At 48.8% G+C, this 143,646-nt stretch overlaps 1 protein-coding gene, 1 long non-coding RNA gene and 1 pseudogene across 2 annotated transcripts; all 3 read right to left on the reverse strand.

Annotated features, from left to right (window-relative positions):
• Positions 1-10,361: 10,361 nt before the first annotated feature.
• LOC133627031 (acrosin-like) lies at positions 10,362-32,984 on the reverse strand. The gene is made up of 8 exons (XM_062009861.1): positions 32,908-32,984; positions 32,464-32,664; positions 31,960-32,228; positions 31,528-31,679; positions 24,172-24,443; positions 23,512-23,558; positions 10,865-10,984; positions 10,362-10,552 (listed from the first exon to the last, which is right to left on the reverse strand). Exons 1-8 carry the CDS (start codon positions 32,982-32,984, stop codon positions 10,362-10,364), a joined length of 1,329 nt encoding a protein of 442 aa, XP_061865845.1.
• A 33,509-nt stretch (positions 32,985-66,493) lies between these two features.
• LOC133627045 (uncharacterized) lies at positions 66,494-69,838 on the reverse strand. Its single transcript, XR_009819919.1, has 3 exons — positions 69,764-69,838; positions 67,889-67,965; positions 66,494-66,550 (listed from the first exon to the last, which is right to left on the reverse strand). It is a non-coding gene; the product is annotated as an uncharacterized LOC133627045 (long non-coding RNA).
• Positions 69,839-79,816: 9,978 nt separating this feature from the next.
• Positions 79,817-94,797, reverse strand: LOC133627104 (E3 ubiquitin-protein ligase RBBP6-like; annotated as a pseudogene).
• Between the last annotated feature and the right edge of the window lie 48,849 nt (positions 94,798-143,646).

Here is a 143,646-nt window from a genome sequence, read left to right on the forward strand (position 1 = left end):
TAAAACCCCGCTTTTCCTCTCAAAAACTCCTCTTTTAACCCTTAAGACCCCAAAATCTTCACTTTTTCCCCTCAAAACCCCCCTTTTATTCCTTAAGACCCCCAAAGCCCCCTTATCCCCTCAAAATCTCCGTTTTTCCCCTCAATGCCCCCTTTTTCCCTTCAAAACCCCTTTTATCCCTTAAGATCCCCAAACCTCCCTTTTTTCACCTCAAAACCACTTTTTATCCCTTAAGATCCTAAAACTCCCCCTTTTTTGCCCTCAAAACTTGCCTTTTATCCCTTAAGACCCCAAAACCCCTTTTTCCCCCTCAAAACCCCCTTTTCCCCGCCTTTAGACCCAAAGCCGCCCCTTTTCCCCTCAGTGCCAGGCCCCGCCCCTCCCCTCGGCCCGTCCATTTCTCACGGGGGGGGGCGAAACAAACCCCCCTCATTTTATACAAAACCTTTATTCTGTAACAGTGTGTGTTGGGGTGGGGGGTCCCCCAAACCTCCCCCCGCGACCCCCCAACACTGAGAGGGGGAAGCACAGCGGGTGCCAAGGGGGGACACACGCATAAGTGCCCCCCCCCGCCATCATCCCGAGGGCCACAATGCCGCCCCCCCCCCCGCCTTAAATCTCTTGATCTACACAATAAATACGGCGGGGGGCGGCTCAGGCGCGGGGGAGGCAGCGGCGGGGCCAGGCCGGGGGGGCACAGGCAGCGGAACGAGCCCGCGGTGTTGAGGCAGCGGCCGGGCTGGCAGCGGGGGGGGCCCGAACACTCGTCCATGTCTGGGGAGGGCGGCGGCACAGAAGGGGTTAATGGGGTATTTGGGGGGGGGGATGGGGAGGGCTCAGGGTGCTGGGGAGGGGGTTTGGGTGCTGGGGGAGGAGGTTTGGAGGGGATTTGGGTGCTGAGGAGGGGGTTTGGGTGCTGAGGGAGTGGGTTTGGGTGCTGGGTTGGGCTCAGGGTGCAGGGGAGGGTCCTCGGGAGGGGATTTGGGTGCTGGGGAAGGAGTTCGGGAGGGGGTTTGGGTGCTGGGGAGGGGTTTTGGGTACTGGGGGAAGGGCTCAGGGTGCTGGGGAGGGGGTTTGGGTGCTGGGGAAGGAGTTTTGGAGGGGGGCTGGGTGCTGGGGAGGGCTCTGGGTGCTGAGGGAGGGGGTTTGGATGCTGGGGGAGGAGCTAGGGAGGGGATCGGGTGCTGAGGGAGGGGATCAGGGTGCTGGGGAGGGGGAGTTGGGTGCTGGGGAGGGCTGGGTGCTGGGGAAGGAGTTTGGGAGGGGGTTTGGGTGCTGGGGGAGGGCTCAGGGTGCTGGGGAGGGGGATAGGGAGGGAATTTGGGTGCCGAGGAGGGAATCTGGGAGGGGGTTGGGTGCTGGGGCAGGGCTCTGGGTGCTGAGGCGGGTTCAGTCTTGAAAGGGGGCTCCTGGTGTTGGGGGGTGGTCAGGGTGCTGGGGGAGGGGTCAGTCTGGTTGGGGGGGTCAGACTGAAAGGGGGCTCAGGCTGATTTGAGGGAGTCAGGCTGGTTTGGGGGCTCAGGCTGGTGTGGGGGTGTCTGTTTTAGGGGGCTCAATCTGGTGTGGGGGTGTCTGTGTTTTGGGGGGCTCAGGCTGGTTTGTGGGTGTCTGTGTTTTGGAGGGCTCAGGCTAGCTTTGGGGGGCTCCGGCTGGTGTGGGGGTGTCTGTGTTTTGGAGGGCTCAGGCTAGTTTTGGGGGGCTCAGGCCGGTTTGGGGGTGTCTGTGTTTTGGAGGGCTCAGGCTAGTTTTGGGGGGCTCAGGCTGGTGTGGGGATGACTGTGTTTTGGGGGGCTCAGTGTGTTTTGGGTGGCTCAATCTGGTTTGGGGGCTCAGTGTGTTTTGGGGGGCTCATTCTGGTTTTGTGGGGCTCAGGCTAGTGTGGGAACTCTGTGTTTTGGGGGGCTCAGTCTGGTCTGGGGCGGCTCAGTGTGTTTTGGGGGCTCAGGCTGGTTTTGAGGTGTCTGTTTTGGAGGGCTCAGGCTAGTTTTGGGGGGCTCCGGCTGGTGTGGGGGTTTCTGTGTTTTGGGGGGCTCAGGCTTGTTTTGGGGGGCTCAGGCTGGTGTGGGGTGTCTGTGTTTTGGGGGGCTCAGGCTGGTTTTGGGGGGCTCAGGCTGGTGTGGGTGTGTCTGGTTTGGGGGGCTCAGGCTGGTGTGGGGGTGTCTGTGTTTTGGGGGGCTCAGGCTGTTTTTGGGGGACAGTGTGTTTTGGGGGGCTCAGGCTGGTGTGGGGGTGTCTGTGTTTTGGGGGGCTCAGGCTGGTGTGGGGGTGTCTCACCGACACAGTCGAGCTGCGCCGGGTCCAGCCGGTAGCCGGGGTCACAGCTGCAGGTGAAACCGTCGGGGAGCCGCACGCAGCGCCCGTGGCGGCACCCACTGAGCACCCCACACTCCTCCCCTGGGGCTGGGGGGGTCAGGCTGAGGGTCAGCACCCCAAAATCCACCCCCCCTCCACCCCACCCCCTCCCCAAACTCACCCTCCTCCTCTTCCTCCTCCACCAAGGCTCCGTGGGCTTGGTAGGACCAGGCGTGGGGGTCGGGGTGGGGGTCAGGGTGGGGGTCGGGGGGTTCATAACGGGGTCCCCGAGGTCGGTGAGGGATGAAAGGTAAAGGGGGGGCCTCAAAATCATCCCCCTCGTACCGGGGGGGGAGCGTAAAGAGGATCGTGAGCGCCGATGCCGCCAAGCCCCGCCCCGAAAGAGGAAGGGTCGTATTCGGAACGGGGGGGCAGAGTGGGGGGGCGAGGTGGGGCCCCCCGAAATAGTCGGGGCTGTAAGGGCTCCTCCCTCTCTGTCTTTACCCCATCACTGGTTTCTCTTTCTCTGTAGGACTCCTTGTCTGTATTTTCTAACCCCTCCCTGTCTGTCCTATGTCGTGTTGCTGTTTCTTCTTTCTCCTCTCCGGCTCCCTGCCCTTTGCCTTTTTCTATCACCATGTTGTGTTTCCTGGCCTTATTTTCCCTCTCTCCCCCACAGCCTGTCCCCACTTTCCTGCCCGTCTCTCTTGCTCAGCTGGCTGGAACTTGTCTCTTCTCTCCAGGCCTCCATCCTGCTCCTCATCCCCTTTTAGCTCTTCCTCTGACTCTCTCAGGCCATCGCTGTTCCGCCCTCCTGCGCCTCCTTCTGCTGATCCACAGCCCTCTGTTCTTTGCTCTCTATGGATGCTTTGCTGTCCGTCCCGTCCCATCCCCTCCCCTCCCCTGCCTTTCTCTCTCCTTTCCCTTTTCCCTTCTGTCCTAATCCCTGTCCCATTTCTCTGTCACTCCACTCTCCTGGTGCCTTTTCTGTCTCTCTGCCCCCTGTTCCTCTCCCTGCCTGTGTCTGTGTATCCCATGTCCTCCTTTCTGCCCTTCCAATCCTCTCTCTGTCCCTCTCTGCTGCTGCTTGTTGCTCTTTTTCCTCCTGCACTCCCTGTCTCCTTAAGCTCCATCCCTTTCCTGCTCTGTCCCTCTGCCCTGCTCCTCCCCCGTATTTTCCTCCTCCTCCTCCTTTGTCTCCTCCTGGGGCTGGGCCTGTGCAGCCCCGGGGAGGCGGCCATGGGGCTGCAGGGTCAGGGGGGCCTGGCCAGGGGCTGGTGTCCCTGCAGGGTCAGGCAGCAGGAAGGAGGCCCCGGGGCACGTGGGAGCTGTAGGCCTGGGGCACTGGCTACCGGCCAGCCGTGTTGGCTCCTGGGCCATGTGGGAGCTGTAGCCCTGGGCAGGGGCTGCCAGCCGTCCCGGTTCATTGCTGGGCGCTCTGGGAGCTGTCGCTGCCCCCTCAGCTGCCCACAGCCGTGTCGGTGCTGTGAGGCACAGGCTGTGCTGCAGCTGTGGCCTGGCTGAGGTGAGGGCTCAGGCCAGCCAGGCCCTTGGGCAGCTGTGGGGGTGTCTCCTGCCTGCTGCCCACCCGGGGCTGGTGATGGGAGCTCCAGGCTGGAGCTGGGCCTGGCTGGGGCAGCCCCTTGGTGACCCGAGAGCTGGGGAGGGGCAGGAGATGGAGACAAGGCCCCGGGCACAGGCCCCGGGTGCCCCAGCTGCCAGAGCCCCCGCAGCCGCCCCAGCATCTCAGTCCCTGCCCTGACAGCAGCAGTGTGTGGTGCTGCTCACTCTGGCAGGGCTTTCACTCCATTTCCCTTCTCCCCACAGGTGCTGGGCCAGAGGTTTCGCAGGCACAGCCCAGCCGGGAGCTCGCCGTCCTGGCTGTGCCGCTGCTTTGGCAGCCGCCGCGGGGCAAGTTCACACACCCAGGTAGGGACCCTGGCTGTGACGCCAACGTGATGTCCTTCAGGAGTGAAAAACACAGTGTAGTGTTGGCTGGGGGTTGTTGTTGTATCTCTGGGATTGATGTGACCTTGCAGAGGCAGCTGTTGGGATTTCAGCAGACATTTCCAGTTAAACCTGTGCTGACTGCTGCCCTGAGGTGCAGCTGGAACCCACTGCTGAGCTGCTTGATGAAGTGCACTTCTGCCCTGTCGTATATTATCATATATAATTATATTTTCAACTTCACAACAAATCAGTAGCTCCTACTCACTGTAGCAGCCATTCCGGCTCTTTTTTATGGCTCAGTAAAGGAGAGGGGAGTTTCCACAATTAAAACAAGAAGGTAAGATTCTACCAAGTCAAAGTGCCTGGTGTATTCAATGGGTGGACTTGCACAGTCTGTTTGAGTTTGTCTCTGACCGGGACGTGTAGTCTTGGAGAAAGGAGCATGGCTCAGAAATGTGCTTCCACCTGAACTCACTTGGCTCATCGGTGCTGCAGGGCCCAGGTTGTGGTTTTTGGGTCAGTCCAGTTCCTGTGTGTGTGAGCCAACATCCAGGCCTGACAAGGTAGTAGTGGTGAGGCACAGTGCAGCTGGAGCTCTTAGCCAGGCTGGTAATTCATCTGCAGAGCCAAGTCTGAACTACCAAGGTGTAATACAGAGCACTGTGTGGAGAACTATTCCAAATCATTTGCCAGGCAAAACCGTGACTGAGTGGTTGTCTGAAGTACTTTTGGGTTACAGTTTGTGTGTTGGCAATCTCCACCTGTCCTTTTGTGATTGCCTCTTCTCTCCATTTCTCTACAAAGAGGGTGTTTGTCCTGGGAGAGCCCCGGTGGCGAAACACTCCTGGCCTGGCAAAGATCTAGCTCAATGCCTTCATGACATTCAGCTCAAAGTCAGCAGCAGCCTTGTTGTTTTCTGTCTAGTGCATCTAAATCCCCTGGCATGTCTTGTGTCAGCTTGTTGTATGAAGGTGAATTTAAAACAGGGATGCTATTTTCTTTACTTTTCCTGCTCCTGGGTGTTTAGTCAGTGTGTGTAAACCATTAGAATGAAATGCAGGGCTTCAGGAGTAGGGATTTGACCCATGGTGGGAATGAGTTTCTGGAGAGCTTCCCCTAAGCATTTAAAATACATTCTTTTCCTCTCAGAGACAGAGGTGTCACAGATGCATTACCAACTGTTGTCCTCAAGATGCACTTGTGATCCTTGTAATGTGGTCTGCTGTCCTCAGCAAGCCACTTGCTTGCTCTGGGTTTTCCTTCTTCAGGCTGTAAAGCACAAGACAGTAATCTCCTGTTCTGAGGGACCTTTCCTGTGCAACAGCAGTGCTTTGGTATGTGTGAAATGAGCTCATAGTTCCAGTCCAGTCCAATTCCCCTCAATACCTGTTTGTATGACAATAGCCTGTTCTATGGCAGGTCTGGTTTAGGGTACACCCCTCTAAGTGGGATTGCAGTCAGTTGCTCTTGCCACATGTGGATGTGTGAGGCTTTTGGGTTTGTTGCCTCAGGGCCCCGCTCTTTGGGGCTTATCTCATGGGACAAATGAAGGTTTTGCTGCTTGTGTTTGATTCCCAGACCTCAAGATGTCTTGCAGCCTACAGCTCGTGTGTTGAGATGAGAAGTGCACGATGTTAGATGTACCATGGGGCTGTCCTGTCTGTGGCAGGGTTCTCTGAAGGGCTCTGACACTCCACGTTCAGGCACTTGCTCACAAACTGACTGACAGCTTTTTCTGTGCTGACTTTGCTTTCAGAATACACCAATGAGAATGCCTTGATCCCTAAGAACTCATCGGTTATAGACAGAAGAATCCCACCTGCAGGAGGGGCGAGGGACTGTGCGGGGAGGGGCCATGGCCCAGGCCGTGCTGGAGAGCCTGCACGCCGCAGAGCAGCCCCACACGAGAGGCAGAGACGAGCTGCAGCCTTTGGAGTCAGTGGGCATCGGAGCAGCCTGTGCAGGGCTGCCATGCGTGTGAGTTACCCCACGGACTCGCAGGGAGGACTGGTGTGGGGTTCCCTGAGGAGGGACAAACGGCAGAAGCTATGGGGAACAGACTGACTGAAACCCCCACTGCCTGCCCCCCCGAACCGTTCAGGAGGGGACAAGGTAAAAGCCCCGGGATCAGGGCTCTGAGCCCGGGAAGAGGGGAGGGGTGGCAAGAAGGTGTTCTTCAAAAGGCTGGTTGGACTCTTCATTGATGTATTGCTCTGTGTTGTTTCATTTTGGTTATGTTTTGGGTTTTTGGGGGTATGTTTTAGTTGATGTTGCATTAAATTATTCTCTGTTTTCTTCCCCAAACCGAGTGGCCTGGTCTGTTTTGTCCTGAACCTTCAGCAGCAATTAAGCTCTCCCTGCCCTTGAGCAATTCTCAGCCTCTTTGGTACTCGAGGCTAATCGTGGTCTTTGTTCCCTGATGGGCCTAAACCATGACAATAAGCAACTGCTCAAGCCTGTCTTGTGGTTTGGAAAAACACCAGGAAGCCAAAGGACCAGGGAAAGGAGGCGTGACGGAGGAGTAACCTGGGCAGACTGAGGTCAGAGAATGGATGGAGCTAGTGAAGTGTAATGAATATGTGTCTCTAGTCTGTATTAATGTAGAAAGTTTTGTCTTGAACGGTGCACACAGTTGGCAGAGCAATCCCCTGTGTGCCCAGCACTGCAATAAAGACTATCTGCTTGATAGTTACATTGGCTGTTGAGTGTTGAATTGCAATTTCACCCATCACCAATCTTCAGACAAGGCAAGAAAGATGACACAGGAAACTCTAGGCCGGTCAGCCTCACCTCCATCCCTGGAAAGGTGATGGAACAACTCATCCTGAATGTTGTCACTGAACATAGGAAGGAAAAGGGGAGTCAACATGGATTCACCAGGGGTGTCGTGGTTTGGCCCAGCTAGCACAACAGCACCACGACAGTTTCTCGCTCGATGCCCCCATTCACCCCCACCCTCGTTAAGATGGCGGAGGACCCAGTGAAATGGGAGTAAAAAGATAAGCAAGATTGTTGTGGATTGAGACAAGGGCAGGGAGGGCTCACTGCCAATTACGGTTCTGGGCAAAACAGACTCTAGTACTCGACTTAGAGAGGAAAGTAGGAAAGTTTATTCTACAAGAAACAGAACAGAATAAAAGCAAAAAGGGAGTAGGATGATGAGAAAATTACAACCAGAGCTTTAAGATCTCCCTCCCCCATCCCTCCTTTCTTCCTGGGCCCAGCTCACTGCTCCCGATATCTCTACCTCCTCCCCCCGCAACGGCTCAGGGGGGCAGGGAGTGGGGGATGTGCTCAGTCTCTCACAGATGGGCTCTGCCGCTTCTGTCTTCTCAGATGAGGATGACTCCTGGCATTCTTCCCCTGCTCCAACACGGGGTTCCTGCCCCGGAACACAGTCCTTAACAAACTTCTCTGGTGTGGGTTGTTCCCAGCAGCTGCAGCTTCTGCCGATACAGGTTCCCTCACACGGGACACAGTCCTTGGTGAATATCTCTGGCGTGGATTCTTCACCGCGGTTGCAGTTTCTGCAGTTGCAAGGTCCCTCTCTCGGGACAAGGCCTCTTCTGGGCATAAGTTTAATGAGCTGCTTTGTCGTGGGTTCCTCCCCACAGTTGCAGCTGTGGATATTGGGTCCCTTCCTCAGGACAGGGCCTGCTCTGGCCACAGTGATAAAGGGCCCCTCCTTCGGGACAAGGCCTCCTCCGGCCAAAATCACTGTCCCTGGCTCGGGGCCTTTAATGAAGTGAATCGCTGCCCCTGGTCCGGGGTCAGCTTTAGCAAAATGAGTCTCTGCCCCTGATGCGGGCTCATTATCAAAATGAGTCTCTGCCCCTGATGTGGGGTCTTTAAAGAAATGAAAATAAATCTCAGCTTCACCAGGTCTCTCCATAGAATGCAGGGGAGTCTCTGCTCCAGCACACCTCCTCCTCTCTTTCATCACTGACCTTGGAGTCCGCATGGTTGTTTCTCTCACCGTTCCTACTCCTTGCACCACCACCAGCCAGAAGAAGAGAAAAAGGGGCAGAAGAAAGAAAGAAGATGGAGGAAGACACCTCCCCTTCCGGCTTCTTCTTAAAAAGTGATCGTGGAGGCGTCTAATTGGCTCAGCCCCAGAAGTGAGCCTTTTCTGAGCTGGGGACAGTTGTGAGCAACTTCTTGCAGGAGCCATCTTTGCAGCCCCTTCCCCCATACCAGAAAAGGCTGTCATGTCAAACCATGACAAGGGGAAATCCTGTTTGCCCAACTTGATGCCTTCTATGAGTGCATAACCGACTGGCTTGATGAGGGGAGAGCAGCAGATGTCATCTACCTTGACTTCAGCAAGGCTTCTGACACTGTCTCCCACAACATCCTCATCAGAAAGATCAGGCAGTGTGGCTTGGATGAGTGGACAGTGACGTGGATGCAGAGCTGGCTGAATGACAGAGCCCAGAGGGTGGTGATCAACGGCACAGAGTCAGGTTGTAGGCCTGTGGCCAGTGGAGTTCCACAGGGATGGGTTCTGGGGCCAGTCTGGTTCGACATCTTCATCAAGCACCTGGATGAGGGGACAGAGGGACCCTCAGTGAGTTCCCTGCTGGCACCAAACTGGGAGCACTGGCTGATTCCCCAGAGGCAGTGCTGCCATTCAGAGGGATCTCGACCGGCTGGAGAGTTGGGCAGAGAGGAAGCTCCTGAGGTTCAACAAGGACAAGTGCAGAGTCCTGCAGCTGGGAGGGAACAACCCCCTGCACCAGGCCAGGCTGGGGGTGACCTGCTGGAGAGCAGCTCTGCAGAGAGAGACCTGGGAGTGCTGGCTGAAAATAAACTGACCATGAGCCAGCAACGTGCCCTCGTGGGCAAGAATCCAATGGCATCCTGGGGGCATCAGGAAGAGTGTGGGCAGCAGGTCGAGGGAGGTTCTTCTCCTCCTCTGCTCTGCCCTGCTGAGGCCTCATCTGGAGTCCTGTGTCCAGTTCTGGGCTCCCCACCTGGAGGGACAGAGAACTGCCAGAGAGACGCCAGTGCAGGGCCAGCAAGATGATCAGGGGACTGGAGCATCTTTGTTCTGAGGAAAGGCTGCGGGACCTGGGGCTGTTTAGTCTGGAAAAGAGGAGACTGAGGGGGAATCTCACTAACACTTTCGAGTATTTAAAGAGTGGGTGTCAAGAGGATGGGGAAGGGGGGGGGGACACGACGACGACACACTCTTTTCTGGAGTGTTCAGCATCAGGACAAGGGGTAATGGACAAATGACAGAATACAAAAAGTTCCACTTAAACAGAAGTAAAAACCTCATTACCATAAGGATGAGGGAGCTGTGGCCCAGGCTGCCCAGGGAGGGCGTGGAATTCCCTTCTCAGGAGGTTTCCTAACCCGCCTGGATGTGTATCTATGCTCCTGAGTGAGGACCAGATGCTTTAGCAGGAGGGTTGCACTGGATGATCTCTAGCAGTCCCTTCCAAACTTCCCCATTCTGGGATTCTGTGAAGCTCCTCTGATGTGGCAGTTCACAGAGCTGCCTCCTGCCCACAGCCCCAGGGGTGCAACTGCAGAGACACCAGGATTGTCCCCAGTGACACAGGACCCCGGTGACAGCCCAAAGGCAAGGGCAGAACAGAAGAGTATGGAAGGAGGGGAGAGCAGCCCTGGGCAGGCCTCGTTCTGCCGCTGCCCTTGGCTGTGTCTCCAGGGAAGCAGCAGCCGCGACTGGCAGCGGCAGAGACAGAGCGGGCAGCGAGGCAGCCAGGGGCAGCCCCAAGGCTGAGCGGGGCTGCTGCTGCGTGGGGCAGCCGGGCACTGGCTGCAGAGCCCTCCTGCACGCTGGGGCTGCTGCTCGCTGCAGAGCCGAGGGGAAGGGACGGCAGCCGGCACACGCCACACGCTGCTGCGTGTGTGAGTGAGTGCATCTCTACAGACAGCCTGGATCTGCATGGACGTGACATCCAGCCAGAAGAAGGGAGGAGGGCAAAAATAACAATGTTCCAGGCATAAAAGAAAATTAAAGCAAAAATGATAGCACCACAGCATCCTACAAGCTGGAAAAGACCTTTAAGTAGGTGTTTGAACATAATGAAAAATCATTACACAGATGAAGAAAAGTTGCTCCTGGCTTCTCCTGAGATGCAGTGGGAGCCTTAGTGGGATCGTGGGAACCTTATTAATCTGAGGTGTTCACACACTTTCTGCAAGACATTCTTGATCTCCTGGTTCCTCGGGCAACGGATGAGGGGGTTCACTGCTGGAGGCACCACCGAATACAGAACTGCCACCAGCAGGTCCAGGGATGGACAGGAGATGGCTGGAGTCTTCAGGTAGGCAGACATGCCTGTGCCGAGAAACAGGGAGACCACAGCCAGGTGAGGGATGCCTGTGGAAAAGGCTTTGTGCCATCCCTGCTCAGAGGGGATCCTCAGCACAGCCCTGAAGATCTGCACATACGGCACCACAATGAACATAAAACACACAAGTACTAAACAGACACTAAGCACAAGAAGCCCAGCCTCCCAGAGGTAGGTATGTGAGCAGGAGAGCTTGAGGATCTGTGGGATTTCACAGAAGAACTGTCCCACAGCATTGCCCTGGCAGAGGGGCAGCGAAAATGTATTGGCTGTGTGCAGGAGAGAACAGAGAAACCCACTGGCCCAGGCAGCTGCTGCCATGTGGGCACAAACTCTGCTGCCCAGGAGGGTTCCGTAGCGCAGGGGTTTGCAGATGGCAACGTAGCAGTCGTAGGACACGATGGTGAGAAGAGCACATTCTGTACCAAGGAAGAAGATAACAAGAAAGAGCTGTACAGCACAGCCCAAGTAAGAAATGTTAGATTAGACCAAAGCTGGGACACTTGTTCCCATGGACACAGTTGCACAGGAGGAGACACAAACTCCGTGGGTGACTCTGGGAGCTGGGGGTGGAAGATGAACCTCCCACTCCCAGAGAGCCTGACAGCAAGAGCAGGGCAACAATCACACAGACAGGGGAGAGACAAGAGTGGATGGAGCTTCCTGATTTCTCTCTCCCACCGTGTTTCTGGGTTTAGTTTCCTCTCATTCCTTGACCATCTCTCTGCTCCCTGGAGCTGTTCCTCCAGTCATGTGTTTCCCTGTCCCACATCTTTCCCTGCCAACACTCCCAGAGCCCATCCTCCCCTCTGTGCACTCACCTGGGCCCTAGAGAAAGCTGCCTGTTGGCAGGGCACTGCCTGGGCACAAGCTCCTGTGTGCAGTGGGAAAGGGCAGCTCACAGGAACCCAGATGGGTCCAGCACAGGGGATGCTGCTGCTGTCCATAGGCAGAGCAGAGGCTGAAGGCTCTCCAGGAGGTTCCTGGCAGGCATAAAGATCACTGCATGTTACAGGTCAGAAGTCTCAGTGTCTTCTTCAATCTCTGAGAGCTAATTTTCCATGTGCCATTGAAAATTCCTCAGGAGTAGAAAGCAGAAAGCACAGACTCGGGAGAGCTGTGTTTCTTTATAGATGTCCCTGCCTTGAGCTTCCCCTTGAGAAGTGCCCTCAGCGATGTCCTGGGGGTGATTTGGAGCTGGGAGCAGCCCTGCACTGCACAGCACTCTCTTGACAGCAGGACAGTTCCCTGCCAGGAGATGATTTTAAACTCTCTCCCCCTTCCCTCCCCTTCCTTCTGTCCCATCTGAGCCCCCTCCAAGTGTTCCTGGGGCTCCAGCTTTGAAACAGGCTGACACCATCCCTGATGTTCCCTTCCTCAGCTGCTGAGAGACTCTTCTTTCCAGCAGCAGCGTATCTCCCCTCAGAGACAGGTTAAAGGCCAACATTTCCTTGTCTCATCGTTAGACAGGACAAGCGGGGCTGAAAGAGCCAAAGCAACCAAGGCCTTTGTTCCTTTTGGCTATGGCAGGTTCTCTGGCTCCTGAGGCCAATCAGGAGAAACTTGATTTGGGTTTGGTTTCGTCTCCACTCCTGCCTGGGGACGCTGGGAGAATTTACACGTTTTTGGGGCATTTGGCATTGGTCACCCTCACACCCCTCTGGCCCCAGGAACGACCCTGAGCCGTGCATGAGGGACAGGACCTGCCCTCCCAGGGCCTGGGGGTCAGGCCTTGGCCTTTCTGCTTTAGCAAACCAACCCAGGCTTTTCTCAGCATCAGAGCCACCTGCACAGGGCCTTGGCTCCCTGCAGTTCCTTGTCCTAACGAGTCCCTGGGGAGGCTTTGTCAGTAACAGCCCTCAGAGGGACCCATTCATGCTTCAAGGTACTTGAGTGGGTTTTGCTCATTGCTGGGATTTCTTGAGCACTTTCTTCAAGTCTCCTTGATCCTCAGAGACTCAAGGAGTCAGCCCCACATATGCTGTGGTGCTCATTAAAGTACTGGAAGCACTAATTGGCTACTTCTCTTTGCGTCATTGTCTTGAAGCCTTCAAAACTCCTGCAGGTAAGTGAAGCCATTTCACTGGGCAGTTCAGTAGGAAGATCTCTAAGTGCACTTCATAAGAATGGGGATTTTTTTATATGAAGGGTTTTATTTTATTCCTTTCTTTCAGTAAGATCGTGACCTGCTCAGGGAGTTGGGCAGAGAGCAACCTCCTAAGGTTCAACACAGGCAAGAAGAGTCCTGCAGCTGGGAAGGAAGAACCCCTGCACCAGGCCAGGCTGGGAGCGACCTGCTGGAGACAGACCTGGGAGTGCTGGGTGATGATAAACCACGAGCCAGCAACGTGCCCTCATGGGCAAGAAGCCAATGGCATCCTGGGGGCATCAAGAGTGTGGTTAGCAGATTCCATTCCTGGAAAAGAGAAGATGGTTGTGAGGGAGACTCAACACAGATTCACCAAGGGGAAATCCTGCTTAACCTACCTGAGAGCCTTCTCTGGTGGCATGACTGGCTGGCAAGATGAGGGGAGAGCACTTGAATGTCATCTCCCTTGACTTCAGCGAGGCTTTTGACACATAACCACAGAATTACAGGATCTTAAAGGTTGGAAGAGACCTCAAAAGCTCATCCAGTGCATCCCCCCTGCCAGAGCAGGACCCCCTAGAGTAGGTCACACTGGAACTCATCCAGCAGCGTTTGAATGTCTCCAGAGAAGGAGACTCCACAGCCCCTCTGGGCAGCCCCTTCCAGGGCTCCCTCACCTCAACAGGGAAGAAATGCCTCCTTTTGTTTCTTTGGAATCTTTTTTTTAAGCTTGTCTCCTTTGTGCCTTGTCCTATCACCAGCCATCCCTGAGCACAGCCTGGCTCCAGCCTCCTGACACCCACCCTTGATGGATTTGTAAACATGCATGAGGTCACCTCTCAGTCTCCTCTAAGCTGCAGAGCCCCAGCTCCCTCAGCCTTTCATCACAAGAGAGATGCTCCACTCCATCATCTCTGTGGCCCTGTGCTGAACTCTCTCCAGCAGCTCCCTGCCGCCCTTTGAAAGTAGTGATCATCACATTCCAATACTTTCACTCTTGTATTTCCCTTGTCTTCATAACAAAACCATGATTGTCATATGGTGGGGGATCACCTTTGAACTGATCATTGTCTCTTGACAATGCTGTCAAGATTCTATTACTTCATGTGTTCTTTGTATTATTTCTCTTTTGATGCAACAATATGCCAAATAGATTGCCAGAAACATTATAATCAATAGCAGAAGTGTTTAAATCAGTGACTTTATCCAAGATTTTAGGTCCAGGCCCAGTCTCTCAAAAGCTTTATCTATCCAGGGTGTGTTCATGTCTTATCTGATTTCCTGGTATTGGCATTACCTGTTCCGAGCCTATTTCTGTTTGGACTGGAGTCTGGGCCTGAATATTCAATACGAATCCATTTGACCATCCAATTTTGATCCATGTTTCCACCACCACAGACTGAAAAACCAACAAAACCAAAAACTTTGTTATGTTTCAGAGTTAACTTCAATATCTCAAGATCTCCTACAACTCTCCCACTTCCATAGGCCTGATGGTGTCTTCTTCACTCGAGTGTAGTGGATCCAGGCATCTGATTCGGCATTATTGATTGCAGTGAAGGTGGTCAGCAACACCTGGGATGGTCCCTTCCACCTTTCTTGCAGAGGTTCTTCGTTCCAGGTCTTTATGTAGACAGCATCTCCAGGCAGGATGTTGTGTACTGGATTTTTCCAAAGGCAGAGGTCAGTTCCACACTACTGCACTTCAGAGCCTGTTCAGGATTTTTCCAAGAGGAAGTAAATAGTTACACACATCTTGTTTTCCCATCACATGCATGTTTGGATTTGGTTCAGGAACCTCATAGGGTTTTCCATACATACTTACTGACATTCCACTCCGAGGTTTCACTCTTTTTTTTTGCAGCAATGCCAGTGGAAGTGCCTGAGGCCATTTCAATTTAGCCTCCTGACAAATTTTGCTAATTTGTCTTTTTAGGGTCTGATTCATTCTTTCCACTTTTCCACTTGATTGCTGTCTCTTGGAGACATGTAAATCCCAGGAAATTCCTAGGACTTTGCTTACCTCTTGTACCACATTGGCCACGAAATGTGGTCCTCTGTCTGAAGATATTCCAAATGGAACTCCAAACCTTGGAATAATTTCTTGCAGGAGCCATTTAACTGTTTCCTTAGCTTGACTGGTGGAATAGGGAAAGGCTTCTGACCATCCTGAAAAGGTGTCAACCCCAACCAACACATATTTATATCCATTGCATTTAGGTAATTCTATAAAACCAATTTGCCAATAATCTCCTGGTCTCACTCCAGTTTTTATTTTGCCCATCTTTACCCTTTTTTTTTTGTACTATTGGATTGTTCTTTAAACAAATTTCACATTTTGCCGTTCCTCATTTGTCCATTTCCAACATTTGTATTGATATCACACTTCTCTTCAGAAGCTGAGTCATAGCTTCTGCACCCCAATGACAGTCCCTATGCTTTGTTTGCAAAACCTGTCTCATGACTAAGGGAGGCAATACTACCTGACCTGTACTTGTTGTCCACCACCCTTCTGAATTTTTCTCTGCATTTAGTAACTCAGCCAATTTCTCACCCTCCCCTGGGTATTTTAGTGGCTCCTTAAGAAGCTCGACTGTTCTGGTGGGGATGATTGCCATTTGTGAGACTGTGTGTTGTGCTGTTTTACTATCTTTGAGTTCCCTGTCTGATGTGCTTTACAGTGGATGATTGCCAGTTCAGGTTCCTGCACTGCCATTAGCAGTTGCAAGATTCAGGTCCTCTCTGCTGGAATATGTATGTTCAATGGTTGCAACGCAGTCGTGTTCCAGTTGTTGCTCTTCCTGTGAAGTGCTCAGAAACACTGCAGGATTCAGAAGGTGAGTTGTTTTCAACACTACATCATCCTGCTCAGGGAGAATTACCTGGTATTTCATCATTCAGCTCAGGGATAACCAATGTCCCCCCTTTTGCTCCAAGACTGTGGTTACCATATGTGGGACACAGACTGTAACAGTCCTTCCCAAGGTCATCTTTCTTGCTTCTTGGATCAGCGTGACAGTGGCAGCTACTGCTCACAGGCAAGAAGGCCAACCCTTGCTCACCAAGCCCAGTTGTTTGGAAAAATATCCCACCGGTCTCTTCCAGCTTCCTAGTTTCTGCGTCAGAACTCCTAGAGACAAATGCTGGTTTTCATGAACAAATAACTGAAAGTCTTTGGTTCAATCTGGCAAGCCTAAGGCTGGGGCTGTCAGCAGAGCTATTTTAAGCTTCCGGAAAGCTTCTTGCTGTTCTTTGCCCCATGTAAAAGGGGCAGATTTTTGGGCTTCATATAAGGGTTTGACTATAAGACCATAATCCACGATCCAGAGCCTGCACCATCCCATCATTCCCAAAAATGCCAGCAACTCATGCACAGTGTGTGGTTCCAGAATAGCACAATTCGTTTCCTTTCCATTTGTCCCCAGCCTCTGTTCTCCTTTTGAAATTTTGAGGCACAAATATACCACTGTTTGGCTGCTATTTGAGCTTTTTCTTTTCATACCTTGTACCTGTTTATCCCAAACAGTTTAAAAGTTCAGTGGTTACCTGTATGCAGGCTGACCTTCCCGTTGTGGCAATCAGGATATCATCCACATATTGGAGAAGCAGATGCTCTTGGTGTCACTGGTGTCTTGGTGTCTTGGTGTCACTGTCTTTTCATTAGTCCAGAGTTCCAGTTCTTTTGCCAGTTGTCTTCCAAAGATAGTCGGGCTGTTCTTGAATCCTTGGGGTAGCCGTGTCCATGTTAACTGCACCTTGCGTCCTGTTTGGGGGCTTTCCCACTCAAAAGCAAATAGTTTAGACCCCAAAACTGGTGGTTCAGATCCTGAAATGTAGATTTAGACCCTAAAACTGGGTGTTTAGATCCCAAAAACAAGGATTTAGACCAAAAACCAGGGGTTTAGTCCTTAAAAACGAAGATCTAGACCCTAAAACTGCGAGTTTAGACACCAAAAAAAGGGAATTTAGACCCTAAAATTGAGTGTTTAGACCCCAAAAACATAGATTTAGATAGAAAACTGGGTGATATAGATCTAAAACAGGGGGTTTAGACCCTATAAACTACAATTTAGGCCTAAAAAATGAGGATTTAGACACTAAAATCGAGGGTGTAGATGCAAAAATGAGGATTTAGACCTTAAAACACGGGGTTTAGATGAAGAACAAGGATTTAGAACATAACATTGGTTGTTTAGACCAAAGTAACAAGGATTTAGACCCTAAAACAAGGGGTTTAGTCCTAAAAATGAGGATTTGCACCCTAAAACTCGGAGTTAAGACACCAAAAAAAGGGGATTTAGACCCTAAAACTGAGGTTTTAGACCCCCAAAACATAAATTTAGACGTAAAACTAGGTGGTATGGATGTAAAATGAGACTCTAGACCCTAAAACTGAGGATTTAGACCCAAAAATGGGGATTTAGACCCTAAAACAGGGGATTTAGTCCTAAAAGCAAGGATCTAGACCCTAAAACTGGGAGTTTAGACACAAAAAAAAGAGGATTTAGACCCTAAAACTGAGGGATCTCATTGGGCAGAGAGGAACCTCATGAACCATCCCTGAGCACAGCCTGGCTCCAGCCTCCTGACACCCACCCTTTATGGATTTGTAAACATGCATGAGGTCACCTCTCAGTCTCCTCTAAGCTGAAGAGCCCCAGCTCCCTCAGCCTTTCATCACAAGAGAGATGCTCCACTCCATCATCTCTGTGGCCCTGTGCTGAACTCTCTCCAGCAGCTCCCTGTCCTTCTGCAACTGAGGGGCCCAGAACTGGACACAATATTCCAGTGAGTCTCCTTCCTTGGAGGTCTTCAACACGAATCTGGACATGTTCCCATGAGACCTGATACAGGTGAACCTGCTTCTGCAGGGGGGTTGGACTGGATGAGCTCTAAAGGTCCCTTCCAACCCCTACTGTTCTATGATTCTGTGATTCTATGTGCAGAGCACTGGGCAATGGGCCATGGGAACAGTGGGATAAAAATGTAGCAGAAGCCACTTGCTGAAGACGACCGGAGACAAGCCCACCCTGTAGTGCAACAAGTCTCAACTTTATTTGCAAAGATACAACTCTTTTATAGATACAATAATCAGGCTCATACATATTGCAAAAGCTAAGCTCATCATTGGTTCCCAGTTAGGTACAAACCTCGCCCTTGTTTCAATAAACTCCAGTTTGTTGTTTCAACGTCAGTGGTCCCCTTTGTAATCTCGAGGCTATTCCAGGCCATGCCTGGTCCCCACAGATCAGAAAAATTCCCTTTGGTAACTGTAGAGACACTAGACCTGGATCTTTTTGGTGAAGTATAATTGCAGCAAGATGTTGTGCTCTTATACACGCCCAGGATGGGATCCACATTCTGTCCCAAATGTTTTGGTATTGCTGGTAAAATTAAACATAACACAAAAATCCATCTTTATAGATCTCAATAATTCTAACTCCTGTGGCTCTGTGGTCATTATTGGCAACCATGAAATGATCAAATCCCAGCTGTCAACTTTGCCATTACCCTTAACTAAGGGATTTGTTTTTAATGCATTTGGTACAGGCCATTGTGCCACATCTGATGGAACTCCCACCAAACAGGTAGAAAAAGGATTATCTGGAGTGGCCATTGATAAACATATTGTAGACTGAGTGATTGCTTTGGCCAGTGTAAGCCACATGTTTTGCTTGGGTTGTTGAAATTGTCTAAAACCATTTACTACAATCATTTGAAGCATCAACATAAACCACCTTTTAGCTTCTCAATGCCAAAATGTTCTGTTCTTCCAAGTTCCATTCCTGACACCTAAAACACCTCAGAAAGTTTCCACTGTCAGAAAACCACTGTTCATCACCACATTTACAGCAAAATGCATAACATCACGACCAACAGTTTTTACACTCGCTGAGGCAAGGGATTGAGGATGGAAAGGACGAGCCCAGCGGTCCGTGAGGGCCGGGGCCGGCGGTGTCGGCGCGGTGTGTGTGGGGGGGGCTCCGGAGACACCGACCGGGCGCGGGAAGCGGCTGCGCGGCGGCGGCTGCGGATGGAAGGGGCTGGGGGGGTCTGGCTCACTCCGTGCCGGCCCCGGCGCCGGCGGCGCAGCCGCTGTTACTCTCTCCCGTGTTTTCTTTGTCTCCCCTCGCGTGCCCGATGGTGCCCAGTCTAACACGGGGTCGCGCTCCCCCACTCTCCTCTGATCATCCTGCGCCGCACCCCGGCCCGACTGCGCCCGCTCGGCATTCCCCTGCGAGTCGCCCCAGGGGTAACTCGGCGGGCTGGGCTCGAATGGGAAGCAGCTCTCCCGCGGGGGCTCTGCTCTGAAGCCCCTTCGCCTCTCTGACTTTGTAAATACTCTTGTGTAGAGAAGAACCTTTTTCTTTTTTCTCGGTATCATCCGCCTCAGCGCCGCTCCCGACACTACTCTCGGTGCTGCTCCCGGCGCTTCTCCCGGCGCCTCTCCCGGCACCTCTCCCGGCGCCTCTCCCGGCACCTCTCCCGGCACCTCTCCCGGCGCTTCTCCCGGCGCTACTCTCGGCACCTCTCCCGGCACTACTGTCGGTGCCTCTGCCAGTTCACTCTCTGCCCCAGGGACAGGCTCACTAAGTGGGGGGGGAGGGGAGGCGGGGGCTCTTTAGGCCGGCACTCTTGTTCCTCGGGAGGGGCTGATGGCTCATATGGTTCTCGTACCCCGTCCGTGCCTCCAGGGTCATTTTCTACACGCGGGGTGGGGAGCACTACTTTTGAGACGGTAGGAGCCAGCGAGGTGGATTGGAACCAGTCACGCTCATCGTTTTTGTTCTTACTCTGTGCTGCTGATGCGTGCTCAGCAGCCTTCTTTTCTGCCTGATGTTGCAACAACTCATTGTGCACTATCCGCCAAAACTTCCCTAACTTTTCAGCTATCTCATCGTCCTCCAGGGTAGCTTCCCACAGCAAATGCCCAAATCTACGCCATTTGCTCAATTCATGCACTGTCTGTGGATTCTGAAACACTCCCTTAGCATACCCATAAGCTAACAACCCTGGTAGGTCTTTTTGCAGATCTATACCCTTTATCTGCCGCTTCTGCAAGAATGCAGTAAATAAATCATATGCCGCTTGCCTTTCCACACCTATTTGTCAGCGCGCTGTTGCAGCCCTTCAAGGTCCGGCGGCAGGTATCGGCCGGGCTCGGCTATACGGTCACCCAGGGCACGGCGTGTTCCCAATTTTCACGCTTATTGCCGTCCTTGCTGCATAGGACCCGAACCCCTTCGTCGCTCTGCCGTGGCGCCCAGTCGGTATATCACGTCCTTCGCGTATCACATCGGGGTCACCATTTGCTGAAGACGACGGGAGACAAGCCCACCCTGCAGTGCAACAAGTCTCAACTTTATTTGCAAAGATACAACTCTTTTATAGATACAATAATCAGGCTCATACATATTGCAAAAGCTAAGCTCATCATTGGTTCCCAGTTAGGTGCAAACCTCGCCCTTGTTTCAACATACTCCAGATACGTGTGGCTGCTTAACCCAAACTAAGCTCCTGCTTGCTCATCCTGTTATCATACAGCTCTCTTGCTCTCACGGCCTTGAGCAGGAGTCCAATAGCTTATCGCTCAATGCTGACTGACTAACCAGCTGTATTCTATCATGTCCTCTTTTCTCTAGCCAAGTCTCAAAACTCCCCACACACAGCCACCACTGACCGTGGCCCCCAGCACCTCAGCTCTGCGGCTTTGGGATCCCAAATCTGCCCCTCAGAGCCGTTCCCTCGGGTCTGTATTCCAATGGTTCCACGGCATGTGATGCTGCAGACAGAGCTGTTTCTTCCCTGTTGGTTCAGTATCTAAAGACGTGTCTCTCCACACACTGTAGCTGACATTTAACAGCTCTCTCTGCAATCTCCTTGACTTTTTTTCAAACAGCTCCAGGAGGTTTTTCCACCTCTTTCTCCAAAGTGAGCCCTATTGCTTGGCTCTGCTCTCTGTCCATTAGAGACACAGGCCAGAGCATCCCATGAGAAAAACAGTCTTTCCCGTCTCCTGTAGGCACAGGTGGTATCTAGCATCACATTCTTCAGTTTAGGTCAGAAGTCTTGCTCCACCCAACAATTCACCAAGGTCACAGGGGATATTGCTACCAGTTTGCTACACAGTCCAGGTAGCCTATCAGCCAGCAGCGTGCTGCCCTCCTGGCAGCTCTCCTGTGGGAGCTTATCTCCAGTGCCCTGCGTTTTGCCTGCTTGGCCCCTGTTGCAAATACAGGCTGCTGCTGCTCAGAGACACGCCACTGGAGCTGGGAGTGGCAGCAAAGCCCGCAGGCAGACCTTGCCTACACTGGTAGGTAGGTCACCGGGCAGCATTGTCCACAGCAGCCGAGCAGGCAAAAGGCACAGCGCTGGAGAGAGCTGCCACAGGAAAGCTGCTACAAAGGCAGCTCTGTGCTGGCTGACGGGCTGCCCGCGGACCCGGCTCACAGGGTAGGGAGGCTGGGGCTGTGGCCTTTCCTCTGTCCCTCAGTGTCCACTCTGCCTCTCTTGGCAGCACCTTGGCTTGTTCTGTCTAAACAAATCAGCCAGCTCCATGTGAGCGCACCCAGAGGGCAGAGACTGTGTGGGGAGGGGCCATGGCACAGGCCGTGCTGGAGCCTGCGGGCCCAGAGCAGCCCCATGCGAGAGGCAGAGAGGAGCTGCGGCCTGTGGGGTAAATGCGTGTGGGAGCAGCCCGGGCAGGGCTGGGTGTGTGTGAGAGACCCCATGGAGGGAGAATGGGTGTGGAGCCACCTGCCCTGAGGAGGGACAAAGGGCAGAAGCTACAGGGAATAGACTGACTGAAACCCCCACTCCCTGTCCCCCTCCCCCCCCCCAAGCTATTGAGGGATGGGAGGAGGCAAAAACACTGGGATCAAGGCTCTGAGCTTGGGAAGAGGGAAGGTGTGGCAAGAAGGTGCTCTTGAAGGGCTGGTCGGACTCTTCATTGTTGTATTATTCTGTGTTGTTTGATTTTGGTTACTTTTTCGGGTTTTAAGGTTATGTTTTAGTTGATGTTGCATTAAATTATTCTCTGTTTTCTTCCCCAAGCCCAGCAGCCTGCTCTGTTTTGTCCTGAACCTTAAGCTGCAATTAAGCTCTCCCTGCCCTTTGGCAATTTTCAGCCTCTTTGGTACTTGAGGGGAATTGTGGTCCTTTGTTCCATAATGGACCTAAACCACCACCACAAGAAAGCAGGGAAGCAGACCCCACCTACAGTGGTAGGTGGGTCCCCTTGTAGCCTGTCAGCCAGCGCTGTGCCACCTTTGCAGCTGCTTTCCTGTGGGAGCTCTCTCCAATCCCCTGCATTTGGCCTGATCAGCTTTTATTGAAAATACGAGCTGTCGGTAGAAGTTCTGCCAGAAGTTCTGCATCTGGGAGCTACAAGAAAGCAGAGAGTGATGCACGGGAGCTTCCGGAGACAAAGACGTATCCTCATGGAGGTACGGTCAGTGCTGGTTTATTAGTGATACACACGGATATTTACACAGCAGTACAGAATTCAGGTGATAGTAACATCACATTCATTGGTTACATCTGCAAAGCAATCTGCTACTCGGCACAAGCTCATTGCTTAATTGCTAAAGCTCACACTCTTAGCAAAATCTCAGTACAGCTGTTGTTAAAAATATCCTGCTTTTACCTCTTCTCAGCTGCTCACTGTTTCCAGGCAGCCTCCTCCTGGCATGCGCCCAAGGTCAGGCTGACCTGGCTATCTGTGTGAAAGCTTGGATTCTGCAATCATCCTTCTAACAAAACTCCATGTCCTGTATCAGCAAGAAACTTCTCTACAGTTCTCCCTTTTTCTTTTTGCACAATCACTGGTTATTTGGCAAAATTAGTTTCTTTACACAAGAGAGCACACAGCTGGATACACATAACCCTGCAATTATTAGGATCAATATAAGCAACCCAGTTTTCAACAAACTTCAGAGCCATCCTTCAAGGCCCATCCAGGACACTAAACCAAAAATCCCACATCTTGCTTGATATTAGAAGTGCGGTGGATAAGTTGGTGTATTTGTGAATTGCTTTTGAATGATCATTTAGATCCGTACAGCACATGCCTTGAAAATCTTCACAACCATGGCCAGGAGTTAAAAGCAAAAAATCTATGGCAGCTGTTGCTATTATTGCTGAGGGAGACCAAAGGTAACGTGGTCATCACATTCACTAGTAAATGCATGCACAAATTGTTTTGGACGACGATGTTTCCAAATCATTGTGTGATCAGGCATCAGGACTGTCAGTCGTCCCAAACTGCACGGTCCCCGCTGTGATCTCGAGGCTATTCCAGGCCATGCCTGGTCCCCACGAATCAGAGAAATTCCCTTTGGTAACTGCATAGGCACAAGACTCGACCTGGGTATTTTTGGTGAAGTATAATTGCACCAAGATGTTGTGCTCTTATACACGCCCAGGGTGGGATCCACATTCTGTCCCAAATGTTTTGGTATTGCTGGTAAAATTAAACATAACACAAAAATCCATCTTTATCGATCCCGATAACTCTAACTCCTGTGGCTCTGTTGTCAGTGTTGGCAACCGTGAAATGATCAAATCCCAGCTGTCAACTTTGCCATTGCCCTGAACTAAGGGATTTGTTTTTAATGCATTTGGTACAGGCCATTGTGCCACATCTGATGGAACTCCCACCAAACAGGTAGAAAAAGGATTATCTGGAGTGGCCATTGATAAACATATTGTAGGGGGCTCTGGCTCACTCCGTGCCGGCCCCGGCGCCGGCGACGCAGTCGGTATTACTCTCTCCTGCGTTTTGATGATCATTCCCTCACGTGCCCCATGGAGCCCAGTCTAACACGGGGTCGCGCCGTCACCATATGTTGCCGCTACCGGCAACGACACCAGGCCGCCGGCACGGATCACTCAGCCCAGCCCCGCTGAGGGGAAGAGATCACTGCATACCCAGTATGGGTGATGCTTTATTCCAACTCATCGTTTACACCATGTGCTTTCATCTGCTACCACCAGCACCTCCTTTCACTCCACCCAGGGCCCACCTCTTCTGTACCCTCCACCTCTCACGTTACAACCCGAGATCTTCCAGACGCCTACAACACCCCTTGAAACCCAGAGACAGACCATCTGCTCTCTCCCTCCCGAGCAAGGCTGGCGTGAGCATGGAAGGGGCTGAGAGCAGCCGTGTCCCAGGGCTGGGTGTCCAGCCAGGGCTGGGCTGCTGAGATGGCCCCTACCTGCAGGGCAGAGGGAGGGCAGCCAGGCAGTGCTGCAGGGGCACAAGGAGGCAAAGGGGGCTCTTTCATTCTTTCAACCTTTTATTTTTATCACTCTCTGCAAACAGAGCTTCTACTTCCTCCTACCTAACGCCTACTGCTAAGGACCTACAACGAAGGAGAGGGGCACAGCCCAGTCCTGCACATCAAGCACAGTCTTGCTGCTCAAGCCAGTTTTCCACTGAGGCCCTGCAGCAGCTCCCCAAGACAACTAAACAAATCAGCCAGTGAGCTGATGGGGAGTTGGCAGGGCCCAAACCCGTCCGCTGGTTCTGGTGCCGGGATTAGTGCCGGGTTGGGCCGCAGAAAGGGCCCCGAGTCGGTGGGAAGACGTCTCCACGCCCGGGTGAGAGCAGCAGCCCTTCCTGCTGAGCGCATCTGTTCCAGTATCCAGTAGTAGAAGTGCTGGGTGGAGGTGTAGACCCCAGGCCTGTGCGCTCTGCCACAGCCTGCCCCCCAGCTGGTCACGCCCACGAGCCAGAAGAAGTTGGCGCCGGCAGCTCTGCAGACCAGCGGGCCCCCGCTGTCACCCTGCAGCACAGGACAGAGGCTCAGGGGGGTGTTGGGGAGCCCCAGCAGCCCCAGGTGGGACAGGGCTGCGGCTGCTGCCGCGGCTGACTCGCGGCTGCTCCTACCTGGCAGGCGTCGATGCCGCCCTGCGCGTAGCCGGCACACAGGTTGTAGCTGTGCAGTTTCCCCCTGTAATACTCGTAGCTGTTACACAGCCTGGCATCAATGAGGCGCACCTTGGCCTCCTGCAGCACGTCGGATCCGTGGGCTGTGAGCACAGCAAGGAATTAGCCCCCACCAGCTGTGGGACACCTCCCCTCCCCTGGCTGGACAGAGCCCTTCCCTGGGCCTTGGCTTTGCACCTTGCCAAAGGGGCACCGCACCCATCTTTCCCTTGGGGCTGCCTTTGGGCCGTGGCTCAGAAACACAGAATCAACCAACGGTGGGGGTGGGAAGGGCCCTCGAGAGCTCATCCAGCCCGAGCCCCTGCTAAAGTCGGTTCCCCTGGACCAAGGGGCACGGGAACGTATCCAGGCTGGTTTGGAAACCACCAGAGAAGGAGCCTCCACACCCTCCCTGGGCAGCCTGTGCAGGGCTCCAGCACCCTCACAGCAAAGACATTTTTCCACCTCTTCCAGGGGAACTTCCCGTGTTGCAGTGTGTGCCCGTTACCCCTCGTCCTGTCACTGGCCCCCACCCAAAACAACCTGGCCCCAGCCTCTAAACACCCGCCCTTGATGCATTTCTCAACATTGAGAAGGTCTCCTCTCAGAAGGTGCCACGGCCTGATGAGGAAGGTGTTCCAGAGCCCCGAGCACCGTGGCAGCCTGAGGGAGCTCAGGCCCGTCTGCAGCCGCCCGTCCCCGCAGCCTGACTCTGGCTCCCGCCTGGGCTCCGCGCCAGCCCGAGCCGTCTCCCCAGCGTGCCAGGCTTGCCCTGGGCACACCAGCGCTTTCCCCAGGGGAACTCACTTCGTGCGGTGGTGTGGCCCCAGCCAGCGATGTAGCAGTCTCTCAGCTGGGACACCAGCACATCGGCGGGGTGAGGCACACAGGCCACCTGCACGTACTGGTTGCACTCCACGGGCCGGTCCAGCTCCAGCAGGGCAATGTCGTAGTCGGTGACGTTGAAGTAGCTCTGGTGGAGCAGCGCCCGCGTGGTGTATCGCACCTGCACCTCGGGGCCCGTCAGAGTCAGCTGGTTGGCCCCGACCACCACCCGAAACCACGGCAGTCTCCTGGAAGGCAGATGGGGAGCAGAGGGCTCAGAGGGAGCGGAGCCGTGCGCTGCAGCCCAGCCCAGCCCAGCAGTGCCCTGCCTGCTGCTGGCCGAGGGAGAGAGGCGAGCCGTGCTGCGGAGGGCACGGCTGCCCCGGCGTGCCCTGGGCTCCAGGCAGCGCCGGCCCCAGGCTGCCGGGAAGTGGCGGCACCAGCCTGGCCCGTGCCCGGCACACGCCATCCCTGGCACGCCAGCGGCAGGCCGGGCCGCAGACAGGGCCCCTGCCAGTGCCGGGGGGACGGCCCTGCCCTGCTCCTACTCACCGGTAGAAGTCGACGCAGTGTCCTGCGGTGAGGACCCACTGGGAATGGATGAGGCTCCCTCCACAGAAATGCCCGGTGCCCGCTCCCCAGGGATTCTGGATGCTGACGGTCCAGGGCCAGGCCCCCACGGGGGCATTCACGCCTCCGACCACGCGCCACGGCTGCTCAGCCAGGGGACGGGTGCCGCAGCTCCCCCTGTAAGCAGCAAGTCAGGAGTGTCCTGCTCCAGGGCTGGCTGCTGCTGGGGCTGCAGGGCAGCCGTCTGCCCTCCCCAGCGGGCGCCGCACGGGCAGCAGTGCCGGGGAACCCTCGGCCCCGGCCTCTGCCTTCGCCCCGCAGACGAGTGGTGCCGGCAGCTCGGCTCCCAGCTTGTACCACCAGTGTACCCTGCAGGGAAGGGCTGCCCCAGCTCCCTCCCACAGCCACTTACCAACAGCTGTCCCCTGCCACGCTCGCAGGCCAGCAGCACAGGGCCAGCACGACAAACACCAGCACAAGCTTCATTGCTGCGGCAACACGCGGCAGCTGCCAGAGCCGAGGGAGGGCTCGTGCCCAGCAGCGCTGCGGCCGATGCAATGCCCGCAGTGCTGGCGCTGCCCGCGGCACCTCGGCCCCGGGGCTGATGTCACAGAGCCACTGCCTGCGGGCGCTGGGGCGGGGGCCATTCTGCGTGGGGCACCACGCAGGGGGCCAGCAGGGGAGGGAGGCACAAGCAGGGATGGGACACCCCTCCCGCAACAAACTGCAGCACAGACTGTGCTCCAGGGGCCTGGGGAGAACGTGGCCGTGCTGCCTCCGGCAGCTGGCGGCAGCAGCAGCTCACACAAGTGAAAGAGTGTCTCTCTGACTCAACCAGAGTTTAGTTCTTGCCTCTTCCCAAGGAGGACTCTATTTCCAGGTCCTACCAGCAGCCAGCTGCCTGCAGCCCTTTTTCCACTTGTGCACAGCTTTGCAGCTCATCTCTGCACCTGCTTCCACTCCAAGTGCCTACATGAGAATGCAAATCTCTTTGGCATGAAAAAACAAAGGAGGTTTCATGCTTGGTGTTTCTTGTCAGTACTTTGCATCTCTCTGTGCTTCACCTCAGGCAGCTGTGTCCCTGCAGCCCAGAGAGCTCTGTGCTGCAAGAGAAGCAGAAGCAGAATCGTTTCTTGTACAAGCATCCCCTCTACTTACACCCCCCTGTGCTGCTTTAGCCTGGTGGCCACCCGGTCATTAAATCACTCCCCCTCCTAAACTGCACAGGAGAGAGAGAGAAATATAACAAACCACTTGTGAGTTAAGGACAGAGAGCTCACTCAGCAATGAGCATCACGGGCAAAACAGACTCAACTTGGGGAGAAAAAGGTTTGATTATTATAAATTAAGAGCAGGGAGATGAAAAATAAAACTGAAGCTTAAACACACCTCCCCCCACCCCTCCTCTTCCCAGGAGTCCCCTTCCTTCCCCCCAGCAGTGCAGACCATGGGGGTTGTGGGCAGTTCATCGCAGATGGACTTTGTCGCTGCTGCTGCTCAGGGGGAGGCCTCCTCACGCTTCCCACTGCTGCACTGTGGGCTCCCTCCCACGGGAGACAGTCCCTCACCAACTGCTCCAGCGTGGCTCCTTCCCGTGGGCTGCAGCTCCTCACCGACTGCTCCAGCCTGGGGCCTGCCATGGGGGCAGCTCCTCACACCCTGCCCCAGCAGGGGTCACCCACAGGAGAACAGTCCCATAGGGACAGACTGCTCCAGCCCAGGGCCCTCACAGGCTCACAAGTCCTGACAGCAAACCTGCTCTGCACGGAGCTCGCTCCAGGATGAGCTTCCAGCAGAGTCACAGCCTCCTGCAGGCATCCGCCCGCTGCGGCCTGGGCTCCTCCACGGGCTGCCAGTGGGTCTGTGCTTCCCTGTGGCCTCCGTGGACTTCAGGGGGACAACCTGCTTCACCACGCTCCTCCCCACATATCACAGGGAAGCCTTTCCAGGGCCTAAGCACCCTCCTCCCCTCCTTCCCCACTGACCTTGGGGTCTGCCCAGATGTTTTCACATTCTCCCTCCCTGTGGCTGCTGCAGTTTTGCAACTGACCAACAGCTTCTTCTCCAATCTGTTCTTCACAGTCAGTAACTGGCCGGCAGAGACACCGAGCCAAAGTGGCAACGTCCCGCCCCAAAAACAACCCAGGCCAGGGGCAGGCGCCCCACAGCGCCGCGGCTCCCTCCTGAGCTGCAGCCACCGGCCCCTGCGCAGAGACGGCTCCAGCAGCAAGGCCCAAGTCAGCAGCTGCCACCCCTCTCTGGGGCCGGACTCGCTCCCCCGTTCCCGCGGCACCGCATCGAGCGGCGTTTGCACACGCACAGCACGAGGGAAGCGCCGGGGGGGGTTGGGGCAGGACGCGAAGTTTTGGGGTGACCGAACGGCCCCGGCAGCGCGAGCGGCGGCGCGAGCAGGGCACGAGCGCGGGCTCCGAGCGGGGCACGCTGGGAAGCCGAGGCCCTGCCCCCTCCGCCGCACACCGCCTCCTGCCAGGCGCCGCCGCACAACTACAACTCCCGTCAGGCACCGCGGCTCCCGCCCGCGGCTTTGGGCCACAGCGAGGCGCTGGGGGTGATGGGAAATGGAGTCTGCGGGCCGAGAACGAGCGTCCACACCTCCCAGTTTTAGGCTCTGGATCCTAGTTTTTAAGATTAAACCCCTGGTTTTAGGGTCTAAATCCTTGTTTTTGGGGTCTAAAGAATCAGTTTTAGGGTCTAAATCCTCTTTTTCAGTATAAACCCCCTGTTTAAGGGTCTAGATCCTAATTTTAATGCCAAAACTACTAGTTTCAGGGATTTATCTGTTTTGGTCTAAACCCCCTGTTTTAAGGTCTAAATCCTGATTTTTGGGTCTACACCCTCGGTTTTAGGGTCTAAATCATAATTTTTTGGGGTCTAAACTGTAGTTTTAGGGTCTAAATCTTTGGGTTTCGGTCCTAAACATCTAATTTCAGGGTCTAAATCATCAATTTTGGTCTCAATCAACTGTATTAGGGTCTAAATCTTCATTTTTGGGTCGAAATCCAGAGTTTTAGGGTCTAAATCCTGATTTTTGGGGGCCTAAATTGTATTTTTTAGGGTTTAAATCTTCCTTTTAGATCTATACCACCTAAATCCCTAGTTTTAGGATCTAAATCCTTGTATTTGGGGGTCTAAACCCATTGTTTCAGGGTCTAAACACTCATTTTTGGGGTCTAAAGTCTAGTTTTCAGGGTCTAAATCCTCGTTTTTTGGTCTAAACCCACAGCTTTAGGGTCTAAATCCTCAGTTTTTGGGCCTAAAGTCTAGTTATTAGGGTCTAAATCCTCGTTTTAGGTCTATACTGTTATGGACTAAAAAGCTGTCACATCTGTTTTCTTCTATAAAGGAATTTATTAATTAATGTTTAACATAAAATAAAGACATTTAGCAAGTGGTAAATGAGCAAAACAGCGCTGGGTGAGCGGGGAAACACAGTAGTTCCGCCACGGCACACTTTGGCCTTCTATTTCCCGCCTTATATAAGATTTCAATGCTGTCCACATGCCTGAACATAGTCCATGATTGGGTTCCGAAATGTCCAGCTTTTACGTCGGAGATCTTCATTGGTCATCCTTAGGATTTAAAGTTCTTTTTCCTCTGCATTTGCTGTAGATGGGATGTCCTGATATTCCCAATTTGGTCCGTATTCCTCTGCATTTGCTGTAGATCGGATGTCCCGATATTCCCAATTTGGTCCTTTTTGGGGTCCAGCAGTACTCCTGTTCCCTCTCGATTACTTATTTTTAAGCACAATTACAGTGTCCCCATAGCCCATTTTCAGGTCCACCCCTAGATATCTATAAAGAAACAGAACTGAGAGCTGACCATTCGGACACTTATCTCTCTAAAACACTCCATATTAAGTTTGTCACACCTAACACATATTTTTCTTAAACTCTTATTATTTTAAATACTATATTTATTATGATCAATAAACACTCTATATTATGATCAATACACACTTTATATTATGATCAATACACACTCTATATTATTTATTACACTCGGGGTCTCTGTGAAAGGATTCTCGCCCTGAAGAGAGAAGATTCACAGTGCTCAGCGGCACAGAGCCCAGTGTGCGGCCTGTGGGCAGTGGAGTTCCGCAGGGATGGGCTCTGGGGCCGGTCTGGTTCAACATCTCCGTCAGGGAGCTGGGGGAGGGCACAGACGGACCCTCAGCGAGTTCCCTGCTGGCACCAAACTGGGAGCACTGGCTGAGTGCCCAGAGCCTGAGCTGCCCGGCAGGGAGAGCTGGGCACAGAGGAACCTGCTGAGGGGCAGCAAGGGCAGAGTGGTGCAGCTGGGCAGGAACAAGCCCAGCACCAGACCAGGCTGGGGCTGAGCTGCTGGAGAGCAGCTCCAGGAGAGGGACCTGGCAGTGCTGGGGGAGAACAAACCAGCCCTGAGCAGCAGCTTGTCCTGTTGCTACATACCATAGAAAAAGGGATGTCCCAACCTCCTGACACCCAGCAGTGAGGTATTTGTAAATGTTAATGAGCTCTCCCCTCACTCTCCTCCAGACTAAACAGCCCCAGTTCCCGCAGCCTTTCCTCATATGGAAGATGTTCCAGTCCCCTGATCATCTTGGTGGCCCTGCGCTGGCCACTCTCCACAAGTTCTGTGTCTCTTTTGTGCTGATGACAGGTTGCTCCTAAAATTTCTTGTGATTCCAACACACCAACTTTAATGCAGCTGTAAATGAGCCCAGCTCCACAGGGACTGAGCGATGGACGGAGGCACAACGTGCTGTGCAAACAGGCAGCTTTATTGACTACACTAAGTCTCCTTCAGCCTTTGTGTGTGCTGAGAGGAGCGTGGGGAGGACAGAGCAGGTGTGGGACACAGGGGCTGCCCTTGGAGCAGCGGGCAGTGCCCCAGGGGGAAATGGTGGTGGCACAGCGCAGCCTGCGCTGGGTCCTGGCCACGCTGCTGCTCAAGCCCCTTTTCCCATCAGGAACCGCAGGAGCCCCCGCAGCAAACTGAGGAACTTCAACGCCTTCCGGCATGCAAAGGCACAGGACGTGGAGCTGCCTGGTTGTGTTGCACCTGGCCTTGGTGTCTGAGAGGGGGCTGAGGTGGACACAGGCTGTGACAGTGGAGGAGCTGCTGCCTCTTCTTGGTGCCGTCCCATGTGCTCCAGGATCCAGTTATAAAAGTGCTGAGTGCTGGTGTAGATCCCAGGCTGTTTTTCTCTTGCACAGCCTTTCCCCCAGCTGGTCAGTCCAACGACCCAGTAGTAGTCAGCGTGGCTGTCTTGGCAGGCGAGGGGACCACCACTGTCACCCTACAGCAGAGCAGAGAGGAGGAAGGGAGTGTTGGGTGGCTGCTGTCAGCACAGGGATCCTGGATGTGTGGAAGACAGAGGTTCTAGCACTGGGCTCTGGACCTAAGGGCTGCCAATTACACGGGATGGGCATGTGGGACAAGGCACGGGGCCCTGGCAAAGGAGATGATGATGGAGAAGGGGAGGGAAGCCCCAGCAGTGGTGGCGGGGGGTGCTGCAGGGGGTGACTCGTAGCTGCTCCTACCTGGCAGGTGTCGATACCACCCTGTGGGTACCCGGCACACAGGTTGTAGCTGTGCACAGCCCCTGTGTACCACTGGCTGCTGTTACAGAGCTTGGTATCGATGAGGTGAACCTTGGCCTCCTGCAGCACATCGGACATTTCTGGTTCTGTGGCTGTGAGCACAGCAAGGAATTAGCCCCGAGCAGCTCTGGGCCACTTGCCCTCCCCTGTCTGGCAAAGCCCTTCCCTGGGCCTCGGCTTTGCACCTACCCCAATAGACACCAGACACGTCTTTCCCTTCAGTCTGGCTTTGGACAGTGGCTCAGACCCCCGTCTGCAGCCTGATGTCCCCACAGCCTGACTGTGGCTCTCGCCTTGGCTCTCCTCACGCCCAACCCGTCTCCCCAGCGTGCCAGGCCTCAGGACACAAATGCTTTTACAAGGGGAACTCACATCGTGCAACTGTGGATCCCCAACCAGCCACCTGGCAGTTTTTCAGCTCCGACAGCTTCACGTCATCGGGTTGAGGCAAACAGGCCAGCTGGACGTGCTCATTGCACTGGATGGGCTGGTCCAGTTCCAGCACAGCAATGTCATTCTCAGCTGTGACCTGCCAGTAGGCCTCGTGACGCAGCAGCCGCTTGATGCGTCGCACTTGGGCCTCGGGGCCCAGCTGAGACAACTTTGTGGTCCCGATCACCACGCGCCACTTGGCGATGTTCCTGGAGGGCAGATGGAGAGCAGAGGGCTCAGAGGGAGCACTTGCCTGCCTCCTGCTCACCAAGGGCTCCAGGAATGGCCAGCCCCAGGCCGCTGGCGAGCAGCAGCACCAGCCCAGCGTGTGCCGAGCACGGCTCTGTGCTGGGCTGGGCAGTGCCCCGGCGCTGGCTGCTGCGTGGGAACGGGACGGGAGCGGCAGCAGTGGTGTAGGGATGCCCCTTCCCTGCTCCTCCTCACCTGAACTTGTCAAAGCAGTGGGCTGCTGTGAGCACCCACTGTGGGTTGATGAGGGACCCTCCACAGAAATGCTTGGTGCGTTTTCCCCAGGGGCGCTGGAGGCTGACGATCCAGGGCCAGGTCCCCGGAGCCGCATTTGTGCCACCCACGACGCGCAACAGCCCAGAGGAAGAAGCCTTGAGCTGGCACCCGCAGCTCGCCCTGGAAGCAGAAAGTCACGAGTGTCCTGCTCCAGGGCTCGCTGCTGCTCGGGCTGCAGGGCAGCCGTCTGCCCTCCACACCGGGTGCTGCGTGGACAGCGGGGCAAGGAGCCCTTAGCCCTGGCTCCTGCCTTAGCCCCGTAGCCTGGCTCCCTCACCGTGGGCTTTGGGGAGCTGTGGCTTGGCCACGGGGCACCAGTGGACGCTGTAAGGGCTGCCCAAGCTCCCTCCTAGAGCCACTTACCCACAGCCTTCCCATGAGCCGCTTGCAGGCCTGCAGTACAGAGCCAGCAGGGTGAGGATGAGCAGGAGCTTCATCATGTCTAGTAGCACGTGGCCAGAAAGTGCTGGTGACCACCAACAGCGGGGCCCATGCTGTGCCTGCAGTGCTCACGCTGCCCACAGCACCTCGGCCCCAGGGCTGATGTCACAGAGCCGCTGGTTACGGATGCTGGGCGTGGGGGATTCCGTGTGGGGCACCAAGGGGGAGTCCAGGTAAAGTGGGGGTGTGGCATGATTACTGAAGTGCCCTGGAAATGAAAACTTACATTGAAACTGGTATTAAAGCACACATTAAACATCAGCATTGCTCACCAGTTAAGGAAAGGGATAAAATGAAGTAGGCTCACAGGGTGGATACAGCTGCTGCTGGTAAGTGAGGAATCCACAACACAGTAATTCCCTGCAAATACTCCATGGAGTGTGGAGCAGAGGGGAGGCTCTGTGGTCAGACTCTGCGACGATACATGGGAAGGAGATGCTCCTCTAGAGCTGATAAGCAGCATTTTAGTACCCTGAGCCAATGGTCTGTCAAACCTGCCCTTTGGGTGCACTTTGCTCATGATAATGTCATTATAATACCAAAATACACCTCTGTCCTGAAGGCCACCGGCCTCTGAGGTGCCACCACTCCTTGAGCCTGTGCCCTGAATTCTTTGTAACTCACAGCTTTAAATGCAAGGCAAGAGAATTTTACACCAATCCTGTCATGGTTTGACATGACAGCCTTTTCTGGTATGGGGGAAGGGGCTGCAAAGATGGCTCCTGCAAGAAGTTGCTCACAACTGTCCCCAGCTCAGAAAAGGCTCACTTCTGGGGCTGAGCCAATTAGACGCCTCCACGATCACTTTTTAAGAAGAAGCCGGAAGGGGAGGTGTCTTCCTCCATCTTCTTTTTTTTCTTCTGCCCCTTCTTCTCTTCTTCTGGCTGGTGGTGGTGCAAGGAGTAGGAACAGTGAGAGAAACAACCATGCGGACTCCAAGGTCAGTGATGAAAGGGAGGAGATGTGCTGGAGCAGAGACTCCCCTGCATTCTATGGAGAGAACTGGTGAAGCTGAGATTTATTTTCATTTCATTCAAGAACCCACATCAGCGGTACAGACTCATTTTGATAATGAGCCCGCATCAGGGGCAGAGACTCATTTTGCTAAAGCTGACCCCGGACCAGGGGCAGCGATTCACTTCATTAAAGGCCCCGAGCCAGGGACAGTGATTTTGGCCGGAGGAGGCCTTGTCCCGAAGGAGGGGCCCTTTATCACTGTGGCCAGAGCAGGCCCTGTCCTGAGGAAGGGACCCAATCTCCACAGCTGTAACTGTGGGGGGGAACCCACGACAAAGCAGCTCATTAAACTTATGCCCAGAAGAGGCCTTGTCCCGAGAGAGGGACCTTGCAACTGCAGAAACTGCAACCGCGGTGAAGAATCCACGCCAGAGATATTCACCAAGGACTGTGTCCCGTGTGAGGGAACCTGTATCGGCAGAAGCTGCAGCTGCTGGGAACAACCCACACCAGAGAAGTTCGTTAAGGACTGTGTTCCGGGGGAGGAACCCCGTGTTGGAGCAGGGGAAGAATGCCAGGAGTCATCCTCATCTGAGAAGACAGAAGCGGCAAAGCCCATCTGTGAGAGACTGAGCACATCCCCCACTCCCTGCCCCCCTGAGCCGTTGCGGGGGGAGGAGGTAGAGATATCGGGAGCAGTGAGCTGGGCCCAGGAAGAAAGGAGGGATGGGGGAGGGAGACCTTAAAGTGCTGGTTGTAATTTTCTCATCATCCTACTCCCTTTTTGCTTTTATTCTGTTCTGTTTCTTGTAGAATAAATTTTCCTACTTTCCTCTCTAAGTCGAGTACTAGAGTCTGTTTTGCCCAGAACCGTAATTGGCAGTGAGCCCTCCCTGCCCTTGTCTCAATCCACAACAATCTTGCTTATCTTTTTACTCCCATTTCACTGGGTCCTCCGCCATCTTAATGAGGGTGGGGGTGAATGGGGGCATCGAGCGAGAAACTGTCGTGGTGCTGTTGTGCTAGCTGGGCCAAACCATGACAAATCCTAATAAGCTTTGGAGGTTATTGTGTGTTTATGTGACTAAAGTCACTCAAACTCCACCTTGAAGGTGAAGAAAAAGCATCCTGGGATGCACCAAGGAGAGTGTGGGCAGCAGGTCAAGGTTCTTCTCCCTCTCTACTCTTCCCTGGGGAGGCCTCATCTGGAGTCCTGTGGCCAGTTCTGGGCTCCTCAGCTTAAGAGGGACAGAGAACAGCTGGAGAGAGGCCAGTGCAGGGCCACCAAGATGATCAGGGGAATGGAACATCTTTCATATGAGGAAAGGCTGTGGGACCTGGGGCTGTTTAGTCTGGAGAAGAGGAGACTGAGGGGAGACCTTGTTAACATTTATACATATCTAAAGGGTGGATGTCAGGAGGCTGGGACATCCCTCGTTTCTATAGTAGATAGTAACAGGACAAGGGGTGATGGGATGATACTGTAATACTCGTAGCTGTTACACAGCCTGCCATCGATGAGGCGCACCTTGGCCTCCTGCAGCACGTCGGATCCGTGGGCTGTGAGCACAGCAAGGAATTAGCCCCCACCAGCTGTGGGACACCTCCCCTCCCCTGGCTGGACAGAGCCCTTCCCTGGGCCTTGGCTTTGCACCTTGCCAAAGGGGCACCGCACCCATCTTTCCCTTGGGGCTGCCTTTGGGCCGTGGCTCAGAAACACAGAATCAACCAACGGTGGGGGTGGGAAGGGCCCTCGAGAGCTCATCCAGCCCGAGTCCCTGCTAAAGCCGGTTCCCCTGGACCAAGGGACACAGGAACATGTCCAGGCTGGTTTGGAAACCAGCAGAGAAGGAGCCTCCACATCCTCCCTGGGCAGTCTGTGCAGGGCTCCAGCACCCTCACAGCAAAGACATTTTTCCACCTCTTCCAGGGGAACTTCCCGTGTTGCAGTGTGTGCCCGTTACCCCTCGTCCTGTCACTGGCCTCCACCCAAAACAACCTGGCCCCAGCCTCTAAACACCCGCCCTTGATGCATTTCTCAACATTGAGAAGGTCTCCTCTCAGAAGGTGCCACGGCCTGATGAGGAAGGTGTTCCAGAGCCCCGAGCACCGTGGCAGCCTGAGGGAGCTCAGGCCCGTCTGCAGCCGCCCGTCCCCGCAGCCTGACTCTGGCTCCCGCCTGGGCTCCGCGCCAGCCCGAGCCGTCTCCCCAGCGTGCCAGGCTTGCCCTGGGCACACCAGCGCTTTCCCCAGGGGAACTCACTTGGTGCGGTGGTCTGGCCCCAGCCAGCGATGTAGCAGTCTCTCAGCTGGGACACCAGCACGTCGGCGGGGTGAGGCACACAGGCCACCTGCACGTACTGGTTGCACTCCACGGGCCGGTCCAGCTCCAGCAGGGCAATGTCATAGTTGGTGACGTTGAAGTAGCTCTGGTGGAGCAGCGCCCGCGTGTGTCGAGGAGTGGTTAAGGGAGAATGGACATGGATCCCAGGGTATAATGTTAGGCCTGATGGGACAAGGCAATCTGAGTTCTAGTTATATGAATTTAATGCACAATCAAGACCAGAGTCAGAGCCATGGTTAAAACAGTTGCTGTCACATAGTCAGCACAGACAGCAGGCCGCTTTCTGCTCCTTCAAGGTCGGGCTGTTTTCAGCTAACGAGCTAACAGCTCAAGGTGGAAAACAACTACGGAGAAAAACAAGATGGGAAAATGTGAGGGAGCTTGCTTATCGCAGAAACCGCAAGTAGGATCAACATAAGAATGTAATCTATTAGCTGCTGTTGCTGAGCTAGCTTTGAAGCTGCTGTGTATATAAGTTAGAGCCTGCTCTCAATAAAGAGAAGATTTCTGCTATCACTCACATGGAGTAGGACTGATTTCTTCCCACCCAGCTGAGAATCGGACCCTGGGTTGATCGCTGAATGAAGTAGGCTTCGAGCCTGGGTTTTTCAGGCTTTGAGCCTGGGTGTTTCAGACTTAGAGTCTGGGTTGCAGATTTCGAGTCTGGTTTTTCAGGCCAAGCGCCGAAAACTTCGCGGCATATGGCGCCTGAACAGGGACCATCACTGGGTGTTACCGGGTAAGGAGCCTGCCTGCGGGGAGCTGAGACTTGAAAATCCAGAGGCAGAGGCAGTCGTCGGAGGAAGCCTGCTGGATCCCAAGCAGAGGTTGCTGTACCCGGGGGAGTGACTACAGGTTGCGGTGAGACGAGGATCCGACAACATGGATGAGGAGGCAGCACTCTCACTTTTACATCGCTTGTTAGAAAAGTGGGGGGTGGACTTTAAATTGACCGATTTATCTGGTCTACTTGTACATGGTAATTGTAAAGGCTTTTTTAAAGACTCTGAGAAATATTTTGATGAGGAGGAGTGGAGAGCATGTGGGACTTGTCTTTGGGACTTGCTTGGAAACTGATAAAACCGTGGAGAGAAGTAATTAAGTGTTTGAAAAAGTATAAGTTGGAAAAGGATTTGGCCGCTGCTGTAACTCAGCGGCTTGATGTGCCTGAGACTGCAGCCGAGCCAACAGCTGGACGGTTTGGTATCGGGACTAATTATGTCTCACCTCCCTTTTCTGGTGAGTGGCGAGAAATTGGAAACCTTCTCTGGGAAGCCACTATTAGTGGTGATAAGGACAATAGTAAGACCAGTAAAAATTTAGGTCTCGTTTGGAGACACGTGATAAATACTTTAAAAGAAATGCAAGCAGAGCAGCGAATGGCCATGGCTGCAGCCCAGGCGTTGACCCTTGCACCGAGGCTGAAGGAGACAGACAAGGGAATGGACAGGCTCCTGCAGGAAGCATTAAAGAAACTGGAGCGACAAGAGACCATGGAAACACAGCCTGTCGCCACTGAAAGCCAGCCCGGTGCCGCCCGGCGCTGAGCGGGGCGTGCTGAGAGAAAAAAAAAAACAACAAAAAACCAAAAAAAAAAACCCAAAAAAAAAAAAAAAGAAAAAAAGAAAAATATTCTTCTCTACACAAGAGTTTTTACAAAGTCAGAGAGGCGAAGGGGCTTCGGAGCAGAGCCCCCGCGGGAGAGCTGCTTCCCATTCGAGCCCAGCCCGCCGAGTTACCCCTGGGACGACTCGCAGGGCAATGCCGAGCGGGCAGAGTCGGGCCGGGGTGCGGCGCAGGATGATCAGAGGAGAGTGGGGGAGCGCGACCCCGTGTTAGACTGGGCACCATCGGGCATGTGAGGGGAGACAAAGAAAACACGGGAGAGAGTAACAGCGGCTGCGCCGCCGGCGCCGGCACGGAGTGAGCCAGACCCCCCCAGCCCCTTCCATCCGCAGCCGCCGCCGCGCAGCCGCTTCCCGCGCCCGGTCGGTGTCTCCGGAGCCCCCCCACACACATCGCACCGACACCGCCGGCCCCGGCCCTCACGGACCGCTGGGCTCGTCCTTTCCATCCTCAGTCCCTTGCCTCAACGAGTGTGGAAACTGTTGGTCGTGATGTTGTGCATTTTGCTGTAAATGTGATGATGAATACTGGTTTTCTTACAGTGGAAACTTTCTGAGGTGTTTTAGGTGTCAGGAACAGAACATTTTGGCATTGAGAAGCTAAAAGGTGGTTTGTGTTTTAGACTCATTGGTGAAGGATTTTTTTTATCAGGAGTAAAAAAAAAAAATGGATTTTGTCACACTGTTGATGCTTCAAATGATTGTGGTAAATGGTTTTAGGCAATTTCAACAACCCAAGCACAATATGTGGCTTACACTGGCCAAAGCAATCACTCAGTCTACAATATGTTTATCAATGGCCTCTCCAGATAATTATTTTTCTACCTGTTTGGTGGGAGTTCCATCAGATGTGGCACAATGGCCTGTACCAAATGCATTAAAACCAAATCCCTTAGTTCAGGGTAATGGCAAAGTTGACAGCTGGGATTTGATCATTTCATGGTTGCCAATAATGACAACAGAGCCACAGGAGTTAGAATTATTGAGATCTATAAAGATGGATTTTTGTGTTATGTTTAATTTTACCAGCAATACCAAAACATTTGGGACAGAATGTGGATCCCATCCTGGGCGTGTATAAGAGCACAACATCTTGCTGCAATTATACTTCACCAAAAAGATCCAGGTCTAGTCTTGTGCCTGTACAGTTACCAAAGGGAATGTTTCTGATCTGTGGGGACCAGGCATGGCCTGGAATACCCTCGAGATTACAAAGGGGACCACGCAGTTTGGGACAACTGACGCTCTTGATGCCTAATCACACAATGATTTAGAAACATCATTGTCCAAAACAATTTGTGCATGCATTTACTGGTGAATGTGATGACCATGTTACCTTTGGTCTCCCTCAGCAATAATAGCAACTAGTGTATTTGCTCCAGATCTAAGAGTATCTGCTTCATTAACTCAGCTATGCAAATTAGGATGCTGGCTTAGCAAACAAAGTAACCAAACCTCAATGACATTAGAAGGCTTGATTAGTGATGTAAGTAGTATTAGACATGCACTTGTGTATCATTGTATGCATGATATCCTCATTGCTCAGGAGGAGGCATTTACTGTAGATCAAGAGAGAGATCTAGAAACCATGTTATTTAGGGAAACTAACTTTGTTTGCTCCTCGACAGCAGGACTGGTTAAAAATTACCAAGTTACAGAAAACAAGAAACACCCACAACTTAAAAGGAGATTGTGATGGTAAAGTACAATTGTGGTCCATTACGGCGAATGTATTTGCTTCAGCATTTGTACCTGGGCTGGCTGCAGCCCAGGCCTTACGGCAGTTAGAAAAGCTAGTGTGTTGGTCGGAGCAGCAAGCTAATGTTACTACTGATGTTATTGAAAAATTGTTAGCAGACCAGAAAAGCCTTACACATGCCTGATTGCAAGATCGTGCAGCTATTGATTTTTGCTATTGGCACAAGGGCACGGATACCAAGACTTTGAAGGCATGTGTTGTTTTAATCTTTCTGATCATAGTGAATCTATTCACAAAGCTTTGGCATATTTAAAGGTTCATGCTAAGAATATTATGGTGGGTTATAACCCTTTTGATAATTGGCTTCAATCAGCTTTTGGGGGGTTGTCACCTTGGTTGACTATGTTAATCAAAGAAGGGTTAAGATGGATTTTGGTTATTTTGCTTTTGCTTGTAATGTTTAGAATAGTATATAGTTGTATTATGAAGGCAGTGCATACATTGACTGACTCAGTCTTGATTGTGCAAAAACAAAACGGGGGATTTGTCGACGAGTGGTTAAGGGAGAATGGACATGGATCCCAGGGTATAATGTTAGGCCCGACGGGGCAAGGCAATCTGAGTTCTAGTTATATGAATTTAATGCACAATCAAGACCAGAGTCAGAGCCATGGTTAAAGCAGTTGCTGTCACGTAGTCAGCGCAGACAGCAGGCCGCTTTCTGTTCCCTCAAGGTCGGGCTGTTTTCAGCTATCGAGCTAACAGCTCAAGGTCAGGCTGTTTTCAGCTATCGAGCTAACAGCTCAAGGTCAGGCTGTTTTCAGCTATCGAGCTAACAGCTCAAGGTGGAAAACAACTACGGAGAAAAACAAGATGGGAAAATGTGAGGGAGCTTGCTTATGGCAGAAACCGCAAGTAGGATGAACATGAGAATGTAATCTATTAGCTGCTGTTGCTGAGCTAGCTTTGAAGCTGCTGTGTATATAAGTTAGAGCCTGCTCTCAATAAAGAAGAAGATTTCTGCAATCACTCACATTGAGTAGGACTGATTTCTTCCCACCCAGCTGAGAATCGGACCCTGGGTTGATCGCCGCATGAAGTAGGCTTGGAGCTGGTTGTTCAGGCTTCGAGCCTGGGTTTTTCAGGCTTTGAGCCTGGGTGTTTCAGACTTCGAGCCTGGTTTCAGGCTTTGAGCCTGGTTTCAGACTTAGAGTCTGGTTTCAGGCTTCAGGCCTGGGTTTCAGGCTTCAGGCCTGGGTTTTTCAGACTTAGAGTCTGGGTTGCAGACTTCGAGTCTGGTTTTTCAGGCCAAGAGCTGAAAACTTCGCAGCACGTGTGGTGTATCGCACCTGCACCTCGGGGCCCGTCAGAGTCAGCTGGTTGACCCCGACCACCACCCGAAACACAGGGAGTCTCCTGGAAGGCAGATGGGGAGCAGAGGGCTCAGAGGGAGCGGAGCCGTGCGCTGTAGCCCAGCCCAGCCCAGCAGTGCCCTGCCTGCTGCTGGCCGAGGGAGAGAGGCGAGCCGTGCTGCGGAGGGCACGGCTGCCCCGGCGTGCCCTGGGCTCCAGGCAGCGCCAGCCCCAGGCTGCCGGGAAGCGGCGGCACCAGCCCGGCCCGTGCCCGGCACACGCCATCCCTGGCACGCCAGCGGCAGGCTGGGCCACAGACAGGGACCCTGCCAGTGCCGGGGGGACGGCCCTGCCCTGCTCCTACTCACCGGTAGAAGTCGACGCAGTGTCCTGCGGTCAGGACCCACTGGGAATGGATGAGGCTCCCTCCACAGAAATGCCCGGTGCCCGCTCCCCAGGAGCTTTCATGCTTGGTGTTTCTTGCCAGTACTTTGCATCTCTCTGTGCTTCACCTCAGGCAGCTGTGTCCCTGCAGCCCAGAGAGCTCTGCAGTGGAAGAGAAGCAGAAACAGAATCGGAATTGTTTCTTGTACAAGCATCCCCTCTACTTACACCCCCCTGTGCTGGTTTAGCCTGGTGGCCACCCAGTCATTAAATCACTCCCCCTCCTCAACTGCACAGGAGAGAGAGAGAAATAGAACAAACCGCTTGTGAGTTAAGGACAGAGAGCTCACTCAGCAATGAGCGTCACAGGCAAAACAGACTCAACTTCAGGAGAAAAAGGTTTGATTATTATAAAATAAGAGCAGAGAGATGAGAAATAAAAGCGCCTGGAAAACCCCTCCCCCCACCCCTCCTCTGCCCACGACTCCCCTTCCTTCCCCCCAGCAGTGCAGACCATGGGGGTTGTGGGCAGTTCATCACAGATGGACTTTGCCGCTGCTGCTGCTCAGGGAGAGGCCTCCTCACGCTTCCCACTGCTGCACTGTGGGCTCCCTCCCACGGGAGACACTCCCTCCCCAACTGCTCCAGCGTGGCTCCTTCCCACGGGCTGCAGCTCCTCACCGACTGCTCCAGCCTGGGGCCTGCCATGGGGGCAGCTCCTCACACCCTGCCCCAGCGGGGGTCACCCACCGGGAGAACAGTCCCACGGGGACAGACCGCTCCAGCCCGGGGCCCTCCCAGGCTCACAAGCGCTGACACAAACCTGCTCTGCACGGCCACCTCCCCACAGGCTCCCAGCTGCTGCCAGGAGCTCGCTCCACGATGAGCTTCCAGCACAGCCACAGCCTCCTGCAGCCCACGCCAGCGGGGCACGAGCAAGGGCTCCGCGCGGGGCACGCTGGGAAGCCGAGTCCTCGCTGCCGCACGGAGCCTCCTGCCAGGCGCCGCCGCACAACTACAACTCCCGGCAGGCACCGCGGCTCCCGCCTGCTGCTTTGGGCGGCAGCGAGCCGCTGGGGGTGATGGGAAATGGAGGCTGCGGGGCGCCAACGAGCCTCCGCACCTCCCAGTATTAGGGTCTGGATTGTAGTTTTTAAGATTAAAGCCCTGGTTTTAGGGTCTAAATCCTTGTATTTGGGGTCTAAACACCCAGTTTTAGGGCCTAAATCCCCGCTTTTCTTCTAAATTCCCTGTTTTAGGGTCTAAATCTTCATTTTTGGGTCTAAACCCGCAGTTTTAGGGTCTAAATCCTCATTTTTTTAGCCTAAAGTCTAGTTTTTAGGGTCTAAATCCTTGTTTTGAGGTCTATACCACCTGGTTTTGGGTCTAAAGCCTCCTTTTTGGTGTGTAAACTCCCAGTTTAAGGGTCTGGATCCTTGTTTTTAGGATTATACCCCTGGTTTTAGGGTCTAAATCCTTTTTTGAGGGGGTCTAAACAACCAGTTTTAGGGTCTAAATCCTCTTTTTCAGTATAAATCCCCTGTTTAAGGGTCTACATCCTTATTTTAATGCCAAAACTCGTAGTTTTAGGGACTAAATTCTCTGTTTTGGTCTAAACCCCCTGTTTTAAGGTCTAAATCCTCGTTTTTGTGTCTACACCCTCTTAGGGTGTAAATCATCATTTTTTGGGCCTAAACTGTAGTGTTAGGGTCTAAATCCTTGGTTTTGGGTCCTAAACATCTAATTTTAGGGTCTAAATCATCGCTTTTGGTCTAAACCCAGAGTTTTAGGGTCTAAATCCTCATTTTTGGGGGCCTAAAGTGTAGTTTTTAAGGTGTAAATCTTCATTTTTAGATCTATACCACCTAAATCCCTAGTTTTAGGGTCTAAATCCTCGTTTTAGGGGTCTAAACCCACTGTTTTAGTGTCTAAACCCTCATTTTTGGGCTCTGAAGTCTAGATTTTACAGTGTAAACCCTCGTTTTTGGGATCTAAACCCCAACTTGTAGACCCAATTTTGGGTCTAACCCCAAAGTTTTAGGGTCTGAATCAACTTTTTCGTGTCTAAGCTTCCGGTTTAAGGGTCTTAATCCTCATTTTTTGGGCCTGAAGTCTAGTTTTTAGGGTCTAAATCCTTGTTTTAGGTCTATACCACCTGGTTTAGGGTCTAAATCCTCGGTTTTGGGGTCTAAACCCTCAGTTTTAGCGTCTAAATCCCCTTTTTTGGTGTGATGGGATGAAGCTGGAACACAAAAAGTTCCATTGAGACATACGAAAAAACTATATTACAGTGAGGTGAGGGAGCCCTGGCCCAAGCTGCCCAGGGACCGTGTGGATGCCCCGTGCTGGGAGGTCATCAAGACCCGCCTGGACACATTCCTGTGTGACCTGATCTAGGTGGGAGCTGCTTCTGCAGGGGGGTTGGACTGGATGAGCTCTAAAGGTCCCTTCCAAACCCCACCATGCTGTGATTCCATGATTCTCTGTGCAGAGCACTGGGCAATGGGGCATGGGAGCAGTGGGATAAAAATGTAGCAGAAGCCACTTGGGTGGTTAACAGCAGAAGTTCAACTGACCGTCCTGGTCCTGCCGTGCGGCGCCGTGCGGCGGAGGGGGCAGGGCCTCGGCTTCCCAGCGTGCCCCACGGGAGCCCGCGCTCGTGCCCTGCTCGCACTGTCGCTCGCGCTCGCGGGGGTCGTTCGGTCACCCCAAAACTTCGTGTCCTGCTCCAACCCCCCCCGGGAAGAGGGGAGCGAGTCCAGCCCCAGAGAGGGGTGACAGCAGCTCGAAGGGCTCCCGGAGCCCTCCCGGGTCAGGAATTGCTGCGGCAGGGCCGGGTCCCTCTCTCCTGCTGCTGCCTTGGGCCTTGCTGCTGGAGCCGTCTCTGCGCAGGGGACGGTGGCTGCAGCTCAGGAGGGAGCCACGGGGCTGTGGGGTGGCTGCCTCTGGCCTGGCTTCCTTCTGGGGCGGGACGTTGCCACTTTGGCTCCGTGTCTCTGCTGCTTCTCCCTCACGGATGGTGTGAGCACGTCTGGGAGGAGCAAACGCAGAGCTGTGGTGCAGAGTTGGGAGCCCCACGGGTTGTCATCTGAGTCGGGTGTTTTTTAGTGGTGTAAAGGGCTTTGGATTCCCTAAAGGAGGCCCCGTGAGGGCCATTAGTGGGAGGGGGCTCTTGGTCAGCGCTGTCTGCTCCTTGGGTTCACATGGTGGGCTCAGCTCTTTGCTCCTCTTCACACTGGGTTTGGTTGACCATGTCCTACCCTCACCTCTTTCTGTCCTGCTGCCCTCTGAACTCCTTCCGTTGGGGTTTAGAGTAGTTTTGCCTGGGCCAGGTTTTTTGGTAGGGGGAGAGGTACAGGGGTGGCTTCTTTAAACACAAAGAGTTGCCAGAAGCTTCCCCTGTAGCTCACAGGGTTGGGGCTAGTGAACTGCTTTACCAACAGCAAGGCCAATTAGGCTGGTGCATTCAGTAGCCTTAATTCCCGCTGAACAGCATTCTCAACAATGTGTTTTAAAGAGGCCATCAATACATCATAGTGTATCATAGTGCAACTGACGCAACGGCAGCCACAACTTCACACGGGACATGCTGGGGTGGAAAAGCTTCTCTAAAGCTCCCTTGGCTTCCAGAGGTGTTTTTGGACAATATCTGACTTTATTCGGGAGGATATTTACAGGGTTGCTAGATACAGAAAAACATCAACTGCAGCTGGGCTTGGCAGGATTTGCTCCTGTCTGCCTCTGTAGAGACTTGCCGAGCCATCCGGGACACGGCTGGTAGTCCAGCCACTGAGCAAATCCTCTTTCCACCAGCGCTCTGTGGAAACAGAACCCAGAAGCCCAGAACTGCCCCATGCCCTGAGGCAGCAGATGCCCAACAGCAGCTCGCAGGAAATCACTAATATACATGAGTTCTGGTAAAAAGAAACTGCAGAGCCCAAGGGATCAGAAGCTCCAATGAAAAACCCACCCTTAGACTCTTGTTCTGGCTGTGATACCATCTTTGAGGAACGCGAAGGAAAAGGACAGCTGCAAAGACTCTCAGCTGTCTGGGGACTTGGCTGCACTATATGTGAGCTAGAGATGATTTAGCTGACAAAAATTTACATTAAGGTGGCTTCCTCTGGCAACATGTCCAGGGTGCTAATCATAAGGTGTTTGTGGCTTACTGTAAACACGAGCTATATGGTGCTATTCTGTATACTCAAGAGAAGTCTGCCTTTGCTAAAATCACCTCTAGGTTGACATTTTAGCACCTTTCATGTTTTGGAGTTTTTAGAATCATGAAAACATTTGCCACATGGATAATTCCCAGAAGTAATTGTAGAAGAATCAGAGTTCTCAGTAGAATTTTCTTGTATTAACACTTCCTTGGGACTGGACACATTCTCTGCACCAGCTACATCCTCCTTCATGCTTCTGAACACAAAAGAGACAATTTTTAAAGAAATGGTTTAAATACGTTTGGCATCACAGAAACAACAGCTTTAACTAACTTGCCCAGCTCTGAGACAACCCGGCGAGGCCCATGCTGGTACTCCAGGGACCTTTTTTGTGTATGAAACAACACTTACTCTTTGAAAGAGCACAGTTGAGACTTCTCTCTTCCTTGTAAATATTAGTAAACAAACCCTTGGTCACAGACATTGAAATGATATTTCCAAGGACAGATTGTCAAACTGAAAATTGTCTAAAAAACCTCCTGAACAAGGGGCCACTCATCGGAGGCCGGAACAAAACACCTACAGATGTCTGGCTCATAAGCACTTTAAATCAAGGGTGCTAGGATCCAGAGACAAACCCCAGTGAGACGTGTGCTTCCACTACACTGGATATTTCCTCACTTCTGAAAGTTGCCAAGGTGTCCTGGTTTTGGCTGGGGTAGTTAAATTCCTCCCTAGTAGCTGGTACAAGGTTGTGTTTTGGATTTTGTTTGAGAATGATGTTGATAACACAATGATGGTTTAGTTGTTGCTCAGTAGCACTTTTCTTAAGTCCTTTCCAGTTTAGCCTGCTGTGCCAGCAAGGGAATGCACAACAAGCTGGAAGGGAGGACAGCCGATCTGAACTAGCCAAAGGGCTACTCCATACTGTAGGATGCTGTGCCGGGAAGGACAGACTGCAGCTTGGGCATCAGTCAGCGGGTAGTGAGCAACTGCTTTGAGCACCTGCACTTGTCTTTCTTGGGTTTCCTTCTTTTTGTTATATTCTTTTTCATTACAATATGAATTTAGTCTAGTTAGAGTTTAGTCTAGAAAAGAGGAGACTGGGGGGGAATCTTCTTAATATTTACAAATATCTCAAGGGTGGGTGTCAGGAGGCTGGGACATCCCTTTTTTCTATAGTAGCCAGCAACAGGACAAGGGGTGATGGGATGAAGCTGGAACACAAACAGTTCCACTTAAACATACGAAAAAACTATTTCCCTGTTCAGGTGAGGGAGCCCTGGCACAGGCTGCCCAGAGGGGTTGTGGAGGCTCCTTCCTTGGAGGTCTTCAGGACCCTCCTGGACATGTTCCCATGCAACCTGATCTAGGTGGACCTGCTTCTGCAGGGGGGTTGGACTGGATGAGCTCTGAACGTCCCTTCCAAACCCCATCAATCTACGATTCTACGAATATGCTCTGCTGTACTGCCTGGTGCGATGCACCTAGTGGTAAGCATTCAAAAAAGCCAAAGATCACAATACAAGGTGACACAGTTTGAATTTGGGCTCCATCTTTTTATCATAACCTTGGCTACCTGCATCTAATACTAGTTTTACATCTTCTAGAGTTGGTATTTTTCTCTGTGACGGTCACAGGAAAGCAGACATATTACAAACACTATTGTTTCCGTGTTCAAATGAAACACACAGTCAGTAATATCAATCATGAAAACATCTCCTTAATTGTAGCATTCTTTTTTCATAAAGTGTATGCTCAAAAAACCTTGTAAACTCTTACAAGGGCTCCAAGTTTGCTGCATGTCCAATATGTTCATGTGGCTGCACAGCTTCTGAAGTTGTGTTCTGTGTTCTGCATTGTCAGTTCCCAGACCTGTAGGCAAAACCTCAGATCAAACGTCGTATTCATTGACTGACATCTTCAAGTCTGGAAGCCTGGTAACCCGGACCTTGGATTACAAAACACACCAAGTTGAAACCATAACTCATCAGTAGTCTCTCTCTAACTCTAAGCTGCTCTAAGTAAAACATTAAACATGTATCCATTTATTTATACCTGTAAGGAATTGGTTTTCTCCCAATGTCCCAACAGGCACGTTCCCATGTTTAATTCTTCTCCAGATATTGCCATCTTTTTCATCATAATAGTGTCATAAGGAACTCGTAGTCAACTCCATGTAACACAACCAAGAGAGCAACCAAGTAAACAATCCGAGCCCTGATTACACAAGTTACAGCTGAAATACTCACCACACAGAATAACTTCCTAGACCAAAACAGAGGAAGAAAACTGCTGGGGGGACACAGTTAGAAAAACTCTAAACAAGAACAAAAGCATGGCAATCAGAAAAAGGCTGAGATATGCCATATAGAAAAGGAAGCTGCTAAAGAGAATTACTTCCAGGAATTCCCCGTTTCCACTTTATTTTTCATCTGAAATTGACTGAATGCTCAGATGGAAAACAGCATCACACATTCCAAAACACTAACTAACTGTACTCTTGGACAGGACCAAGCAGCCACAAGAGGCACGTCATGATCCTGAGATGGAGGGGTGGCCTTTCTGATGAACTTGTCCAGACAATTAAAAAATAACCAACTCTTTAAGCAAAACTCACCTCTAAGTGAATCTCCTACCAACAAGGTTTTGGGAGAATAGGAGAATGCTGAGAGGAAACACTCATTGCATGGAGGGCTGTTACCTTCTAGTCAGTCTTACCCAGAAGAATATTTGCCAGTGCCTTTATTACAGGCCAGGGAACTGACAGAACAATACAAACATGCCACTGACTAATATTTTCTTTTCAGGAAAACCTGAAGAGTTGACTCTGAGAAAACCAATAATTAAAACAATTTCATCCCATGCCTGAGATTATTGCCATGAGAAGTTATCTCAGTTTACCACAGAATGGCTGTGGCTGGAATGGCCCTCTGGAGATAATTTCATCCAAACTCCCTGCTCAAGCAGGGACACCTAGAATCATGTGCCCAGGACCACATGCTGGTTGCTTCTGCTTATTTCCAAGGACAGAGACTCTACAGTCTCTGAGAAACCTGTTCCAGGGGTCAGACGCCACCACAGTAAATTATCCAACAGTATTACCTGAATACCGTGTGGAATCAAATTGAACTTGGAACAGACAGAAGCAAAGAAAAGAACAGGTGCTCTTGGTAAAGGAGTTTAGATACAAATATTTTGTAATGCTGCAATTCTATACCTCCCATTGGGTCAATCCCAGTTGTGTTTCCCAAGGTCAGTACTACTTTTGCTTTGTGTAGTTCTCCTTTAACTTTTTGATGAATAGAATTAGTTACCTAAGGAAAAACAAAGTCACTGCACTTGAGGTGAATTCCAACATAACTTTACAATAACTGCAATGAAACAAATCTTCCAAGCTTAAAAATGACACGAGTATTAAACAAATAAAACCAGATTTTGTTACTCATTAAGGAAGGAGCTTCCTGAATGGGACAGTACTCAAACACAGTTTCATTTACAGAGGCTACCCTTCCCCCGTTGAATCCCCACAGATGCAAAAGCAGCAATAACGTTTTCTGGAAGAAGATGCTGAATTCAGAAGAATTGAAGAAAAAAATTGCATAAATCTCACTTGATTTTGCAGGAAAACAAAACAAGAAAGCTGACTTCTCAGAATCTGGCCCAATAGTAGATATTTCTTGTTAATACTAATGGGGAGTTAAATTTGAAAACTAACTTTGCAGTTCATTACTGCTTTCTTACAGAAAATAACACACAAAGAGAAATAAAAGAACATACCATTGAAAATCTGATAAATAGTACCTTTGGGTTCCACTCCAGTTCATTACCAATGGGTGTCACTCTACAAAGTCCCCAGCCTGAGGTGGCAGACACTGAAACTTGGCAGGTGAGTGAAGCAGCTGGTAACTTTGGACTTGACATGTTCTGCCTTCATCTATATAGTTAATTTTGACACTACAGAACATATTTTCCTTCTCTTTTGGGGAAATATCTAGCACCTGAGCCCTTCAGAGTTGGAGAGGAAACAAAGAATTATTACAGTTGTAAAGTTTCTTCACCTACTTGTGTCTAAAAAAGATTAAACTTTCACAGCACAAGGTTCAGTGGTGTGTATGTGGAGCCATTCTGGCTTCCCTTCAGCACAGGCAGCATGGGAGAGCTTTTTAAAAACAATTTGTACAGCAGAGATTTTTTTGCTAGTTTTGATGGTGGGTTAACTTTAACTTAGCAGTAAAAGTTCTAAACTACTTTGTATTAAAAAGTGCACATGAATAATTTCAACCAAAACAAATCCACATTTTTACCTGTGAACAACTGTTTTCTGACACAAACCATGAAATGCCAGCTTCTCCACATTTTTAACAGCAATCTTATTACCAGGTTGCTTAAAATACCCATTAATTCCTTCAGCAAGAATTGTATATTGGTCCTTCTGCTGATCTACTCTTCGACCAAAGTAGTTTGTTGCATTTACAACATGGAGAGGCAGAATCTGAAAGCATAAAATACGTTATAAAAAAGACAACTGATGGTTTCTTAAGTTAATGAGACGTTTTCATATTGAAGATGACCTACCTCTTTCCAGCCTAAAGAGATGACAAATACTGCTGTACACATGCATTTCAGAAGATGATGACCTCTTATTACTCCAAAGATTAGGAATAATCCTGAATGAATGAATCCTTATGAATGGTAACTGTCCATAGCCCAGTCCAGACTGGACACAAGTTTATAGAGCAAGATCAACAGTCTTGGTGGTATTCCACTTAAATGAACACTAGTGAACTACAGTATTACCTGTCAAGCTACTAACCACTAAGGCATTTCACATCATCCAAGCTTAATTTTAAGTGGTCTCCAACCTTACAATGAGATTTAGAAGAACTGACTGGGGAAGCGTGACGCCTTCCCTCTTTTTGCACGGAAAATGCTTGACATAAACTACCAAGAACACCAATTCACAAAATGCTGGGGGCATTTCATCCAAAGGCTCATGCTAGGCACAAGTACTGAGATACAGCTGAGTGTATGAGGCCAGACAGAAAAGAAGACCAGAAAGGTAATTTCCACTTACTAAAACCCTAAAACTCTCACAGTGCAACTAGAGATTCTTAAAGGAAAGCAACATGATACCGAGTTCTAAACAAAAGAGACAGTGAACACTTATCCAATTGACAACTGATTTGTAAGACATATATCCAGGCTCTGCAGTCAGCAGAAGCAGAACTAGATGAGGAAAGAGACCACAACTGCTGTCTTGAGTGCACAAAAGGGAAGTACAAGTTTATAACAGGAGTATTATGAAATCTGTCCAGGTTTCAAGCACTCAAACTGTATCTATAGGTTATCAACGAGTTTCAACTACCAGCTGCCAACAAAAGCTTATTTATTAGGCAGAAATGGAGTGACACCAAGGAATCCACCCAGTTTTTATTGTCTATTCTCACAACCTATGATTTTTGGGAATGGGGAACACCCATTGATTGCATGACTTGAGCACACCTGAATTCTAGCTAAAGACAGGACAGGAAGAAAGTGTAAGCAGCTCATCCAAAAAGGAAAGCACCCAGCAATTCTCAGATCCAAGTACTAACCTTGAAAGGAAGCACCAGTGTCTACACATCTGCCCTCAGCAATCATTATCCAAGGTGGAGACGAGACAGACTCTACAGTACTGCTGTACAGGAAGACTCTCTAGTAAAGTCGGGACTGAAAAGCCAAGTGGAGGGAGTTTTGACATACAAACTGTTACTGAGATGTGAAGAGCCACTATAGCAAAGTCAAACCAGTAACCAGGAAGGTTTCATGACTATTTAACTACTAAAAATGGCAGTCTGAATGTAACAGGATTCTATCAAAACTGTTTTCAAAACCACAATGACACCTTAGTAGGAAGCAACTGCTCCATCTAGAAGAGAGAATTTATATCCCATGTCTATGGACAGTGCAAATAGAGAAAATATTTGGTTCAATTGACAAGGCCAGAATATACTCATTTTTCAGGAAGTCTGCATCAACATGACAGAGAAGGAAAAATCCTCCCTTCAACTCTTGTTAAACAGGCATGATCTTCCACTGCAACGTTTCTTCACTCCAGAGGATTGTGTTTGCTCTACTACAGAAATAATGACATTTACAGGACCTTTAATCTTTGCCTATTTTGGTTTATGTTCTAAATAGATAGAGGAAAGGAATAAACAGAACAAATGCCCTCTTCCCATAGAACACGAGCCTCCAATGCAGGAGAAAACCTAAGGTAAACTCAGAACCACCTACAAAACAATTTTAGGTCAAGCTAAAGATTAAGGGAAAATCTGACACACACTTAAGCAACAGAGAAACTAAAGAAGCTAAAACTCTCCCAAATACCCAAGAGATGTGGGAGATGTACTACATTAACATGAAGGTAATATGCTAAGGAGGTATTTAAGATGTGTTCCTGGTACACCAAACCAAGGGAAAAAGCAATAACTGTAACTTACCATCAGATATCCAGGTGTCTGTGTCACTGTATCTGGGATATGCTGGGGCACGTCTATTTGTAAATTAACTTGATGACGATCCAGACACACTGTTCTGTTTCTACATATTTATAAACTGGTTTTAGAACAAAGCCCTTTTACTTGTAAACTATTTTTGATGTGGCTTACAACATCTTTTCACACTAACATTTCATCAGCCCTCAGTATTCAATTTCTGTTTCAAGTAGCACCAATGGCTGGATATTAGACAGAAGTGGCCAAAAAGCTCTTGTTGGAAAAGTTTATACAATAAAACCAAAATCCACCAGGAAACTAGTTTCAGAATAAAACAAAGACTAACACTGAATTTTGTGTTACTTGCAACAAGGGTCATCCACACTAGAAGGAATATATGAGGGCTTCATCCAAGGCCCTGATAGAATCCAGTTAGACACAGCTCAGAGAAGTCATCTACTTACCTAATCTGGAGGGACAGAAGACAACAGAGGAGAGAGCAAAGCATAAGCCTTGGGCAATTATGGGCTAGAATACTAATCAAAAAAGAGCCTGAAGTTCCCTCAAGAACACTTGGGCAGGAATGATAATGAATTATGATATCCTGTCAGGCTACATGAGATTGGTCTCCAGAAAATGTTGGTATTTTGATTTTCGTAGCAGTATCTAAGAAGAGTGAAACTGATGCAAAAGTAACCACAAGAAAAAGAGTCATGAGCAAAAAATGGTTTCATGAAAGTATCCAACAGGAAAATTGAGGAAGAAAACAGAAGCAGCATCATTGAGGCATATACCACCTTCCTACACCAGTATGGGTGGTAAGAAAGCTTGGCAATTCCTTACCTGCGAGCCCCAAATGTTTTAAGATGGGTACACAGTGGCCTTGACAATTTCTGGTATTCTTCATCTTTTAGCACCTTGGCAGTCAAACCAGGCAGTTCTGGGGGAACTTCAGCTTCTGCCTGCTGCAAATAGCGGAGGATCCCAAGTGCACCACACTCGTTGTTTTCTGTTAACAGAATGACTGACTGTGCCTTTGTGATCTCTTGGTCTACAGAAGAATCCTAAAACAAATACACACGTATTTTTAACAGCTTCTGTGTATCCACTACTTTGTGATCAAATGCACTATTAACCTGGTAACGGTTTGTCAAACCTTTATCGCATTACAGAAGTTGTCAGGCATGCTGTGTACACGATGAGCAAAGATTCTTGGAGAAGGAAAACTGAAATGTGTCACACAAGTGGCATCTGTAACTTTCAAAGACTGCATGCATTCATCTGTTAAAGCTAAGCACACGGTTTATACACACTTGTAAGTGTACTACTCGAAGCATGTGAAGTGTGACATTGTAAGAAACTATGAATTAGGGTATTGTTTATTAAAATTTATGTTAAGTTCAATGTAAAGGTTAAGCGACAAAAGAAAGGAAAGTACTTATGCGAACAGCTGCAGGACATCACTCATGTGAGATAAGATAACTGCAATTGCCTTCACATACCAGACACCATTTGTGTAAACAGGAGAGATACTGCTCAAGGATGACTACAAGATGTTCTAAGGGACTGACGAAGATAAAATAAACAACTCTAAGTGAGAACAAAGAAGGAAAACTTCTTACTCAGTAACCACCGAAAAACAGAAGAAAAAAACCGACCCCTCACAGCAACTGAAGCATGCGCAGAGCAGTTTTCCTACTTCACAGCCACGGATGTAAAATGTATAAAAAGGACTGTTTAAACTAATCAGTACGGCAGTTGGCGGAGCGCAGACTCCCCTGTCGTCCAGCGCTGTCTTTGCTCTTATTCTACTTGCTACAATTAATAAAATTATAATTGGCTTATGATCCATTGTGGTCTCAATTTATGACAATCTTGGTGCCGTGACTCGGATAAGGAACGGTGAGCTTCAGTCCTCCGGGGAGGCGCCCCGCGGCAATCCGCGGCCCCGCGACTGACAGCCTACCTCAACCTTACCGACGAACCTAAATTCTAGAATACTGAGCAAAGGGAAACCGGTAAAATCCCATAAAAATTCTGTGCACGGGAGTCCGGACGAAGACGCAGGGACGCGTGAGTATATTGCGAAAATTGGTTCGCGGGTTATCCGTTCGGGCGGGATTGGGTATCCTGGATTATAACAAATGAGAGGTTCGATATACTGAACCAAGCGAGTGTGGACCCTTAAGTACTGCGTTTCCCATCTCCCGCGAGGGACTGGGCCAGGAACAAGGGGAGCAAGTGAGTGTGTGTTTGTGGATAATCCAGAAGATGGGGGCGAAGGGCAGCAAGCCTTCGACACCCATGGGAAGGGTACCTGCTGTACCTAAGAATACCCCTCTGGCATGTATCTTAGACAATTGGAGATATTTCCCTGAAACCCTAGGGAAAGATAAGCAGAAAATGATAGAATACTGTACTAAGATATGGGGAGGGAAGAAGATTTCTGAAAATGTCTTTTGGCTAGTCTGCGGGCCAGAAGAAGATTGGATAAGACAACAATTAAATTTCTGGGTTAATAATAAAAAACCCCTTAACCCGGAAGAAAGTCAGTATGCGGAAGTGTGGCTAAAAAGACCGGGAACTAGACTTTACCCGCTGGGTGAAATAAAAGCTAAACAAAAGAAAAAGAAGGAAGAGTTAGACGAAACCCTTCTAACCCCCCCTTACATTTCCCCTCCTGCTCCCACAGCCTCTCCAGAGGTCCCCAGAGCACCCACTCCCCCACCGGAGTTGGAACGAAAGTCTCCCCCTCCTCCTTTTGGGATCAAACCTTTATACTTGGGATGAAATGCAATCTATCCTTGGTCAATTATTTACTACCGAGGAAAGAGACATGATTAGACGAGCAGGAATGAGATTGTGGGATGCTCAACATGCCCAGGGACCTAAAGCAAATATTAAAATGGCCACTCCAAAGACCTAATTGGGATAATCATGATCCAGTGCATAGAACTCATATGCAGGACCTGAAAACTATAGTAATTCAGGGAATTAGAAAAGCAGTACCCCGTGGCCAGAATATCAATAAAGCATTTAATGAAATGCAAAAGAAAAATGAGAGCCCTACTGAGTGGTTAGAACGACTGAGGAAAGCCCTTCAGCTGTATTCTGGGGTAAATCCAGACGACCCTCTAGGGCAAGCACTCCTCAAAACTCAGTTTGTAGCAAAATCATGGGGGGATATCAGAAAGAAGATTGAAAAGTTAGAAGACTGGCAAGTGAGAGGGTTGGATGAATTATTGAGGGAAGCCCGGAAAGTCTATGTAAGGCGAGAGGAGGAGAGCAGCAAGCGGCAAGTGAAAATGATGGTAGCAGCGGTCAGAGAGGATCGTAAAGGACGAACTGATGAACATAAATCTGCTGGAGTGAAACAAAGGAATGTAGTAGTAAAGAAGGAACAGAGGTGTTGTTTTTACTGTGGAAAAAAGGGACATGTAAAGAAGAATTGTAGAGAAAGGATCAGGGATGAGGAAATTTTGAAAGCGGAATAGGGGAGTCAGGGGCTCTATATTTTAGGGGACCGGAGTCATCATGAGCCCTTGATAAAATTAAAAATAGGTCCCCATAAACAAGAGTTCACCTTTTTGGTAGACACTGGAGCTGAAAAATCGACTATTAAACAAATACCTGAGGGATGTAAAATTTCCCCCGAAAAAGTACAAGTGATTGGGGCAAAAGGAGAACCATTTAAAGTAAACAAAATCAAAAATGTATTATTTGAAACTGAAAATAAATTCGGAATGGGTGAACTCTTGCTTGTCCCTGAAGCAGAATTTAATCTGCTAGGACGAGATTTAATTGTTGAATTGCAATCAGAAATTAAAGTAAAGAATCAAGAGCTAACAGTGTCTGCTTATCCTTTGACCGTGGAGGATAAAAAACAAATTAACCCTGATGTCTGGTACTCTCCGGACACAATTAGCAGACTGGAAATTCCACCGATTAAAGTCCAAATTTCTGAACCCCACATACCTGTGAGGGTAAAACAATATCCCATATCTCTAGAAGGACGGAGAGGATTAAAACCAGAAATTGATCGGTTATTAGCACAAGGAATCTTAGAGCCTTGTATGTCACCCTTTAACACCCCCATTCTTCCTGTAAAGAAACTGAATGGGAAATATCGGCTCGTACATGATTTAAGGGAAATAAACAAAAGAGCTATCACCCGGTTCCCTGTAGTAGCAAATCCATACACATTGCTAAGCAAGTTAGAACCTCATAACTCCTGGTATAGTGTGATTGATTTAAAGGATGCCTTTTGGGCCTGTCCACTGGCAGAAGAATGCTGTGATTATTTTGCCTTTGAATGGGAAGACATAGAAACAGGCCGTAAACAGCAATTAAGATGTACCGTGCTCCCTTACGGGTTCACTGAGTCCCCTAATTTGTTTGGACAGGCCCTGGAAGAGCTCTTAAAAGAATACCAGGTACAAACGGGAAATTTGCTGTTACAATATGTAGATGATCTGCTTATAGCAGGGAATAATAAGGAAGATGTAAGAAAAGAAAGCATTCGATTCCTAAACTTTCTTGCACAAAAGGGAACTAAGCCAAGCACCGGTTTTAAACCTACCAGATTTAAAGCGGCCATTCCATTTATTTGTTAACACACATGAAGGAACAGCATTCGGAGTATTAACTCAGGAATGGGCCGGACAAAAGAAACCGGTGGCATACCTATCAAAGCTGTTAGACCCTGTGAGCAGGGGTTGGCCGAGCTGCTTACAAATCATTGTTGCTGCTGCCTTATTACTTGAGGAAACAAATCGCATTACCTTTAATGGAGAAGTTGTCTTATATGCTCCACATAACATCAGAGGAGTGTTGCAATAAAAAGCAGAAAAATGGCTTACAGATAGCCGATTATTAAAGTATGAGGGAATACTTATAGAATCCCCTAAACTATCTTTAAAAACTATTGGGGCAGTTAATCCCGCTGAATTTTTGTACCCAGGAGAAGATAATGAACTGTTACACAATTGTTTTCAAACAATTGAACAGCAGACACATATTAGGCCAGACTTAGAAGAAGAACTATAATATGGAGAAGTATTATTTATAGATGGGTCATCACGAATAGTGGAAGGTAAACGATTGTCCGGATATGCCATCGTTAAGTTGGAAAAAGGAGAGTTTAAGATAATAGAATCAGGCCCCGCTTGTGCCCCTACCCTGCTCCTCTTCCCCCTGGAAGAAGTGTTTTTGGAGGGGGCAGCTGGATCATAGCTGTTGGCAGCAGTGGCGGTATCTGGAGCTGTACGGCCGGGTCACGGTGCAGAGCCCCTGGGTGCTGCCCTGAGGATTGTTTTGGCTGCCGTGGGGATGCCCAGGCACAGCCCTGCCTGCCTCCCCTGGCTGCCAGCCTGGGGCTGTGCAAGGTTTCCCGCCCCCCCCCCGAGCTGGTCCTGCTCGCCCTGGCATGAGGATAGGACTTGCTGTTGCTGCTGCCCACTCTCCCCCCCCACCCCCCAGCAATGCCGTCCCAGCCGCACTGCAGCGGGGAACACAGAGCGCTGGGAAATGTGAAAAGGAGGAAAAAGACGGAACTATATATACAGACGCTATGCGTTCGGAGTAGTACACACTTTTGGAAAAATATGGGATGAAAGAGGATTTGTTAACTCGCAGGGAAAAGAATTGATACACCCGGAATTGATTCAGCGAGTTCTGGGGGCATTAAAAATGCCGAATAAAATAGCAGTTGTACATATAAAGGGACACCAGCGAGGTACAAGTTATCAAGTCAGGGGAAATAATGCCGCCGATACAGAAGCAAAACAAGTGGCAGGCAATTATAATACGATTTTGACTATGCACACAGCAGCCTGCGAGACCTGTCAAAAGGTTAATCGAAATAACATGAGACAAAAACCCCTTGGAGGACGTTCCCCAGCATACAGACCCTTCTCACACATACAAGTGGATTTTACTGAACTACCTAGGGTTGGACTTTACAAATATTTATTAGTAATGGTGGATCATTTAACACATTAATGTTTTAATTTGAGATTGTGTGATTAATGACTATGTTTCGCAATTAGCAGAACACCGTAACAAGCTTTGGGAGCAGGGACTGATTGTGCAACGACCCCTGTTGGACTTAAAAAAAATTCATAATGTCAAACCTGGAGATTGGATATTGATTAAAGTGTGGAAGGAAGAAACTCTAAGACCCAGCTGGGAGGGATCTTATCTTGTTTTGCTTACAACAGAAACGGCTGTCCGGACTGCTGAGCGTGGATGGACTCATGCCAATCGCATTAAAGGCCCAATAACGAGACCCCACTGGAAAGTAATCAGTACTCCAAGTGACACCAAGATAACCCTGAAAAGATAACGTAATGATAGAGACTTTATTTGATTATTTTGCTGCGTTACCTTTTGGTATAAAGTGTATTGTCATTTATATTTACAATAATTATTTCTTTGTTTATCTATTATATGGAAGCGTACAAAGTGTGCTGAAGGGAATTGCTAAACTCATACAACCACACCATATTGAATATAGAAAATATATTGATGTAAATAATATATATATATATATATATATATACTCTAGATATAAGAATTAGGTGTAATGATTTAAATTGCAATTGGTATCCATTTGCTTGTTTTAGGTGCAAGGTATGCCAGGATAAATGGTGAATGTGGATACCCTCCAATAGGAGTTTGCACACAGTGTTGGGAAACCACTCCAACGAACCAATCCCCTTTGTAGTTGAAATCCTGACTATAAAGAAAAGTGCTAACTGTGTCTTGCTTTGTCCCATTAAAGCCTGTGTAAATAGGTAAAAGGCCCTGAAACAGCTGTCTCCTGAAGAATTCCCTTGCTGCCGAGAAGATGGTACACCCCGTGGCTCGAAGCAACCGAGTCGACGGGCGAGGCAGAGGAGGAACAAACTGTGGAGAAAAGAACCAAAACAATGGGACGCAAAAGCAACCATGGTCGAACTTCCCTAGGACTGGTAAAATTATACTTAAATTGGTAAAATTGACAAATACCGTTTTTCCTGGTATACTGGTGGTTTTGCTATTGATACTAACTCAAGCAAATGGGAACCCCCATGAGCCAATGCTCTGGAAATTATATAACTTACAGGAAAGTAAGCTTATACAAAATCGAAGCAGTTCAGAAGGAAGTTGGAATTTTACTGTACATTTATTTTCACTGATACCCTTCGAAGCACAAGGGTGCTTCGGAAACACATGTCCCAACAGGAGTAAAGCTCAAGCACAATGCAAGGCATGGTACATATGTCCAGCCTCAAACCCTGGGAAAAAGTTATTGTAATTACCCGGGACATTATTATTGTGGTTATTGGGGTTGTGAGACAATAGCTTCAGATTGGAAAACAACAGGAGATAGATATATAGACATCACTTGGGGACCTCCTGGATGTAAGAAACCACAACACAGATATGACAAATGGGCTATCCCGACACCAGGAACTAAATGGGTTAGTTCAGACATCGGAATAACACCATGTCTAAACTTCGGAAAAGGTTAAATCAACGTAAAAAGGATCGTGAGGTGGGCAGATCATGGTATAAAAATTGGTTTAACGTTTCACCCTGGCTAATCACTTTATTGTTTGCCTTAGCAGGACCGCTTATTATGTTGATTCTGGGACTTATATTTGAACCATGCATATTACGCTATATTTTACATTTTATTAAGGAGCGGTTTGACATAGCTAAACTACTCATTCTAACTACGGAGAGCTGAGACAGATTATAAAAGTATACCTACTAATGAAGATGAAGATAACGAAGACTGTTGTGAATGCGATATGCCGCGTGAAAACTATGATTATAATTGTAAGGTATTGTAATTGTAAGGTATTATCTTGTGAGTGTTATGATACATGTTGGGATTGTGGAAAAAGTTTGCCTGCAGTGTCGAAAATGAAAATAGCGTCTAATAAACAATAATAGGATAAAAGAAAAAAAGGGGGGATTGTAAGAAACTATGAATTAGGGTATTGTTTATTAAAATTTATGTTAAGTTCAATGTAAAGGTTAAGCGACAAAAGAAAGGAAAGTACTTATGCGAACAGCTGCAGGACATCACTCATGTGAGATAAGATAACTGCAATTGCCTTCACATACCAGACACCATTTGTGTAAACAGGAGAGATACTGCTCAAGGATGACTACAAGATGTTCTAAGGGACTGACGAAGATAAAATAAACAACTCTAAGTGAGAACAAAGAAGGAAAACTTCTTACTCAGTAACCACCGAAAAACAGAAGAAAAAAACCGACCCCTCACAGCAACTGAAGCATGCGCAGAGCAGTTTTCCTACTTCACAGCCACGGATGTAAAATGTATAAAAAGGACTGTTTAAACTAATCAGTACGGCAGTTGGCGGAGCGCAGACTCCCCTGTCGTCCAGCGCTGTCTTTGCTCTTATTCTACTTGCTACAATTAATAAAATTATAATTGGCTTATGATCCATTGTGGTCTCAATTTATGACAGACATCACTTTAACAGTGGCTGTTTCCATCTCTCCATCCACTGATTTAAGCATTAAGAAAAAAGGTCCTTCCCAAACCACTTTGTCATGGTTTGCCATGACAGCCTTTTCGTAGTTAAATTACAAATTCACAAATCTCCTTTATTCTTAGAAGTCAAGATATTTTAGTTTGTTATATCTTAATAATTAAAAACCCCACTTACCTGTGTAAAATGATGCTCACCCGATGAACCATTTCTGCCTCATCTCCTGAATTAGTGAATGTCAGCACCTTCTGAAGATTACTGTGGGTAAAAGCCAGTATTTTGAGTAACACAGCGGTTCTTTCACTGTCCATACAAGGCTGTACAAACTAAAAGTGGATGCAAGTCGGAGGGCTGGTAATTCATGTAATCTAGACATGCTTTACCGTGTCTTTCTTCTTTTAAGAAGCACGAAGCATTGTTATATGCCAAAGAACATTGGTAAATCCTAAATCTTCTGTTAAACTTATAATGTACAATATACAACTCTCACAAAGGGTGTGAATTTCTGACAGCTTCCAGAAGCAAAATTAAAACCCACCACAATCAAATTCCCACATCAATATTTTCTTATACACTTAATTTTTGATGATTTGTCAGTGTTGAAGTTTCTCATTGAAGTACCACTGAAGAAGTTTCACACTCCATAAGCACAGTGCACTACCTCAGATAGTCTTAAACAAAACCACCAAAACATGGACATTTGCAGTGCTGCCAAATCACTAGACTTTTCACAAAAAGTGATGTTTTTCCAGTTTCATGTCATGCTCAGAATGTCTGGTCTTAGAGACTTCCCAACATTCTCAATCCCCAAATGATTATGTTTTGAGTCATTGAAGAATTCAGATCATACTTGTAACATTTTATACAATTCTTCAGCTCTATACCACACTGACTGGAAGTTCCATGAGAAGACACCTCAGGATATACAGTAGCTTTCTCAAAATATTAGGTCAAATTAATTTCTGCACTGTGTGGCACAGAGCAGTCAAACAAGCATTTTACTAGCTCTGTCTTTGGAAAACTCACTTGTAGCTCCGCCACTCAAGCAACAACCACAAAAACATTCGGAACATTCTGGTCACAAACAATAGCATTTGCAAGTACTTGATACCAAACTCAGGCTCATTTGCACTAACAATAAAATACTGGAGAGTGCACCTTCATCTCAGGCTTAAACAAGACCTTCAGCTCGTTCAGTGATTAACTGACACAGGTCTTCCAAGAGTTCCCTCGCTGCACTCGCGGGACGTGCAACTGGACAGTCCATTCAGGCCTGTAGCACTGCTCATGTACACTGACCTCAATCAGTGCAAACAGCAAAACAGTGTCATGAACAAAGAGTGACACCATCCCCAAACTCTTACCTGTTGCACATTTCCGTAGATGGAAGCTTCTTCAATGGCTGTTACCACATCACAAGGATCCTTCATGAGCTCCTTTATCTAGTGTGCTGTATGTTTATTCCAATGAGTTCCAACAGCAATAATTTGCTGTGAATACTTCCATTCTTCAGCAATAACGGGTTTCTTGTAACAATCTCATTTAGTAAACACCTATCAAGAAAAAGCAGAAGTCAGTTTCTACCCTCTTATCCTGTTCCAATGAGTACGTAGCAGCAGTAAAAAGCAAACTGTTTCAGCACACTGTTCTTTCCAGCCACAAAAGATGGAAGTCTCAGGAAAAGGAGCAGTTCAAATCTGAAAAAAAAACCAAACTAAGCCTAGACAAAAGCAAATCCAAGAGGTCAGAGGCAGACAGCAGACTTGTCAAAAAAAACAAACCCAAGAGCACAAACGGTGTGTGTGCAGCATTAAATTACTTCTAACAAGTGAAACCCACTAAGACAGAACTCACACATTCCTGGTGTACTGCTTACCTAAGTGACGTGCAGTTCAGCTGTGGAACAACAGCAGGATTTTTGGCAAAGCTCTACCACACTTTAAAGTAATATAGAGCTCTGGCACAGTTCTGAGAGATCTTTCTCAACCTGCCACTAAACTTACCCCTAGCTGCAATAACATACCCTTTCTGCAACAATACTTTAGAAGAGCTACAATCAAACCTTTATCAAATAGCTCAAACATTTTCAAATGACCATTTCCCACTGAAAGAGCATCTTTGTTTTTCCTATTCAAGACAGATGTTTTTGAGAAACTGAGAACTACCTTTCCCACAATTTTAATCTTATATCCACACTCCATCTCAGGAAGTCCAATAGCACAACAGAAAGAGCAGTCTGAAGAGAAAACAGCAATAGTCCACTGGATAAAGAAGACATATCATCTAATTTATGACTTGATATTTGCTGCTACAAAGGCACATTTAACAGCTTCACATACAGCAAATTGGGCAACCTGTTTCCACTAAGGAATTTCTCTAGCTTATCACAGCTAGAAGCACAGCCCTTTAGTCTTATCACCAATTTTTTAACAGATAATATTAGAGGGTTAATGATTTTAAAAAAATCTGATACTGATACCTCCTGGTCAACATGGAACTTGATGCTGTTCCTCTTATAAGACTGTCATCAGCTCCTTCTTTTATCTGCACTGTCATTAAGACCCAAGAACGCAAGAAAATACTTCCAAGGCTATTTGATCATTCACTTCTGCCTTTCATTCTACTGTTTAAACAGTGCTGGTAAGAGGAAAAATGAAGTTTCTTACAGACAAGACCTTAAAGTGGATTAAAGACCCCTACACTGAAACCACCGCTACCAAATGGAACAAAAAGAAAAGTCAACTGCTTTGGAAACCATCCACAGCAAAAGACAACAGCATAATCGAGCAGTAGCTTAGAGCAGGGCAAGACAGGGCTCACTGATTAAAGAAAAAAAACAAGGTAAAGTCTGCTTTGACTGATTACAACTCCACTTCTCCAATACTTCATTCTGCCAGAAGTATAAAGATGTGGGGTTTTCAAACTTCATTTTCTTTTCAACTCTACCACTGGGGTTCAGGAAGGTGTTTGTTTTCAGTGGGTGACACTTGCTTTCAAGACACTTGCACAACTGAATAGTATTTTACCATCTGAACATGTAAGCTATTTACCTGTTCAGGAGCACCAGAGAACAGCACCTCAACCTCATCAAGAACAAGATGGCAAAGATCACAAAACAGCGTGTGACGTTCAGACAGTCTCAGGAGGCAATATGGTGTAGGCACTATTACCTCACCTACAAGTCGGAAAAGGACAACTGTTAACATTAATTTACATTCCACATCATGACACACTAGTTTTATTAAGAAGGTCTCAATTGCATTTCAGATGCATCATCTTGAAGTTATGGGAAGGGTTTTTTTGGTTGGTTTTGGTGGTAAGGTATTTTTGTTTGGATATTTGTGTGTGTTTGATTTTTGGTTGGGGTTTTTGTTTTGTTTTGTTTTAAATAGGGACCATATAACTCCATGTTCTGACTTCTAGTCAACAGTCATTTTTAGTTTGCTTCTATTTCTTTACCCCTGTGTGTCTTTAAGATCTGAGTAGGCAAAACTGTGTTTCTGAAACACTGAAAAGTCTTTGTTAACAGGTTTACAGAGCAGGATGTCATTTCATTTCCCAACAGGACCATGGTAGAACCAGATCGACAGAAGGTAAATATTTAAACACATTCAAGCACAGCCTTTAGAAGTTTGGTTTTAACAACAAAATAAAGCCAATATTGTATCTTCCGTATCTACACATGTATGTAAAAATACACACATGTAAAAATAAAACCACTATTGTAAAACCTGCTTCTAAATCAGGAACATCTATGATGAATCTTAATTCAGCATGAACCTCAGCAAACACCTCCCACTCATTTGACTCAAAAAAGTGGTTATGAGACTTGCAAAAACACAGATCATTTTAACAGCTTTAATACTATTTACTGTTCAATAGCATTAATGAAGCTTCATGCATCACTAGAGTTACAGCATCTAAGAAACAAAATGATCACTTGATAGGAAAAAGTAAAACTTCATTTCTTACAGTTTTGTGCAACTAAGACAGCCTACATTGCTTTCAAGTGTCATTCAGACGACAGAAGTATTCTTACATCCTTGGATTTTCACACTTTTAGCTGCTTCTTTGTTCTGCCCAAGTATTAACATTGGATGAAGCTGTCTGGAGCATCTCTGGTATGTTTTCAGTAGCTCAAAACCAAGTTGTGCCTCCTTCCACCCAGGACACAAGATAAGTGCTAGTGGCTAGGTGTGGATGTACAAAAGAGTTACAGTAGAGCATGAGACAACTGTTTAGAATCTTAGTCATTGTACTATTTCAGAATTTAGGGCAAAACTAAAATCCGCAAAACAAGCCTTTCAATGCTTCAAACAGAAGCTTTTAACACCACATCACCTCTTCAATGCAGATGGTACAGGCCCGAGGAACCGTGCACCAAGCTGGAGACAAATGGATGTGCAGCAACACACGGTGAAAGGTCCAAAAGTTTCATAGAAGCAGAAACATCTTGTCTTACTTGGAGCTGTGTGAGCCATTTTCAGTGGTCCCTTACAGCCTCAGTAAGTCTATGTTTCTGTGATCTAATGCATTAGAAAATGAATGACAATGTTTTAAAAATCAAACCAGACATTTCCATTTCACTATGTAACAGCCCCTTAAAAATCAAGCTTCATCGAGTATCAAAGTGATATGACATTAACCACTTGTTAGATATTACTTGATAAATAAGTTACAGACTCCCACACTCATGCAGTCCATCTCTGTCAATGTCTAAGCAGATGGCCTAAATAACCTGGGAAGCATTATGAAGATACTCTAAGATGACATCAGATGCACCCATTCTCAACATGCACTACCTTTTGGATCATTCATTGACATTTGCACCTTAGAACACAAAGCCTGCAGTACTCTAATATATACATCCTCCACTCCTGTTTCTCAAGGTTTGTAGCAACTGCTCAACTGCAAAAGTATAAGAACTGGTGGAATATACAAGAAAGGATTATTTCCCTGACATGAGATGGCAACTACATCACATCCTTGAGCTATTGGTGGCCAACAGTAAGATTCAGTGGAGTTAGGGCCTACAACTTTTTTCCAAGTAAGTTCCTACAGAAAGAGAAATAAAGAGTTCTACCTGAAAATCGTGTGCTTGAAACACCAACAAGGCAACACAAAGCACTGAGCGATTTAAAAGCTTTGACCCACTGCATAATACATTTCCTTAACACACAATATGATAAGAGTTCTTCTGGGATGAGGAGTTAAATTCTTACATCAAATTCAAATGCCATCATTTGTAGCAGTGGTTGATAGATCAGATGAAACTGTACAATTCTACAGTCTCTCTGAAGCATAATTTACTCAACCGTATGAACAACCTCCTACACATTCCTCAATCAAAATTAGCTACTGTCATATTTAGTATCTGAAAGTTAAAGTATTATACTAGTTTTAAAAATACTAAATGTAATGTATTACGTTAGCATTACCCTTTCCAGATCTTCAAGAAGTGGTGCTGTTTCCAGAATTGATGGTGGCTTCATTTTCTTGCCAAGAAAGACAAAGTTTCCTTCTTCAAGATTTTGAAAACTCTGAAACCATATGAAATAGATGACAAAGGCAATACTTAGTAGATGGGTTTGAGCTTACATCCAACTTAAAAACTAGTTTTTTTGAGAAGAATTAGCCAAAGAAATGTAAACACAAATGAAGTACAACTCACACACACGTCACACAGAACAGTGCTGAGACTCCTACTGTCCCCTGACTTGGCCATTGCCTCTGTTTCTTGCTTTTTTTCTTTTTGTCTCTTCCCCTGCAGTTATTTTTTTGCCCTTCATATTTTCACAGAGGCACCATCAACTTTGCTGGCTTGCTGACCTTTGGTCTGGTCTTGTTGCTGATGTGGCTGGATTCAGTCCCTGATGTCCCTCCACAGAGTCCCTCCACAATGACCACTCTTGTAGCCTCAACATTACCCACACCTCCACATATATGACACACGTTTGCAGAGGTTAAATGGCAGTTATATCCTGGAATTACCTGTTGCTCATTTTCAGTTCTATGTGTCTTCAAAGGATCAGAATTTAAGCACTGCTGAAGCCTGAGAAATATACAAATATTAAATTCAATGTAAATGCAAAAGGAAAGTGTAATCGATAAATATCACCAATATTTCTAAAATGGCATGAAACAGTTCACCTACAAAATATCTCTGATGTATTACCTATGCCAACAAAAACCCTCAAATATGAAAGAAGAAATCAAAAAGGACCATTTTGGATGTATAATTTACTATTAGGTTTTAGGTATCTGAAAATAACCCGAAGGTTTTTTTAACCAAGATAATTGGTGGGTTCCTCAACTTCAGAAGAAAATCAGATGGGACTGCAGGAAAAAGGTGTCTTAAAGTTGCAAAAACATGAAACAATGTATCTTTGCAACAGTTAAAACTTGAATTAAAAACACTCCTCAGGTTGTTTACATATGCAGCAAGTGATTTGCAGCATAATAAAAGCCTTGCACAAGTCAACTCAGTCAGATTTCATTCAGCTTCAAAACTTTATAAATCACACTAAGAATAAAAGAAGGCAACTGAATATGCTGAGTGTGCAGAAACGTACTGCCTCATCACATCCTTGTTTTCAAGCTACTGTTTAGAAAGAATTGCTATTTTTACTGTGGTCTGGATAAGTATCAGCAGCTTCTAATGGCCTCCTTCCCCAATACCATGTGCACACATCTTGTCTTACCCTCTGCCCTTTTAACTGTCTAAGAAGAGTAACTGGAAACATACTACAGCTCCTAATTAGCTGACTACACAATTGGTTCAAATATGTAACATACTGTACCATACCTGTCTGTGTGAACTGCTGGATTTTCCTTGAAAGGCAATCCTGGGATTGTTTTGACAATCTCTCAAGAAAAGACAAACCCTTTTCTGGCAGTAAAATACTGTTTAAGAGCAACATTTTATAAAAAAAAAAGATTACTGAGCTCAAGGTGGTTTTCTTACCTAACCGAATTTTCTTCATTAAGAATCAAGCATGCAACAAGAACATCAACCACACAGGAGAATCAGTTCATGCTCACAGCTCAAGCTATAGCTTCTGGCAGCTCTTTCTTTGAAGAATCTGCCCCTGTAGTCCCCCAACAACTACCAAAAGCTGGCCACACAAAACCACTACACATCTTCACAGCACTAGAGCAAGTGAGCACAAAAGGAGACACAACCTGTTCAAAGTCCATAGTTGCAATCTAAAAAACCAAAACCACCAGAACCACAAACTTGAAGGACAACGTTCTCTTTTAACTAGATCAAGAGTTAGTCCCAGATTTGTTACAGAAAAGGACGTGATAGCTGACTACAGTATTCCTAATCTGCCTTACAGATGCTTCACTTAATTCATTCTGACATTTGAATAGAAAATCTAACACTTACAGATGTGGTAGTTTCACTGTCATCTGTGTTGGAGCTTTGTCATGTCTTTTCAAGAACAGAACCAGATACAGTAAGATCTAGAAAGACAATTTTAAAAGATGCAGAAACACGTTTGTGATTATCTGAATCTATGAAAAGCCAGTGTTTTTACAGTTGGTTGCAACTGACTTCTTTCTTTGCTTGTCTCATTTTCTAATGGCAAAAAGAACAACCAAAAGACAGTTGTATTTACATAAAGAGATGCAAATGAACCGAGGGAACAAGGACAGAGGATATTTATAGTGATCCAAGTCTGTTTTAAACACGACAACTCACAGAAAACATTCAAGTTACCTCTGTGTAGAGAAATCCCTCTAAACTCAAATCAAACAGTAAGGTATCACTGATCAATGCTACAAGTTATTTCAACAGTATCTAATGCTTTTCAGCATATCAACAAATGACCCTGCAACTCACCCTTTGTCTTATCAAGTACAAAATGCTTTAGAATATTCCTGCATCTGCTGATTTGATTGCTCTTTGTAAAGTCTGATACATAGGCAGTGTTTGTTAGGATACCTTTTGTTCCACTTGTTGGATTCCAACTGATACAGTAGTTCAATATATCCAGTTAAAGACAAATGATGCACTGCATGAATGATTGCTGCCAACACACACGGTTCCCACTTGTTTCAGGATCTGTTGATACCTTCTGCTGGAGCAGCACTGTCCTCAAATCAAGTGCAGGATTAACAACTTTCATTGGAAGAGAGTCAAGATTTAATGATGTTTGGGTCTCCTGATAATCTGCTGAACTCACTGCATTCCCTTCAGCTTGCTCAAAATGAGCAAAGCTGCTTAAGACGAGATCATCATTAATGCATACCTAAAAAACCCAAGTATTTGACTGACCAGAATCAACAAGCAAGTCACCATCACATACTGCTTTAGAATTTATTTGAAGCTGTAAACAACAGGAAGACATATGCAGTATGTACAAATGCTTTCTGAAGAGTACTCATTCCAGGGCAGGAAAGTTGGTCATATCTTCCTCTATGTTCTCCAAACAGGTGTTACTTACCAGTTTCATGCTTTTGCCTAAAATTCTGTGCTCAGTTTTCTATCAGCTTTAAACATTTTTAGAAAAACTATCTTAGTTTTATGTCCCTTTGATTCAGAGTGCATCCAAACCTGGCAGGAAAAAACAATATTCAACTTAAAAGTTCTCACTGCCTCAGAGAGAAGTGACACTTGCCAACTGTGATTCTGAACAGAGAATGTATTCAAATTAAGATGTAATCCAAGTTATTGTCTACAGTGAACACCACAGCTCTAATGTTAAAAGTCTTGGTAAAATACTCCAAATGGCAGCACTTTTCAAACACATTTATTTTTGTCTACTACGCAGCTGCTTAAGTCTGACAGTAGCTGCAGCAGAGATTTAGCAGGAGTTACGCACTTTGGTAAGTGCAACGAGCTTTCTTCCTTTCTCCCAGCTGTTTGGGAATTCAGCCTTACGCACATATGAACTTGTATTTATTTTCATAACACCATGCAACTGCCTTCTTGAAATATCTTTAAGTGTATCACAAAGAAGGACAAGAGTACAGCAAACTCACATAGTTGTTCATCTGAAGTACTTGGGGGACTTCATTTGCTTGTCAATACCTTCCAAAGCGGTTCACAAGTTTCCACCCCACAGAATTCATTCCAAAGTTCACAAACAACAGATTTAGAAAATAAATCTTCTAATAAGTTAATGATTGCACTTCTACTGTATATGGCAAATTACAAAATTCACTTGCAAATAACACTTTTCGGTCTTAAATTTGTCACAAAGTTATAACTTCTATAGCAGAGTGCACAAAGAGGTTTGTAGAGAGAAAAATATCTTACCTTTTCACCTTTTATTGTCACATAAACGAAAACATCAGATGTGGTATCTTCTACAGCACATACTTTGGCTGTCGTCTGGGTAATTGCTAAAGAGAGTTATAAATACAAGAACAAGGAAAAAGATTAAAGCCATACAAAATTATCAGTATTTGTCACTTCCACCTTTTGACATAGACAAAAACAGAAATCACAATTAGATGTGCACACTATCTCTTTAGAGAAGCTAGTACAACTGTCGTAACTTTTAAATGAAATAAGAAAGTAACAGCGCAATAAGAAGGGTTACAAAAATGAAGTTCTCCTTAGTCTTTGAAGGAAAATTAAGAGCCAAAACGGATTAATGACTTCCACACACAAACTTACCTAGTTCTACACTAAAAATCTTTGTCAGAGTCTAAAAGATGAGCTAATCTGTAGTACAAATGCATACTTCCCAAGCTTGACCTTTACTTTTCTTGAAAGAAGCTTTATTTGTACATTTATATAGCTTAGTTAAGCTCTTCATCCAAGCAAACACAGCTGATGAAGTCCACGAGTCAACTGTGAAGCACTGCTTCTGCAGACACTAAGGATGTGCCAGCAATGAAAAAAAATTATCACTGCTTACAGTACAGTCTGGGAAATGAAATTCAGTGTTATTACTGCTTCTATAGGAACCTTTCCCTTTACTCTGCATGGTGACACACAGCTGGGTGTGGGGAAAAAAAGTAAATCACGAGAAGCATTGCTTACTGGTTACCTTGGGGAGTTGATCAGCCTGAAGACCCTTTATCATTTTCATAAACTCATCCTCTCCTCCCCAAATACAAGTATAGAAAACTCCACATAAAAGGTAAGTAAATCGGCAGGTAGTTTTTCAGGTAGAAGAATATAACTCAAGATTAGGATGCCTCAGTGAAGAGTTGCTTTTCTAGTAAGACCAAAAGCTATCAGAAAAAGACTGGATGACCCACTGAAACTTCAAGTATGGGAAAAGACAAGAAGAGATTAAAGAGAAAGCAGTTCTGGACAACAAAATGACTACTTAGAGCTCAATCTATTTTTTAACATGTGTAACAAAGATACTCCTCTTCTGAGCTGCTGCTTACATCCTCGTCAAACAACAACTGACAGGGTAAATCCGTAAGCCAGATTGTGACATCTCCATACAAAACTACAACAATACATTTGTGATGCTGAATCAAAGATTCAGGACAAATAGACAGAAAGGCTTCATTGTTCAAAACAACTGTCACATGAGTCCTACGTTATTTAGCCTATCCAAGAGCCAGATGCCCTCTAGTCAACTGTCAAAATTGATGCAGCATGGGAGCCCGCAGTACTCAACATGCAGCTCCACAAATGTTTTTGCCTTTTGCCTTAGTCCACACAGAAACCACTAATGTAGCTTCTTTCTGTATTTTTAACATACAACATTCTTAAATAAATACAAAATACAAGTACTACAATTCTCCAATGGTTTCTTTTCCCCAAAACAGAAATACCAATGACCATTTTGGCAGGACGTTTTATTTACCTTTGAGAAGGTTTTGAAAATACTGAGTAGCAGCATTATCCCATCTTTTAGCTGCTCTAGGAAAATAAACACAACCAACCATCCTACCTCAACAAAAACTAACAACTTTGGAAAAAGCTTTGGATACATGTCAAGAGATTACTTCAAGTCATGATAAATCTTCAGAAGTGCACCAATGAGACATAACAAAGGATTAAAACAGGTCAATAATAAAACTGGAATCACTAGGGAAGAAACATTCATTAATCACTAATCGGTTCTGTTTAAGAACTGCTCTTCTGAAACAGGTTTTGTAACCTGATTTCCTACCTTCTTCTTGAAACACAATCTCTTCTAAAAATAACTGATGTAAGAAGACTTCATGCTTAGGAAACTTACTAATACATTTATTAAACTCTACTTACACTGTTCCTGCAGTACTTCCACAGAAGCTGACATGCAGTGTCACTGGCTGTGTGCGATAGTCTACATTTCTTTGCTCTATATGGGATCCACATGAATGCTTCCAGTGCCACCTGAATGCTTAAAAACAAAGCAGAAATAATCTCCTGTTACAAAGTAGATTTTATTCTTCAAAAGTCATTGGTCTCATATACATTCTTCCATTGTCTGGTGTCTGACAATACAGTTCTTCCAGAAGTTTAGCTCCCACTGTGATACATCCTGGAATCATCATTTTTCTCTCCAAGAGAGGTGCTACCAGGAGCAATTAATCTATAGATTCACTCCAGGTATGAACATACTTCCTATTTAGAATTGTAGAATCATAGAATGGCAGGGTCGGAAGGGACCTTTAGACATCATCTAGTCCAACCCCCCTGCAGAAGCAGCTTCACCTAGATCAGACTAGACTTTACCTAGGCTTTACTTACACTTCTTATGGCATCCTAGTCTTCTTAGACTAGACTTTACCTAGACTTTACTTAAAGTCTTTCTGATCTTTTGCCATAAAATCTGAAGTATTTTCATGGCATTTAGCCCTCATACTACTACTACATATAGCACCTGGCACCATTTATTCTCCTCTACAATAATTACTGCTGTGAAAAACCAGGTATCATTAATACCAGCAAGAAGCAATCCTGATAAATACACTAATGTGCATTTGTACTCACTTTCCTAGAAATAACTTATTCTTTGTAAAGCTATCACCAGAGTGTTAATTTACCTTTTTGCACTTGATTTCACCTGAGACATTTCACAACCAGCAAAACACCTTGTACAGCAAGATTTTAAGATCCATATATCTATAATTTTTGTTTAAATCTTTCTTTTGCAATTAAAAAACCCCACAGGTTTACTTCTGGTTGAACATATTTTAAACTTGAGGCATTGTCAACCTGGTTTCCAATACATTAAATTTAAAAACATTGTTTAACTTGAGATTTATTTTAAAATAAGCTTCATTTTGCAGAACATCAAAAAAAATGGTAAAGCTTCTTGTACTCACAGCTGCATACTTTATTAGAGAAACTAACTTTAAATGTAGCTAAAAACTTAGAACAGTTATTCTGTAAACCGTATTTCTCAAGATTTCAGAAACTGCAGGTTTCACAGTGGTTTTACTTACAACTAGGAACCTGTAAAAACTCTTTTTCTTTCGCAGTATGTCAAGACAGACTGACAGCTCTTAGCAAACAAGCCAGTAAACTGCAGTGGGGAAAAGATCCACAGAACAAGACTGGTTTGCATGCACACTTGCAATGGCCTGTTACATGGCTAGAAGTTTCTCGAGTGGACTTGAGCCACACCTCAATTAAACCAAAGCCTTGCTACTACCAATCTTAATAAGCTTTCAGTAGTATTTGTATGCATCAAGTAACAAAAAACTGTCAAAATAATCCAAACACACACTTATCTGACTTAACAAAAATATATTTGGCATAATCCACAAGGAAACATTGTGTTTGACAATGATCTGTGCAGCGTGTGATTGACTTAACTGCTCTATACCAGCACTTGTGCTCTCCACTGAAAACCACACAAACCTGAAAGAGAAAGAACAAGACCGTATGTTCTTCTAAATGGAGTGAATTACACTCAGGTTTGTTTAGAAGTGAGACTACAGTACTGATTATACGGCCTCAACTTGCTTTTAAAACACAGGCATTACAACTTATGCAGTTCTGAAGGTTACAGATAGGAAGACACAACTCACACTGATACCATGAGCTGTTTTTATACATGACAATTTTGTTTTGAAAAAGCATCCTGGATACTTCAGCCCCAAACCAATGCAAAGACTCTTGCTATCTACACAACATAACGGTGCTTTTACCTGTCCTTCTTCTACCGTGACTGCTTTTACCTCATCCACATCTTTGTAAGGTGTGTGGTAGAGCTGATTCATTGCAGCAGTCAGGTTTTTATATTCTATTTCATCGACTGTGTAAGGCTCACATCCTTCCATAGTAACCCAGAAGCAACCCGGACTTTCAACCTAGGGCAAGGAGTAGATAACAAAACCAGGTAATATTAGACTTAAAAACATCCCATTATTTGAGCAGAAGCTATCTGAGTAGCAAATCTAAAAACAAAACTTAATCTTTAGTGAGGCCCGTTAAAAAGTACTGGGGCTGGATACTGAGCATACAGAATGTCAACAAGCAAAACAGCTTTCAACTTCAAGTCATTAGGTCATTAAATGACTTCTCAGCTTTCAAGTTTCTTTAGCACTGTAATTAATGGCACATACAATCTAAAAGGTATTGCTATTATCTAAACAGTTTGTTAAACCAAACACTGTGTAAAGTTCAGAGACATAAGGCTTCCCTATTGTTTTCAAGAACTATGTATGAAAACACAGAACACACAACAAACCCCATCAACAGGCTTTTCTTCATGCTCACGAGTCTACAGGACAGTTGCTTTCTTTATAATAGAGTCATAGCTTTCTGCTTAGCCTTTGTAATCAGTTCTATCCCAGTCTCTCCTCTGATCTGGGTCTCCTGCTCTTAGGGGTTAATCCCAGTTCAACACCACACAGCTGCTTCCTAACTCTCCTGTAGTGGGATGATTAACAGAACTGGAAGGATTAAAGTGAGAAAACTCCTAGGTTGATGGGTGAAATAGGTAAACACCTCAAGGGGTAAAACAAAAGCTAGGTGTAGAAGCAAAGCAAAATGAGGAATACATCGTTTCCCATTGGTGGCCAGATGTTTATGCATCTCCTGGAAGGCTTCAGCGTGTATTAACACTGACTTGGGAACGTCTCTACTTATTGAATTTGGCTTCCCCTTTTCTCCTCCTTCCCCACAGGTTTTATTGCTGAGAACAACATCCTATAGTATGGAACGTCCCTTGGGCAGCTGGGGTTAGCTATCCTAGCTATATTCTGGGAAAGGGACTTTTCCCTGATGCCTTGTGGAATTGAGTAGAATCTAGCACTATACTGCACTGTATTTAAGATTACGTTGCACAGCTTCCAGTTTAGATTTTAGCTGCATCCCTGCTGACCACTGTTGAGATTAAACAAGTATAAACACCTCTAACACATAAAAAGAAATGACAGAACACCCATATGAGAAACAAAACAAGCTTCCCCGTGAAAGACTCGGGTCAGACTCTGCAGGGAAGCACTTGTATGAAGCGTTCTTGCAAGAGCGGTGTCCGAGCCAGCAGCACACCTGACAGGTACAACATTCGGCTTCTTATTCCCTATCCAGGGTCCCTCCCTTGTTTCCCCACTGATCAGGTACTCCAAGGTTTACAACTTCTCCAGGCACCTACAATCCCCTCAGGGGATGGCTGGTTTTTGTACATTATGACCCATTCCCCACAGGCCTGAGATTTAAAACTCTAGTTAACGCTACAAACAAGCAGGTAACTGTCTTATGGTCAGTGCACTGATTTACACCACACAGACACAGACAGCAGTCGAAACTCCTTGTCTTAAGTTCTAATTCTGCAAAAGCAACATCAATATCTTACACCCGGGGTATCATGGCAAGGGAATGTCCCCTCCACCCCTAAAAAACACCCCCCCCACCCCAAGCCACGAGGCAAAGGGCAAAAATCCCCCCAAATGACCCAAGACGCCCCCAAATGAACCCCAACCCCTCCAAACGAGCCTAAAATCCCCCCAAATGAGCCCAAACCCCCCCTAAATGAACCTGAAACCTCCTCAAATGACCCAAAACCCCCTGAAATGGCCCCAAAAGCCCCCACATGAGCCCCAAACCTCCCCAAATGACCCCAGCTCCCTCTAAATGAGCCCCAAAACCCCCCAAATGATCCCAAAACCCCTAAAAAGGCCCCAGCTCCCTCCAAATTACCCAAAACTCCCCCAAATGAGCCCAAGACCCCCCCAAATGAGCCCAAAATCCCCCCAAATGAGGCCCAAACCTCCCTAAATGAACCTGTAACCTTCTCAAATGACCCAAAACACCACAAAATGGTGCCAAAAGCCTCCCACACAAGCCAAAACCTCCCCAAATGACCCCAACTCCCTCCAAATGAGCCCCAAAACCCCCCAAATGATCCCAAAACCCCTCCAAATGGCCCCAAGCCCCTCCAAATGACCCAAAACTCCTGCAAATGAGCCCAAAATGCCCCAAATGACCCCAGAGCCCCCACATGGACCCAAACTCCTCCAAATCAACCCAAATGAGCCCAAAACCTCCCATAATAACCCCAAACCCCCTCAAACGACTCCAAGTCCCCACAAACGACCCACACTCCCCCCTAACCTCCCCCAAATAATCCCCAACCCCACCAAACGACCCCAAATCTCCCCATGCCCCCCAAGTGACCCCATATCCCCCCAAACGACCCCAAGCACTCCCAAATGACCCCAAAACCCCTCCAAATGAACCCAAAGCCCCCTAAATAACCTCAATCCCCCCAAGTGACCCCATATCCCCTCAATCGACCCTAAAACCCCCCAAACCCCCCAAACCCCCTCAAACGCCCCCAGACCACCCCAAACAACCCCATACCACCCCCCAAAAGCCCCCAAGATCGCCCCAACTCACCTCCCCCCTCTCTCGATGAGTTTCTGCTTCCCTGTGGCACCTCAGACCCCGCCCGGATGACGCCTCCCCCAAAGACGTAGGGAGGCTGGAGGAGGGGAAAAGAGCGTGGGGGGTGGTCAAGCCGAAGCCCACACACTTTTTAGGAGGGAAGGTGGGGTCGGCTGTGCGGACGCCGCCATGTTGTACGGACGTCGTTACGGTGAAGGGGGCGGCTGCTGTGCGGACGCCGCCATGTTGTACGGACGCCGTTACGGTGAAGGGGGCGGATGCTGTGACGGCGCCGCCATGCTGGGTGAGGACAGAGGCGGCCGCCATTTTGTGCCGAGCGCGCGTTTTCCCGCTTCCGCCCGGCTGAGGAGAGGGAGGAGGCGGAGAAAAAGCGGCTTTTGACGCCAAAAGCGAGGGCGAGGAACAGCGGGGAGGGGCACGGGGAGGAGGAGGGACGCGAGAGGGGGCCGCAGAAAGGTGTTGGGAGCCGCGGGGCTGGCAGGAGCGGGGAGAGACTGGTTTAAATTGCTCCGTTTTACCCCAAAAATCGGCAGGTTGTTGACCTTAGAGGGACCGTTTTGCCCTCAGAGATTAGATTTCCCCTCACACCTTCGTTTTAGACCTCAAATGATTCCCATTTTCGCCCTCAAAGCGGCGGTTTTGCCCTAAACCAGTAGTTTTTGCCTCAGAAAGGCGCTTTTCCCGCCTCAAAGGGATTTTTCCCCATCAGATGAACTTAATTTGCCTCAAAGCAGTGATTTTTACCCTAAAACATAGGTTTTTTTCCCCTCAAAATGTGACTTTCCCCCACGTAAAGTGGATTTTTCCCTCACACAAAGCCTGGGATCAACTTCATTTGCCTCAAAGCAGCTATTTTCACCCCAAAAAGCAGTTTTTCCCCTCAGAAAGGCAATTTTCCCTCCTTAAAGGGACTTTTCTCCCCCCATATTAACTCAATTTGCCTCAAAGCGGTGCTTTCCCCCCTAAAAAAGCTGATTATAACCTTAAAAGGCACTTTTTCCCCTCAGATGAGCTAATTTTGCCTCAAAGCAGCGATTCCCCTCCCCCCAAAAAAGCAGTTTTTACCCTCAAAAAGGCAATTTTCCTGCCTCAAAAGAATTTCTCCTCCATCAGATGAACTTAATTTGCCTCAAAGCTGTGATTTTCACCCTAAAACAGTCTTTTCCCCCTCAAAATGTGACTTTCCCCCACATAAAGTGGCGTTTTCCGGTCACACAAAGTCTGGGATCAACTTCATTTGCCTCAAAGCAGCTATTTTCACCCCAAAAAGCAGTTTTTCCCCTCAGAAAGGCAATTTTCCCTCCTTAAAGGGACTTTTCTCCCCTCATATTAACTCAATTTGCCTCAAAGCAGCGCTTTCCCCCCTAAAAAAGCTGATTTTAACCTTAAAAGGAACCTTTTCCCCTCAGATGAGCTAATTTTGCCTCAAAGCAGCGATTACCCCCCAAAAAAACAGTTTTTACCCTCAAAAAGGCAATTTTCCTGCCTCAAAAGGATTTCTCCCCCGTCAGATGAACTTAATTTGCCTCAAAGCAGTGATTTTTACCCTAAACCAGAGTTTTTTTCCCCTCAACATGTGACTTTCCCCCACACAAACTGGATTTTTTTCTCACACAAAGCCTCGCATCAACTTAATTTGCCTCAAAGCAGCTATTTTCACCACAAAAAAGCAGATTTTTTCCTCAGAAAGGCGCTTTTCCCACTTCAAAGGGATTTTTCCCTCCTCAGGTGAGTCTAATCTGCCTCAAAGCAGCGATTTTCACCCCAAAAATCATTTTTCCCCCTCAGAAAGGAACTTTTCCTCCTCAGATGAGCCTAATTTGCCTCAAAGCAGTGATTTTCACCCCAGAAAAGCAGTTTATCCCTTTGGAATTGCGCTTTTCCCGTCTCAAAGGGACTTTTCACCCTTCAGATGAACTTAATTTGCCTCAAAGCAATGATTTTTACCCTTAAACAGAGCTTTTTCCCCTCAAAATGGGACTTTCCCTTACGTAAAGTGTCTTTTTCCTTCATAGAAAGCCTGGGATCAACTTCATTTGCCACAAAGCAGCGATTTTCACCCCAAAAAAGCAGTTTTTCCCCTCAGGCGCTTTTCCCACCTTAAAGGGACTTTTCTCCCCTCAGATCAACTTAATTTGCCTCAAAGCAGTGATTTTCACCCCAAAAAGACATTTTTCCCCTCGGAAAGGTGCTTTTCCTGCCTCAAAGGGATTTCTCCCCCCCTCAGATGAACTTAATTTACCTCAAAGCAGTGATTTTTCCCCCCAAAAAAGCACTTTTCCCCCTGAAAACGTGACTGTCCCCCTCACAAAGTGGCTTTTTCCCTCACACAAAGCCTTGGATCAACTCAGTTTTCCTCAAAGCAGCGATTTTCACGCAAAAAGCGGTTTTCCCTCTCAGAAAGGCGCTTTTCCCTCCTCAAAGGGATTTTATCCCTCTCAGATCAACTTAGTTTGCCTCAAAGAAGTGATTCTTACCCCAAAACAGTTTTTTCCCCTCAAAAAATGAGGCAGCCGGAGCCTGGCAACCAGCTGGGCCTGTGGGGTTTGGCCTCACAGGGGGCTGCGGCCTGAGGGAGCCTCTGGGTCAGGCACAAGCAGCTCTGTCCATGTCGTGTCTGTTCTCTGCCTGGGAGCTGTGTGTTGTCTCAGTGCCCCACAGAGAGCACAGACACACTGAGGCACAGACAGTGCTGCTGGGTGGGGGAAATGAGCCGTCAGTGCCCTTGGCTGGCCGTGGGGGCTGAGAGCTTGAGCAAGGGCGAGACACGGAGTGGTGTGAGGGGGATCCCTCTGCTCTCAGCAGGGGCTGGGGCTGTGCAGGCTCACAGGGGACGGGCAGAAAGGGGCAGGAACAGGGCGCTGGGCACCAGGCAGGGGCACAGCCCGGCTGCCCTGGCTCTGCTCTCACCCACAGCCCATCCTCTGGCCTCGCAGCCCTCGCTCTGTGCTCCCTGAAGGCAGCAGAAATGCTGAGGGCTTCTGACATCCAAGAACACTCCCTGTTGTGGTGACGGGAAGGAGCTGGACAAAGCCCAGAACCCCAGAAGTGCCCCATGCCCAGAGGCAGCAGATGTCCAACAGCAGCTCCATCACCCGCTTCCTCCTCCTGCCCTTTGCAGACAGACGGCAGCTGCAGCTCTGCACTTTGGGCTCTTGCTGAGCATCTCCCTGGGCATCTCCTTGGGCATCACCCTGGCTGCTCTCCTGGCCAACGGCCTCATCATCAGCACTGTGGCCCGTGACTACCACCTCCACAGCTCCATCTGCTTTACCAACAGCAAGGCCAGTTAGGCTGGTGCATTCAGTAGCCTTAATTCCCGCTGAACAGCATTCTCAACAGTGTGTTTTAAAGAGGCCATCAATACATCATAGTGGGGGGCAGACTTCTCCTCTGCTGTATCTGCAACTGACACAATGGCAACCACAACTTCACACAGGACACTTTGGGGTGGAAAAGCTTCTCTAACGTTCCCTTGGCTTCCAGGGGTGTTTTTAGACAATATCTGCCTTTATTCTGGAGGATATTTACAGGGTTGCTAGATACAGAAGAACATCATCTGCAGTTGGGCTTGGCAGGACTTTTTGCTCGTGTCTGCCTCTGTAGAGACTTGCCGAGCCATCCGGGACACGGCTGGTAGTCCAGCCACTGAGCAAATCCTCTTTCCACCAGCACTCTGTTTACTGAGACCACCTACAGGGAGGTGAGAAAAAAGCACATCAGAACACCAGCAGGAAACGTCAGCAAGTTCCTCATGAACAAGAGAAAGCCCCTAATCCTGGACGCTGACGGAGCTGCAGCAGTGGGTATGTCACACACGTACCTCATCTCCTGTCAAGCTCCACAGCTGAATCAGGGGCAGCCCCGTGGTAGGGTCGTAACTGGTGATGTGAAACACAGGGAAACATCAGCATGAGGCCGTTCTGGTCTGAGTCATGGAGAATGTAAGGCTGAACATTCCCTACAGTTCAGCTACTCCATCTTGGGGCGGGCTGGAGCGAATGTCGCTACTGCCAGCAGGCAGCTGGGACACCGCGCAGGCCACTTTGCTCTAGTCGCCGCAGCCCGTGCCCTGGCTGGGATTAGTGATGCCCTTGAGCGCTGCATCAAACCAAAGGAAGCTGACAGACTGTCCCAGGTGAGCCCTGGGTCTGCTGGACAAGCGGACACCGTGGGCTCTCAGGCCAGGCAGGGGCCCTTCCTCCCTGCCCACATCAGGAACAGGAGGGAGCGCTCATCCCTTCCCAGCCACAGTCCTGAGCGGTGCTGGGGCTACAGCAGGAAGATCTCAGCACCCAGATGTCTCCACGGGATCCAGGCAATCAGCCCTGCCTCTGGGGTCGGGGCTGCCCCGGGGCTCAGGGCCTGAGGGTTCCTGTGGCCACAGCAGGCGGGTGGGACCCTCAGCATGGGGCTGCTGGGCCTCAGGCGCAGGCTGTGTGCAGGGGCAGGAGGGGCTGGGTGCTGCCCGTGGCGCTTTGGGCCCTGAGCGCAGGGACAGCTCCCGGCTGCGCTCGCAGCTGCCGCCGCTGCGCCGTCCCTCTCCCGCCCCAGCGCCCGCCCGCACCGATGGAGCCCGAGGCCACGCACTGCCATTTCGCCAGGGCCTCTGCATCCTAACGAGGGTGGAGGTGGATGGGGGCATCGAGCAAGACACTGTCGTGGTGCTGCTGGGCTGGTTGGGCCAAACCACGACACACACACACACACACCAGTGTTACACACACACCCACTGCTCTCACCAGTTGCCCCCAACAGAGAACCTGACGACTTGTGGTTCCCACTCAGATGGGCTGGCATTTGGGCTGGCTGCCCTTCTGGGGATACTTTCACCACTGTCCCCAAAGCTATGGCCAATTCCCACTGGGACAATTGGGACATCTCCTACTTGGGATGTGCTGCCCACACATTGAGGACTCTCCTTTTCATTTCAGGACAGCATTATCTTCTCCCCGTCATGTGCTACGGCTGCTCCCTGGCCATCTGCAAAGCCCTGCACTAGGGGCCGCCCTGGGCAGCAGAGCCTGTGTCCAGGTGGCAGCAGCTGCCTGGGGCTCTGGCTTTCCCTCAACTTTCTGTACTTCACTTTCTGTCAAGTTTCCTTTTTTTCCCGTGTTTTTCTTTGGCAACATTAGACTTTATTTTGTAGTGTTTTTACTACAATTACTACTATTTACTACCATTTCCTACTATTTCCTCTTCTTTTTCTCTGCTGCAAGCGCTTGAGGCGTCTGGGACTTTGCAGTCCTAGGGACAGAAGGACGTGTCACCGGTGCAGGGGGATGCAGAGGGTAGATGTTGTCGAGACACAGGTGTTTGAACCTGCTGCCAATCAGGCTCAGCGCTCCTTCAACTTCATGGGAGAGGCCTGGAAGACAAGAATCCCACCCAAGGTCAGCAGCACAGGTAGGCTGAGGACACCTCCAGCCCTGCCATGGGAAGCAACCCAGCTGCCAGAAGCCTCCTGAGCTGCACTGACAAGTTCAGTTGGAACAGATTGGACACAGACCCTGATATCCAACCAACGTGAGCAGCTCAGAGCCCCAGGCCCCACTTGGAATGGCTTTGGCCTCAAGCATAGAGACTCACTGACAGACACTTTTCAGCCATAATTACTCCAACAACGTTCCCAGACAAGATGCTGAAAAGCATCCCCTATCTGCTGCTTCAAGCCCAAAGGGATCCTGCAAAAGGGGCTGGTTCAGCTCCAGCAGCCAAAGCTGCTCAAATGCATTCCCAGCCCTACAAAGGGGCTCCACGTGCCCAGGCCAGGCCACTTGCCACATCCCTCTGCTGGAACAGCCCAGAGCAGAACACTTGGGTAAAAGCCATGGCCTTGCCAAGCCACTGAATCCATTTCTAGTCTAATTAAAGCCCCCAAGCTACTTTCTAGACTCTGAACAAAGAGGCATTCCTCTTACCTTTGATGTGACAGACTTTGTAGTCATCAATATCAGGGACCGCTGACAGAGAAATTTTGGCCCCAGACTCTCTCTGCAAGCTGTTAATAAACTGTCCTTGCTTGCCAATCAAGCGTGAGACTGTATCCTTGATGAAAGACAAGAAAGCAAGAGTCAAGGACAGAAATGTACATCAAACCCCACTGAGCCCTGGGGCTTCTTTTGCCCATCTTCCTGGTTCCTGCAGCTCATTTGCAGGGTGGATTTGGACAGGCAGCGGGAGCGTGACCCTCCTGCACAGGGGAAAGCACCACAATTCATCCCCTGCTCTTAGGAGCTGTGAACCCTCAAAGCCTTCTGAGGGCTTTCAGAGCATCACCCTGACAGATCAGGGTGGAAGGTGCTGGAGAAGGACTCCAACCACCAGCCCTGGGTGTAGCTCTAACATGCCTCTTCTTTCCATCTCTGCACCTCTTCTTCATTCCTGTTGGGTCCCCATGGCAGCTGAAAGTGTCTCCGCAGGGCAGGGCAGGAGGCACGAGCAGGACAGTGGCTGCTTACCTTTGGCACCTCTATTGCCCAGACAACCACTTTGGATTTTCCCCTTTGGCCGCGCTTCTTTTGGGTCACTGTCTGCCACTCGGGACCGTCTGTGTCCTCCGAGTCCTCGTCAGAGCCATTTACACCTGCAAGACAGGCGCACAGGTCAGCATTCAGACAGCCCACACAGTGCAGCTGCCACACAGCAGGCCAGGCAATGAGATCCTTTCCTAGAGACGTGACACTAAGCACTTGCTACGCATTCCATGGGGATGCTCCTCCATCAGGTTCCCCAGAATGTCACGAAGGGTCAAATCCCATCACACACCCTTGATGCCTGGGGAGAAACCAGCCCACCTCTGGGAATGCAACAGGAGGAGGCCTGAGTTCAGCAGCAGCCCCTCAAACCCAGTGACCCTTTCCCCAGCAGCAGAGGCAAGACAGTCCAAGAAGTGCTGAGCAAACGCTGCCCCAAGTAGAGTAGCAGCCGTTTGTGTCAGTGCCCCAGCCCAGCCAGGTGCCGAGCAGCCCGGCACAGCCCTTACCTGCGGCGCCATGCGCATGGCTGCCCGCTGCCAGGGGAGATGGCGGCAGCGCAGCAGCTATCTGGGCATAGCTCGGCTTCTGCCCGGCTCCTGGCGCTGCCGGCGCTGCTGCCGGCCGCTGCTCTGCATCGGCGCCTGAGCCTGAGCCCTGTGCGGGGCTGGCTGCAGCGCTGCCGGGACACTCTGTGCTCTGCACGGGGACAGAAACAGCAGCAGGGACGCTGCTTTCCCCTGCACATCCTGTTTGCTCGTCTCTGTCTTTGTCATCCTCCTGGGTGCTCGGCACAACTGGTGTTGTTGACACTTCTGGAAGCTCAGTCTCTGGGCATTCCTCTTCCAATGAGGAAGAGAGTCCCTGAGGGACACAGGCTTCCGTCTGGGGCCACGATTCCTTCTCTGTGCCTCCTTCCTCCAGCGCTTCCTCAGCAGCAGTGGCCGGTTCCTCACGGTCTCTGGCCTGCGCTTTTCGGGAGGAATAGAGCCACCAGCAGCCCAGCAGTGCCAGCGCTCCGGGCACGACGTATGGGATCACGCTGCAGAAGCGCAGAGACATTGCACACAGCCTCAGCAGGATCTAGCAAGGAGACACAGACAGCACGTTCAAATAGACACAGGGAAAGAAACAGGAAGGCAAAAGTGGCACAAACGCTGTGAGGTATTTCCAGGAGCAGTTTTCCAGCTGCTCCTGAAACTCACAGCTCTGCTCTACCATCTCGAGCTTCCAAACCCTCCTGTTTGAGCACAAACCCTCCTCTGTAGCTCCCAGTGCCTCCTTTTTGGACCACAATCTAAACTAGAACAGAGCAACACTTCCCACAGTCATGGCCAGCCTAGGCAAGGGCAAGAGCTCAGCCTAGAGATCGAACTGGAGGTGCAGATTTGGTTCATCCTTACCTTTGGAAGTGAATGGAAGTTGAGGACAAGTGGGCAGCAAACAAGCAGTCGTTGAAGAAAGCACAAAGGCAAGTAGCTACAGATGGAGCTGAGTCCTCCTGAGGGCAGCTCAGCCCAACTGGCTCTGGCTGTCCCACTCTGAGGCTCTACAGCCCCTGGCCAGGTGAGGTCACAACGCCGGGTGGGGTCTGGAACAGCCCCTGTGTGACATCAGCAGCGCCCTAAGGTCTCCCTCTCCCTTGGTGACGGCCACAGCGCTGCCCCTCCCCTGGGATGGCCTCTGGAATCACTACTGGCCATAGTTTAGAACTATTGCTAGAGGCACAGCATTGTTCACACTGACAGGAAAAGTCGAACACTGAGCAGGGCTGCAGGGAGGAGGCAGCTGGGGTGCAAGAAATCCGCTCCACAGTGGCTCCCTGGGACACCAGCATGGAGGCTGGGACAGAGCGGAGACTCTGTGGGCAGGTCCTGTCAGCTCTTGCAGAAGAAGGGAGCTGCAGGGTACTACAGAACTCTCCTGACAACACAAACATACAGCTTGTGAGTTCCAAGTGCCAATCAGGACTCAATAACCAGTGTGACTTTCAAGCAGGGATTCTTTTTGGCAGCACTGGGCATGCAGGGGATGGCTCCACCAAGTGTGTGCCCTGCTTAGAGCAAAACTTTCTATGTGTGCCCAGACTAGATCTGCATATTCATTGCACTTCTTCATGACTTTCCCCCATTGTCCTGCCTCAGTCTGCCCAGGTCACTGACGACTTATTTCATAGAGACTGATGTCACTCACCCACGTCAATGACGGCAGGTGGTTCTCCTTCACTCAGCTCCAGAGAGTAACCTCCAGGGGCATCTCCACTCAGGGAATTACCAGACATACCGCAATTGCCCTGGGCCCATGGCTCCAGCCTGGCCAGGGCCCTCTGAAGAGCCTTCCTGCCCTCAAGCACATCTACACACCTGCCCAGCTTGGTGGGATCATCATACTCCCTGAGGGTGAAGGTTTAGCCCTGACTGAGTGCCAGGTGCCCGCCAAGTTCTAACATCACTCCCCCTCCTAACCTGGACAGGGGAGAGAGAAATATAACGAGTGGGTTTGTGTATTGAGACAGGGACAGGGAGATGGCTCGGCAATCACCGTCATGGGCAAAACAGACTCAACCTGTGGAGAAAAAGGTTGGATTTATTAAGAAACGATAAGAACAAGGAAATGAGAAACAAAATAATCTTAAAACACCTCCCCCCCCGCCCCCCTGCCTCAGCTACCTAAAACCTGGCCCAGGCAGAACCACTACAGGGGTGACCTTCACCTCGACCGGTGACAGCCAGGAGACCGAGACCTTGCACGACGATGGCCGTGTGGCCTCGATCTCGGCCGACTGTCACGGCTGCTGCCTTTGCCTCTTCATGGGGGTGGCGGCGAAGGGTTTTCTTAGCTTTTAAGGAACTTTCACATGATTCCACACACGTTCTTCAGCATCATTCCCCCTCTGAAGGTCTTTCATCAGTTTCAGATTTCCTTAAAAACGACCTTGATCTTGTAATTCCGGAGACAAAAACTGACCAATACTCACAAAAGCCACCAGTCTGCAGTCTGGGTGAAAGTCTCTCTGTGCTTTTACACGAGACAGACCAAAGAGGAGATGAAGACCATTTCTCTCACTGATATGCTCCAAAGTGCTTTGGGGTAATGGTTGCTATCAGAACAGGGAGATGCAGAAAACCCAGCATCTACACCTTTTCACTTTCTCTCCTCCTCACGCCTGCCAGGAGGTGAACGGTGTCTTCACAGAGAAGATTTAGTCAAGAGACACCTGCTCCTGAGCAACTGCTGCCCCATTACAACTGTCAGCCAGCTGTCACCTCTGCCACACTGGAGCTACTCACCTACACAAGATTCCCCTATCACTGCCAATCACCTTGGATCATCCCTCACGATCCAGGTATGGAGTGGAACTCCTCCCGAGTTCCCCACACAACCTGCTTCTCCACCACAGACGTGTCAGGCAGTTGGATAGCTTCTTTTCAGCCCTTCTGTATCTATCAGTTCCTTTGTCAAATCCCTGCCAAAGCAGGCGACAGGTTCCCTGGCAGCCCGGCTGCCACAGATGGTGCACCAGGGCCCAACCATGGCAAAGCAGCAGCAGGCCAAGAAGCTGCAGAAGCTGGTGGCATGATGGGTGGATCCTGCTGGCTGGAAATGCTTGGCTGGAGAAGAGGCTGCAGGTTGTGTGTTCTCGCTTGTCTGAGGAGTGTGGCTGGAGGTGGAGGCGGCGGCAGCTGCTGCTGAGGCTGCTGCTGAATCTGCTGACTGCAGCCAGTGTCATTCCTGAAGTTGTTCACAATCTGGGGCAGAAACACTGTTAGAAAAAGGCACCATGAAACTTCAGGAGAGTCAGGAACAAAAGCCTCCACAGAGGGAAATGATGGCTGTCCCTGTAAGGGCTGTCAATCCTAAAATCAATCCAGAGACAGATACATGAGCACATCCCACTAAAGGCTGATAAGAATGACTGGTCACCCAGAGCAGCTGCATTCAAAGCACTTGAGTGTTAACAGCCCATCAGAAAGGGAGGCAGTTGTGTGGAACAAGCGTGACCTGAACTGGCCACATTGTCTGTAAGGAGCTGTCAGCTTCTCTAACAACAGATCATGGCCTGGAGAAGCCAGTTGGGCCTCAGCCCATTGAGCCTTGCCTAAGGAGACCTCAGTGAACATTTCCTTCCCTTCCAACTGTTTGCAAACAGACTTTCCTCACAAACCCTCTCCACCCAAGCCATGGGGCTACCTTGCGCAGGACTTGTTGGCCTCCAAAGAGTCAGGAGAAATGTCTGTCTGATGACACGTTGGGCACTGATGTTCCTCAGGTTCCAGCAGTGCTGTTCTAATACCTGTGATGAATTAGAACCATCAGAATAGCTCTGAGCCAAACTAAGGAAACGTTTAGGCTTCAAGTCAATGATAATCAATTACAAAAGCATGTGGGTTAAATGCCTGCCTGTCTGTCTGTGGCAGACCCCAGTAAGTCACCAGAGCTGGCTCTACAGTTTTGTGGGAGACAAAAGGGCTGTGGGCAGCCCAAATGCCTTCCATATCCAACCTGGAATTCACCTGCACCATTATGCTCTCTTCTCATACTCCACCTGTAGAGATCATTTAAGCAGAGACGTTCCAAGGGAAAAAAGAGCTGGCTGCCTTTGGTTTCTGTCTTTAGCACGAGAAGAGCCCTTTGCTGTTCTGAGGGTACTTCAGTTTTCAGTAGAACAGGTAACAGAGTCGCTGTGTCATCTATTTCAGCTTTCACAAGATCAGATGTGATGTTTGGAGTTAACAAACATGGCAGTAACACTTACAGTCCTCACAGTCACCGTTTTGACAGCAGGGAATAACAGCTGCGTCCGTCATTAACTCTTTACACAGGGGACATAACAGCTCCTCAGGAACAGGAACATCTGAAGAGGAGGAGGAGGAGGATGGCTCCTGTGGCAAGAAGGGAGGCTTTTCCTTCTTCTTCCGAGCCTAAGCTGCCCTGGGGGTAGGGAGGGTGGGGAAAGAGAAACATTAAAGACTGGGAAAGGAAAAGTCATCCTCTCAGACTAGTAAAATCCCTTTCTGACAGCTGGAAATGCATGGAATGAATCCCACCTCTGCTCTGGAAGAGGGTCAGTGCAAAATGCAGGCTCACGAGGAGTTTAGTCTCCGAGTCATCACATTTTAGAGAAGGAGGAAGTCTTTGCAACAGCTTCTGCAAAAGGAGCCCTATGAGAGAAAACCACAAGTGCTCCCCATCCCTTTCTCAAACAGCCACTCTTGTCAGCACACAGCAGCACCTGCTCAGTTCAGAGTAACAGCACAACTTCAGCCTGTTTCACACGTGCCATCTGATCAAAGGCAGAGGAAATCTCCAGCCAGCAGCCAGTGGAGAAAGTTGACAAGAAGCCTTTGAAACTTAAACCAGAGGCAAAAGGAGCTTTCCAAGAGAAAGACTTCCCAGGAACAGCACTGAACTCTTGGTCAGAAATGCAGGTTCTTGGCACACTACAAGATGAAGCAACTTCCAGGGGCACCAACAGCAAGACCGCACTGTCTTCATCTTGGAACGGACGACAGATGGGAAGGTTGAGATACATTGACACTGCTGCCTCCCTCACAAGGACAGATGCTGGCCCGTCTCTCTCTCACACACACACATGGTTCCTCTCGCTCACTCTCTGGCCAGTCCAATTAGCTCCCCACTTACGCCTTACTGGCTGGGATGGCGTATTTCCCGTCGCTCGTCAGCATCGCGCCCTTCGTGTTGGGATCATCCACCTCCACCATGAAACTCCTGGGAATTCCAGTGCTCCTTTTCATTCTGGGAACAGCATCACAAGGGATCAGAACTTCAAATGAAGCACTTGCAGCTAGACTCTAAAGCCTGAACATCAAAATGCTGTGTTCTCAGAGTCCAGTGACTGTGGAAATCTCTCTGTGCACAGACACTGCTCTCTCGTGGTACATTCAGTGCAGCTGAAAGGCTTTCAGCCCAAAGTCCTGTGACTCAGGAGCCCTGTAAAGAAAAACCAGAACAACTCATCAGGCTGCTGTCTTGAAAACCAGCAAGAACAAGCCCCACCGCGCCCACCGCCCCCAAAGGACTCACTAGAATAGAAAGAGAACAAAACTGCAACAGACCCAAAAGCCTCACACACCCACGTGTGGCAAGAGTAACGGACTGCAATCCCACTTAGAGGGGTGCACCCTAAACCAGACCTGCAATAGAACAGGTTCTTGTCATACAAACAGGTACTGAGGAGAATTGAACTGGACTAGAACTATGAGCTCCTTTCACAGATACTAAAGCACTGCTGTTGCACAGGAAAGGTTCCTCAGAACAGGAGATTACTGTCTTGTGCATTACCAACTGAAGAAGGGAAACCAAGAGCAAGCGGGTGTCTTGCTGAGGACAGCAGACCACACTACAAGGATCACAAGTGCATCTTGAGGACAACGGCTGGTAATGCCTCTGTGACACCTCTGTCTCTGAGAGGAAAATCATGTCTTTGAAATCCTTAGGAAAAGCTCTCCAGAAACTCATTTCCACCATGGGTCAAATCCCTGCTCCTGAAGCCCTGCATTTAATTCTAATGGTTTACACACACTGACTAAACACCCAGTAGCGGGAAAAGTAAAGAAAATAGCGTCCCTGTTTTAAATTCACCTTCATACAACAAGCTGACACAAGACATGCCAGGGGATTTAGATGCACTAGACAGAAAACAGCAAGGCTGCTGCTGACTTTGAGCTGAATGTCATGACGGCATTGAGCTAGATCTTTGCCAGGCCCGGAGTGCTTCACCACCGAGGCACTCTCAGCAGAAACACTCTCTTTGTAGAGAAATGGAGAGAAGAGGCAATCACAAAAGGACAGCTGGAGACTGCCAACACACAAACAGTAACCCAAAAGTACTTCAGACTGCCGCTCAGTCATGGGCTTTGGAAGGCCTTTGCAGTAGTTCTCCACACAGTGCTCTGTATTACACCTTGGTAGTTTAGACTTGGCTCTGCAGATGAATTACCAGCCTGGCTAAGAGCTCCAGCTGCACTGTGCCTCACCACTACTACCTTGTCAAGTCTGGATGTTGGCTCACACACACAGGAACTGGACTGACCCAAAAACCACAACCTGGGCTCTGCAGCACCGATGATCCAAGTGAGTTCAGGTGGAAGCACATTTCTGAGCCATGCTCCTTTCTCCAAGACTATACGTCCCAGTCAGAGATAAACTCAAACAGGCTGTGCAAGCATCCCAGTAAGTCCATCCTACGAATACATCAAGCACTTCTGACTGTTTTAATTGTGGTAACTCACCTCTCCTTTCCTGAGCCATAGAAAAGAGACAGAATGGCTGCTACAGTGAGTAGAAGCTACTAATTTGTTGTAGAAGTTGGAAATGTAATTATAGATGGTAATATGAAAAAAAAAAAATCACCTGAGGTTTCCTGCACAAGCTCAATGGAACACAAACAAAACACTCCCAACAGAGCTGACTGAAATTCCCCAAGGTTAGGAAGAGACGCAGCACTACCAATGCCATGTCGAAAGGACGTGAACAGTGATCATGAGAAAAAGATCCAAAAAGGAACAACAGGAAAGTTGTAAAGATCACTTCTGAAAATCAACTCCTGATGCCTCTTATGACCGTGTTTACAAGGGCATGTGTCCCCCATCTCCCTTCCGCAAATGCACAGCTGGATTCCACACCCCACACAGGAGAGTCACAGGGCTGCTGGGATCAGTCACACACATGACTGAGGGAAACAAAGGCATCCAAAGGAAGGGATTTGACCAAGGGAACCCAACACAGACAAAAACATCCCCTGTGTTGCTTTCACCAGCAAACAGAAATCATATTCATATTCAGCAGCTGCACCTCAGGGCAGCAGTCAGCATGGGCTGAACTGGAAATGTCTGCTGAAATCCCAACAACTGCCTATGAAAGGTCACATCAATCCCAGAGATACATGAACAACAACCCCCAGCCAACACTACACTGTGTTTTTCACTCCTGAAGAACATCAGGTTGGCGTCACAGCCAGGGTCCCTACCTGGGTCTGTCAACTTGCCCCTCTGCAGCCAGCAAGGCAGAGCTTTTGTCCCCTCCTACCCTGCGGCGGCTGCCAAAGCAGCGGCACAGCCAGGACGGCGAGGTGCCGGCTGGGCTGTGCCTGCGAAACCTCTGCCCAGCACCTGTGGGGAGAAGGGAAATGGAGTGAAAGCCCTGCCAGAGTGACCAGCACCACACACTGCTGCTGTCAGACTGAAATGCTGGGGCGGCTCCGGGGGCTCTGGCAGCTGGGGTACCCGGGGCCTGTGCCCGGGGCCTCTGACTCCATCTCCTGCCCCTCCCCAGCTCTCGGGTCACCCCCGCGGCTCTCCCAGCCAGGCCCAGCTCCAGCTTGGAGCTCCCATCACCAGCCCTGGATGGGCAGCAGGCAGGAGACACCCCCACAGCTGCCTGAGCCCTCACCTCAGCCAGGCCACAGCTGGAGCAGAGACTGTGCCTCACAGCACCGACACGGCTGTGGGCAGCTGAGGGGGCAGCGACAGCTCCCAGAGCGCCCAGCAATGAACCGGGACGGCTGGCAGCCCCTGCCCAGGCCTACAGCTCCCACATGGCCCAGGAGCCAACATGGCTGGCTGGTAGCCAGTGCCCCCCGGCCTACAGCTCCCACGTGCCCCGGGGCCTCCTTCCTGCTGTCTGACCCTGCAGGGACACCAGCCCCTGGCCAGGCCCCCCTGACCCTGCAGCCCCATGGCCGCCTCCCCAGGGCTGCACAGGCCCAGCCCCAGGGGGAGCCAAAGGAGGAGGAGGAGGAAAATAAGGGGGAGGAGCAGGGCAGAGGGACAGAGCAGGAAAGGGATGGAGCTTAAGGAGACAGGGAGTGCAGGAGGAAAAAGAACACTAAAGAGCAGGAAAGAGGGACAGAGAGAGGATTGGAAGGGCAGAAAGGAGGACATGCGATACACAGACACAGGCAGGGAGAGGGACAGGGGGGCAGAGAGACAGAAAAGGCAGCAGGAGAGTGGAGTGCCAGAGAATTGGGACAGGGATTAGGACAGAAGGGAATAGGGAAGGACAGAGAAAGGGAGGGGAGGAAAAGCAAAGCATCCAGAGAGAGCAAGGACCAGAGAGATGTGGATCAGCAGAAGGAGGCGCAAGAGGGTGGATCAGCGATGGGCTGAGAGAGTCAGAGGAAGAGCTAAAAGGGGATGAGGAGCAGGATGGAGGCCTGGAGAGAAGAGACAAGTTCCAGCCAGCTGAGCAAGAGAGATGGGGAGGAAAGTGGGGACAGGCTGTGGGGGAGAGAGGGAAAATAAGGCCAGGAAGCACAACATGGTGATAGAAAAAGGCAAAGGACAGGGAGCAGGAGAGGAGAAAGGAAAAACAGCAACAGGATGTAGGACACACAGGGAGGGGTTAGAAAATACAGACAAGGAGTCCTACAGAGAAAGAAAAAAACAGTGATGGGCTAAAGACCAAGAGGGAGGAGGTGAAAGATGAGGGCAGGGAGCCAGACCGAGTGATGGGGGGACACCAAAACTAGCAATTATGGACAAGTGCCCTCATTTCTTGAGCAGTGCCCAGGAACTGCATTAGCAGGAGCCTCCAGAAGTGTGGTGCCTGCAAAAGGCCTGTCCTGGGCCCAGCCCTGCACCCTGAGAGTGCTGCCGACCAGCACCTTGTCCTGTGGCCAGCACTGGGGAAGGGAAATCACCCAGCTGTTTCTTTGGGGTTTTATTGTGATGGTTTTGCTTTCAAAAAGCAACTGTGTATGCTCTAAATAGCACCTGCAAGGAAAAGGGAAGCAGGCTTCCCAGGTGGGACACCTTTAATGCCTGAACCAGGTACCAGACTTGAGAGAATCATAGAATCGAATCAGAGAATGGTGGGAGTTGGAAGGGACCTTTAGAGATCATCCAGTCCAAGCCCCTGCAGAAGCAGCTCCCACCTAGATCAGGGCACACAGGAACATGTCCAGGTGGGTCTTGAAGACCTCCAAGGAAGGAGCCTCCCCACCCTCCCTGGGCAGCCTGGGCCAGGGCTCCCTCACCTCTCACTAAAAGAGTTTTTTCTTTTGTTTCAGTGGAACTTGTTGTGTTGCAGCTTCATCCCATTACCCCTTGTCCTGTTGCTAGCCACAACAGAGAAAAGAGACGGCCTGACCTCCTGACACCCACCCTTTAGATATTTGTCAATGTTAATAAGGTCTCCCTTCAGTCTCCTCTTCTCTAGACTAAACAGCCCCAGGTCCCGCAGCCTTTCCTCATGAGGAAGATGTTCCAGTTCCCTGATCATTTTGTGGTCCCTCTACTGGCCTCTCTGCAGAAGTTCCCTGGAGCTGAGGAGCCCAGACCTGGACACAAGACTCCAGATGAGGCCTCACCATGGCAGAGTAGAGGGGGAGCAGAACCTCCCTCGCCCTGCTGCCCACACTCTGCTTGATGCCCCCAGGATGCCATTGGCTTCTTCTCTACAAGGGCATGCTGCTGGCTCATATTCAGATTCTTACCAGCCAGCACTGTCAGGTCTCTCTCTGCAGAGCTGCTCTCCAGCAGGTCAGTCCTCAGCCTGATCTGGTGCAGGGGGTTGTTCCTTCCCAGCTACAGAACTCTGCACTTGTCCTTGTTGAACCTCAGGAGGTTCCTCTCTGCCCAACTCCAGGGAATCCGAAGGAAGGGATTTGACCAAGGGAACCCAACACAGACAAACCCATTCCCTGTGTTGCTTTCACCAGCAAATAGAAATCATATTCTCTTTCTTTAGCGTGGTGGGAACAGCAGCTCAGCAGCGGCTTTGTAGGCACAAATATGACATGGACCAGCCAGCTTGAATAAAGATGGTAGGGACAAGTTAATGCAGCTGGCAAGCTACTTCCAATTATCAGAAACAGCTGCTGCAAGGCAATCAACTGGGCCCTGGGTGATCACAGGGGTGCAAGCAGCATCTAAGGAAGTAGCTAGCAAAGGAAGGGTGGGTTTGAGTCAACACTATTGGTGGCATTATATTGCCCGTGTATGTCTCTGCACGTGCATTACCTAGCTTCTCTACATCTTGGGATGAATGTTGCTTGCACCGTTACAACAGGCCTGGAGCAGCTGCCAGAGCTCCCAAGGCACAGCCAAGCCCCAGCTGTGTGTCCCCCAGCTCCCCTCACCCAGCTCCAGGCCCCCAGCACGGCTCCGGCCGGCTGCCCCTTGCTCACCATCGCGGGTTCGTGGCAGAGGGCGATGACGGCTCTGAGCACCAGGCACCGCATCACGCTGCTCTCGCTCCCCAGGTACCTCGGTTCCAGCTGCAGGGCGCGTTCATCACAGGGCTCATGTCAGGGCAGGCCAGGAACTGAAACACACCGAGTACTCACCCTCTGCCCCACTGACTGCTCTCCCCCCCTATCTCCTCCCAGCAACCAGGCTCACCTCGACCAGGAACGCCGTGGCAGGGACCTCCCAGCAAGGCTGCTCCCTGCTCAGCAGATTCACCAGGCAGTGAATCAGTTTCTAACATGAGCCCCTCGCGGCACCACACATCTCTCTGGCAGGGGGTGGGGGGAAAAAGGGCACCGATGACCCCAAGCAAGGTGGGCAAGGCCCTGGACTGACTAGCTGAGGGCTGGACTTCTCAGGAGAAAGGCAGTGCCCAAGAGCAGCAAAAAGCACCCCTCCTGCCCCAAAGCCTCCTGACGACACTCTTTTGCTGCCCACGGGCCAGTCGTCCCCCCGGCTCTGTCTCTGGCCCTCGCTGCATCCTGCCTGGCCCTGGGACGGACGCCCCATCCCGAGCCCTCAGCCCAGGCCCCACGGGAGGGGACGCTGGTGCTTTGGGGGGTGTCTGCTCCTGGGCACCCGCCTCTGCCAGGCTTCTCCAGTCTGCTGGGCCAGCCCTTGGTGACAAGCCCCTCTCAGCCAGCACCAAGGGCATTTGCGGGGGTGTCCTGTTTGCAGGGGACAAATGTTGGAGGGAGCAGAGAGAAGGGGGCTCTCACCTGGCCAGCAGCCCCACGGCACTGTGCCGGCTCTCAGGGTTGAGCAGTGCTTCCCAGCCGTGCTCGCGCACGAATTCACGCACCTCGGCCTCATAAGCCAGGTAGTACAGCAGCTTCCTCAGGGTCCGCATCGCAAACCCGCGCCCAGGTCACACTGGGAGCCCCTGGCCTCAGCTCCAGAGCCGTGTCAGGGATGGCAGGACCGGCACGGGGCACCTGCCGGGGACGATGGGAGAGCGGCCTTCCTGCTGCCATTCTCAGGGCCCAAAGCGTCACGGGCAGCACCCAGCCCCTCGTGCCCCTGCACACAGCCTGCGCTTGAGGCCCAGCAGCCCCATGCTGAGGGTCCCAGCCGCCTGCTGCGGCCACAGGAGCCCTCAGAGCCCGACAACGGCTGCCCAGAGGGGAGCCAGAGCCCCGCACAGCCAATGGCAGCGCAGCAGGCGGGCACGGCCCTGATGGACGTGTGAGCGCAGCCAATCGGAGGCCGCGGCGCCTCAGGGAGGGCGGGCCCAGCGCAAGGCGGTGACAGGCCTGCAGCCAATCAGAGGCGGCGGAGCCTCAGGGCGGGCTCTGCAAAGCCCCTGAGCCACAGGCAGAGGCAGAGGCAGGGCCAGAGAGACGGGAGCTGCTGGACACAGGCCCCCAGGGGTGAGTGCTGAGGGGCCGGCACATGGCTGTGGGCAGCGAAGGCTGCGGCCCTGCAGAGGAGAAGGCTGAGCTCAGGGGGCCCTTGTCAGTGCGGAGGGCTCCCTGCAGGGCAGGGGGCGAGAGGCCGGGGCCGGCGTGTGCTGTGTGGTGGGCAGGGACGGGACGCGGGGTGCCGGGCACACGCTGACACAGGGGAAGCGCCGCTGGAACAGCAGGAGAAGCTTCGTGACTGTGACACAAGGCCCTGAGCTGTGGATGGGCACACTGAGCTAAGGACTGCGCCTCAGCCAGCACCAGAGACCCCCAGAGACCCCCCTCGAGCGGTTTGGGGCTATCGGGAGGCTCTGTGGGCTACTGGGAGGAACTGGGTGTTAGTGGGGGTGACTGGGAGTTACTGGGGGGGCTCTTTGGGAGGCGCAAGGGGCTACTAATGGGTGAACTGGGAGTCACTGGGCTGCCCTGGAGGCTACTGGGAAGTACTGGGTGTTACTGGAGGTGAAAAGACTTACTGGAGAGCTATTTGGGGCTACTAAGGGATGAACTGGAGGCTACTGGGAGGCACTGGGTTTGAGCCCTGCCAGTTCCCCATCCAGAAGCTGCTGGTTTCGTTAGTTGTGTCCAGCAGCTGCTGCAGGCTCTGATGGGAAAAGCGGCTGGAGCAGCAGGACTCTGCAGCAGAGCTGTGCTCTGCCCCTCTCCTTCACTGCAGGGTCTGAGCAGCAGTCATCAGGCAGCTGCAGTTATAGCAGCGTGTCTTTGCCTCGTTGGACTGTGTAAGATTGTCCAGAGGCTCCTGTTATGTTTTGCAGCTCTGGGGCCTCTGTACTGGTGCTGCACAACTGCAGTGTTACGTGTGCAATGGAACCTCTGCCATGGAAAGCTGGCTTTCAGTGGGCTCTGTGTGATGGGACTTGACCCTTTCTGACATCCTGGGGAACCTGATGCAGGAGCATCCCAACAGAATGCGTAGCAAGTGCTCGATGGCATCTCTCTACAAAAGGATCTCTTCTCCTGGGCTGGTGTGTGGGAGCTGCGTTGTGTGGGCTGTCTGAATGCTGACATGAGCGCCTTTCTGTCAGGTTTAAATGCAACTACCATAGACTTGGAGGACACAGACGGTCCCAAGGGGCAGACAGTGAGTTGCCAGAACCGTCACCGGAGGAAAAAATCCAGGCAGTCCAACGTCCTTGTGTGTGAAATAGAGGTGCCCAAGGTAAGCAGCCACTGTCCTGCTCGTGCCTCCTGCCCTGCCCTACACAGCCATCTCCTGCTTCTTCCATCTCAGGGCCACCCCAGGGAGATACAGAACCAGCCAACGAGGGTTTCAGCGTTAGGGCTACAGCCTGGGATGGTTGCTGGAGTCCTTTTTCTCCATCCCTTCCCACCCTGATCTGTCAGGGTGATGCTTTGAAAGCCTTCAGAAGGCTTTGAGGGTTCACAGTCCCTGAGAGCAGGGGATGAGTTGTGGTGCTTTCCCCTGTGCAGGAGGGTCACGTTCCAGCTGCCTGTCCAAACCCAACCTCCAAATCAGCTGCAGGAACCAGGAAGATGGGCAAAACGAGCCCCAGGGCACAGTGGTGTTTGATCTGCATTTCTCTCCTTGACTCTTGCTTTCTTGTCTTTCATCAAGGATACAGTTACACACCTGATAGGCAAACAAGGACAGTTTATTAACAGCTTGAGGAGAGAATCTGGGGCCAAAATTCCTCTCTCAGCACTCCATGATGTCGATGACTATGAAGTCTGTGGCATCAAAGGTAAGAGGAGCCTTTTTGTTCAGAGTCTAGAGCGTAGCTTGGGGGTCTTGAATTAGATTAGAAATGGATTCAGTGGCTTGGCTAGGCCACGGCTTTTACCAAAATGTTCTGCTCTGGGCTGTTCCAGCAGAGGGATGTGGCAAGGGGCCTGGGCCTGGGCACGTGCAGCCTCTGTTGTAGGGCTGAGAATGCATTTGAGCAGCTTTGGCTGCTGGAGCTGAAGCAGCCCCTTTTGCAGGATCCCTTTGGGCTTGAAGCAGCAGATAGGGGATGCTTCTCAGCATCTTGACTGGGAAGGATATTGGATCAATTGGGGCTGAAAAGTATCTGCCAGCCAACTGGGTCCATGCTGGAGGCCAAAGCCATTCCAAGTGGGGCCTGGGGATCTGAGCTGCTCACGTTGGTTGGATATCAGAGTCTGTGTCCAATCTGTTCCAACTGAACTTTTCAATGCAACTCAGGAGGCTTCTGGCAGCTGGGTTGCTTCCCATGGCAGGGCTGGAGGTGTCCTCAGCCTACCTGTGCTGCTGACCTTGGGTGGGATTCTTGTCTTCCAGGCCTCTCCCATGTAGTTGAAGGAGCGCTGAGCCTGATTGGCAGCAGGTTCAAACACCTGTGTCTCGACAACATCTACCCTCTGCATCCCCCTGCACCGGTGACACGTCCTTCTGTCCCTAGGACTGCAAAGTCCCAGACGCCTCAAGCGCTTGCAGCAGAGAAAAAGAAGAGGAAATAGTAGGAAATGGTAGTAAATAGTAGTAATTGTAGTAAATGCCCTACAAAATAAAGTCTAATGTTGCCAAAGAAAAACACGGGAAACAAAGGAAACTTGACAGAAAGTGAAGTACAGGAACTTGAGGGAAAGCCAGAGCCCCAGGCAGCTGCTGCCACCTGGACACAGGCTCTGCTGCCCAGGGCGGCCCCTAGTGCAGGGCTGGGCAGATGGCCAGGGAGCGGCCGAGGCACGTGATGGTGAGAAGATAACACTCTCCTGAAATGAAAAGGAGACTCTTCAATGTGTGGGCAGCATGTTCAGAGCAGGAGATGTCTCAATGGTCCCAGCAGGAGTTGGTATTGGTTTTGGGGACCATGGTGGAGATGGAGGCGAGGTCCAAGAGGGAGAGGCTGAGGAGGAAGAAGTCCATGGGAGTGTAGAGGGGGTGGTCACAGGCTACGGCACTGATGACGAGGCCGTTGGCCAGGAGGGCAGCCAGGGAGATGCCCAGGCACAGCCCAAAGTGCAGCAGCTGCAGCTCCCCCGTGCCTGCGAAGGGCAGGAGCAGGAGCTGGCTGCTGCAGCTGATGTTGGGCATTTGCTGTTCCTTTGAAGGAGAGCCTTTTAAAAACAGCAAAGTGCAGAGAAAATAGAAGACAGACTCCTCTGAGCAAAGCCACTCCATTCTTCAGGTAATTACCCTCCCACTGAAATGCATTTCTCTGCTGTGCTGTGTGTTGTCTGTGAGGGGCAGGAGCTCTGCTCCCGTGCTGCTGAGGAGTCAGCTTTTCTGTGTCAGGGCTGCTCTTTTTTGGGATAGAACTCACTTTTATCACTGCAAATTGGAGGAATCCTGGCACAGGACGTGGAAAGGGCTCCTCTCTCTGTGCCTTAGTGCAGTCAGGAGAGCTGCAGTGCCCATTAGTCTTTTTCCTCTCTGCCCTGTGTTTTCCCTTGTGCTGCCTTGAAGATGACTTGACACACAAGTAACTCCTGAAAAAGCATCTGGGCCGTAAGTCAAGCAGGACAGTCCTGTTGCAAAGGGCCCTTCTGCAGACTGTGCTCTGTGCCACCCTGGAGATGGAGCTGTCCTGGAGAAAGCAGGACACAAGTCCTGCTCCAGAGAAGCAAAGGGAACAGGATGACAACAATCAGAATATCAGACCAATCCAGGGCTGCGTCATGGGCTCGTCTTTATTGCAGGAGCCGTGGCGGCCGGGAGGCTCAGGCCCAGCGGCCGCGCGGCGGATCAGAGCCGGCCGGGCTCAGCCACGGCGGCGGCCGCGCGTCCCGCGGCGGCTCCTCAGGGGCCGCGGGCGCCTGGGCTGCCCGGCCCTGCGGGCTCTCTTGGCTCGGCGTGGGCCCCGGGAGCGGCGGCTCCTGCTGCGGCTCCTGCTGCGGCTCCTGCTGCGCGCTCTGCGGCTCCGGGCCCGGGCCATGCTGCCGCTGCCCGAGCGTGCTGCTCAGCCGCTGCCCGCACTGCCGGCTCCCTGCCCCCGGCCCGCTTTTATAGGGCTGCTGGGGCCGGGCCCTTTGTGACAGCGCCACCTTCTCTGGCCCATCCACGCTCTCGGGCACCTTCTCTCAGCACTGACGTCACCAGGGCTGCACCCGCCGCGCTGCGCGTGGGCTCCAGCGCAACGATGGTGCTGACCACAGGGCATCCTACAGGGACCGCAGGGAAAAAACACCACGACACAGCCTGTTTGCTGTCAGGACTTGTGAACCTGTGATGGATCCAGGCTGGAGCAGTCTGTCCCTGAAGGACTGCTCTCCTGATGCGTGACCCTCGCTGGGGCAGGGTGTGAGGAGCTGCCCCTGTGGCAGGCCCCAGGCTGGAGCAGTTGGGGAGGAGCTGCAGCCCACGGCAAGGAGCCACGCTGGAGCAGTTGGGGAGGGACTGTCTCCCGTGGGAGGGAGCCCACAATGCAGCAGTGGCAAGTGTCAGGAGGCCTCCCCCTGAGAAGCAGCAGCATCAAAGTGCATCTATAATGAACTGACCCCAACTCCCACTCCCCATCCCCTGCGCTGCTGGGGGGGGAAGGAAGGAGAGTCCTGGCAAGAGGAGGGGTGGCAGGAGGTTTTTTTAAGATGGTTTTATTTCTCACCTCCCTGCTCTTCTTGATCCTTTAATAAATCACACCTTTTTCTCCCCAAGTTGTTTCTGTTCTGCCTGTGATGCTCATTGCTGAGTGATCTCTCCATCCTTATCTGAACTCACAAGCCATTTGTTATCTCTCTCTCTCTCTCTCCTGTCCAGTTTGGGACGGGCAGTGATTTTATGACTTGGTGGGCACCGGGCTAAACCACCACCCAATGCCTCTTAGTAATGAGTCACCCATCATGAGATGTGCTTGGTAGTGAGAGACACAAGAAAGGTCCCAATCTCAGGTTTTCATCTCCTTAAGAGAGGTCCCAGGGTTGCCTGTCAGCCAGCAAAGTTCGACCTTCCCAGCCCTACTGCTGTGGGAGCTCTCCTCAATGGTATGCAGGGAGTCTGCTTAACCCCGACTGAAAAAGCCAGGCTGCAGCTGAGAAAGAGATAGGATAGACGCCGAGGGACAGCAACAAGGCCCCAGCCTCAGGTATCCCACTCCTGTAGAGGGCAGCCGTTTTTCAGTCTGGGCTGAGCAGACTGAATGCATACGAATGAGGAGAGCTCCTACAGCAAGAGTAGGATGAAGGCGGAACTTTGCTGGCAAGACAGGCTGCCATGGAACCTCTGCAAAGTGTGAGAAAGCTGGGGCTGGGGGCTTTGGGGTGTCCCTCAGTGTCCACCCTGTCCCCTTAATCTCTCTTGGCTGCATCTGGGCTTTTTCAGTCTGGCCTGAGCAGCTTAGAAAGAAAACACAGGTGCCCTGCACAATCCTTTCTGTTGCTGTGTCGTGGTGTTTTTTCCCTGCGGTCCCTGTAGGATGCCCTGTGGTCAGCACCATCGTTGCGCTGGAGCCCACGCGCAGCGCGGCGGGTGCAGCCCTGGTGACGTCAGTGCTGAGAGAAGGTGCCCGAGAGCGTGGATGGGCCAGAGAAGGTGGCGCTGTCACAAAGGGCCCGGCCCCAGCAGCCCTATAAAAGCGGGCTGGGGGCAGGGAGCCGGCAGTGCGGGCAGCGGCTGAGCAGCACGCTCGGGCAGCGGCAGCATGGCCCGGGCCCGGAGCCGCAGAGCGCGCAGCAGGAGCCGCAGCAGGAGCCGCAGCAGGAGCCGCCGCTCCCGGGGCCCACGCCGAGCCAAGAGAGCCCGCAGGGCCGGGCAGCCCAGGCGCCCGCGGCCCGTGAGGAGCCGCCGCCGCCGCGGGACGCGCAGCCGCCGCCGCGGGACGCGCGGCCGCCGCCGTGGCTGAGCCCGGCCGGCTCTGATCCGCCGTGCGGCCGCTGGGCCTGAGCCTCCCGGCCGCCACGGCTCCTGCAATAAAGACGAGCCCATGACGCAGCCCTGGGCTGGGTGTCCTTGGCGCTGGGGCTGGGCCGGGGGGGACACGCCCTAGGGAAGAAGCCTGAAGCCGGCAGCTCGGCACTTTGGCACTTTGACAGTTGCATGGCAAGGGGATGGGGCGGGATGGGAGTGCCCAGGGAGAGCCCCAGGGCTGATGGACAAGAGCTGCAACACAAGTAGTCTCACCGAAGGAAAAGCCTCTTTAGAGGAAGGCTGAGGGAGCCCTGGCACAGGCTGCCCCAGGAGCCTGTGGACGCTCCTGCTCTGCAGGTTCTCAGGCCCGGCCTGGACACCTTCCTGTGTGACCTGATCTAGTTGGGAGCTTTAGCAGAGGGCTTGCCTAGATGATCTCTAGAGGTCCCTTCCAGCTCCTACCACTCTGTGATTCTGTCACAGCTCCCACATCACAGGAGCTGGCAAGGGAGCACTTTGCTGGCTGACAGGCTCCCCTGGGACCTCTCTAGAGGAGTAGGAGAGCTGTGGCTGGGGGCTTTCTTCTGATCTGGGGCTCTTTAGTCTGGAGGGGACTGAGGGGGGATCTCACTGATAGTTACAAACGTCTACATGGTGGGTGTCAGGAGGCTGGGCTTTCCCTTTTTCCTGATGTAGGCAGTGTCAGGACAAGAGGTCATGGAAAGAAGCTGGAACAACAAAAGTTCCATTGAAATGTAAGGAAAACTATGTTTCCCTGTGAGGTGAGGGAGCCCTGGCCCAGGCTGCCCAGGGAGGGTGTGGAGGCTCCTTCCTTGGAGCTCTCTGAATCTCTATGGACACGTTCCTGTGGGACCTGACAGAGATGGACCTGCTTTAGCAGGGGGGTTGGACTAGATGATCTCTGCAGGTCCCTTCCAACCCCACCATTCTGTGATTCCGTGATTCCCTGACCATGGCCAGCTTTGAAGAATGGCTTGTTCACGTCAAAGCTGGCATCACAAACCCAGTCACAAGGTGTCCATCCTACTCCTGTAGAGGGGTCCCAGGGCAGCCTTTATTTGAGTCTGGGCTGAGCAGACTGACTGCACACGAATGAGGAGAGCTCCCACCTTCGTTTTTCCTGTAGAATAAGCGTTCCTATTCTCCTCTCTCGGTCAAGCACTGGAGTCTGTTTTGCTCAGGACCGTCACTGGCAGCGAGCCCTCCCTGCCCTTGTCTCCATCCACAACAACCTTGATGATCTTTTTACTGCCCTTTCGCTGGGGCCTCTGCCATCCTAACGAGGGTGGGGGTGGATGTGGGCACCGAGCAAGAGACTGTCGTGCTGCTGCTGGGCTGGTTGGGCCAAACCACCACACACGCCCCCCCCCCACTGCTCTCACCAGTTGCCCCCAACAGAGAACACTAGACCTGACGACTTGTAGTTCCCACTCAGATGCATCTGTTCCTGTGTCAGCGTGTCCTGTGTCAGGACAACTCCCCTGACAGAGCCTTGTTTTTATTGATCACAACTCTTCTGAAAACTAAGCACAGCGCCATGTCAGGGCCAGATAAGAGTAAGAGGAACTGAGAGAATTAGTTACTGAATCCAGAGGTCACAGCACTGAAACTATTAGAAGCTGTACTTTTCTAGATGAAATTCTAATCTTGATCAAGTTTGCAGAAAATGCTTATAATGATGAAGAACACCAGCGTGATCATCTCACTCAAGGATGAAATACCTTTTCTGGGAGACTGGAATAACTAGCTATTTGCAGCAACTCTTTTGTAATTTCTGATTTCAGATAAAATGAGTTTATTGTTAAAAGCCTCTGAAAACACAGCAGCTACTCTATAAGATACTGATTTTTATTTGGAAAGCACAAGCACGTAGTGAGTCAGGAGCAGATTAGGACAATATTCTGCAACTATTATAGGCATCTTTTCTGGGTGACTTTCCCGTGCGGGTAAGGAAGCTCCAGCTGCAGGAGCTCCTCAAGTAATGACATTTGTTACAGGAATCACTTAAGTGACACCATTTGCACTTTAGTTTTTCAGGTATGAAATACAGTATACTGTAAACTTCTGTTTGTTTATCTCAATCATCAATCAGTGGTCCTTATACTTAAAGAAGATTATTTATTGTTTGAGTTTGAGTTTTTCTTATTTTTACCTATAATGTTTTGTGCTTGTGGAGGGTTAACCCTGGCTGGCTGCCAGAAGCCCCTCAAACCAATCTCTCACTTGGTTTCCTCAACGGGACATAGGAATAAATTAAGATGAAAAAGCCTGTGGGTCAAGATAAAGACAGAGAAATCACTCACCTGTTACCAACATCAACAAAACAAACTCAACATAGGGAAGGTCACTTTAATTTATCGTCCATTTAAAAGTAAAGCAGGATGGTGAGAAACAAAGAGAAAACTAAAACCACCTTCCCCTCACTGCACACGCCCCCCTCCCTGGCCTCTTCTTCCAAAGCACTCCTTCATTACCAGCTCTTCTACATCCTTTCCCTGGCCCCAAGCAGAGCAGCAGAATGGAGTTGTGCTCACTCCGCAACACATCCTCTTTGCTACTCCTTCCTTCCCAGCGTTTTCCTTTGCTCCTGTGTGAGCCCTTCCCACAGGATATGGTACTTCAGTAATTGCTCCAATGTGGGTTCCCCCTGGGCCACAGGGCCTGCCAGAAAGCTTGTTCCTGCATGGGCTTTTCTCTTGCAGTGATACTACTCATTCGTGCACTCTCCACAGCCTGCAGTTTCCTTCAAGGCAAGTCCACCTGCTGTGACACAAGGTCCTAAGTGGCCTGCAAAGGATGCTCTGTTCCAGCATCTGGAGTACCTGCTCCTCCTCCTTTTCTGACCTTGGTTTCTACAGGGCTGTTTCTCTCACGTTTCTCAGTCTTCTCTCACAGCCGCTGCACATTTTTTACTCTTCCTTAAACACATTTCCACACAGGCACCACCAGCTTGGCTGAAGGGTTCAAATTTGAGCAGTGGTGGGTGGATTTTGGAGCCAGCTGGAAGCAGGTCTCTATGATGCAGAGGCTGCCGCCCACAGCACCTCTCCACCTCCCACTGTCAACACCTTGCCCCTAAACCCAATGCAGTAGCATTTGGTGCATTTCACCAGCAAGAAATCAGATCTTGGTTTGGTTGTAAGAGGGGAACTGCTCAGGAGTCAAGCTCTGAAAAACTCCTTCAGCTGAGTACAGCATGTACTTACTAGATAGAAGTGCACTAGAGTGATCACACACACATTATTCCTGACAAAGACTAAGTTAATCTTGAGCTACACAAACCTAAGATTTCACTAAACTAAATTCATATTTCCCTGCAATAAAATGTGTACTAATGTATCTGTGGGTAAAGAACTGTAAGGAGTTATCATGAGGCATTATAAATAGGTCTTTGATTCTTACAGTATTTAGCAAAAACCAGAGATTGCCCCTGCCTTCTATCTCCTGTACTCAGTAGTTTGTAGTCTTTTGAAGCTTTGGTAAAAGATGGAGGAAGGCATTCCTTTTGTATGAAAGGAAACATAGTTTGCACAGTTTGATGCCAGAAAATGAGTCAGCAGTAAAGAGTTAAGAGCTGCAAAACAGTATCTAGTTACTTCACTGCCAAAGTCCAGCATTTGGAAACTGTCTGTGCAAGACCATAGATCCATTCACATTCATTATCATATCAGGAAGAAGTTATTCTGGAAATTAACAGAGACAACGTGCAAAGCTACCATTTGGTTTTTATTCATGGACATCGTTCCTTAAAATTGGCACCACACATCAGAAAACATTGCCATCACTAATACACATTCCTAACCCACCTCCATTTTCATAGTTAGACTACTGAGCTTGAAAACTGTGAAGTGGTGAAATACTACCTTTTCCCTTCAGCAAAAAGGCAATCCTCATGTTCATAAACATCTTAACTGCATATATGACAACACAGGGCAGAGAAAGCAGTGATAAATTCTAAACTCCACAAGAGTATTTACTGATACATAACTGAAGTGGTATGTTAATGATATTAATACTTCCAGTAAAACTTGAGTCATCAAAATACACCTTGTACTTTGGTTTTAAACTTTGTTTTTAATTAAAGAAGCTTGTGTCTTTAGTTCCAGTGCTATCTCAGGAAGATGTATGCTGAAATGATTTAGAGTTGTAATTCTGGTCAGTTAAATGTGATTATATGTAGTTATCGTCACAGTTCATGTTCAGAATTACCAACATTTCCTAAGTTGTGTACACCTACCTCTCTACTCAGGAAAAACCCTTACAGCTCAAAATCCTATTTTTCTTTCTTTTACTTTTCTGACCTACTTTTCTGTAGGAAGGCAATTTAGGATGTTTCCTAGACCATATTCCAAATGGTTTCAGGAATTTAGACCTTGCCTTTCTCCCTCCCCGTGGACAGAAGAGCTTGTAATTATTTCTCTCCTGAAAGAATAGGGAGGTGCAATAAAGCAACAACTTCCTTATGAAAGGAAGGAAATGAAGTAATGATAAATCACATACACAAAAAAGCTACTGGATTCTTCATTCTAGTCACAAAGAGAGCAACTTTTTTTTTGCCTGCAGAACATGAACAGTGCCTAAGTCAACAAGATCGAGTACTTCAGTGAAAATTCCCTTTTTGGTAACTAGAGTATGCCTTGGAGCGTTGCTACTAAGTCACGCAGAACAACAGGCAAAAGGGGCCAGTGCAAGCAAAAGGGCTAAATATGTTTCACACCTTCAACAAACCACTGCTGCCAGCCTTGACTGCAACAGTAACAAGTGCAGGTTAACTGAGTTTATGGAGAGAAAAATTAACGCTAAAAACGCCAAGCAGAATAGCAAGCTTCTTAACTACATACCTGCAGTTAAGAGCCTGTGCTTCTTTTTGTCTGTTGCTAGATATTGTACAGGAAATGTATATAACTTTCTCAGAGGCAGATAATGCTGAAGTTATTCTTTGCTGTGTAGCACACACAGGTGAAGTAAAAGCTATGCCTCCTAAGCAGTCTGTAAAAAAAGCAAAAATCAAACCACTTCCAACTCAGAAAATGACAAACTACTTCAGTTTGACTCTAAGCCAAAACTTTATCTCTGTAAAGAAGCTGCTACAGCAGCAAATCTCATTCCCTAGGCCTGTGGCAAAACACAGATCTGGAAGCAATGGAACAATTTCAGACACAACTTCCATGTTGTGTCTCCCATAATGAAAACATCAGAGCTGAGTTACTTTGTTCAGTTGTTTGCATTTTGAATTAGAGGGAGATGCTCTGAGGTGGAGACTTCACAGCTCACAGGACCTGCAGCAGCTGAAGTTTTAAGCCTTAAGCTGTCAAAGCAGCAGCTGTTAACATTTTAACTGTTTAACTGTTACCAAGTTAAAGTTTTAGACAGAGCCACTGAAAACTACAGAATGCAGTTTTGAGACCTACACAGTTCAGACCTGCAAAAGTTTTTGTATTACAGATGTTGAAGAGGCAATTCACACAACACAATACTGAACTGTGCAAGTTAGCTGGGTTTACTGTTGCTTCTCCCATCATTAGCAACAAAAATATTCTTAGCAGCATTACATAGTTTGCTTTCAAGAGATGTGCTTGTTTTGAGAGAAAAAGTGGTGCTTAAAAACTAAAAGAATTCTTGACATGTCCTTGCACTCTATCAGTTAAACACAATTCCTTGAAAGGGGCAGAAAGACTTTGGCCAACCGTTACGGCAACAATCATTTGGGAGTGGGTGTGTGTCAAAACCAACACAGATTAAATATAAAGCTTCCATTTTAATATAACCTCTCTTATTACTCACAGAACAGTTTAATACTTTCTTCTGAAGGGAAACTGACAGTTCTGCAAGCTATAGGCTTTCTTCCCCACGAGAAATTAAGAAAGAATGAGTCCTCCTCTTGTCTGGAGCAGTGTGCCCACCCCGCTCCTCCAGCAAATACTCAGAAGTAGATGGGAAACAATAGAAACCAGGAAAATCCACACTTTTTCTTAGTGGTCAACTTATTCAGAATACCATTACTGAAGAAACGTGTGCAGAGACCTGCTGAACTTACATCCATCAGTTCCTTCAACATTTGGATTTAGGCTGCTTTTTATCATAACAGTGATTTGAAAGATGCAGCTCAAAGATGGCTAAGTCACTTCCATAAAGTGAAGGTAAAAAATAAGCATATAAAGGTGAAATTTGCAGACAAAAGTGAGATCAATATTCCTACATTAGTGACATTTAAGTGAACAGACCCAGTTGACAGATGAGAAGAGATCTCATCAACCATGATGCTTGGTCTTTTCAGTCCAACTGATGCTCTTTTAGCAGAGCAGGTTTTCCTACAATTGATTAGTGCAGCTGATGCACACAGTTAATGGCATGTCTGCTGAGATAGGTATCCAAGCACTGTGGGGCCTACGCTGGTCTTTTTCCTCTTGCTCCCACTGCTTTTTTTTCCCCTGCCCTGCTTGTTTGGGTTTTGTCATCAGAGCTTCTCTTCCTAGGTGGCACCTACTGTCAGGTCAGACACATTTACCTGTATTTGTTGTTTCCTTAACAGCTTTCAGTCTTAAGCGAGAATATAACAACTTGCTAAAATTTTTCACAAGCAAGCAAATGAAAACCTCAAGAGCAACACCTATGAGCAACCAAAGTTGGGCTTTTTTCCTTCAGCAACGGGAGTTTGAATTTTGACACAAGATACCTAACATGGTTTGTTTTCCAGTCTCCTATGCTGTTTAGGAAAACCTTCCTGGAAGTTGGTCCTACTAACAGTTCTCTAAACTGAACAGAATACTACCGAGAATTCTACCTAAGGATTAAAAACTTTGCCCTTTAATACAGCTTGACTTGGGAGACTAAAAATCATGAATAACCAGTTTAAAGCATATATATACGTTACACAAGACTAGATAGTGTCCTGCTGCTCTCCCTGACCACAGGAACATCAAAATCCAGCATCTACATGCACCTCAAGTACATCTTGGGATGTAGCATCATCTTGTAACTGAACAGTAAACACTACAGAAGTGAAGGTTCAAATCTTGAAGGAAGCTTCAGCAGGTTGCCTGTAAGCCAGACTCAGGAAACCATAGCAAATAATTCATTACTTCAGGCAGAACTGAATACCAGACCCATTAAAGAAATAAATCCGATTCTTCAGTTGGTATGAGCTGAACAAATCTGAACTTTCTGTAGATTTGAAGGAAAATACAAGTAGTTAAAAGGAAACATCTTTCATTGTTTTAAGGAAAGTAAGGCTAAATTTTAAGCTTCTGCTTAGTAGCTGCACTTTCTCCAATTAGACTTCATGAGAGCAGGCAGTCACCGAACCAGGACTCAGTTGTATTGTGTAGTTCCATTATTAGCAGGAGCAAAGCAGTACACTTCACCCTTTTGTATCTCTATGTGAGTCGGGCACTAATACCAGCACTGTTAAGGATTAAAAACAAGAAAAACCCACAGTGTCCACGTCCCCCACCTCAGTCTCTTCTGAAGGCCACTCAGATAGCCATGAAAAACCAATCCAACTATGTTTTGATCGGTGCAAGAAATTCCACTGGTTACAAAGCATGCAAGTTTCCAGGTAAACTTATTCTCCATTTTGAGTTACTGGGGCAAAAAAATTGCTCTCCCTCCTTTTGCTGAATTCACAGACATCAGGCACCCATTTTTCCTCTGTGTTAAGAGCCTGTGAACACCACACACTTATTTTATTACTAAGGCCTGCAAGCATTCCCAAATAGGAAAAAAAAGTTAGTTCCCATCAGTAGATATCCCCCCCTGCTGTAATTACAATCAAAACTGGGCAAGAGAATGTCTTTAAGCAAAAGGATCCGACATCCGAAGTGCAGCTGTGCTCACTACTCCCGCCTTGATCTCGTGCACGTGCCGTCTTCGTCGTATTCACCCATCAGCTGCAACATCTATGTTCCAGTATAGAGAAGAAACTGTCCAGCTATCTGTGCTGCATGGGACATTAGCTGAAGCACCTTCCTAGAAAGAAAACCGTTTGTTTAAAAAATAATCACCAACAGGATGACATTGCCCCTTTCCATTCCCACAAACAACCTTTAGGTTGAGTTAGGCAGATTTATTTAAGAACTCTCTCACTCCTTCTCACTTCTGAGAAGACAGTCATTTTTATACCAGCTTTAGAAAAAATACTTTTGTAGCCATTGATTAACAGAAAACTATTGCCATGGTATCTGAACTGGAAAACACTTGATAAAGCAGGCTGTTGTCCCGTTAGAGATTTTACAGGCCTCCTGCTGAGTCATCACTCAAACTACCAGAGAACCACTGGTTAAAACTTTGCCTGGGAGAGCCCAGCAGCATTCCTGCAGCCCGAATCCACTTCATGTCTCACCTTTAGGCCATTCACTAACACAACACTTCACGTGTCCCCAAGCTGCAGCTCAAATTCGATTAGCTCTGAAGCTGAGCAATCGCATTACAACGGGTACTCAACGGCAAAAAATGTGAAGCCAGGCAAATTAATGCTGTTCAAGCTGCAAGCCTTAAGAATTCTCAGTTAACAGCTATTCCATTTTTATTGAAGATTTTTAAAGTATTCACATTGAAATACGGAACACTGTTTGAGAATCCATACAGATCCATAAACTAAGATCAGGTAAGCAAAGGTATACGATATAAATTGCGGCTCACCACAGGATCACAGAGGAATAGAGATTGTAATATTTGAATAGTCACTTAGTCAACTTGATTATAGCTGCATCTTTCTTCCATTCTCCAAGAAACAATAGGAACAGTACTAAGAGCTATATTCAAGCCTCATTCCCCAAAAGCTAAGTAGGCCCTCACAAGTATGAAGCTGAGGCATTGGGGAAGTGGTATGCAAGAACTGGAACCATTCCAAAACTGGAAAGGGATCAGTTTTTGAAGACACAGAAATGAGCCTGGCCTTTGTCTTCTGTAAGAGATGAGGAAGACTTTCTGAGTTCCTGAGATAAACACAGCTGTGAACTCTCTGCTGCTGTTCCTTTCTCCTTTGAGCTCTAGCAAAGGAAACCAAGTCTTCTTGCTACAAATTCTCCTTTTCCTCACTGGGATTAAAGAAGGTTTGCAGTCAAAAGCCGATGCTTCCAAAGAGTAGAATACTCTGTACTTAGAGCCTGGGAAGCCTTTAGGAAAAAAAAAAAAAGAAAGACCACTGTACCCTTACTCATGCTTTCCACACACACGTCATTTCAAGTGTGCCTTTCCCTCCACCAGATAACACAGGCCACGGAGCTTTACAGTTGTAAAGAAAGCTGCAGCTGGTACTGGGCTTTTGAGCAGCTGCAGTGTGTCACTTGCACACAAGACCAGTTGTCACTTAAGCCATGGAACAAGTTCTTTGTTGAACCGAACGTTTGATCCTTCAGTTGGACACTACAGGGAGAAACAGGGGAAATGCATTAATCAGATCTGGCATGCTTCGAGCCCCTCCCACTGAACAGCATTTTAAAGTTCTTTCCCCTTCACACTCTGCAGGTAGGCCACCTCACTGTTGTGTTCAAGAGTGCAGAAGGTTCTCTCTTCTGTCACCCCTATTCTTTGCTAGCAGACTGTTTTCCCACTGTGACGCTTATCATAGAATGATAGAATGTTAGGGTTGGAAGGGACCTTTAGAGATCATCTAGTCCAACCCCCCTGCAGAAGCAGGTCAGCCTAGATTGGGTCACATAGGAACATGTCCAGGCAGGCTTTGAAGACCTCCAAGGGAAGAGACTCCACACCCTCCCTGGGCAGCACTTCCCTTGCAGCTCAACTCTGTAACAAAACAGTGCTTCCAGAAGAACTCCACAGCTACTTCAGCTGTTTGCCAGTGTCATTTCTTCCTCATCAGCTGTACTGTGCCGGCAGGGAGGCAGAGCTGTCACTTCAAACTCTCCTTAGCAGTGCAAGTTCCAGTGCTGATACTTGCCTCCACAGCACACAGCCAGAAACAAAAGTTTGTTTCTGCCTCAAGAGACTTGACAAACACAGGAGCAGGAGGAGTGCAGCTGTTCAAGAGTAAACCTTTGCTTTGAAGAAACCCTGATGAAGCCATTGCTACAGCTGAATAATCACCACAGCACAGACAGAGTAATGAGTCTCATCTGCAGCCATGATAGTTGTGGCCTCAAAGATTAAAGGAGGGACCACCTAAATAGGGTGGGAGAGGTCAATCAGACTGAAAGACAAGCAGCAAGATTAGTATTACAAAGTTTAATAGCTTTATCATGAAACAAGGTACTACTTGAACACTTCAAACTAAAGACTACCTATTGCTCAGTGAAAGTGAAAACTCTATGGCATATAATCTGTTCTGTACAGAACAGATCTGGTCCTCAAGAAATGAAGCACAGCAACACTATACTGTTGTGTCTCAACCAGAATTTGAAAGGTCGGGTAGAGGAATTCAGGGCCGCAGCTTGAACATCTGTCCAAGTATGGCACCTCTGTAAAGGTGTCTGAACAGAGAAGAAGTTTTCCTCAACCAGGGCAGGACACAGCTGCTTTTGACAAGGCACCAGCTTTCACCACATTGTTGAGAGCAGTGGACAGAACAGGTATTATTTTGCCCCTACGTAAGCCAGTATTTCTCAAAAGCTAACTTTACTAAAATCACAACCCACCACAGTGTGGGTCGTGTCACAGTCCTGCAAGAGACAGCAGTCCTTGTAGAACCATTACAGTTGGAAAAGACCTTTAAGATCAGAGTCCAATTGTTAGCTTGCTTAGAGACCAGTTGGCTTAAAAACGGTGGCAGCATTTTGCAGATGGTCAATTCCCATTAAGACAGCAGAGAGTGTTCTATCTCTCCCATTTTCCTTTGAATCCATGTAGCTCACCTGGTGAATTCAGCAGCCAGGTATTGAAAAGCTTGGGCAAGCTATAAGACCTCTGCCATTAGATCTCAAATTCCTCTCATTTTGTGCTCTTAAAACCTCTCCTTTAAGCAGTCTGATTCTTCTTCCTAGGCCTCCTGCATTCTTCAAACAAATCAAAGAAGCCTGAGGAAATTCTCTCCAGAAACAGAGACTGTATCTAGAGCCTAGTAGTAAATACAAGCTGATAAGATTTTTGCTTTAGGGGAAATTTAAAATTCCACCATAAAAAGCTGTAGTAAGTTTTTACAAGTCAGCTATTCACCTTACAAAGAAAGATTCAGTGTATTGGCCAGTATGTGAGAATTAATACAAATACTACAGCTGCTTCCTGAGACCAGTAAGCAAGCACAGATTTTCCATTAACATGTAAACCTGATCAGGAGTGGGAACATACTTACCGCAATACACTTTTTGCTCCCATACGTTTGATGTCATACGAGATAGAGTACATCTCCTAGAACGCTGCCTTGATGTTGAAGCAGCCAATAACATCCTTAGGGTTCAGCTTGTACAGATCAAATGTGACGTCAGCTACTCCCATTTTCTTCTTTTGTCTCACAGCAACACCATTTTTTGTCTAATTTAAAAAAAGTGAGAGACGGTTTGTACCAGGAGCCAGGAAATTTCAGCAAGATAATAGTTAACAGTGTCGAGGAGTGGTTAAGGGAGAATGGACATGGATCCCGGGGTATAATGTTAGGCCCGACGGGGCAAGGCAATCTGAGTTCTAGTTATATGAATTTAATGCACAATCAAGACCAGAGTCAGAGCCATGGTTAAAACAGTTGCTGTCACGTAGTCAGTGCAGACAGCAGGCCACTTTCTGCTCCTTCAGGGTCAGGCTGTTTTCAGCTAACGAGCTAACAGCTCAAGGTCGGGCTATTTTCAGCTAACGAGCTAACAGCTCAAGGTCAGGCTGTTTTCAGCTATCGAGCTAACAGCTCAAGGTGGAAAACAACTTTGGAGAAAAACAAGATGGGAAAATGTGAGGGAGCTTGCTTATGGCAGAAACCGCAAGTAGGATGAACATGAGAATGTAATCTATTAGCTGCTGTTGCTGAGCTAGCTTTGAAGCTGCTGTGTATATAAGTTAGAGCCTGCTCTCAATAAAGAGAAGATTTCTGCTATCACTCACATTGAGTAGGACTGATTTCTTCCCACCCAGCTGAGAATCGGACCCTGGGCTGATTGCCGCATGAAGTAGGCTTGGAGCTGGTTGTTCAGGCTTCGAGCCTGGGTTTTTCAGGCTTTGAGCCTGGGTGTTTCAGACTTAGAGTCTGGTTTCAGACTTAGAGTCTGGTTTCAGGCTTCGAGCCTGGTTTCAGGCTTTGAGCCTGGGTTTTTCAGGCTTCGAGCCTGGTTTCAGGCTTTGAGCCTGGGTTTCAGGCTTTGAGCCTGGTTTCAGGCTTCGAGCCTGGGTTTTTCAGACTTAGAGTCTGGGTTGCAGACTTCAAGTCTGGTTTTTCAGGCCACAGTCGAAAACTTCGCTGCATATTGCGCCCGAACAGGGACATCTCTGGGTGTTACCGGGTAAGGAGCCTGCCTGTGGGGAGCTGAGAGTTGAAAATCCGGAGGCAGAGGCAGTCGACGGAGGAAGCCTGCCGGACCCCAAGCAGAGGTTGCTGTACCCGGGGGAGTGACTACAGGTTGCGGTGAGACGAGGAGCCGGCACCATGGATAAGGAAGCAGCACTCTCACTGTAACTCAGCGGCTTGACGTGCCTGAGACTGCAGCCAAGCCAACAGCTGGACGGTTTGGTATTGGGACTAATTATGTCTCACCTCCCTTTTCTGGTGAGTGGGGAGAAATTGGAAACCTTCTCTGGGAAGCCACTATTAGTGGTGATAAGGACAATAGTAAGATCAGTAAAGATCTAGGTCTCGTTTGGAGACACGTGCTACCGCTGTGACACAGCCCGGTGCGCGGCCTGTACCGCTGTGACACAGCCCGGTGCTGCAGCCTGTACCGCTGTGACACAGCCCGGTGCGCGGCCTGTACCGCTGTGACACAGCACGGTGCACGGCCTGTACCGCTCTAACACAGCCTGGTGCGCGGCCTGTACCGCTGGAACACAGTCCGGTGCGTGGCCTGTACTGCTGTGACACAGCCCGGTGCGCAGCCTGTACCGCTGTGACACAGCCCGGTGCCGCAGCCTGTACCGCTGTAACACAGCCCGGTGCCGCAGCCTGTACCGCTGTGACACAGCCCGGTGAGCAGCCAGTACCGCTGTGACACAGCCCGGTGCGCGGCCTGTACCGCTGTGACACAGCACGGTGCACGGCCTGTACCGCTCTAACACAGCCTGGTGCGCGGCCTGTACCGCTGGAACACAGTCCGGTGCGTGGCCTGTACCGCTGGAACACAGTCCGGTGCGTGGCCTGTACTGCTGTGACACAGCCCGGTGCGCAGCCTGTACCGCTGTGACACAGCCCGGTGCGCGGCCTGTACCGCTGTGACACAGCCCAGTGCCGCAGCCTGTACCGCTGTGACACAGCCCGGTGCGCGGCCTGTACCGCTGTGACACAGCCTGGTGCCGCAGCCTGTACCGCTGTGACACAGCCCGGTGCCGCAGCCTGTACCGCTGTGACACAGCCCGGTGCGCGGCCTGTACCGCTGTGACACAGCCCGGTGCCGCAGCCTGTACCGCTGTGACACAGCCCGGTGCGCGGCCTGTACCGCTGTGACACAGCCCGGTGCCGCAGCCTGTACCGCTGTGACACAGCCCGGTGCGCGGCCTGTACCGCTGTGACACAGCCCGGTGCACGGCCTGTACCGCTGTGACACAGCCCGGTGCCGCAGCCTGTACCGCTGTGACACAGCCCGGTGCCGCGGCCTGTACCGCTGTGACACAGCCCGGTGCCGCAGCCTGTACCGCTGTGACACAGCCCGGTGCGCGGCCTGTACCGCTGTGACACAGCCCGGTGCGCAGCCTGTACCGCTGTGACACAGCCCGGTGCACGGCCTGTACCGCTGTGACACAGCCCGGTGCCGCCCGGTGCTGAGCGGGGCGTGCTGAGAAAAAAAAGAAAAAAAAGAGTTCTTCTCTACACAGGAGTTTTTACAAAGTCAGAGAGGCGAAGGGGCTTCGGAGCAGAGCCCCCGCGGGAGAGCTGCTTCCCATTCGAGCCCAGCCCGCCGAGTTACCCCTGGGACGACTCGCAGGGCAATGCCGAGCGGGCGGAGTCGGGCCGGGGTGCGGCGCAGGATGATCAGAGGAGAGTGGGGGAGCACGACCCCGTGTTAGACTGGGCACCATCGGGCACGCGGGGGGAGACAAAGAAAACACAGGAGAGAGTAACAGCGGCTGCGCCGCCGGCGCCGGGGCCGGCACGGAGTGAGCCAGAGCCCCCCGCCCCTTCCATCCGCAGCCGCCGCCGCGCAGCCGCTTCCCGCGCCCGGTCGGTGTCTCCGGAGCCCCCCCCCACACATCGCACCGACACGGCCGGCCCCGGCCCTCACGGACCGCTGGGCTCGTCCTTTCCATCCTCAGTCCCTTGCCTCAACGAGTGTAAAAACTGTTGGTCGTGATGTTATGCCTTTTGCTGTAAATGTGATAATGAATAGTGGTTTTCTTACAGTGGAAACTTTCTAAGGTGTTTTAGGTGTCAGGAACAGAACATTTTGGCATTGAGAAGCTAAAAGGTGGTTTGTGTTTTAGACTCAGTGGTGAAGGATTTTTTTTTATCAGAAGTAAAAAAAAAAAAGGATTTTGTCACACTGTTGATGCTTCAAATGATTGTGGTAAATGGTTTTAGGCAATTTCAGCAACCCAAGCAAAACATGTGGCTTACACTGGCCAAAGCAATCACTCAGTCTACAATATGTTTATCAATGGCCACTCCAGATAATCCTTTTTCTACCTGTTTGGTGGGAGTTCCATCAGATGTGGCACAATGGCCTGTACCAAATGCATTAAAAACAAATCCCTTAGTTAAGGGTAATGGCAAAGTTGACAGCTGGGATTTGATCATTTCATGGTTGCCAATAATGACAACAGAGCCACAGGAGTTAGAATTATTGGGATCTATAAAGATGGATTTTTGTGTTATGTTTAATTTTACCGGCAATACCAAAACATTTGGGACAGAATGTGGATCCCATCCTGGGCGTGTATAAGAGCACAACATCTTGCTGCAATTATACTTCACCAAAAAGATCCAGGTCTAGTCTTGTGCCTGTACAGTTACCAAAGGGAATGTTTCTGATCTGTGGGGACCAGGCATGGCCTGGAATACCCTCGAGATTACAAAGGGGACCACGCAGTTTGGGACAACTGACGATCTCGATGCCTAATCACACAATGATTTAGAAACATCATTGTCCAAAACAATTTGTGCATGCATTTACTGGTGAGTGTGATGACCATGTTACCTTTGGTCTCCCTCAGCAATAATAGCAACTAGTGTATTTGCTCCAGGTGTAAGAGTATCTGCTTTATTAACTCAGCTATGCAAATTAGGATGCTGGCTTAGCAAACAAAGCAACCAAACCTCAATGACATTAGAAGACTTGATTAGTGATGTAAGTAGTATTAGACATGCACTTGTGTATCATTGTATGCATGATATCCTCATTGCTCAGGAGGAGGCATTTACTGTAGATCAAGAGAGAGATCTAGAAACCATGTTATTTAGGGAAACTAACTTTGTTTGTTCCTCGACAGCAGGACTGGTTAAAAATTACCAAGTTACAGAAAACAAGAAACACCCACAACTTAAAAGGAGATTGTGATGGTAAAGTACAATTGTGGTCCATTACGGCGAGTGTATTTGCTTCAGCATTTGTACCTGGATTGGCTGCAGCCCAGGCCTTACGGCAGTTAGAAAAGCTAGTGTGTTGGTCGGAGCAGCAAGCTAATGTTACTACTGATGTTATTGAAAAATTGTTAGCAGACCAGAAAAGCCTTACACATGCCTGATTGCAAGATCGTGCAGCTATTGATTTTTTGCTATTGGCACAAGGGCACGGATGCCAAGACTTTGAAGGCATGTGTTGTTTTAATCTTTCTGATCATAGTGAATCTATTCACAAAGCTTTGGCATATTTAAAGGCTCACGCTAAGAATATTACGGTGGGTTATAACCCTTTTGATACTTGGCTTCAATCAGCTTTTGGGGGTTGTCACCTTGGTTGACTATGTTAATCAAAGAAGGGTTAAGATGGATTTTGGTTATTTTGCTTTTGCTTGTAATGTTTAGAATAGTATATAGTTGTATTATGAAGGCAGTACACACATTGACTGACTGTGTCTTGATCGTGCAAAAACAAAACGGGGGATTTGTGGAGGAGTGGTTAAGGGAGAATGGACATGGATCCCGGGGTATAATGTTAGACCTGTTGGGGCAAGGCAATCTGAGTTCTAGTTATATGAATTTAATGCACAATCAAGACCAGAGTCAGAGCCATGGTTAAAGCAGTTGCTGTCACGTAGTCAGTGCAGACAGCAGGCCGCTTTCTGCTCCTTCAAGGTCGGGCTGTTTTCAGCTAATGAGCTAACAGCTCAAGCTCGGGCTGTTTTCAGCTATCGAGCTAACAGCTCAAGGTGGAAAACAACTACGGGGGAAAAACAAGATGGGAAAATGTGAGGGAGCTTGCTTATGGCAGAAACTGCAAGTAGGATGAACATGAGAATGTAATCTATTAGCTGCTGTTGCTGAGCTAGCTTTGAAGCTGCTGTGTATATAAGTTAGAGCCTGCTCTCAATAAAGAGAAGATTTCTGCTATCACTCACATTGAGTAGGACTGATTTCTTCCCACCCAGCTGAGAATCGGACCCTGGGTTGATTGCCGCATGAAGTAGGCTTGGAGCTGGTTGTTCAGGCTTCGAGCCTGGGTTTTTCAGGCTTTGAGCCTGGGTGTTTCAGGCTTTGAGCCTGGGTGTTTCTTGGACTCCATGATCTTAAAAGACCTTTCCAACCAAAATGATTCTATGATATACATATATATGGATATATAGCTATGACAGTTAGGAAACAATAACGTCACTTTTATTGCATTCTTAAGTATCACAGAACAAGGGTATTATAGGCACACATTCTCAACTACTTGTCCTTACTACAGTCCTAAAGCTCGTTTACCTGAGATCTGCATCTGTAAAAATAAAGTTCCATTTTTAGCTGCGTGTTACAAAAGACTAAATATCAGCCCCACAGATATGAAATTATAACTTCATTTTGAGACTAATTTACTACAAGTAAAATATGCTATCTTATAAAAAAGATACTGCTGAAAGAGATACATATTCAAAAGGAAACAAGATTCTTAGAGGTTTAAAAATCTCCCTATGCCTTTCCACATAGTAATAAATTTATTAAAAATATTTGACACAGACAATCTCCACAGAAAGCATCCTGCTGAAATCACGTACCATTTAAGCCACCCATCTTGCAAAGGTTAACATAGTTTAGGAGAGTAGACTCCATAGTTAAGTATTTAGTTTTCATCATCCCATCTGTAGTGAATGGTTTGTAATTCCTGAGCTGTGAACACAGCCATCTCTCTGGTGCCCGCAGCAATCACTCGGCAGGACATCAGATCCAGCGGTCCCCCTGAGAACAAGGGGATTCATGAGAATTGTCTTACACGATGTAAAAAGGCAATGTGTTCTGAAATATAAACCATGTTGTCATTCAGCAGGTTCAGAAACACTGAAACAATTTCATACGTAGCTCTTTTTGGGGTGGGAAGGACAATCTTATTCAGCAACTCCTATCTGGAGTCACCAGTAAACAATTACTGTGAGATGTGTACTGTCTAAATGAGTAAAATAATAACCTGGAATCATCCTTTCTCAGGAGGATGTCTCCCCAAATCTGTTTGGAATCTGAATGCATCTACCATTCTCCTGGGCTAGTTCTTCACTGTAAATCTGATACTTTAAAGGAATTATTCAGTCATCAAAATAGAGTTTGACTCAGAAGATCTTGATGTGATGAAACCCTGGGCTGGAATTCCATCACTGTGTCATGAATAATCAGCCAGACTCTAGTGGAGAGTACAGACATTTCTACAGGATGCTGCTAGAAATGAGGTAGAGCCATAGGAAGACTGTATTGAGTTAACACAAGTTGCCCCAAAATAGCCACTCGGTCACCCAAAAGTCAACAGAGACAATGATATTTTACTCACCTGAAGTGTCTATCACGGTGCCACCTGCCTCTCTAATAATGACAGTGGCTGCTGCCAAGTCCCAGCAGTGTAACCCAAACTGGTAATAGGCGTCTGCAGCACCGGACGCCAAATGGCACAGGGCCAGGGTTGAGCTCCCGATCACACGGACCCCAAACCCCACGAGAAGGACACATGGTAATGGAAAGCAGAAAGGGCCTTTGATTTCAACCTATGTGTCAAGATTGCAAAACATGCCACATACTTGTCTGGGTTTTGCTTTCAGGGGGCGGGAGGGAGTGCTTTTAATGACTTTTGGTCACTAATGTGAGACATATATGGTAAAATATCTTACCCGTGTGCTTGGGCCTTGAGCAATCTCTCAATGTTTCCAAGGAACAATTTCAAAGTCGCAGGGTCACGTTTTGGACCAATTTCTGTTAAAATTAAGGCCTTTGAGATATCTGCAATGTAGGCAGTTGCTTCCAGTAATTCAACAGCTTCCAGGCAGATTCTAGAAATTTGTTTTTAAACACAACACTAATGGACTTTTCACAATAAAACAGTTTTCATGCCCAAATTTTATACCTCTAACTCTTTCATAGGATAAGTGACAGCTTTGCATAAAAATTCAAGCAAGACCAGATTTCTCATACCAAACAGTCTGATCTAAACAGATATTTTTAAAACCAGAACAGAAAGATTAAAAAGAAGTATGCCTTCTTACATTCCTTCTCTTTATACACACCATTTGATTTCATTGACCGGTCAGCTTTTGGCAAATGTACTAACATTAGCGGTCAACTAAAAATAAACGGGGGACCCAGCATAATAAAATAAACGAGGGATTAGCAATGATTTTAATCTAATTATATTTGAAAACAGGATTTCATGAATAGGGAACTTCAATGAAATTTGTTAATAAATTATTTGGGAATACAGTAAGAGCAAAGGAAACTTTCTACCTAAACCACCAGTCATTCAGTAATAGCTCCTCCTCATTCTGACATTTCAGAGACTGACGACACCTTATGACTGAGAAGAACCCTTACCTATTACAAATGAAAGCAGTATCTTAATTAATAAATACTAATATGAGTGTTATTTCTGTATTGCATTCAGCAAGGGCAATTCTGCCCCACAGCAGATGAGGATGTCAGCCTTGTGTACAGTCAAAGGAAAGACCCACAGTGACTTGCAAGGTGTTGAAGTCGTCCACCTCTGAGATCTGCATACTGCTAGTCTATAACAAGCGTATGCCAATGTAGATGGAGATGGTTCATCAAATGCCAAGTGTCTCTGCTTCTGTTGTGCCAGCTGAACTTGGAGGCATTAAAGGCATGACAAAACTCAAAGGTTTAGCCGTTCATTACTTAGTAACTAGGCTGTGTCCAAGTGTCAGCTGTCACCTCTACTGTGGGTTAAAGGCGAGGCATTCATTCCGCTAGAGAACGGCTGCCTGCTTATTACAGCTAATTGCCTAAGTTGAAAATTCTTAGCAGAAGTAGCAAGGGGGTTTTCAAACTCAAATTAGGCTGGAGACATCATTTAATTAAACAGGCTAACAATGAATTCAGTATTGCAGAAGTAGAGTATGGATTCTAGCAATGCGGTAAACGGTTGGTGAGCAACAGGTACGTCATTAGATTGAAAGATACAAGATATCACAAAGCATAACTGTAGGAACACAGATTTAACAATCACTTTTTAAATTATCGAATTCAAATACAGTAACACCCATCCAGGCACGCTGCAGGGTATTCATTGTTTAGCCATCAGTGAAAACTCTGGATGGTGAAAGCAATTTGCCTCAGATAATTTTGCATAACAGGCCCAAGTTATAATTACAGAATATCTAAAGCATGCCTCATTGCTGAAATGCACCAAGCATTCATACCACACCAGTCACAGTTAGGTCATGACTAAGTTGTTCTTCTGAGTTCTAAAATGAATTTCTAACAGATAAGTGGCTCTCTTCAGTTTTCATAAAGGCTATAGGTAGAAATTAGTTGAAGAGACTAAGAGGGAGGTCTCTGTTTAGGAAAATGAGCTGGCTGATCAAGTATCAGTGAGGTTTCACGAATTCAGGGTACAGGAGAAAATTTACAGGCTACTCCTTACATTAGTACAGGCCAGAAAAATAAGGAGGCTTGGTAGAAGAGATTTAATGGTGATACGGATAGATTTATGAGGAAAAGAACAATTCTGTTGACCACAGAAGCACATACAAGGCCTGACCTGAACCTAAGCATGAGAAGAAACACCATTCAAGATCAAAGGGAAGATGGATCCTTCATTTAGGTGCATCCTGATGCCTGGACTCCCATACCAGACCTCTACAAAATTTGGCATTGACAAAGAACAGTGTTTGCCTGGACTGTGATTTCAAATGATTACATGTGAATAATAAATGTATAGCGCAGATCAATGTTATCCAACAGTCACATTTCCTAGAAACAAAAGGCATGAAGCAACGTGACAGCCTAGATCTCCAACACATCACGCTGCTTGACTTCCAGTGGTAGGCATAGGGAAACACACCCTCTCTTCCAGGGCTGGTTTATTTCACTGAAGCCACAGTCCTCACAGAAGAAGAGCAACTGTGATTTTATATACTTAAAACATCAAAAGAAGTGAGACTAAAGAAGATCCATCTTCACTAGTGAAACTGGCCACCACCAAATTATGTCTCTCAAAACAAAGGCAAATTTCAAAGCACTTGCAAGGGCAGAAGGTCCACTTCCTTGCTTTGTTCTAGATTTGGATGTCCAGAGAAAGGAAGACAAAGTGGCACGTGCCAAAACTGTTCCTTGCCCATCTGGAAACCAGAACTCTGACTGCAAAAAGGAGTGAGGCCATTTCAAAAGTGGCTCAGCCAGCCCAAATGGGAGCACATGTTTTTAGTCTCTGCCAGCACGGGCTTTTGTGGAACATGAGATATTCAAGCACTGAAAAAAAAGGTGTTATATAATCAAGGATTAAAATCTTAGGGGTCATTGACATTACAACTCTCCAAACAGGGAGATCCAGCTCATAATTAATCCAGGTGAATAGTTAAACTTCCCAAATTTCAGGGAAGTTTTGAGGGTCTGCTTGAGGCACTACAACAAGTCTGTATGTTCAATTGCTTGAATTTACTGTGTTTCAAATTCACGATATCTGGTCTTGGGATAAATTTTTTATCACCTCCTGTGTACAACGATGTACATTTTTGGCACATGTCTGCTTGTCTGTTCTCATCTGCATTTTGATTGATTAAAAGAAAACTTCACTACATACATGTGATTATTGTTATCTGTTATCCTTAGGCAAACAGATAGATCTGTAACATGGTTTACCAATAAAATAATTCCATGAAAATGTTGATGAAGTATTGCTAGCTATTTGCATATTGAAACATACCGCACACAAAAGCAAGCTGTTAAAGAACCCCTAATGAAGCACTCATCCTTTAGTTTACAGTTAGCATGTGTGCCTACAGACATAACACACTTCACAGCCGACACAGTACTCTGAATTTGATTCACCATTCCCATTGCATCTGGCAAGGGGTTTTTTTGAGGAAGACACTATTAATAGACTCTTTCCCTGAAGACATTTGCAGGAATTTCTTCAGTACCATTCAAGGCTTACATTCAGGTCAGTTCCCCTGTGTGTACTTTGGCTCCTTTTCAGCTTAATACTTTTTTCTGCTTTTCCCGTTTGTTTACTGAGGGAGATTTAACATCATTCTTTATTTTTGTTTCAGCTTTGTTCAGTTTACATAACCCAAATTATGCAGCATCAAAATCATGATGGTGTTCTAGAAAACATAAATATTAGAGAAAGCTGTCTGGTAATAATATGTAGTATTTAAAAGGATCTTTGGGAATGAACAAACTTCAGAAAAGCATGGAAGTGTTTCTCTGCAGATTCCATGTTTGAAAAGTCTAACTAGAGAAGTACAGAACATTGTGCTGTTTAAACCAGTAACAGGCACTAGCGCACCTGAAAACTATGTTGTTATTGCATGGAACTCTTGGTGGCTTCACTTACAGCTATACATGTATTTGAGATCATGCAATTAGTCTGAAAAAGGTACATTCCTTTGAATAGCTCCTTCTTCTGTGTATATCAAACTGTAAGCTGACAACATACAGAGAAAAGGCAGTAGCGTGATCGGGTATAGCTAGGAGACTGAAAATGGCACATATGAAGGCTGGATACTTAACACACCCCCACCCCCCCGCCAATAATCAAGCTCTCGTGGGAAATACACTTATTCTCCATGTTAAGAAAACCATAAAGGTAGATTAAATTAACTAGGCCCATAAGTTCAGAGAGGTCTTAACAGAAATCAGTTCTGAATTGCCTCATAGCAGCAGTTAGCCTTCACAGATACCGCTTGTAGGAAAGAAGCAATAATGCTAATATAAGAACACTGGGAGATGTGTTTCAATTACAAATAGGCAACACTATTATTTAACTCACTACGGTTTTGTCTTACAAAACCTTGCCCACGTCAGTACTCTCTTTTTTCCCCACATAAATCCTATAATAATATTTATAATAATTTGTAAGAATTATCTTTCAATTGCCAGTTTGCACAAGTAGGTTTTGCAGGACTATCATTTTAGACTAGTAGAGTATGACCACATGAATTAAAAAAGGGTGGAAAAACCTGAGTAGTGGCTAGCTTCTTTCTAAAAGTATTTTATTGAAAGTTCCCATGTGATTTTGAGGGTTCTACCCACATCTCAGACACTCATCTCAAAGAACATACTTCATACCCCTTTGTTAACAGCAAATCCAATGCTCACTGCCACTGTCGGAAATCTGTGAAAAATAAGAAAAGACCCATCACTAATGAAAAATCTCTTGACTTACTCGTTATGCAACTCCCTCAGGCAAAAAAAACCCACATGGAGCTCTGTGGTTTTACTTGTGTCAAAATGCTCCTGGCATTGTACTATTTCTCCTTTGTTGTCCTCTTTGTCAGTGTCGTTAAAACTGAATTTACTATTGGAGAAGGCAAGAAATAAGCACAGGAAGATACCAGGCTTTTTACACGAAACGCGTTGTATATTTTAGTGATCTTTTTGCCTTAGTGTAATTGAATTACCCAGTATAAAATCATCACTGTTGTTATAACAAGTCATCACTTTAAAGAGCACAATCTGTTCAAGTTCAAGCATCAGAGATAGCAATCCAGCTGCACAGATACCTTGCTGCTGACATCAACGTAAGGAGAAACCAGCTCCTCTACCCTCTCTTTCATCAGTCACCATCATGTATTTAATTTGCTCCTTTTGACTAAAGTATAATTATTACACTTTAAACAATGAAAGGAATTCATTTCTTAAAAACAAGTTTTAAAAAGAGTTGTGAAGGCAAGGCTCAGGAAATATTGCTAGTAAGAGAAAATGTCACTTGAAGAAAAGCACATGACATCCCTCCACCTCCCCTTGAATTCTAGGGAATTGCACCAACAAGTTATTTTGTTCTCATTTAATGAAAACTGCAGTTATGTTACATCACAAAGTACAAGGCAGAACATATTTTAAGCAGAAGTATTACAAGCAGTCATTCATTTACAACTTCTAGGACTTAAATGATGAATTAAAGGTTTTGCACTTCTGTGAGAACGAGCCCTAGATTTACTTTTGCAGAGCAGTATTCTGTAAGTCTAAAAACAGTATCTATGTACAACTTTGTTTTTTCTACTTTACATATGTGCAAAGGTTGTACTTCTTAGGAAAACTGAAGCACTTGTATTTGAAAGGGAGAAAACGTCACCACTACAAGGAACAGGTAACAACCACATAAGGCGTTAGGCCAAATGTCATCATAGCACAGCCTTGTTCCTCCAGTTCAGCTCAAGCCTCTGCATGTTCATGTGCGGTTATATATAAACAAGCTGTGAGTCAAGAGCTGTGGGCCATTAAGCAATCAGCAGAAACTTTAGCTTACCTTTAGATAACAGTCTAGAGCTCTCCCCAGCACAAACACACACTCCCTCAGATACACTAAGGGAGCTACAAAAAGATAAAGGCATGACACCTACTTACAAGACAACGGAATAAATCTACCGTGGTAAAACATTTTCAAGAAGAAGAGAGGCTTTGTGAGAAGCTACATTTTGCTCTTTTATGTACTTCCCAGTTCACTGTCCACTTACCTGTGCACGAAGTTGCACGTTCCATCAACAGGATCAATAATCCAGGTCGGACTGTCAGTGAGGACACATTTTGAACCAGCAGCAGTGGACTCTTCTGCAATAAACCTGCATTTGGTGTGGAGTAAAACAAGTGTGGTTTAGAGATGTGACGTGAAAAGACAAATTCCATCTTTCTCTTTTTGAAGAGATACTTAATTTTTAATATCTGTATATTTTAATTAATTTTTATATCTATATCTATATGTATAAACGTACATACTGCTTTTTCTTCTAGGAATAAGGAGCTTTCATAGAAACTTTGAAGGAGAGTTCTCAAATTCATAGCACACTATTTTGCATGGTAAAAAGGGACTCCATTTATGTTTCCCAAAATATAAAAAAGTCATGAAAATGAATACAACAATGGATCTAAACTGGCACCCCTGGAACTTTAGAAGGAGTTTTTTAATGCAGAATGTCATTTTATGGGTTAGGACTGTCTATTGCAGTAAGTAATATAAACTGCAAACTGTAGCTGCTTCTCTTCTGCAGCCAAATTCAGTCATTAGGAAATAACACACTCTTAGAAAATCCACAATCTCACTCCTACTTGAATTTTTTACAGTAGACTGACTTGAGAAACGAGGTTTACAAAGCTAAACTTTCTTTTTCCTGTGACCTAGAGAAAATCAACAAGTTATTGGTTTTTTGTTGTTTGGATGCAGAAGGCACAAATTGAAATCTGAGCTCATCTTCTGTTCTGTTGTTCTGTCCAAATTTCTTTCAGTAGATATCCTTTTCCTTCAGTAGATACCCTCCTTTTTCCCTGGGAAATGAACATCCAGTTCTGGTACACTTCCTGCTGACCTTAATTATCCCTGCTCTCCCATGAACTGCTCAGGGCCTGTTTCTTTAAGTGCTGTGCAGCTGTCACTCTCAACGATCTGAATTAAGTGCTGCATGTACAGAAGGTGCAGAATCAGACTGCTAGCACTCAATCTTGCTTTTGGTTTCTCATTCAAATAGCTGGTAGTGGTATTCAGAATCTCCTCCAAACAGTTGAAGATGAAAAAACTCCTCTTGATGACACAAAGAGAAAAAAAAAAACCCAATAAAATAAAATAGCTGCTTGCCCAGGGCTAGAGTAGCAGCTATTTTTTCTTGTGCTCTCAACAAGTGCTGCATGATGCCACATAGCACTTGCAATTGTGAGCTTAAAATGTTCCGCAGACAACACAGGAGGAGACTTTGTGAACTTTCCAAATGCTTTCCCTGAGTAAAAAAAGTACTATTTTGATGGCATTATAGGCCCCTAGTTGGTATGAAGAGGGAAGAAGGAAATGTTTACTAGGATTTTCATCTCTATTAAAGCTGAAGGAAAAGTCTTGGTGTGGAACTGAGAAATGAGAAAGACTAGAACAAGCGTTTGGAATTCTTTCAAACGTAACATTTTGCAGACTGTTTGCTGTAAATATTTCATTATTTTGTCATGGTGCTGTATAATTTTGACAAATGATACAAATCTTTTACAAATCTTGTAATTAGCATATAAACCCAACCACACACTTTGGCTGTGCTACTGGCTGCAGAGGAAGCTCATCTTCTTGCAGATGGAGCACATTCTCAGACTGTCCACCTTCTCCATAAATTATGCTTCTGCTTCAACCCTCTGCCAACCCCCACAGCCAAAGCCTGAACTGTAGCTGTTTCCTTGCCAGTTCAAGACAGATGAAATGGTAACCTCTTTAAAGACAAGACTACTTCTGTGTGAGTTGTTTTGCTCTCAAGTATTGTAAGTCTGTTTCTCACCTTTTCCTGCACTGGGATGTGACGCTGCAGTCCTCACATACAGAAATGCTAACATGAAGCTGAGGAACAGCAGTGCCATTGATACAGTCTTGATGTCCAAGAATATTTTTTCCAAAATGGATGCAGGATAAATTAGCTACACATTTAATGAAATTTGGGCTAACAGTTTAAAGTAAGCCCCTTGCTGTTATACAACACTAGGAACTGTGACAGTTGCTCAAGGTCAACGTGAGATGTGTTGTTCTATGGCTTCCTGTCCTGTAAAAATATGCAAACTAAGCAAAACACTTGGCTTGAAATACTGGTGACAAAATTTTATGAACAGCTTGAGAAGCAGGAGGTATAGCCATGTTATCACAGTAGTTAATTTGACAGCCTATGAGCTCTCCTTAAATCTGGATTAAAGTTTTCTCCCACTGAAAATGAGTCCAGTGATTTTAGCCAACTCTCATCATACATCTGTTCTTACCATGGTGCCACTCTGAAACTCATTGTTGGAACAGCAGGGAAACCTGTAGCATAGTAAGTGCTGAAACCTGCAGCAAGAGTGTCATCCAGTAGAATGCAGGAGGTTCAAGCCAGGGCTGTCCCCTCACCTATCCCCGTATGGAGGCCTGAGAGCAGAAGGCCAGGAAGCTAGTGCTGGACGTCACTCTCTATAATGACTGTGTCGTGGTTGTAATGTCTACAGGATTAAGGCCACAATTAAAACTGAAGATGACAACTTGTGTAACAATACAGCCTTTCAGGCTGTGCCTATCCACAATTCAAAGATCTATCGGAAAAATCCCCTTTTGAAAAAACTCACTTGAAGGACGTCAGAGTACCAAAGGGTGGTGAGAGATGAAAACTTGGATGAAGTGTGAATGAGGATGATACATATCACTGAACCAAGTGGAGAGAAGAAGAATGAAACGTGGGACAGAATTCTCTTTTTCACATGTTTTCCTAATACTTCTCTTTACTTCTGGGTACACTTCCAATATCTCAAGACTCATCACTGTCACAGTGCAAATGGCACAGATTCTCATGAGAACCCTTTTAAATTTTTAATGTATTGTAATTTTTTTTTACTTTTTAATGTTCCTCTTAAGGTACATTTGTTGATTCAGAGAACATAAGAATCAAGAGAGAAGAAGTAGCAGAATGCTTCCAATAGCAAGATTAAGTAACAGACTAAACAAAGTGTGCACGATCTTTTGAAGTTTTTCTTTTACTTGAATTTAAACCTTGATTGCTACTGTGGACTCCTCATTGCAAATGTTTTAATCTAGTCTAGTTAAATCTAGTTTAATCAATTGTTTAACATAAATGCATTTACTGTCTGAACAAACTCTAACCAAACCCAATAACCAACATCAGCAAAATACTGAAGAAATAGCAATTCCTTCATTTGCCTATAAAGTCAGAAGCTAACTGTACAGAGTTAATAAAGTCAGGGATTCTTCACTTTCTAGGTCTTACATTGACCTTAAAACTTTTGTTCCCATTCTGAGTTCACTTAAGCACTTCTGATGAATCTTATTTTATGTGTATGTTTTATGTTCTCTGGCAGACTGTTCAAGGCAAAAAAACCCCACAACACAGGAGTGGAGATGAGAAAGGAGCACAGGCAGCAACAGTCGAAGGAATATTACACAAATAATAGGCTTGTAAAGCCTGGCACTCTCTTGAGAATGGTGGCCAAGAACCACACATTGTGCTGCACAGTACTGCTTCAGGATGTGATCACACACAACACGTATTTAGAAAGCCATATTTAGTATACAATGTTTTTTCTGTTCCTTCTTATGGTGGGGTGTTGGGTTTCTTTTTCCTAGCAGCATTGTCGATAACCAGATTAGTAGCTGAGCCCTCCAGATTTTCATCTTTGTTGATTTCTGCACAGTGCTGGAGTGTAAGGCTCATCTCTGTCAGAGATGCACACAGTTAGAAAGAAGTCATACAGCATTTAAAGGATACACAGGCTCTGCACTGGCTCTGCAGGAAGATTCATTTTATCCATGTAGACTGAAGTCAAATGTTTGATGCAGACCCTCTGCATCAAACCAAACCCAGACAACTCATAGAATCTCTCTCTATTCTGCACAGGTGCTAGGAATGGTTATTTTTCAAATTGACCATAATAATTCAAGAGAAGCCAATAATTTGATCTCTTTTTAAAACCTTGGGTTGACACCCCATATACTAATTTATAATCTCTTCATGTACATGCATCAAATGATGACGATAAACAACTCTGCTCCTCACTCATTTTAGGATTCCATACAACACAGGGTGGATGTGATTAAATACGGTACTTGTCCTGATTTGGCAAATGCTTACCTATCATGGCAAAAGAAAGCAGAAGAAAAGTCTGTAGGACAGGACATTTGCTATCATTAATTTCAACTATATTTTAATAGATACCCTTGGAAGAATTCTTATACACTAGAGGATGGATCAGTGGAGATCCACATGGAACCTTTGTACATGATACCCCTAGAGGGGAAACACGACTATTCAATATATATCTTAAGAAACATAAAGATAATAAAATATAAAGTACTACGTATAGGGAAGTAATACTTCTTAAACAAAGGAGTCCTGTGAAAATGTCCAACAGCAATAGGTTAATATACATGAGAAACAGATACTTTTAAAATTCCCTTGAAGTGCCAGTCAGATATTTAGCTCTTAAAGGAAAAAAAAATCATTTCATAGGCACTCACCTGTGGGAAGGAAATTTCTCTTTCAGAACAGAAATAATTCAACTTTCCACAAAATGATCAGTTTCTGTTACAAGAAACAACTTGGCCCCTGCACCAAGTTTCTTTTAGAAACTTTCTAATGATTCCAAGCCTTCCTAACCTGCCGTGGTCCTGAAAAATGGAGGGCCTTAAAAGCAAGGCTAAAGTGGTGACATTTCAAGCAGGCATGGAAACAGGAGGCAGATCTGGGGAGAAAGAGTGCAAGCAGACTTCTAGCAATGGAGGCAAAAGTGGAGAGCTCTGAGGGGTGGGAAGAGAAGCAGAAGAACAAGATGAACATGACCAGCGGAATCGACTATTTTTGGTGACCCATTTGATCAGTCAATTTTCAACAAAAATCCAGTCCTATCAAAGCTATATCACACTGCATTTTGTGTTCTTGTCTCTAGACTCTTTTGGGGACAGCTAGAAGTGGATTGACACTTAAATAAAAGATACAGCCCTATTTGCACCTTTTCCTCCACAAGAATCTCTGATGGTTTTTGGAACTAAAAACATACCTTAACATTACAAAGTTAATAAAGACCCGACACAGTTCCAAAGTCCTACTTAAACAATATCTTTGACTGGTTTAAATTTGGGCTGCCGATGAATTGGGCATTTCCTGCCAGTTGCACTGTAGCGATGGCAAATTGTGAGCTAAAAAGATACCAGGATGAATTTTCTGGCATGTTTATATCTTCCAGGAAGAGGTACTCAGCTGTGGTCTTCTAGGCAATTTAAATGTCTGGAGATGGTTATGACTGTCTTGACAAACTGATATTTTAAGAAATAAAGTGTGGAGGCTTGAGCGAGTCATGAGTTTCTCCTGTGAAATGGCTGGCAGAATGAGTATGCTGGAGACACTGCTGTTTGGAGAGCCTGTGAGAGCATGACCTGTCATCCCAATTTGGATTATCCACTTATTCCCTTGTATTACTAAAACAAGTCTCCTCTCCTCTGGCATTCTGTTCCATCTTTGTGTGTGTCTTTCTACTAAGGAGAAAATACATTTAATAACACACATTAAGGAAAAGTTACAGGTCCTAAACTCAAGATAGAAAAGGGAGGCTCTTAAATCATAGTGTACAGATACAACGTGAGTTTCAAAATAGAGCAGATGGAAGCAGAAGAGAAATACATGTTGCTGAGGTTTGTGTTTTACTCAGTTTCTCATCTGAACAATCTGCTGATCCCATTTCTTGGCTCTGGTAGAGTTGGTGCAATTTTTGCTGCTGCGCACAGTGCGGCCAGGATGTCTCCTGAGATGACCAACCTTCTGCTGTGTCGAAACACGGATCTTAACTAAGCTAACGGAGATCTGTGCAAGGCCACTGCCGATTTATCCCCAGCAAGTGAAATTCAGTTACTCTGAAGACACCGGTATGTAAAAGAAGAAGAAAAAGCCTCCCTGACACGGGCATTTTTTCTCTGCACGAGCTGCTCAAAACTAAATGCTGGTCCTGGAACGTGCACATACACAACATTCTGGATAAAGGCACCACAGCGTAAAGCTTCAGTTATACACAAATTCAACCTTAACATCACCACACACTTCAAAACGTGACAGTAACCGAATAAACGCTCGGTGTATATTTGAAAAAGTTACTAAAACCACCTTCACGCTGACAGTTCTTTCCACCGTATTATTGAAGTGAAATCAGAATACTTCCAGTTACAAAATAAACCGGCCTTCACTTGAAGGGGCTCCTCGTCCTTAGCTGGACGTGACCCCCGCGGCCGAAGGGGGCGGCCGAAGGGGGCGGCCGAAAGGGGCGGCCGGGGTCTCCGGCAGCGGGGGCCTGGCCTGCTTGCCACCTACCCGCCAGCTCTGCCCCACCAGCCTAATGCCCACACGGCGCTTCCTCAAACCGCCCGCCTCTAGCACAATTCTTTCTTTCATTTCGAAGCGCAGCCGGTACGGCCGCCTGGGAGAAGGATGCTCCAGCCGCAGGGCAGCCTGCTCCGCACCCCCAGCCTCTCCGCGCCCCTGTCCCGCCGCCGGGCAGCGCTCCGCGGCGCGGGCGGGGAGCGATCCTCTCACCTGTCCGGCGCGGAGCGCCAGCTGCACCGCCGCCTCCGCGCACTCCTTCCAGGGGTCCCCGCCGCCGGCCGCCGCCCCCATCTCCTCCTCCTCCTCCTCGCACGGCTTCCTAGCGGCGGCGACTCCGCTGTCCGGGCCGGGGCAGGGGGCCGCGGAGGGCCCGGCTCCTCGCCGAGGAGCGGCCGCGGAGGAGGGCGGCCGGCCCACGCACCGCCGCCCGCTCGCCCGCCCGCCCGGTGCGCCGCAGCCGCCGCTGTCACTCCGCGCCGTGGCGCCTCCCCGCTGGGGGGAGCGGGCCGGAGGGAGGCGGCCCGGCGGCTGCCGCCATCAATGGGAAAGGCGGGGCTACAACGCGGCGCCTGGCTGCTGGGCGCTGACGAGCTGAGCCCCGGGGCCGGAGAAGGGCCGGGAGAGGCGGGGAGGGGGCCTCCGAGAGGAGCGCCGAGGCCGCGCCGAGCCGCTGAGGGCAGGATGTGGCGGAGAGGCCGCCGGCCCGGCCTGCCCCGCACCGCCGCCATCAGCACTGTCGCCGCCACCGCCACCGCCATTGCCGTGGCCCAGCCGCCCCTCGCCCGACATGGCACAGCGGCCGTTACCGCCGGCCAGGCTGGGCTCCCCAGTCTGGGGCTGGGGCTGAGGCGTTAGTTTCCTCCGAGATAACGAGCCCCTCTTCCCGCAAGCCCGAGCGCCCCTCGGGGGTACCAGCGCCCCGTGGCTCCTGTGAGCCGGGCCCGGAAGGCCCGGGGCCCGCTGGTGTGCCGGGGCGAAGGGCGGTCCCAGGGAACGGCAGGCCGGGCGCCAGCGTTATCGCCGCTCGGAGGGAAGACCTGGCGGCTGGCATCGCCCATCGCGAGAATGAAGGGGAAAGGTGGGAAAAGTGGCCCGGGCAGCGGAAGGTGTGAGGAGAGGGAGACAGTGTAGCAAACTGTTAGGTTCAGCAGTTTGTTGGTGCTTGGGAACGGAAACGGATGCTGACAAATACATTGCCCTTCAGATTATCCATTTCTCTTTGTATGACATTTTGGATTTGTCAATAAGAGAATTAAGAACCTATTGTTAAAACAAACACATAAGCCAAATTATCATTAGTTGGAGCCAGCAGAGCAGGGGGGACCAGTGGCAGACAGCTGAGAGATTCTGAATCTACATCTGTTATGGACGAAAAAGTTGTCACATCTGTTTTCTTCTATAAAGGAATTTATTAATTAATGTTTAACATAAAATAAAGACATTTAGCAAGCGGCAAATGAGCAAAACAGCGCTGGGTGACCGGGGAAACACAGTAGTTCCGCCACGGCACACTTTGGCCTTCTATTTCCCGCCTTATATAAGATTTCAATGCTGTCCACACGCCTGAACATAGTCCATGATTGGGTTCCGAAATGTCCAGCTTTTACGTCGGAGATCTTCATTGGTCATCCTTAGGATTTAAAGTTCTTTTTCCTCTGCATTTGCTGTAGATGGGATGTCCTGATATTCCCAATTTGGTCCGTATTCCTCTGCATTTGCTGTAGATCGGATGTCCTGGTATTCCTAATTTGGGCATTTTTGGGGTCCAGCAGTACTCCTGTTCCCTCTCGATTACTTAATTTTAAGCACTATCACAGTGTCCCCATAGCCCATTTTCACGGTCCACCCCTAGATATCTATAAACAAACAGAACTGAGAGCTGACCTTATCTCTCTCTAAAACACTTATCTCTCTAAAACACTCCATATTAAGTTTGTCACACCTAACACGTATTTTTCTTAAACTCTTATTATTTTAAATACTATATTTATTATGATCAATAAACACTCTATATTATGATCAATACACACTCTATATTATGATCAATACACACTCTGTATTATTTATTACACCAGCATGGCCGTGGCAACTCAGGATGGCTGCTGCTGCCTCACAAGTCACAAGTCCTGACAGCAAACAGGCTGTGTCGTGGTGTTTTTTCCCTGCGGTCCCTGTAGGATGCCCTGTGGTCAGCACCATCGTTGCGCTGGAGCCCACGCGCAGCGCGGTGGGTGCAGCCCTGGTGACGTCAGTGCTGAGAGAAGGTGCCCGAGAGCGTGGATGGGCCAGAGAAGGTGGCGCTGTCACAAAGGGCCCGGCCCCAGCAGCCCTATAAAAGCGGGCCGGGGGCAGGGAGCCGGCAGTGCGGGCAGCGGCTGAGCAGCACGCTCGGGCAGCGGCAGCATGGCCCGGGCCCGGAGCCGCAGAGCGCGCAGCAGGAGCCGCAGCAGGAACCGCAGCAGGAGCCGCCGCTCCTGGGGCCCACGCCGAGCCAAGAGAGCCCGCAGGGCCGGGCAGCCCAGGCGCCCGCGGCCCCTGAGGAGCCGCCGCCGCCGCGGGACGCGCAGCCGCCGCCGTGGCTGAGCCCGGCCGGCTCTGATCCGCCGCGCGGCCGCTGGGCCTGAGCCTCCCGGCCGCCACGGCTCCTGCAATAAAGACGAGCCCATGACGCAGCCCTGGATTGGTCTGATATTCTGATTGTTGTCATCCTGTTCCCTTTGCTTCTCTGGAGCAGGACTTGTGTCCTGCTTTCTCCAGGACAGCTCCATCTCCAGGGTGGCACAGAGCACAGTCTGCAGATGGGCCCTTTGCAACAGGACTGTCCTGCTTGACTTACGGCCCAGATGCTTTTTCAGGAGTTACTTGTGTGTCAAGTCATCTTCAAGGCAGCACAAGGGAAAACACAGGGCAGAGAGGAAAAAGACTAATGGGCACTGCAGCTCTCCTGACTGCACTAAGGCACAGAGAGAGGAGCCCTTTCCACGTCCTGTGCCAGGATTCCTCCAATTTGCAGTGATAAAAGTGAGTTCTATCCCAAAAAAGAGCAGCCCTTACACAGAAAAGCTGACTCCTCAGCAGCACGGGAGCAGAGCTCCTGCCCCTCACAGACAACACACAGCACAGCAGAGAAATGCATTTCAGTGGGAGGGTAATTACCTGAAGAATGGACTGGCTTTGCTCAGAGGAGTCTGTCTTCTATTTTCTCTGCACTTTGCTGTTTTTAAAAGGCTCTCCTTCAAAGGAACAACAAATGCCCAACAGCAGCTGCAGCAGCCAGCTCCTGCTCCTGCCCTTGGCAGACACGGGGGAGCTGCAGCTGCTGCACTTTGGGCTGTGCCTGGGCATCTCCCTGGCTGCCCTCCTGGCCAACGGCCTCGTCATCAGCGCCGTAGCCTGTGACCACCCCGTCTACACTCCCATGGACTTCTTCCTCCTCAGCCTCTCCCTCTCGGACCTCGGCTCCATTTCAACCACGGTCCCCAAAACCATGGCCAACTCCTGCTGGGACCATTGGGACATCTCCTAGTTGGAATGTGCTGCCCACACATTGAGGAGTCTCCTTTTCATTTCAGGAGAGTGTTATCTTCTCAGCATCATGTGCCTCGGCCGCTCCCTGGCCATCTGCCCAGCCCTGCACTAGGGGCCGCCCTGGGCAGCAGAGCCTGTGTCCAGGTGGCAGCAGCTGCCTGGGGCTCTGGCTTTCCCTCAAGTTCCTGTACTTTACTTTCTGTCAAGTTTCCTTTGTTTCCCGTGTTTTTCTTTGGGAATATTAGACTTTATTTTGTAGGGCATTTACTACAATTACTACTATTTACTACCCTTTCCTACTATTTCCTCTTCTTTTTCTCTGCTGCAAGTGCTTGAGGCGTCTGGGACTTTGCAGTCCTAGGGACAGAAGGACATGTCACCGGTGCAGGGGGATGCAGAGGGTAGATGTTGTCGAGACACAGGTGTTTGAACCTGCTGCCAATCAGGCTCAGCGCTCCTTCAACTTCATGGGAGAGGCCTGGAAGACAAGAATCCCACCCAAGGTCAGCAGCACAGGTAGGCTGAGGACACCTCCAGCCCTGCCATGGGAAGCAACCCAGTTGCCAGAAGCCTCCTGAGCTGCATTGACCCAACTCACTGACAGACACTTTTCAGCCCCAATTGATCCAACATCCTTCCCAGTCAAGATGCTGAGAAGCATCCCCTATCTGCTGCTTCAAGCCCAAAGGGATCCTGCAAAAGGGGCTGCTTCAGCTCCAGCAGCCAAAGCTGCTCAAATGCATTCTCAGCCCTACAACAGAGGCTGCACGTGCCCAGGCCCAGGCCACTTGCCACATCCCTCTGCTGGAACAGCCCTGAGCAGAACATTTTGGTAAAAGCCGTGGCCTAGCCAAGCCACTGAATCAATTTCTAGTCTAATTAAAGCCCCCAAGCTACGCTCTAGACTCTGAACAAAAAGGCTCCTCTTACCTTTGATGTGACAGACTTCGTAGTCATCGACATCAGGGGCGCTGACACAAAAATTTTGGCCCCAGACTCTCTCCTCAAGCTGTTAATAAACTGTCCTTGCTTGCCAATCAGACGTGTAACTGTACCCTTGATGAAAGACAAGAAAGCAAGAGTCAAGGAGAGAAATGTAGCTCAAACACCACTCTGCCCTGGGGCTCGTTTTGCCCATCTTCCTGGTTCCTGCAGCTGATTTGGAGGTTGGGTTTGGACAGGCAGCGGGTGCGTGACCCTCCTGCACAGGGGAAAGCACCACAGCTCACCCCCTGCTCTTAGGAGCTCTGAACTCTCAAAGCCTTCTGAGGGCTTTCAGAGCGCCACCCTGACACATCAGGGTGGAAGGTGCTGGAGAAAAAGGACTCCAGCAACCACCAGCCCTGGGTGTCTCCCTAACATGCCTCTTCTTTCCATCTCTGCACCTCTTCTTCCTTCCTATTGGGTCCCCACGGTACCTGAAAGCGTCTCCGCAGGGCAGGGCAGGAGGCACAAGCAGGACAGTGGCTGCTTACCTTTGGCACCTCTATTGCCCAGACAACCACTTTGGATTTTCCCCTTTGGCCGCGCTTCTTTCGGGTCACTGTCTGCCACTCGGGACTGTCTGTGTCCTCCGAGTCCTCGTCAGAGCCATTTACACCTGCAAGACAGGCGCACAGGTCAGCATTCAGTAGGCCCACACAGTGCAGCTGCCACACAGCAGGCCAGGCAATGAGATCCTTTCCTAGAGAGGTGACACTAAGCACTTGCTACGCATTCCATGGGGATGCTCCTCCATCAGGTTCCCCAGGATGTCACGAAGGGTCAAATCCCATCACACAGCCTTGATGCCTGGGGAGAAACCAGCCCACCTCTGGCAATGCAACAGGAGCAGGCCCAAGGTCAGCAGCAGCCCCTCAAACACAGTGATCCCAGCAGCAGAGGCAAGACAGTCCTGTCCAAGTGCTGACCAAAACTGCCCCAAGTGGAGCAGCAGCCGTTTGTCGTGGCCCCAGCCCAGCCAGGTGCCGAGCAGCCCGACACAGCCCTTACCTGCCGCGCCACGCACATGGCTGCCCGCCGCCAGCAGCCCCGCAGCATCCCTGCTGGCAGCCGTGTGCTCAGCCGCTGCCGCCGCCTCCGCCAGCCCCCGCTCAGGGGCAGCAGCGCCGGCCGCCTGCGGAGGGGCATCAGCTGGGGCGGCTGCAGCCGGGCAGAGCCCAGCGGGCACATCCCGCGCGGCACCCGGCAGCGCTTCCTCAGCCCGGGGCTCTGCCTGCGGGGATGGCGGCAGCGCAGCGGCGCTCTGGGCACTGCTCGGCTCCTGCCCGGTTCCTGTTGGTGCCAGCGCTGCTGCCGGCCGCTGCTCTGCGTCACTGCCTGAGCCTGAGGCCTGTGCGGGGCTGGCTGCAGCGCTGTCGGGACACTCTGTGCTCTGCACGGGGACAGAAACAGCAGCAGGGACGCTGCTTTCCCTTGCACATCCTGTTGTCTCTTGTCTCTCAGCGTCATCCTCCAAGGTGCTGGGCTGAAATGTCATCGCTGACACCTCTGGAAGGTCAGCCTCTGGCCATTCCTCTTCCAACGAGGAACACAGACTCTGAGGGACACAGGCTTCCGTCTGGGGCCACGATTCCTTCTCTGGGCCTCCTTCCTCCAGCGCTTCCTCAGCAGCAGTGGCCGGTTCCTCATGGTCGCTGGCCTGCGCTTTTCGGGAGGAATAGAGCCACCAGCAGCCCAGCAGTGCCAGCGCTCCGGGCACGGCGTATGGGATCACGCTGCAGAAGCGCAGAGACATTGCACACAGCCTCAGCAGCATCTAGTAAGGAGACACAGACAGCACGTTCAAATAGACACAGGGAACGAAACAGGAAGGCAAAAGTTTCAGAAAAGCCTTTAGGCTCCATTTTGGGCCCAAACCCTCCTCTGTAGCTCCCAGTGCCTCCTTTTTGGGCCACAATCAGAACTAGCACAGAGCAACACTACTCATAGCCCTGGCCAGCCTAGAGAGGTGCAAGAGTTCAGCCTAGAGATGGATCACGAGGTACAGAGTTGGATCATCCTTACCTTTGGAAGAGGTTGGAGAAGTGGGCAGCAAATGAGAGATGGTTGGAAGCAAGCAGGAAGGCGAGTAGCCAAAGAAGGAGCCGAGTCCTCCCGAGGGCAGCTCAGCCCAACTGGCTCTGGCTGTCCCGCTCTGAGGCTCTACAGCCCACCAAGTTATAACTTTCACATGATTCCACACACGTTCTTCAGCATCATTCCCCCTCTGAAGGTCTTTCATCAGTTTCAGATTTCCTTAAAAATGACCTTGATCTCGTAATTCCGGAGACAAAAACTGACCAATACTCACAAAAGCCACCAGTCTGCAGTCTGGGTGAAAGTCTCTCTGTGCTTTTACACGAGATAGACCAAAGAGGAGATGAAGACCATTTCTCTCACTGATATGCCTCAAAGTGCTTTGGGGTAATGGTTACTATCAGAACAGGGAGATGCAGAAAACCCAGCACCTACACCTTTTCACTTTCTCTCCTCCTCACGCCTGCCAGGAGGTGAACGGTGTCTTCACAGAGAAGATTTAGTCAAGAGACACCTGCTCCTGAGCAACTGCTGCCCCATTACAACTGTCAGCCAGCTGTCACCTCTGCCACATTGGAGCTACTCACCTACACAAGATTCCCCTATCACTGCCCATCACCTTGGATCATCCCTCATGATCCAGGTGTGGAGTGGAACTCCTCCCGACTTCCCCACACAACCTGCTTCTCCACCACAGACGTGTCAGGCAGTTGGATAGCTTCTTTTCAGCCCTTCTGTATTCTATCAGTTCCTTTGCCAAATCCCCTCATGAAGTTTGGACTTTCTCTTTTCTTTGTTCAAACAAGCTTGCCCTCTATTCCAATGAGACTCTGGCCTTTACTACAAAAGGCACCAAGAAGCAAACCAAGACCAACACGACATGATGAATACTGCGGCAAATGCAAAAGGGACCATCCTAGTTGAGCACAAGCACTTTAGATCTCCTGCAGGCTTCAGGGAAAGATTGAGGATGACTTTGCTCTTGCTTTACTTTGGCATGTTTCCCATCTGCAACTAAAAAAGCACATGGGAAAAAGCCCTTTGTCCCTTCTGCTGGTGCCAGATGTAGTTGAGTGTAACTGCAGCCCGAAACGCCACCGAGACATGAAGACGGAGAACGGGGCCACTTCATGGAACTGTCCCTAAGGACAGATACATTGCTGGGGGAGAAGCTGCAGAAGAACCTCACTTCAGCACTTTGGTGTCTTTTGTGTTGATCTTGTTCTTCAGAGACGCTTACCAAAAAGGTCCATGTGGCCTTTCAGCAAGGAGAGAGACGGACGCTGCTGGAGGGAGAGCAGAGGCCACAGCAGGCACAGGTTCCCTGTCAGCCCGGCTGCCACAGATGCTGCACCAGGGCCCAACCATGGCAAAGCAGCAGCAGGCCAAGAAGCTGCAGAAGCTGGTGGGATGATGGGTGGATCCTGCTGGCTGGAAATGCTTGGCTGGAGAAGAGGCTGCAGGTTGTGTGTTCTCGCTTGTCTGAGGAGTGTGGCTGGAGGTGGAGGCAGCGGCAGCTGCTGCTGAGGCTGCTGCTGAATCTGCTGACTGCAGCCAGTGTCATTCCTGAAGTTGTTCACAATCTGGAGGCACAAACACTGTTAGAAAAAGGCACCATGAAACTTCAGGAGAGTCGGGAACAAAAGCCTCCACAGAGGGAAATGATAGCTATCCCTGTAAGGGCTGTCAATCCTAAAATCAACCCAGAGACAGATACATGAGCACATCCCACTAAAGGCTGATAAGAATGACTGGTCACCCAGAGCAGCTGCATTCAAAGCACTTGAGTGTTAACAGCCCATCGGAAAGGGAGGCAGTTGTGTGGAACAAGCGTGACCTGAACTGGACACATTGTCTGTAAGGAGCTGTCAGCTTCTCTAACAACAGATCATGGCCTGGAGAAGCCAGCTGGGCCTCAGCCCATTGAGCCTTGCCTAAGGAGACCTCAGTGAACATTTCCTTCCCTTCCAACTGGTTGCAAACAGACTTTCCTCACAAACCCTCTCCACCCAAGCCATGGGGTCAGGAGAAATGTCTGTCTGATGACACGTTGGGCACTGATGTTCCTCAGGTTCCAGCAGTGCTGTTCTAATACCTGTGATGAATTAGAACCATCAGAATAGCTCTGAGCCAAACTAAGGAAACGTTTAGGCTTCAAGTCAATGATAATCCATTACAAAAGCATGTGGGTTAAATGCCTGCCTGTCTGTCTGTGGCAGACCCCAGTAAGTCACCAGAGCTGGCTCTACAGTTTTGTGGGAGACAAAAGGGCTGTGGGCAGCCTAAATGCCTTCCATATCCAATCTGGAATTCACCTGCACCATTATGCTCTCTTCTCATACTCCACCTTCTGCCTGTAGAGATCATTTAAGCAGAGACGTTCGAAGGGAAAAAAGAGCTGGCTGCCTTTGGTTTCTGTCTTTAGCACGAGAAGAGCCCTTTGCTGTTCTGAGGGTACTTCAGTTTTCAGTAGAACAGGTAACAGAGTCGCTGTGTCATCTCCTCTTTCAGCTTTCACAAGATCAATGTGATGTTTGGAGTTAACAAACATGGCAGTAACACTTACAGTCCTCACAGTCACCGTTTTGACAGCAGGGAATAACAGCTGCGTCCCTGATTAACTCTTTACACAGGGGACATAACAGCTCCTCAGGAACAGGAACATCTGAAGAGGAGGAGGAGGAAGATGGCTCCTGTGGCAAGAAGGGAGGCTTTTCCTTCTTCTTCGGAGCCTAAGCTGCCCTGGGGGGAGGGAGGGTGGGGAAAGAGAAACATTAAAGACTGGGAAAAGAAAAGTCATCCTCTCAGACTAGTAAAATCCCTTTCTGACAGCTGGAAATGCATGGAATGAATCCCACCTCTGCTCTGGAAGAGGGTCAGTGCAAAATGCAGGCTCACGAGGAGTTTAGTCTCTGAGTCATCACATTTTAGAGAAGGAGGAAGTCTTTGTAACAGCTTCTGCAAAAGGAGTCCTATGACAGAAAACCACAAGTGCTCCCCATCCCTTTCTCAAACAGCCACTCTTGTCAGCACACAGCAGCACCTGCTCAGTTCAGAGCAACCGCACAACTTCAGCCGGTTTCACACGTGCCATCTGATCAAAGGCAGAGGAAATCTCCAGCCAGCAGCCAGTGGTGAAAGTTGACAAGAAGCCTTTGAAACTTAAACCAGAGGCAAAAGGAGCTTTCCAAGAGAAAGACTCCCCAGGAACAGCACTGAACTCTTGGTCAGAAATGCAGGTTCTGGGCACACTACAAGATGAAGCAACTTCCAGGGGCACCAACAGCAGGACTGCACTGTCTTCATCTTGGAACGGACGACAGATGGGAAGGTTGAGATACATTGACACTGCTGCCTCCCTCACAAGGACAGATGCTGGCCCGTCTCTCTCTCACACACACACATGGTTCCTCTCGCTCACTCTCTGGCCAGTCGAATTAGCTCCCCACTTACGCGTTACTGGCTGGGATGGTGTATTTCCCGTCGCTCATCAGCATCGCGCCCTTCGTGTTGGGATCATCCACCTCCACCATGAAACTCCTGGGAATTCCAGTGCTCCTTTTCATTCTGGGAACAGCATCACAAGGGATCAGAACTTCAAATGAAGCACTTGCAGCTAGACTCTAAAGCCTGAACATCAAAATGCTGTGTTCTCAGAGTCCAGTGACTGTGGAAATCTCTCTGTGCACAGACACTGCTCTCTCGTGGTACATTCAGTGCAGCTGAAAGGCTTTCAGCCCAAAGTCCTGTGACTCAGGAGCCCTGTAAAGAAAAACCAGAACAACTCATCAGGCTGCTGTCTTGAAAACCAGCAAGAACAAGCCCAAGCGCATCATCTGAAAGCTTCCCATTGCTGTGGTTTGTACCCTACGTCCCGGCAGGCCTAAAAGTGTAACTCTGCTGTGGGTCAGCTCCATTCACATCTACTCCATGGTAAGAAAAGCTAACAGCAGCTGGAAGGAGACAGACAGAATCTGAATGCCTCTGCAAACCAACAGCCAGGAAGAAAGGTGAACATACTGAAACCCCTCCCAAAGAACATGATGTTTCTTGGATATTCACAGAGCAGACGTTTGGCTGGTGGCTTTAACTCCTGCAGGTGGCATTCTTCTGTCTATAACCGATGAGTTCTTAGGGATCAAGGCATTCTCATTGGTGTGTTCTGAAAGCAAAGGCAGCACAGAAAAAGCTGTCAGTCAGTTTGTGAGCAAGTGTCTGAATGTGGAGTGTCAGAGCCCTTCAGAGAACCCCGCTACAGACAGGACAGCCCCATGTTACATCTAACATCGTGCACTTCTCATCTCAACACACGAGCTGCAGGCTGCAAGACATCTTCAGGTCTGGGAATCAAACACAAGCAGCAAAACCTTCATTTGTCCCAAGAGATGAGCCCCAAAGAGCAGGGTGCTGAGGCCCCACGCCCGCTGCCCCCAAAGCACTCACTAGAATAGAAAGAGAACAAAACTGCAACAGACCCAAAAGCCTCACATACCCACGTGTGGCAAGAGTAACGGACTGCAATCCCACTTAGAGGGGTGCACCCTAAACCAGACCTGCAATAGAACAGGTTCTTGTCATACAAACAGGTACTGAGGAGAATTGAACTGGACTAGAACTATGAGCTCCTTTCACAGATACTAAAGCACTGCTGTTGCACAGGAAAGGTTCCTCAGAACAGGAGATTACTGTCTTGTGCATTACCAACTGAAGAAGGGAAACCAAGAGCAAGCAGGTGTCTTGCTGAAGACAGCAGACAACATTACAAGGATCACAAGTGCATCTTGAGGACAACGGCTGGTAATGCATCTGTGACACCTCTGTCTCTGAGAGGAAAATCATGTCTTTGAAATCCTTAGGAAAAGCTCTCCAGAAACTCATTTCCACCATGGGTCAAATCCCTACTCCTGAAGCCCTGCATTTCATTCTAATGGTTTACACACACTGACTAAACACCCAGGAGCAGGAAAAGTAAAGAAAATAGCGTCCCTGTTTTAAATTCACCTTCATACAACAAGCTGACACAAGACATGCCAGGGGATTTAGATGCACTAGACAGAAAACAGCAAGGCTGCTGCTGACTTTGAGCTGAACGTCATGACGGCATTGAGCTAGATCTTTGCCTGGCATGGAGTGCTTCACCACCGAGGCACTGTCAGCAGAAACACTCTCTTTGTAGAGAAATGGAGAGAAGAGGCAATCACAAAAGGACAGCTGGAGACTGCCAACACACAAACAGTAACCCAAAAGTACTTCAGACTGCCGCTCAGTCATGGGCTTTGGAAGGCCTTTGCAGTAGTTCTCCACACAGTGCTCTGTATTACACCTTGGTAGTTTAGACTTGGCTCTGCAGATGAATTACCAGCCTGGCTAAGAGCTCCAGCTGCACTGTGCCTCACCACTACTACCTTGTCAAGTCTGGATGTTGGCTCACACACACAGGAACTGGACTGACCCAAAAACTACAACCTGGGCTCTGCAG

This window comes from Colius striatus, chromosome 17 (assembly GCF_028858725.1).
Source record: "Colius striatus isolate bColStr4 chromosome 17, bColStr4.1.hap1, whole genome shotgun sequence".
Classification (NCBI taxonomy): Eukaryota; Metazoa; Chordata; class Aves; order Coliiformes; family Coliidae; genus Colius; species Colius striatus.

Excerpts from the sequence above, each read along its gene's own strand:
- LOC133627031 (XM_062009861.1), bottom strand. The coding sequence starts at position 32,984 with ATGATGAAGCTCCTGCTCATCCTCACCCTGCTGGCTCTGTACTGCAGG. Across the intron at positions 32,229-32,463 it reads CACTGCTTTGACAAGTTCAG|GAACATCGCCAAGTGGCGCG; the intron begins GTGAGGAGGAGC and ends TCTGCCCTCCAG. Across the intron at positions 24,444-31,527 it reads GTGGTATCGACACCTGCCAG|GGTGACAGCGGGGGCCCGCT; the intron begins GTAGGAGCAGCT and ends CCTGTGCTGCAG.